This window comes from Gobio gobio, assembly GCF_949357685.1.
Source record: "Gobio gobio genome assembly, chromosome: 11".
NCBI classification, from domain to species: domain Eukaryota; kingdom Metazoa; phylum Chordata; class Actinopteri; order Cypriniformes; family Gobionidae; genus Gobio; species Gobio gobio.
Window position 1 is genome coordinate 36,851,041 of NC_137104.1, and position 144,179 is coordinate 36,995,219.

At 40.7% G+C, this 144,179-nt stretch overlaps 2 protein-coding genes across 13 annotated transcripts; both read right to left on the minus strand.

The window, feature by feature from the left end:
- Nucleotides 1–14,627: 14,627 nt before the first annotated feature.
- Nucleotides 14,628–62,101, minus strand: znf516 (zinc finger protein 516). Of its 4 annotated transcripts, none has more exons than XM_079829787.1 (6): nucleotides 61,798–62,101; nucleotides 28,493–30,423; nucleotides 23,892–25,127; nucleotides 20,958–21,062; nucleotides 18,984–19,047; nucleotides 14,628–17,747 (listed from the first exon to the last, which is right to left on the minus strand). In XM_079829787.1, exons 2-6 carry the CDS (start codon nucleotides 30,195–30,197, stop codon nucleotides 17,744–17,746), a joined length of 3,114 nt encoding a protein of 1,037 aa, XP_079685913.1. In that variant the 5' UTR covers nucleotides 30,198–30,423; nucleotides 61,798–62,101; the 3' UTR covers nucleotides 14,628–17,743. The 4 variants fall into 4 exon arrangements, with proteins under 4 accessions (XP_079685913.1, XP_079685912.1, XP_079685911.1 ...); XM_079829786.1 differs by lacking the exon at nucleotides 61,798–62,101 and adding an exon at nucleotides 59,619–59,910; XM_079829785.1 differs by lacking the exon at nucleotides 18,984–19,047 and having other exon boundaries at nucleotides 14,632–17,747.
- Nucleotides 62,102–89,976: 27,875 nt separating this feature from the next.
- mbpa (myelin basic protein a) lies at nucleotides 89,977–102,870 on the minus strand. 9 transcript variants are annotated; one of them, XM_079829686.1, is made up of 7 exons: nucleotides 102,448–102,735; nucleotides 100,501–100,605; nucleotides 98,996–99,022; nucleotides 98,696–98,716; nucleotides 97,962–98,020; nucleotides 95,992–96,081; nucleotides 91,594–93,076 (listed from the first exon to the last, which is right to left on the minus strand). In XM_079829686.1, exons 1-7 carry the CDS (start codon nucleotides 102,565–102,567, stop codon nucleotides 92,905–92,907), a joined length of 594 nt encoding a protein of 197 aa, XP_079685812.1. In that variant the 5' UTR covers nucleotides 102,568–102,735; the 3' UTR covers nucleotides 91,594–92,904. The 9 variants fall into 9 exon arrangements, with proteins under 9 accessions (XP_079685815.1, XP_079685819.1, XP_079685814.1 ...); XM_079829687.1 differs by having other exon boundaries at nucleotides 100,501–100,569; nucleotides 102,448–102,660; XM_079829689.1 differs by lacking the exon at nucleotides 97,962–98,020 and having other exon boundaries at nucleotides 89,977–93,076.
- Nucleotides 102,871–144,179: the final 41,309 nt, after the last annotated feature.

Below are 144,179 nucleotides of genomic sequence, written 5' to 3' on the forward strand. Positions count from 1 at the left end.
TACACAAATAAAAGTAGAAACTTAACAGATTTGAGTGATGTATAACACTTGCCTGAATGACAAAAATCGACAGAGTATTTTGAGTCTCTTTTGCACTGATAAGAAAAAAAAGCGTGTTGGTTGCCCCTGCGCGAATGTCGACCTCTGGGGGTTCATTCACAAGCAATCGCTCTCTCACTAACCCATTCACATAAATGTAATCTCTACTGTGCTACTTTATCTGTATCTGATTTAGAATGAGGAGAAATATGTGAGAAATATAACGACCCAAAGACAAAAGAACTGATAAAAAAATAAGCTGTTATGTTGGAGAAGTAACCTTGTGGGCAGCACTATGCACAAGGCAACCCGCCTTCGAGTCTCAGCTCGAGGTTCAGGCTTATTTGTTCATTAATGACATTGACTCGACTTTCATCACATAAATGTTGACTTTCAACCCCTACAAGGAATTAAAATGTTACCTGGACATTTGAAAATGCAAGTTTTAAAGCATGTTCACAAGTGGTCTCAGACTCTGGGCCCCACAGTATATCCATTTATTATTTTATTTTACTTTTATGTTTGTTTGAATGTGTCTCTTCAAAACCACATCTTGAGTGTGGTTAAACGTACCTGTAAAATGTCTAAATCTAAAGTGTTCCTCTGATACAGAGAGGAAATCAATTCCTGTCTGTCAGATTTCTCTATTCCACATGGTTTGTTTAGTAATTTGTTTTAACGTTGGCAATCTTGACAAGCTCAAGAAGGTGAAAATGGCAAACTTTGTGGGACCAGCTGAAATATTTCAAAACGATTCTCTAACATTCCCTAAGTACATTTAAAATATTTCTTCTTGTTTTAGACCTATTGACATTTTCCAGCGCTGGTAATTAAAAAATCATCAGATAATGACCCAGCAGTACAATGCTCTTCTTATTTATTCAGAATAAATGAATAAACACATTTATTATTAAATAGTGAAAGATACTCTCCATGACCTTTTCTATAGTTTGAAAGCGAAGTGTCTTTAAAAAATAGTGCTGATGGTATTGAGCATTGCACCACGACTGACTTTCACCTCTGGAATACTTGATTCTGATTGGCCGATCACAGCATTCTACAGTCACGTGTTTTGTATAATGATAGTAATTTGAATTTGTGCCAGGCAACCGATTTCTTAACTGTAATTTCAAATGATTTTGAGGTCTTTTTCTTCTCGCATAACTGGTAAAAAAAATTTCTAATAAAGCTTCATTAGTTAACATTAACGAACTTCTACAGCATTTATTAATCGTATCTACTGTTAATCTCAAGATGTACTAGGTAACACTTTACAATAAGGTTCATTAGTTAACATTAGTTAACTACATTAGTAAACATGAACTAATAATGAACTGCACTTATAAAGCATTTATTTATCTCTGTTAATGTTAATTTCAACATATACTAATACTTTATTCAAATCTTGTTAGCATTAGTTAAAGCACTGTGAGCTAACATGAACAAACCATGAACAGCTGTATTTTTATTAACTAGTGTTAACAAAGATGAACAAATACAGTAACAAATGTACTGCTCATGGTTAGTTCATGTTAGTTAATACATTAACTAATGTTAACTAATGAAACCTTATTGTAAAGTGTTACCATGTACTTATATACTAATAAGTGAACATTTATTATGTAACATTAACAAGTACTGTAAAAATATATTGCTCATTGCTAGTTCATGTTAGTTAATGCATAATTATAGACCTTATTGTTAAGTGTTATCAAAATCATTGGTAATGCTTTAAAATAAGGTTTAATTTGCTAACATTAGTTAGTTTATTAACTAACTAACATGAACTAACCATTTGTCACTGTATTTGTTCATCTTTGTTAACATTAGTTACTCATTGTTTGTTCATGTTACTTCACAGTGCATTAACTAATGTTAACAAATACAACATTTGATCTTAATAATGTTAGTAAATGTTGAAATTAACATGAACAAATATTAATAAATGCTGTAGAAGTTCATTATTAGTTCATGTTAACTAATGAAATATTACTGTAAAATGTTACCAAATGTCCATTGTATTGATTTATATGTAATATTAGTCATTTTTGCAAAATAAACCCTTCCATGGTTGTTTTATGATGTGATAATGACTGACATTATACTTTACATATGTATCCCCTTACTGGCCTACGTCCGTTACACATATAGTACAATAATAATATTTACAGCACTTTTGCATTTGGCCCTCAAGAGTGGCACATCGGAGCCCGAAGTTTCACTTGATCGCCTTGCATTTCACAACACCGTTTAAATCCAGTAAATGAAACAATGATCTATTATTTCTTACTTTAACTAGTTTTGTTAGTCTATCATAGCAACGGCTCGTACACCTGCTTTTCTCCATTGTTACAGATGGGTCGTGCGCTATCATTCGGCACAATAGCTGCCTTTTAACTCACAGAAATAGCTTGGGAGTGACACATTAACACAGGTGTTCCTCTCACAGCTAAGTGCTCCACGAGGTGAAAGGCCTTTAAGTACCTGTTGATAGGTGACAGGGAGGGACATGTTAATAAATACTGTTAGGCTGCGGAGAGGGGCCTGGTGTAATCGTGTGCAGTAAGTCAGATTGCTGTCTGGCTCTCCAGCAACAGTAAAGAGTTAATGACACGCTGTGCCAACCGCACGCCTCCTCTGCCTCGCCTCTCTATTGTAAAGGCCCTGCGCTACACAAAGCTGAGAAGAGGGATGAGCGGAGAGAGGCGGCGTGCCTGCCGATGAACAGGAAATGAAACAAAGAGAGAGAGGATGGCCTGATAGCAGTGATTATTACCCAAAATATCATATAAAGATGGCAGCGAGCGTGAGGGGGAGGACTAGCGTGCCGCCCACTTAGCCTCGCATAATGAAAACGTGCAAGGTGCGAACGCGGGCCAGAATCGTGCTTGTGAACGTGTGTGTGTGTGTGTGTGAAAGAGAGCAAGGGGGTGGGTGGGTGCGCAGGGGGATAAATGCTAGGAATGCAAGTGTATTTTTCGTGAATCCGGCAGAATATCAAGGTTACTAGAATTCATTTGTCCTTTTGCCATTCTTCGGGTTTACCCTGGAGAGATGGACCGCGGTTCCACCTTTTAAAAAGGTAGTTAATCTGGAACTGAAACGTATACCGGCTCGATGTGCCCTTGTAATATGTTGCTCGAATGAAGGAGCCGATCAATCTGCTTTTGATTCATGGACATATTTCTCAGATTAACTCTCCGCTGCCATTAGAGTCACCGGAACAGTAGTGAAACGAGGTTACGACGCGCAGGGATAGGTAGCGTTTCCTGTTTATGGTGATATTACCATGCATTAACAGCTCTCGCTCTTCCAAACAAATGAAATCCACAGTAAGCTGACTTTAAATCGATAGTTTTCATCTGAAGCCTGCAGAAGTTGGACCGAGCTGAAACAATGCCTCGGTCAATGAGCAGGGTGAATAAATCTTAGGATTACGAGTCGGACGTGCACAAGCTGTGACCTTACTAAAACAGAAGTAAATGAGAGGTCTGTTCCATGTTACGAATAATGCTGTTTCTGATTGGACGAGCCCCACCTGTGACTCTGTGCATTCTATATTAATGTGCCAAGTTGCTTATGTTGCTTGGCAACCGTGAACAGCCAACAGTTAATGATCTTTAAGAAATAATCATTATTATTCATACATTTAACTACTTGTATTGTTTTTTTTCTTTTCTTTGTATTATCAACTTTTGGCCATTCAATATTGATTAATTTGTTCTACAGGACTTTTCAAGCAATTTTTTGACTGAAATGTCACTATTGAATATGGATTTTTTTTTAAATATTTTTTTAATTCAGATTGAATGATTCAGACTGATTTCTTAAAAAAATATATATATCAAAAGACTGAATCGCTCAGGGGTGCGTTTCCCAAAACCATAGTTGCTAACCTGTTAGCAACTTAGGTCGTTGGCAATGGGAAATTGCATTGCAACCACCAAAGTTGCTAACTTAGTTAGCAACTATGGTTTTGGGAAACGCACCCCAGGCTGATTTTTATAATGAATCATCTGTGAACCGATTTAGTCGATTCATTGAAAAGAACCAGCTCAGAAGAATGATTCACTCACAGGTTGAAATTCACTATTGCTTCTAGGCATGAAATACAAATGAAATATTTTTAACAGAGCATACTGTATATTGACTATAGACATTTCCATGCCTGGAAAGAACCATTTCATAAAATGTACCTGATGTGTTCAGGCTTTCCATGACTGCGAGTTTGGGACTGACTGACAAAAAAGTTCCCTGGCTTCAATTTTAACTGTGACATTTTTAAAATTGAAACCTGAAACTCCCATTTTAGCATGAGCGTGAACTCCCTCTTTTACCTGCCGTCTGTTCCCGCAGTCTGACCTCCTTGTATAAGGTGTTCTATTATCTTTTAAAACGATGGGCAGATTCTATTTCCTGTCCATCAATCAGCCACTTAAAATGTACTATGCTTGAGATTATGACGAGCAAATTACACATACAAGAGCTCTCAGCTTCAAAATGGTTATGAGAGTCGTTAAGAGTGTAATTAACCTTGTGTTAAGTGGCATTTACTAATGATTAATGTGCAGTATTATAAAGGCAGATTGTTTCCTAAAATGAATACCTCGAACATACCCAGTTTAAGGCTAATTGATCCAGACATCAATAACCCGATGCGGGATCAATTACAGCGCCTATTATCAGAACGATGGCAGAACGGGCCAGCTTTTAGTTGACACAAATGGCTTACTTACTTAGTGATACAAATGTATTGTGCCATATTTGCTGACAATACATTGTACGAAGTGTACATTTGTTTTGAATTGAACTTTGCATCTGGAGAGTTTGCAATGTAGCTACCAAATACAGGAATTTCAGTGTCTTCGAGAGCCGTCACGTCGAATCTTGATGAAAATGGGCATTTGAGGACTCTCTCCTTGTTCTTTGTCCACTCCGCTGACCTGCTGCTAAGCTCTGTATTTTTGTAGCTTCTGCTATGTGTTAGGCCTCTGCCCCTCTGTCCCTTTCTTTCTCTCATCCTCTCTGTCTCCCCCTTTTGCTCGCTCCAGTTTTACATGAGTCCGTGCGTGTGTGTTTGTGTGTGTGTGTGTGTGAGGCCCTGGCCTCTCAGTCTGCCTTTCACAGAGCAAGATGCCTGTCATTCTAATCAGCCGGCTGCCCATCTCTTCCACCACCAGCTGGCTGAGTCAACAAGAGAGAGGGCGAGTGTCTGAGTTGACTGGGCTGCCAAAGAACATATGCCCCTGTAACGGTATCTACTCCCCGAGCCCTGAGCGCTGGAACTCGCGGTCTTCTCTAGCTGGCAGGGCCGTCTATGATCCGTGTCTGTTAAACCCATGTCTGACTGACACTGCCAGTGAGCTGGGCCCTGACACACTGACGCTCAGCCGATCTGACACGCCGGAGCTCGCGCTGGATTCCTCCGTCGGCCGCAGCAGCGGAGCAGCGCGGGTATAGAGGGGAAGGGGGGCTGGAATGGCGTAGCGAGGACGAGACGGCGAGATTTCAGACAAATAAGAGGGATGAGATAACGATGGATGGGTAAAATGACATTGTAGAAGCACGAAATGAAAAGAAATTAGCACCTTTAGAGGTGACGAGAAACTGTTATCGCTCTCCGACCATTTCTATTCAGTACTAAACGTCTGAATAATCAGGTAATTTCATGCAGTGCAATAAATGGAGACTGTAAAGGGATTAAAACACAACTGAAAACTGCACAGCGATTGCTGACCTCTCTGAAAAGAAATTTCTAGAGGCAGTGTTCTCTCTGAAACTACCTCCAGCCCGCAGAAATAAGCCGCTCCAGGGTGCTCTGCTTACCGTAGCGCGCCATCTGCTGGCTGCCTTATTAACTGTCGATAAGACCCTACTGACTCGTTTGATGAAATGCCACTCAGTACAAAAATAAGATTTAGTGAAATATTTCAAAACTGGTTTACTTGATTATCATAGATTAATTCCAGAAAGTTCTCCAACGAGTCTGGTATTGTCACCATTTCCAGTATGAGCACTTTATGAGCTACCGTTAAATTGAAAAGTTTTGCGGTAGGCTAAGTCTTCTTTGACAGTCTTTCTATTCATAGGCTACATTTCATATCCCTTTTCTTAGAACCTACCAGGAATGGGGGAACATGTTTTAAGAAGTTAGACCGTCATGTTTGTTTCATAAACTTCAGCTTTGCAATTTAATGTACGTCATTTAGGGAGCTTTTAATCCGCTGAAGACAACCGTGTTAAAACTCAAGTGCAATGATGGTCGTTATATAGCCGTAGGTTCAGTTCACCTTCATAAAGTCACTCTTGGCTCATTAAAGGTTCTCCCATTAACAATAATCCTTCAGCATTTGGCTTAAGGTATTTGGGCAAAGGAGAAGCACGCAAATGCTCCGCTTTGTCGACTTTACGGCAACACTGGAATACATTAAACTCCTGCGCCCTTCTCCATAACTGTTTCCCGCTGTGAGTAATTAGCATTTCTGGGGTAAAAGATTCCAGCATGATTGTCAAGTGTATTACAAAAGACTCAAATTACTCAGGGTTTTTTTTCTTCTTCTTCTTTTTTTGCGACCATTTATCTAAGGACTGACAAAGTCTGCTTCTGTTCCTTGTAAAAGAGAAGGGGGGTGGGAATAAAGCTAGAACACATTGCCATGTTGAGAGAATGCATACGAGAACCCTAAAATGAATAACATTCTACGCACCTTTGGATACCTTTTCTTTTGAGGTAATATAAGGGTACTATAATACTAAATCATATAATTATTTTATATAAACAATAGTTTCCAAACAAATAAAAATAGTAATGTTGAAGTAGCCTATAAAATGCTAAACTTAAGGTGTGAGTTTGGGGGAGGGACTATCTGTTTGTTGACCAATGATTTGGTACCGGACAACTTTCTTTTTAGACAGTCACCATGAACATATTTGGTTTCGTTGCCAGAGGCCATTCATCATTTGTCTACTAAACATCTAGTTAAATACATCAGCACTTCTACTTATGCTATTGTTACCATCACTGTTTGTTTAGAGAGCTTTCCTCCTTCTTCTAGCTCATTACCAGCTCAATGCATGGGAAGAGGCCTAATCAGAAATTCCACTCCACTTGGTCTGTGAGAGTCGAGTCTTCCTATCACAGTTGCCAATACTGCGGACTGTGCCTATAAAGAAGTCCCTAAAGAAAATTACACAAGAGTTTAAACCTTCAGGCTAATAGCATTGGCACAGACACTTTGCCAATATACATTTATCACCTTCAGCTCTGGCTGGGCCAAAGGTAGTGGGCCAGAGTCATGTCCTTCTTAGAAGTGTCTGGTTGGAAGATTGGACTGTCCGTCATCATTGGCTCTGCCCATTTCCCATGAGTGTACAGAAGGTTGAAGAGTTGTTTGTGTTGAAGGCGAAGTGATTGAACCATTGTCCTTACACTGCTCTGACTTTGAGAACATCAGTTCTAGGGCATTGTTAGAGATCTTTGCGCCACCAGCTTAGAGACCGCCGTTGACAGAAGAGGACAAGCGAGTTATAAATGGTACATGAGAATGTTTATAACCACGCTAGTCCATTCATCTTAACTTGTACTGGTCTAGATGAACAAATGACACATGAATCTGGTGGGCACACTAGAAGAGCTGTAGAATTAGCTCTTTTGACTAATCCCACGCTAGTCGCTTTAGTCGAACACTGGACGGTTTGTTAAGAGTGCCTGACTGATATCCCGGGCCCTGTATTACAGGATTTACTTTAAACGGCTTCTTTAAAATGTTCTGTTTCTCTTTGCTGTTTTGTCCTTTTGTCACAGAATAGACTATACTGGTGCTCTTGCTATACTTCTGAAGGATTTCTGCCAAAAGCGTAGCATTAGTTTAAGCTGTAGGATCCAGCTACATACGTCAACTGTTAAGTATCAGTAAAAAAAAAAGAAAATTAATGGGGAAGGGGGATGTATGAAATGTCCTTAATGTTAATGCTAATCACTTTTTGCCTATTAAGCACAAATTAGTGAGGGCGATGTTAAATGTCACTGGATGTCCTGGGAACCATTTGCACTTTTGAGAGTGCAGACCTACTGAATAGCTTCTGATTAGCATACTTTAGATATGGTTTAATTCTCTCCTCTGCTGATATGAGTCACGAATCACACAGAGCCATAAAGCTTTGACAATGATGCTAAAAGACAAAGGCTGCTGGCTGTCGGAAAAATTGCAGGACAGGTTAATATGTAAGATTGGGGTTGTTCCTCTTAAGGTATATGTGCCTAAAGTGTGTTAGGGAAAACAGTGATTTATATTTTCAGCTCTAGAAGTATAGCTGTTTAGAATGGGTTACTTCTGCTGATGATGGGATGATGAATTAATATGAAAATTCTTGCTGACTGATGCAATAACTGATAAATGGCTAATATTAAAATTCTGTACTATTTTATCAAAAGAAATAAATAAATATTTTAAATGCTACAAATAAATGTAGGCCATAAAACATTATATAAAAATGTATATTAATTTAGAGATTTGCTTAAAGATTACATTGAAAAGTGTTTTAAATTATTAGTGTTTTTAAACTTTAATTGAGCATTAGATGATGGCAAATGTAATCTAAAAATATCACACTGTTAAAGAATTTGATGGTACTACCAGGTATATGTTCCAAAAACGGTATTTCCATGGTAACAAAATCTCTTTTTTAGTGCATTTTTACAACTGAAGGGTATAAATACAATTTTTAGAAGTTAATCAGACTTTTCAACGTTTTTAGTTAAAATGTCATTCTTTTTGTCATGTTTAGAGAATTTCAATCGATCCATAATCGAGAGCCTCCACATCGAGAGACTTCATTTTCTTGGCCGCCAGCCTCATGCATTTGACAATGGCGATTCGAGGCGAACAGAAGAGACTGTCTGCGTCCCTGATGACTAGCGTTCGCTCTCTCTCAGCTGTTTGGCTGTAAATAATCGTTGATATGCATAAACAGCTCTCTCCATTCATTACTGTCAGCATAGTGAGGGGCCTGCAGGCAGAGGTCGTCCGCCAGGGGTCCACTCTCCGCTCTCAACCCCGCGGTACCCGTCACTCCAACCTGCTCCGCCGGTGCCCTAAACCCTCCATTAGCAAGGCTCCGGGTCACGACCTCGCTGTGGCATTTGCAATTCCAGATCGTTTGATTAGCAGCGTATTTACATATTTCCCGCCACAGACACTGTTGGGGTGTCGGAAACACTTGAAGTGTTGTAATTTTCTCTGGCCTTTTTGTCGTGTGGCGATCGGGGCCCACACACAGAACTGCACATGCACTTCTTTTCTACTCACCTCCGATGACAGTGACAGCGTCCTTCGCTTTCCTGCGACAACTCTATGGTTCTGCTTTGACCCTCAGAGAAGTGCCCAGTGAAGTGGATCACAATCCCATCTGAATTCCCCAAAGATGGGTGGCCTCTTGCCTTTTAAATCTAGTCTGATTAACAGCACTGAGTTTTTAATGCATGAATCAGATTTGACCAATGACTGCTCTTCATTCTGGGACTGAGAAGGGACTTTAACTGCACCAGTCAAAGCTATTCATTTAATCCAGCTGCAGAGGCAGTCATTTCTTGATAGGAAAGAAAGATCACAGATGAGATCTGTTTAAAGCATTTTCTTGCTCAAACAGGAAGTTTGGGCAGAACTTATTGCTTGTCTTTTTTTCTCCTATTTTATGAAAAAGTGAAAATGAAATAATAAGAACTCCATTAGTTTGGAATATGAATGAGAGCAGTATATGTAGCATGTATATAGGGTACAGTGGGGCTAAAGGCACACCTTAAGAAAAAAAATAAGAAAAATGTGCTTTTCATTACTCCCATAGTGTATGATTGCAGAAAAAAATGTTTATATTGAACATTTATGGAGCAACAGATTTTGTGTGAAAATAAATCATAAAAGTGGTTTATTTTGTTTAAAAATCTTTTAGAAACATGTGGTGGTGAGGGGGGCCTTTTACCCCACATTCGGGGTAAAAGTCTCACCAGCATGGGGCAAACAGTTTTTAATAATATCTAAGTTAATACTTGTTCAAAACAATCACTTTAGCAAAGTTTATTTTGATCAATAAAATAATTTTGTTTTGTTCAATAAATATGATGTCATTAAAACATGTTAAAATAGAAATATAATTAAACTAAATATATACAAACTAAATAATTTTAAAAAGTAAAGATTTTGAAAGCATTGAAGGAGATTCCATAATAGTTTAACATAGATGTACAGTAGTAATATGCAATTATATTTTATTATATGATGTGATTATATCATATTTTTAAATGATGGTTTCATTATAAATATGGTGATTATCTCTAAGGTGGACACTCAACTTAATATATGATATTTACAATCTGAATCTAACCATGTCATGTGAAATGAAAAAGTCAGCTAACTATTTATTGTCATGTTAAACATGGTGCCTTTTACCCCAAATACCATACTTTTACATATTCTTCCGTTATTGAAAAACTGTTGCATTAATTACCTTGAACAAAATTGAAAACCATTAAGAAGACCTTTGTTGGCGATTCTTATTTGCTACTTAAATCTACAACATTTTTAAAATCATCAAATATTAGATCAAATCCCGTGATCGCGTCAAAGATCAGACAAATTTTCACGTGCATCTTGAAAAGCGGATGTTTTGGAAAGTCAAGTTTTTGTGCCATCTAGTGGTTTAGAGGAAAATAAAATCAAAGGAGCCTTGTACCCCATAGCCCCGTTGTACCCTATATATACAGGTGCTGGTCATATAATTAGAATATCATCAAAAAGTTGATTCATTTCACCAATTCCATTCAAAAAGTGAAACTTGTATATTATATGAATTCATTACACACAGACTGATATATTTCAAATGTTTATTTCTTTTAATTTTGATGATTATAACTGACAACTAAGGAAAATCCCAAATTCAGTATCTCAGAAAATTTGAATATTACTTAAGACCAATACAAAGAAAGGATTTTTAGACATCTTGGCCAACTGAAAAGTATGAACATGAAAATTATGAGCATGTACAGCACTCAATACTTAGTTGGGGCTCCTTTTGCCTGAATTACTGCAGCAATGCGGCGTGGCATGGGGTCGATCAGTCTGTGGCACTGCTCAGGTGTTATGAGAGCCCAGGTTGCTTCTGCATTGTTGGGTCTTGCATATCGCATCTTCCTCTTCACAATACCCCATAGATTTTCTATCATGTCTTGCATACGTCTGTGCGTAGTGGTTCTTGAAGCACTGACTCCAGCTGCAGTCCACTCTTTGTGAATCTCCCCCACACTTTTGAATGGGTTTTGTTTCACAATCCTCTCCAGGGTGCGGTTATCCCTATTGCTTGTACACTTTTTCTACAACATATTTTCCTTCCCTTTGCCTCTCTATTAATGTGCTTGGACACAGAGCTCTGTGAACAGCCAGCCTCTTTTGTAACAACCTTTTGTGTCTTGCCCTCCTTGTGCAAGGTGTCAATGGTTGTCTTTTGGACAACTGTCAAGTCAGCAGTCTTCCCCATGATCGTGTAGCCTACAGAACTAGACTGAGAGACCATTTAAAGGCCTTTGCAGGTGTTTTGAGTTAATTAGCTGATTAGAGTGTGGCACCAGGTGTCTTCAATATTGAACCTTTTCACAATATTCTAATTTTCTGAGATACTGAATTTGGGATTTCCCTTAGTTGTTAGTTATAATCATCAAAATTAAAAGAAATAAACATTTGAAGTATATCAGTCTGTATGTAATGAATTAATATAATATACAAGTTTCACTTTTTGAATGGAATTAGGGAAATAAATCAACTTTTTGATGATATTCTAATTATATGACCAGCACCTGTATAGTCATTTGAAAAAGAAAGGACACCCTGTTAAATCTTATGGTTGTATGTATCTGGACATAATAAACTGTATAAATGTATAATAAACCAACCACCATAATAAATAAACCAGTCACTGTGGAAAAACTAGGCCAAAATGGAAAAGCCGTGGATGATAAACTACACCCTTACAGCTTCCATGGAAATTAAGAGGGTAGCAGTCAGGTGCTGCTAATCAAATGCCTTTAATTGATCAATTTATTGATCATCAACAATAAGCAAGTGTGATCACCTCTATAAAAGCAGAAGTTTTGGCAGTTAGCTGTTCTGGAGCATTTAGGCCAAGGAGGAAAGACATCAGCAATGATCTTAGAGAAGCAATTGTTGCTGCCATCAATCTGAGAAGGATTATACGGCCATTTCCAAACAATTTTAAATCCATCATTCTACAGTGAGGAAGATTATTCAAAAGTGGAAAACATTCAAGACAGTTGTCAGTCTTCACCCCAAGGTCAATGCTCAGAGACACCACAGTCTCTACAGCATTTTTGATTTGCAAAGTTGCATCTGAGCAAACCAGACTTCCGGAACAATGTCCTTTGCACAGACGAGACCAAAGTGGAGATGTTTGGCCATAATGCACAGCGACAAGTTAGATAAAAACTAAACACAGCATATCAGCACAAACACCTCATACCAACTGTCCATTACTCTGATGGGGGGTTGATGATTTTTGGCTTGTTCTGCAGCCACAGGACCTGGGCACCTTGCAGTCATTAAGTTGACCATGAACTCCTCTGTATACCAAAGTATTCTAAAGTCAAATGTCAAGTCATCTGTCCAACAGCTAAAGATTGGCTGAAATTGGGTCCTGCAACAGGACAATGATCCCAAGCACACCAGCAAATCTACAACAGAATTGGTGAAAAATAAAAAGGAATCAAGGTGTTGCACTAGCCAAGTTAATGTTGTGACGGGACATAAACAAATATCCGCCAACTTCAATAAACTGAAGCCACGTTGTAAAGAAGAGCGGGCCAAAATTCCTCCACAACAATGCGAGACGCTTATACTGTCATACAGAAAACGATTCCTTCAACTTGTTGCTGAAAGAAAAGTGGCTCTACAAGCAATTGAATCATAGGGTGTACTTAGTTTGTCACCCATGGATTTTCCATTTTGGCTTTATTTTTGTTAAATAAATAATGTCACGGTGTAATATGTCACTTATTGTTCATCGGAGGTTGTAATTTTAAGGCCTGCTATTGACGAGATGATTTTTATTATGTTCCGATACGTAACATAACATTCTTAAAGATGTTCTTCCTTTCAAACTTTGTTGTGTCTTGCTTTTACCTGTTTCAGTCCCTGCATAGGTTTAACTGTGAGCTTGAACAGCGCCCCACAGAGGTTTGTTTCTGGTCAGAGGTCCATTGTGTGGCTAGTAGATCAGACAGACTCCTGCAGTTGTTTAGCAATGTAATCCCAAGTCATTTGTCACAGCACAGAGCAGCAGCAGTAGCTATGCATGCACAAGAGGAGATCAATGCAATTAGCAGCCATTTCAATGCAAAGGACTTCAATACTAATGTAAGTGAACACACATGACAGAGAGAGGTCAGAAAGAAAAAGAGGGAGAGAAAGAGATATGTCTGTTTGAGTAAAATGCAATTTAGAGCACATTATAATTTGGCTAATGTGTGCGTTTTAGACATTTAACACTTGCACAAATAGTAAAGATTAATCCTTACTGTAGATTACTGTATTCACACGCTGCAATGCAGTATCTTGAATGACAGTGTGCATAAATAGACTTTTTATATGCTGTCTAGAGCAGTGTTTCCCCAGACACAGAAATATATTTAGAACAAGACTTGATTGCAAGTGGGATTTTGCTTTTTACACAACTCCTCTATAAACAAAAATGGTAACACTTTAGTTCAGGGTCCAATTCTTACTATTAACTAGCTTATTAGCATGCATATTACTAGGATATTGGCTGTTTATTAGAACTTATTAATGCCTTATTCTGCATGACAATATTCTACATCCCTTAATCCTACCCAATATCTAAACTTAACAACTGCCTTACTGGCTATTAATAAGCAGTATTTAGGAGTTTGAGGCAAAAGTTGTAGTTGTTAGGTAGTTAATAATGATAACTGGACCCTAATCTAAAGTGTGACCACAAACATTTATATCGAATTATAGCATCCCGCTATAGGGATTCTTTCTAGGGACTTTTTGAATCTAGTTGCTAAAAAAAAGTTCAGTGACTGAAAAAAGAAAAAAAAAACAATAACAACAGATGCTGCATCTTACTGAGTAGGTACTACTACAAACATACTTTAACAAAGTATGTTCTACATAGTATGAATTGAAAATCCGCCATATTGTCAGCGTCATGTGATTACATTGCTTCACTGCCATTCACCTCCTCTCCCATGTTTTCATGGGATAGTTAAGTGTCTATTAGATGTGCACTCCGGAATCTCAGCAGATCTAGAAGGTCATCCGGGTACTTTACCCCTACTATTTTATGAATAATATGAATTTGGACTCCTTTCACAAACTGTCTTTCATCTACTTATATAGTTGGAACGTAGTCATACCGGGTGACACGGCGGAAGATGAAAGTTTTGTCTTTACTAAAAATGTGTGGTGTTTCTCAAAATATCTGTAGCTATAGAGAGTTTAAGCAACATAAAATCATTTGAGAGGAAAACGCTTATCACATTATAGAAAAAGACTAATAAGTTTCAATAACATTATTACATAATTTTAATTATGGTCATCATTCATTTTTGCACATATCTGCCCATTTGTCTTGTAAATTACAATGACACATGGCAAATTAAACGCATTACATACATGCTTCCTCTTTTTCAATTGGTCAAAATTGTCCCTCTCCTTCAGTTGATTAGTCTTAAAACAGTAACTTGAACTCAAATACTATTGGCTATTACTACCGTCAGTCTTTAACGCCAGCAGAGCAGCCATACACTTCAAAAGGTTAAGACCTTAGTAAATGAAAAATGAGTCATAAAAAAGTCAGAATCATGTATGTATGAAATGTCAATGTCCCGATCACTTCATACCCCTGATTGAGAAGCACTGGTCTAGATCAGTGGTTCCCAAACCTGTCCTAGAGGACCCCCAGCACCCCCCCAGTATCGGACACACCCAATTCAGGTCTAACAGTCAAAGCCAAAAGATGGTGTAAGGCTGCGGTACACAGGGAAGGAGGACGTTTTATTTTATCTACTCTTCAACACGTTTGCTCTTAAACATTGGGATTGATCTATTTTTAGAGTTTACACAGAAAAAAAATGCTGTTTTATATGAGAAAACACAGACAATTGGCCGACAAGTATGATTTCTATGTTATCCACAAACAGTGATTGACTGTTCCACAACTCTGAACGAAATGCAATGACATCAAGGCTGTAATGTGATTGGTTTTCAAGGCACACATGATCCAAGTTGGCCATTACGCTTTCTCCAATGGTAGAACCATGGACCCTTGTATCTCCCGAATTAAGACAATCTTCTAATAAGCTGATGAGTTGAATTGGGTGTGTTTGATGAGGGAGAAATACAAAATGTGCAGTGTTTGGGTTTGGGAACCATTGGTCTTGATGAATAATAACACCATTTAATATTTAACACCATTTAGACCAAAAGTAAGGGTAAAGTTTAATTTAAGCGGTTCAAAACTTCAACAGTTGACAATGTATGAGGTGAAGATGATGTGATGATGAAAGTTGACAGGATTTGTGAACTTCATTGAACAAAATATATGTGGAGGGGGGGGAAAAAGAGAAAACTTTTAACCACACAAAATACATTCCATACATTCAACTACTACTTCTATTCAAACCACAAAATTAATAGTGTTACATAAAGAAAAACAATCCAATTGCAAATTAATTCATAACATGCTATTTAGTTTTCTTAGGTCTTCTGCTCTAGTACTTAGGGGGTTTAATTTAGTAAAAAGCTATCAGGAAAAGCTATTCATGTTTTTTTTTTTGTGTCCTAGGACAAATTTCAAAAGATTCCATGATTTACTGTTAGTAAATTACAATTAAGCAGTCACATTTCATCCTATGCAACTTCCAAGACATCAATTGCAGGAACATGAAGTCCCTATAGAAGAACCAAGGTTTAAGTGCCTTGCTCAAGGGCAGTGGTGATAGAACTGTTCTCAGTAACTCTCAGTTCCTGGGTCAACACCACTGCTTCGAACCTGCAACATATTACAGTTTGACTGCTGAGCATCAACACAAATTCACACGAGAGATTCTTCTAAAACAAAAATTTGTAATGTAGGATCAGTTTTCTTGGCTTAGTTTCCAACACAAGGACTTAGGCAATATAAATGCTCTAGATAAATGTTCATTTTGGACTGTTGTACATATCTAAATGCAATTAAAAGTACACAGCTGTGCAGGACTGTATCCGTAAATACCTAATTACCATATACAACATCCATAGAAATATATGGACAAGAATTTCTTTGCTTTTAAGTTTTCAAACTCTAAAAAATATGGCATTCTAAAGCTTTATAAGTAGCAATATAAAACGCACTAAAATCCCTCAATCTAGTCTTGCGCTAATTACTAGTCTCTCTATGATGCAATAATTTAAATGATTATACAGACAACTCTTCATGTTAACATTAAAATATATCCTTCATCAAAAACTTCAGCATTTTAGCATGGCTTTAAGACCTGATGTGCCATTGAATGAACAGTTTTCTTTCTCTTTTTTGAGATACAATTATTCAGAATCCACTGAGGCAAACATGTTTGATGGAAAAAAAGGAGAAACACATGAAAAATTAAGCGCAGACAAATAATATTCCTGACTTTGTTGGACCAACCAGATGACACTAACGCAAAACATGGCATGTGTCTTTACCTTAAACTCTTCAGAAAGATAGTTTATGAATATGACACTCAACGCAAGTGGAAACCCATGTAACAATACAGCTGTGCTTACATAAATACTTTAAATCCCCAGGTATAACACAATACAAAAGAGTTTAGGACATATTTTGATGATAGTGCCAAGTGTTTGTCCAACCAGTGACAAAACACACACATCTATATTATATCTGCCTATAATCAGCAAAACTCAAATCTAAGTACTGAATTTCACTGCATGTGAATGAATTAATGCAGGCTTTGGATTTTCATCTAACTCAAGTCCTGAGAAATAGAATGTGGAAAACACAATCGCACACGCACGCACAAACTACACTCTTTGCGGACTAAGGCTATTTCATTTATCAACTAGTCATTCGGGGAACTCGGAGGAGGCAGCATTTCAAGTTTAGGGGATCAGCTGAAGTCCTTGGGTTTGAGAACGCAGCTCACTGTCATACTCCATCAGCTTTAACCTCGTGTTGCCAAGGCTTTAGCCCTCAAGTGTTTTGCAAGTTCTGGATAAAGGAGGTGTAAACATGTTGCAAACATGTCTTCGGTCTGTTCTGCGTAGTTTCGTTTTAATCTAGAGCTTTGTGTCGGGTGAAAATCAAAAGGAAACACTTCCCATCAAACTAAACTAAAAACACGAACGAATCCAATGCCGTACATTACACAAAGTCTTCCTTGAATGCCGCATTTGTGCATCAAACAGTTATTGATGGACTTTTTATAGTTTTCGATCATCATTTGGGATGGTCGGGAGGAGGTGGGGATGTTCATTGAGATCCGGAGGGGTCCGTGGGTTCATTGGTAGGGGCTTGGCGGAGTCTCCTGTCTGGGTACTGTGCGTTGTCGAAGGCTAGACGGTGCACGGTCTGGACATGAGTCTTCAGGTTACCTTTCTGCGAGGCGCTGTAAGGACAGTATCGGCACTGGAAAGGTCGCTCACCTGAAACGGACACACAAAAAACAAGATGAGGTCAGAGCCTGGACCTGAAGGTGAGAGCGGAGCCGAGGTTGGAACTAGAGAGGAGAGAAAGGTGACGTGGCGGTGATGTCGAAGGGCTGGCTTTGAGAGCGCTGCCTTCCCTTTTCAAGAGGAAAGAACAGAGGCAGGTTGGGAAGGTGGGGGGAGGGGCCGTGGCATGATTGATGGGCTGATGACATGCCATATGGAGACGGTTGACTGTTCCCCCCGAGGGGACGTCAGCCTTTTGTTTTCTGTTTCTGTCAGCTGTTCGTACAAACACACAAACTCACAGACACAGGAATCTCTGCCTGCCTGCCTTCCCCTGAGCAATAAGACGTCACACCGATGGTAGATGTCGAAAGTCTGGGCATATCAAGTTTTGCGAGGAGAGGCGAACTTGACAACCACACACAGACCTAGTTTCTCCTTCTGCCCATGTCTGTTTGGGGCTCAACACTGGAATAATTGTCAGAGTCCCAGTTTCAGCGTTTAATTAGACTGATGTACAACGTTGTCCTCGCGCAATCGCATAAAAATATCCCCCCACACCTGAGCAAAACAAATGAGTCTGCCATTCAATTTCTCCGTATTATTATTTTTGAAAAATGAATGAATTATCCACTAGGAAATAATTGTCATTCCGAGGAGCTGAAAAAGGGGTATTATCATAAATCATGCCTCATAAAAAAATGAAGAGAGACACAATTAATCAGGACTATCTGAGGCTGGGTTACGCTGGCTGCCTGATAAGGTCTGCGGCACAGTAAGAGCTCATCCAGGGGCACCGTGGTTCCCCAGAGGAGTAGAAAGTGAAACCCCGATCCAAAACAGAACTCACCAAATTACATTAAAGGTTATTGTCAGAACATCACCAAGAAGTGCGGCACAAATTTAATTTGACCTTTACTCCCGGCCTGCTTTTGCCATTTGTAATATGCAACACATGCAAAGGGGGTAATTCATTAAGGGTGGGCCTCCCCGCTGCAGCAAAGCACATCTCCCACTGTTAAGGTAGATGCGGGATGTGATCCATTTGATCCCCTATAACGTCTGTTTATTTCTAGAACTTTCTGCATGGTAACAACGATGGCAGGTTGAAACTGCACATCACAGAATGAAGAAAGGTGAAGAAATGATTGACAGGACAGAAAAAAAAACAAAAAACACAAGATACACACAAATAATGCAAACAACCGAACGAAAAGTGAAACATACTTGTTTGGGGGCTTCTGTAGAGGATGGACTCCAGTTCCCATGAGTCCATTGGACTCAAACATCACTGTGGGAGCAAGGTGGCGGGGTTAAAAAGAGGAAATCAAATGTAAAAGTTGCAAAAATTGGAACTTCTTCCCTTTTATTGTTACCCAGCAGGGTGTAAACATCGTTCTTGTACAAATGAAGCTTTTAAGCCAATACAAAATCAAAAATGTACCATATTTGAAAAAAAAAACTACCCGTCAATCGATTGGGTTGATAAAAATAAAATAACATATTTTTATCTCACTGAATACCCTGTTTTACTGGCACATACTTCCTGAATGCTTCCTTTTCCTGGTCAAATTCAAAGCAAGTATTGAGCATCCTCAAAGCAGGAATCCATTTTAAAAGCACTAAGGTGCAAACCAAGAATCCACCCTCTCATCAAGCATTAGCCGTAAAGGCCTTGAATTAGTATCACCAGTTAGCGTGGCTGCGGCAGACAGTGAACTGAAACTACCAATTTAAAGTGACACACAGAGTTAGTGTGCATGCTAATGGAGGCCGGGGGCCCCTGCCCCGCTTCATTTGGAAGCTCACACTGAAGAGAGCAATCACTGATGACGTAGATTGTAAGTCTATGTGTATAGAGAGAGAGAGCTCCGTAAAATGTTGCATTTGGCCTCTGTCACTGGGGATCAGTCTGGCTAGTATGCACAACCTTCACACACTCTTTAAAACAAAACAAAAAAAACTCCGCTCATGATTCGAGCGCCCATTTAAAAGAGTGAAAGGAACCCTATTCATTTAGACTACTACGAATGGTACATGACCTCTTTATATTTTTAAAAAGCTGCTACGGTGCATGCTAATGATGTGTAATAGTGCTTTTCCCCCAGTAAACTGGAGGTAAATGTCCTAAATACTTATAGCTTGTAATTTACGCTTGTAGAACGTAAATTGATACAAAATTGCAATGCCAATGAATCATAATTAGCTCCCAGTTGCTTAATATTTAAAATAATGTTAACATAAAATGGCACACAGCGAATGAAAGTTTGTTGCTGAACATGAATGATGGATATAATCGTATATGTTATGAAATGAAAAAGACCCCCTGATTGAATAGGTGTGTGTGTGTGTGGTTTGACAAGAAGACAAGGGCAAACTGTCACATTTTCTCAGTGAGCATTTGACGCATATCATACTGGACTGGTGACTGCTCAGCTTATTAGCATGCACAATTACAGCTCCATAAGTGACATCTGATTAATAATGTATACAATTTTCACAGGTCAGAGTCACACGCAAATATGTTTGCGGCGGAAAGAAAGACTCTCGTCCAAGGACATAGAGAGATCGCTCGTTATACATACATACACACACACACACACACACACACACACACACACACACACACACACACACACACACACACACACACACACACACACACACACACACACACATACTTGCACATAAATGCATACATGCACATTTAAATATACTTGACATTTTTATGCTAATATAGGAATCATTTAGCAGCTTCTGTCTTATCCAACTTGACGTACACATTTTGATGTATTTATACATTTTCACATTTTATATATAATATTTCATATATTTATAAGGATAAAATAAAAAGTGATTACAAATAATACAGCACTGATATAATTTAAAATGTAAAACTTGATGGATAAAGTATCTTATAACATAAAAAATATTTATAATGAAATGATAAAGCATAAAAAATATAGAATGTAACATTAAAAGCAGTATTTTATAGAACTATTACAATTTATTGAATAAAGTATCTTATAATATTTCATATATTTATCATTATATTTATAATGATTAAACTGTGACACAAAAACATCATTTTTAATAGAAAAAGGTATTTTGTGACTGGAGACGCGACTAAAAAATGTTGTTGAGTTAGTAGTTTCAGTTAGTTGCTGGTGTGTATGTTTGTTTTTAGTGTGTGTATCTCACCTGTGTGTGATCTCATGTGTGTGCGGTAATGGCTGGGCTGGTTGAAACTCTTCCTGCACACCGGACACACAAACTCCCCCTGCTGAGACCCTGACCTCGCCAACCCTACAGTTCACACACACAAACAGAGAAAGAGAAATGAAAATTAATAGGAAAAACATGTAGCCGAACTTACACGGAACAGATAGAGAGGTTAGGAGACGGAGAGAGAGAGCATCATTAGTATGTTTTATGTGTCATTATGGGAGGCTACCTTCAGGGCTTGGATGGGGAGCTGTCATGCCGCATCACGAGAGCATCTCTGACAGCCTGACATGAACACAGGCCCATGTGACCGCATAAATTACTGTGAATTAAAAGCCTTGCCCTGTGATGTGCCCCCATCTGCGCTACCATGTCACATGTCAGGTGTGCTGCTTTCCCCTTCCTCCCTCTCTCCTTGTCTCCTTCCCTCTCGCTCTCACTGCTCTTTTCCTGCCCGTCGCTCTAGCTATGTCAGCCCTCGTCCGTGCGAGGGGAATCGCTTGGACACGTGCGTGTCGGTGAAGGACTCGCTGAAGTAACAGGAACGGATGTGGAACCTGAAGCAACCGCCATTCGTTTCCCCTCAGGGCGCTTTAAGAGCGTGAGCTGAAATGCTGTCCCTTTGGCTCCTGTCCGTCACCTGGCACTGGTGGTCCTACCTGCTCCGCCCCCTCGGGCCCGGCTTTGTCGTAGCGCCGAGCCGTGACTGAGAGTGTTGGTGGCAGTGGTAAGCAAGGCTACGTTTAGTAAACATGAGTCCGTGAGTTATTACCATAGAGGAGCGATGCAACAGGAAAAGCAGCGGACAGCACAAACAAAAGGAAAGTCTAATATCGGAAAGGTCACTTTATTGTATGTGACTCAAAGGGCTAAAGAGAGCGCTGATGATATCAGGCCAGACAGTTGACAGAAATTTTCGCTGTCTTTCCGCGGAGCTACACTCACTGAAGCTGGCCAACTGGACCACCGCCTGGCAAAATGTCCTCAAATGAAGTGGAATGAAAAAAGAAAAAAAAAAGCATTTGAAAATATTTTTCAAAGCAGCTGGTGGCTTAATTTGACTCCTCTTGCTCTTTCGTTCATTCACTCGTTGAGTTGGCTACTTTGCATATTTGTGCCGTCGAGGCGCTGTAACCCCTCAGAAAGCGCCCGGCGTGCTGTTACGAGCGTGATGTTCAAGGCTCGGAATGCCTCTCAGCGATAGCTGTCTGAAATGTTTTTACACACTTTCGTAGGTTACACGATGATGAAGAGATTACTCAATAGTTCCATTAACCTTTGCGTATGCGCATGCTGGCACAGCGGCGTGTGGGGTGCTACGTGCCATTTTAGCCCTCACCGTTCTCATTTGTCATTTCAGCTCAGGAGTAAATGTAGTTAATGTGCCTTTGCTGAATAATTCAGGTATACTGTGCCCTGACAACCATTTTTCAGCATGTCAATCTTTACCTGTTTTTCAGTATTATAATGGTCCTGTGAAGTTAGTATTATTGGAGAAATTCTGACCCTTAAAAGATTGTCTGAATTAATTAAAAATATAACACCACAAACTAAAAATCTATTGTTTTTAATGCTATCACATCATTATAATGTACAAAATGAAAAATGGATTTTCATTTGCAAAAAGAATCCAATAAAAGTGTTATTAAATCATTAGTGTTATCAAAGATTAACATTAGGTGAGCATCAGATGAAGGCAAAGGTAATTAAAATGCAAATTTGGGAAATGAGCATGCATAAATATCCAATATTGACAGATACTAATAAATGTAAAAAAAAATCTTTAATACCAATACCAATATATTATATATTTAGATCTAGGCCTTCTAAATAGCAAACATCTGATACTACATGCTTTGTCAATGGGTAAACAACTGCTTTAGATTTTACTTGAACAAATTTGTCTTATCAAGTTTGCGTACATCTTATTTTATTTGATTTAGTTGTATTATGTATTGACATTATAGGCCACCCTGTTCTCTAAGAATCAATATTCGTCATGATATTGGTGAGATTTATACTTCATATGAAAACTGAATAAATAAGCTGGTTTGTTAGGATAGGTATTTGGTCGAGATACAGCTATTCTGGAAAATCTGGAATCTGAGGGTGCAAACAAATCGAAATATTGAGATATTTCACCTATATATCGCCTTTAAAATTGTCCAAATGAAGTCCTTAGCAAGGCATATTACTAATAATAATTTAAAAAATGATATATTTTCGGTAGGAAATGTACTAACATATCTTCATGGAACATGATCTTTACTTGATATCCTAATGTTTTTTGTCATCCAGGGTCGCAATTGTGATAATACATTTTTTTAGGTCAATAGTTTTTACCTTCAACTATATCTGTAAATGATTAAATGTGCATCCAAGGTTTTCGGTTCTTGACTGGGGTATGCAAATGTAGGATTTGGCTTTAATGAATGTACATCTTGCCCTGTTTGATGATTTAAGAGTCATAATCACAAACGGTACAGGAGAATATGGAAGTCCCGTGTGCACTAACCCATTGCAAAGCTAATTGATGAGATTCCTTGATACAAGTTTAGTTATAATGTTTCAGAAGAAGAGAAATAAGCTCAAAATACATCATAGAGGGACCCCAGTATTTGACATACAAATCCCTATACACATACTCAATGTATCTTCATTGTACTGTGTCGTTACTTTAGATCATAAAATCAAATCAAAATGCATGTTTAAAAAGATTAGAAGTAGTTGTAGCAGTTGTATTAAAAGTATGTTTTTGTGAGAACATACATTTTTGAGGGTTACTTAATTGTCCAAATACTTTTTGGGGGCACAGTACAATACATATAAGCGTATTGGAATAAAATAAGCATTTAAAACAGCATCCTGTGATACTGGTATACTTCCAAACACCCCTAAACAGCCTCTTACCTGCTTGCTCTGCAATAGCGTTGCTGAAGCCCCAGTGGTGGTAGAGAGCCGCTAAATCGTGAGGATTGCAGTTCTTCAAGAAACTCAGGATGTCCGTCACAGCTTCTGGACCGTCAGCCTTTAACTGTCTCTTGGACTGGGAGTGAGAGGATGGGCCGCTCGAGCCAAGTCTGCTCCAGGGGTCATACCCAGCCACGGACGGTGTATCCTGAGCATGAGAATCAGACCTGCTGGGGGTCTGAGGAGCATGGGCTTTAGAGCTCTTCTGATCCGAGAGGTTATGTTTGCTAGAGAGCATAAAATGAAGTCCTTCTTGAGGTAGCAGACTACTTTCCATCACTCTGCTTCCTGCCTTTGGGGTTCCAGTCTTCTGAGGACTTGCCGTGGGCCGCGATGAGCTGTTTTGATGGACGTCTGCTTTGTGTTTACTGCCTGCCAACTCATTCGTCCTGGACTTGCTGGTCTTATGTTTGGACGAGTGAGATGATGCCCCTGGTGTTGTGGCCGCTTGCCAGCTCTTGCTTTGCGAAGAGCTGGACTCTACGCTACTTGTCTGAGGTTTTGATTTCTTTGTCCCTCCAGGGCTGCAATCAGGTGGATTCGTTCTGGAAGTTCTTATCTGTGGCAGAGAGGGGCAGTCCTTACCCTCCAGGAACGGAGGTGGCCCAGTGCGTCTCTTGAAATCGAGAAGCGATTTTGGCCCCTTGAGGCCGTTTCTTGGGGCCCACTTAGGCACCAACGTAGTGCTGTCAACTTTGTGTGCAATTCGTTGGTGGATCCAGAGAACTTCTGGATACAGTGTTGCATAAGAGCAATAAGGACACTGGTGTTTAATCAAACTGTTCAATAATGTAGAAGAACCCCCTTGTTTTTCGTTATCCACCTCCATGGAGAGATTAAGCAGATTAGCATCCAGTTTATCTGTGGGGCTACTTTCTTCCAAACCCTTGCTCTTTTCATCCTCTGTCTTTGAAGCGGTGTCGCTCAGTGCTGCCCTCTCCAGCTGAGTTGAGGTGGTGTAGGGCCAGTAGGCTTGCTGCAGCAGGGCATTTCTCAGCCTTGGGAAGCCTGTGTGGCTCGTTTGGTGAGTTTGGCTTTGGCTGAGTGAGCTGGTTAAGGCATCACTCCTCTGGCCCCAGTCCCCGATCGCCAAATGATGCGTTTGGACGTGGGCAGCGATGGCCGAGGGCTCCGAGGTGCAAAAGTCACAGTGCTCACAGGTGTATGGCTTTTTATCTGTCATGAAAACAACATACAGGGATTTGAACAATAAGAACAATAGCAAAAAGTCTCTGAAAGTATAAAGTTAGCAATCATAATAACACTGAATTTAGATACTGACTGTCACAACTGTTTTAGAGTATCACCACAAGATGGCACCACATAACCATGTAAATTTACTTCAGTACAAAGTAGTAATCCTGTACATAATTTTATATTGTGTTTATATATATATATTACACACACACATACACAGGTTTGTTCTGCTATCTAAGTGAGGACATTCCATTGGCGTAATGGTTTTTATACTGTACAAACTGTACATTCTATCCCCCTACACTAACCCTACCCCTAAACCTACCCATCACAGGAAACATTCGGCATTTTTACATTTTTAATAAAACATTGTTTAGTATGTTTTTAAAGCTATTTTAAATATGAGGACATTTGAAATATCCTGATATTTCATGTTTACGTCGTAATACCAGTGTAATACCTGTGTCATTATACAAATTTGTGTCCTCATAAATCACAAAAACAAACACACACACATACACACACGTCTGGTTTGCTATCTTTGTGTGGACTCCCCATAGACGTAATGGTTTTTATACTGTACAAACTGTATATTCTATCCCCGTACACTAAACATACCCATCACAGAAAACTTTCAGCATTTTACATTTTCAAAAAAACAAATTCTGTATGATTCATAAGCTTGTTTCCTCATAGGGACCTCAATTTAGGTCCCTTTGAGTCAGTGTGCATTCATGTTGAGGTCCCCACCGTGAGAGAAAAACATGAACACATGCACACACACACTATGTTTGGATGTCAGTAAAACTTAGGGAAAAAAAGATATTCACACTTTTCTTCATCAAGGATGCATTAAATGTTTAAGACATTTATAATGAGATTTGTGTTTCAAATAAATTCTCAAATAAATAATGTTTCCACAAAAGTATTAAGCAGCACAACTTTTCAACATTGATAATAAAAATAAATGTTTCTATTATATTTAATGAAATGCAACATTTAATATGTGAAATTGAAAAAAAAAAACCTCTCTAATGAGTACGTTTATGGCATTGGATAAAATATAAATGTAAATGATAATCTAAATAGTTACACAAGGTCAAAAAACTTTAATGGTGGTAGCACAATCGCACACAGTTTGTTTAACAGTAGTACAATAGAGCAACAGATTACTGGGCCTGGGAACTTTGCCTGGGACTATACCTCTTCTCATCTGTCAGCAAGATGTTTGTTTACATTTAACATGTCTGCAATCTCTCAGTAGCCCCCCCTCCCTCTCTCTTTCATTCTATTCTCTCTCTCTCTCTCTCTCTCTCTCTCTCTCTCTCTCTCTCTCTCTCTCTCTCTCTCTCTCTCTCTCTCTCTCTCTCTCTCTCTCTCTCTCTCTCTCTCTCTCTCTCTCTCTCTCTCTCAAGCCATCTGGATTGCATTTAGTGGCTTACACTAGCTGCTGTGCAGCCTTCAATCCACCCTCTCTGAGGTTACTTTTGAGCCAATTCGGAGAAGGGGGTCCTCTGAGATAAACCTTACACTAACGTAATGGCCATAACTGCTTCCCTAAATTCTTTCTGCCTTAGAAAAGCTACATGTGGCACTATCATATTCTAAGTATAATTTGGAATGATTATGAATCTTTTAGAGGAGATAAATTGTGTGAAAGACCATTCTACAGTCTTGACACCTTCATGAAAATATCAGCAGTGCGTGGACATCTGTTTCAACTCTTACACAATGAAACTTCTGTTCTGGAACATTCCATCTGTGTTATTCCCCAAGAGGACATCTTTTGTTTAAGGCAATTTATATTTTTTAACCTTGTGGTAACACTGGGCCAATCTCTCAAATCTATAATCTATTTCTTTATAGATGAGTAATACAACATCCCATGATTTCACTAAATATGAACGAAATGATCAATCATCAGGACAGATTCAGTGCTCTAAGGGGCATATTGGCTTTGTTGAGATACCTGCCATCTGCAGTATTTTCCAGTGATTTTAGTGTTGTGTTTTAAATGAAAGTCTGCACTAAGATGGGGAAAGTGGAAAAAAGACACAAATCTTTAGAGCTTGTCTTCCTGAGACAGGAAGTCTAGAAATAGCACCATGCAAAGAGGGCTGGACAGCTCCAGCTACAAGCAAAAGATTTAACAATTCAGAGCCTGGTTTTGCACCTTGATAACTACAATTTGGGTATATAAGAAGGGGGGGGGGGGTGTTTGGTGTTCAGGGGGACAGATGTGAAGGGTATGAACAAATGACACACAAGTGTGACTAAAATGTATTTTAAAAAATTACCTAAATCCTTTGGCTATAGTCCTTTGAGTAACTAACTGTCTCGAGATTCTTCACAAACAAATGCATTTTTTTATTTTAGTAAAACAAGCCTACTACAAATGGAAATCATAATTGTTTTATACATGAGGCATTTTGTGCATAAAGCTTAAAATATGTTAATTCTTAAATTGAAAGCAAAGAACATGCACTCTATTTGGAATCAAATATGTATTGAAGATTTAAGCTATGCACAAAAGCACAAGTACAGTAAAACTGAACATGTTAAAATGTGCAGCAGTATTTGTCCACAAGGTGTCTCTGTCCTCCTTCAGAAGCAGTATATCATACAGTATCTGTCAAACCAGCCGTTGTCATATCCTATTCATGGAGATCTGCCTTTATACCTGGTCTAAAATACCTTCTAGTTATTTTTTGGTTGATTTGCTAGTTTAAGTGTGTTTGATTAGAACATTGTAGGAAGGTGGATCCACAAGAGTAGGATCTACAGCAGATAAACCTGCTTCATAAATGTTACTGTAATCCTTCACTTAATCATCCCAGTGTAAATTCTGATCAGGTAGCTGTATTTAAGTTTGCACATTCTTTGGAGCATTATCACATTTCACACTTCATAACTGAGCATGAGTAAAATTCAAGTAAAACTGTAAATTAATCGAACACACCTGAAACTAATCAAGGTCTTTAGGTTCACTTAAAAATTGTGCTGTAGGCAGTTATTGGACAGGGATACAATAAAGGTAGCGATACGGAGGACCTATGGTGTGCAATGCACATTCTGTAAATAGGTAATCCATAAACAGATTCAAATGATGAAATTGCACTCCTTGCCGTGAATTTAAACATCAGCAATTCAGTATACAAGCAAAAACTATTTGAGCATCTGCACTGCATGTTTACAAACAGGTAGGCAGAATGGAGGTCATGATATGCAATCAACTGATGCTTGAAGTTATAACAAATGTTCAAACTAAGAACACATTTCTGAGACTACACTTTGTACAAATTGTGTACTGGCTTTAAATGTCAAAATAAGGAAGATGCCCTTACCTGTGTCCCCAAATAACCCTGATCGTCTTTGATCCCTGAAGTGTCCTGCTGATTCCCCTGCTTTAGTTGGGCTGGACGCTGCTTTACGGAACAATCCATTTCCACCAATGGTTTCACCCAAGCCACCATGTCTGATGAGCATGTGGATCACCATCTGTTGCTGTGTGCGGAAGCCCTTTCCACACTCCAAGCACTCTGAGGTTTTCTGGGAATTCTTACGGCTTGGACGAGAAGCAGGCCGGTACTCTGAGTCACTCAGATTCTCAGGGCTTCGCTCACCTGTCAGGACCTGACTGTTACTTTCTCCATTGCTGTGCTGATCTGTGTTGGAGCCTTGGGTTCCAGCCCCTCTCCGTTTCTTGGTTGGGATACTCGCATTGGAATCGAGTGATTTTTTCCGCTTGTCCTGTCTGGTTAAGACGTACTCGCCCTTTTCCCTGTCATATGCTACATCTGCATCGGCTAACCTCTCTTCCCAACCCAGGCTCTTCTCAGATACCTCCACCAGTTTGCCTCTGGTAACCAGTTGCCAAGCCTGGTAGCTACTTACTGGATCGAGCTCTGGGATTCTTTTCCCTAGAGTTCCCTCAATGGGATTCTCTCCCTTTCCTGCTGGTTTCAAGTTTAGGCATTTCAAGAAGCTTGTCTTTGTGGCAGATGTGAAGTCCTTATCACCATTGTTAGGGGTAGGCTGCTCAACTTTTCTGTGGACCTGCTCGTGCAGTTGCAGGCTCTGGCGGTCATGGAAGAAGTTACCACACTTGGCACAGAGTTCATACAGACACACTTCATTCACCAAGTTGGACTCATCCTGTGCCACCTCATTGACAGTAGCTGGAGAGTCGCTCTTTGGTTTTACCTTGGTGTTGTGAGTCTTCATATGGCTACGTAGGAACCAGGGCTCACGAAAACGGCGTCCACAGATCCGACACCCATGATCTAGGGTGTTCTGATGCTTCTTCATGTGAGCTTTAAGAAACCAGGCTTGGGTGAACACATGGTCACATTGTTCACATGGGAACTCGCCTTTACCAAGTAGACCGTCAGCTTCCTCGCTGGTAGAGACATCTTTGGTGATAGATTCTTCCTCAATAGGATGTACCTTCTCAACGTGAGCCTGCAGTTGGTCCTCCTGCAAGGTCTCATAAGGGCACAGTTCACATTGGAAGACCTTGTGAAGATTCTGCATATGTTGTTCAAGCTCTGCCTGACTTGACAGTCTTTTCTTGCACAGAGAGCACTGCATTGACTGTTTGCCATTCTCACTGGAGGTTCTTTCCTTCTTCCCACCTTTCTTCCTCGTTTTGGTCGCATCCTCACCACTCACAACCTTGTTGCAAGCTGAGGTACTCTCAGTCGGACTGGAGCAACCACCTTGATCTTCTGGCACCCCTCCTTCTTTTTCCCCTTCCTCATCCACATCTTCCTCCTCACCGGCAGTGCTCTGGCTGAGGCCGTCCAGTTTGTGGCTGCGAATGTGGGCCTTTAAGCTACCCTTCTGGGCTGAGCGGTGATCACAGTGTGGACACTTGTATGGTTTCTCCCCAGTGTGCTTTCTCATGTGCTGGGACAAGGAACTGAGGAAAGGAAAACTTCTTCCACAGAGTTCACAAGTGTGACCCCGGCTCTTCTTGCCATCGGGGTTGTGCTGTCCACCCTTGGAGAAGGTCTCTTCCTCTGCAACTTCCGGCCGTTCCACCTCCATCTCAAAACTTGAATATTCCACTATGCTGCTATCTGTTGTCCAATTTATTAGATCCTATTAAGTCTGTCTCGCCAGTAGTCATTCGGTCTGGGTAAAAGTTCTCTTTGTCAGACGTGTCATTGTTGGTAATTCTGTGTTGACAGTGTTACTTTTGTCTGGAATATGTCTGGAGTTTTTTCTCCTATGATTCATCTTAACAGCTGAGGGTTTGCTTCATTCTGGTCCCCTGAGAGGAAATGGAGAGACAAATTTGAGAACAAGACTTGCAAATGAGTAAATAAAGGTTATTCATTAATCCATTAGTCCATGGCAATGAACAAGCGGTTACTATGACAGACACTATGCATTTATTTTGTGAAACTACTGTCTTAATGATTCTTAACATGAATCAAGTGCCACTATTAATCAAGTGCTATGTCTTAAAACTGTGTAAATTTGAAATTGTTAAATGGAAAAAACTTAGACCCAGTGTTTGAGACCCCCAGCTAACAGAGTCCTTTTATATAATGTCATCTGACAGTCTTTTGTTCAGTTAAATCTATTCGTTTAAGGCAGGATCCATACCGCATAGCTGAAAACAGAGGACATAGTACATTGGGTTTTATGCTCTGCGCCATTTAAAAGTGAGTGGGAGAGGGACAAAGAGAGAGAAAGACTGCTGATGTCCTCAGTTAGGAGTCAGAGGGAACAGCGTGTCTTTAAGTATTGCATAAACACACTAACTTGTACAACATGCTCTCTGATTATTCTAACAAGACAATAAACACATATAGTAAATACACTGCTCAATATTCTAACAAGTATGGTATTAATTGTTGTAAATCCACAAAAGCATACACACCCCAGTCCAGAATCAGGATTTCCTGCCATTCTGTTTTGTTTTCTATCAAATCTAAACATAGCAAACTTTTTTTTTGCATTCTTCAAAAAAGTTTTGTAATACCCAACCTGGCATATCTAGTTTGTACACTTTTTGGTTAAAATGAACAAATATATACTACACTACAGTGGAGACTGGGTCTGGTTTTAACATAGGGGGCTGTAACAAGAGCTAATATATCAGTAATATCAGGGTTTTATGTCCAAAGTCCAATTACACAAATATGTGGAAAAGCTCTAACAATATATTTTAAATTTAAAAGTTACAACTGTATATGATCTATTAATATTAATAATATCTACAGGCAAAACAATGGTTTGATAGTTTTTATTTTATTTTTTATAATTGTTTATTTTCATATTTATTAATTATTGTTACAGTTTAAATTTTAAAAGTTCAATGGCAAGATCTCATTGTGACAACATGCCCCAGTATTAAGATCAATGTGTATTCAATGACATTTATCTTTTTTTCCTGGACAATACCTGTGGAAATGTTCAATAGTTTTTTTTGTAGACAAGACTTTAAGGTTTGTGTGACAACTTGCCCCTGTCTCCCCTATAATTGAGTCCGTCTGTGAGTCTTTGACTGAAGGACAACAGTCCCAGTTAGTCTCCTCTCACAGTCAGTATGAACAGTGGTTGTCTGCTCACAGACCTAAATTCATTGTGTGTGTGTGTGTGTGTGTGTGTGTGTGTGTGTGTGTGTGTGTGTGCGCGCGCACTCAGGCGTAAAGAGACTATTCAGTGTTGAGCAAGAGAGGGGCCAGTTGGGATGAACCCTGAGGGCCGGTCCTCTCTCTCAAAAATCAATAATCCATTATATACCAACTACATTTCACCACTGGCCCAGCATCCCCCTCACACAAACACACATTCTAACGCACAAAATCACACGTCTCTCCACAGTTCATCTTTTACGGTAAGTTAACATGCTGGGCTATAAAATGCCAGGTAAGAAATTTAAAGAAGAGACGTTTAGGAAATTGGAAGTTTTCCTAGAGGTCCCATCATCCATTTATCTCGACTTGTATCCAATGTTTGCCTACTTATCTAGTTTATTTTCTTTGATTATTTGATTTTGTGTGTTGGGTAGCGTGTAAACAGTGTAGCCGTTATGACAATGGAATGGATGAGGTGCTTAACCGCATAATAACGGAACTGAACATGCTGAGTTGGTAATGAATAGTGTTTTTCTGTTTGGCAAACCAATGAGCTGAGCATTAAATCGCCGTAACTATGATACCAAGAGGTTTGGGAGATGTGTAAGGACACACACTACACAAACACATATATATATATACACACGTCAGCAGTGGGGTTATTATTGAAACATGGCTGTTCTCAGAGGGCTTACCTCAGCTCTGCTGACCTACTTATCCCCAGACAGTTCATCTCATCTTGTAGCTCCATCAATGCAGGATCAGTGCATTTTTCAAATTGAGCGGTGTGTGTTTGTGTGTGTGTGCGCACACTCAAATCCTAAACCAAATTGTGCATTTTGTCCAAATGCACAGAGGCAGTTACCAAAACACTAACAGGCATCAACAATGACAAGAGAAGATAAAAGAGCTAGATTGTCTTTTGTTCTTATAGTGATGTGACGGACAGAAGATTAATCATAAATTTTTCCTTAAGACTAAAGTTAAGTTTTGGATTTCCACGCAATGTGCAATGGTATTTTGTTTTTATTCCAAACAAATCACAGTTATCACTGATGAAGTTCACTTGTTATCCATCATTTTTAGAAACTCCTATAGGAGCATATTGCCTCCATTGGCTTCCTATCTGACTAACAACTTGGTAGTTTTAAAATCCCCCCAAACTACAATCTCATTGTGCCTCTCGCACCAGAACTGTCACAATAGCTCATGTCTATACCTCCTCTGAGCGGCGGGGAGTCCAGCACGCCCATTGTTGGATGTAGGGGTCCATCCTACGCTAGAGGCCTGTCTGAAGCATGTCTGGTTGGGGAAGACAAAGGGAAGTCCCTCCCGGTCCCATTTCGAAGTAGATCCTGCCTGGTACCATCAACTGCTGATTACAGCTGCAATAAAAAGGGGGCCCTGGTGCATGTTTGCGCTTGCAAGCATGATAGCAGGTGCTGAGGCTAACGTTGTCATGTTAAATTACGGAAAATATTCTGGAGTCTACGACAGAAGTAATTCCCCCAGGTTTGAAACCAAGAAACAAGAAGAAGCCAAGAAGAAACGGGCTTGGTTGGACATGCTACACGAAATGTCAAGTCCAGCAAAGTTAAAGTCTGTGTAATGAGGAATGCGAGTACAGATGTGGTCATATGATAAAAACCGAACGGAGAAAGAGCACAAACGTTTCTATTCAGCTGAAATGTAAAGCTTAGTGATACAGCTTGCACAGGGTGAAGGGCTCCTTTGTTCTGCAGTGTTTCTGAAATGAAGACACAATGAACACTACTTAACTGTAGCCTGACCACGTTACATATATAAGTTCTTTTCCTATGTTTCCCCTATGACAGTGGTTATGATTGGGCGTTCATGATTCTAGTGGATTCCACAGTTTGGATACAGCCACCGTTTATTTCCGATTGCTAAGGAACCTTTTTCTGAACCGTCTATGGCTGTTACCCCTGCCTCAACTCTTAGCTATCATTCTTAATACACATTTGCGGTTACATACACTGTATAATGTAAGCATCTTCAACAATTACTCATCTTAAAGGAATAGTTCACTCGATCAGTATTTAGTCAGAGTCTGTTTTAGTGCTGTTTGCTGGTTTAACATAGAGTTAAAAGTTTAAAGAATCACTAAACAATGATAATATGTAATGATCAGGGTCAAGCTCCAAAAAGGACAGATAACACCCTAAAACAGCCCATGCACTATATTGTAAGTCTATACAAAAGTTTTGTGTAAGAATAGATCTCAAATTAAGTCATTTTCCACAGATTTGTTTATCTTTTTTGTCACTATTAGTTGATGTGTGATGATTCCTAAAACATTTATCTTTCTAATCCACAGAAAAATGTGCAGGGGTAAAAAAATAATAATAATAACAAACAAACAAAAAAGTAATAAACTCTTCAAAAGTTATGGGTTGATATTTTTTTTTGTTTCATGCTCACCAAGGCATTTATTTGATCAATAATACAGAAAAACAGTAATATTGTGAAATATTATTTAAAAAAATAGTTTTTTATTTGAATATACTTTCAAATGTAATTTTAATTCAGCATCATTACTCTATCATGCTGATTTGGTTCTTAATAAACATTTTTTATTATTATCAATGTTGAAAATAGTTTGGACTAATAGTTTTGGACTATTTTTTATTAATAGAAGGTAAAAAAAATGCATTTATTTGAAACAGAAATCTTTTGTAATCATTTACATGATCATTGATTACATGATCATGATCATTTTAATAAAATAAAGGTATTAATTTCTTTAAAAAAACCATACTGAGTATTGACCCAACAATTTTGAATGGTAAGGTTAAAAAAAACGAAATTTTACTTAAATAAAACCAGTGACTTTATACGGTACCAAATTAAGCACATTCTTTAAGCTACTTGGAGCAAATATGCTTTGAATTTTTTTTAATCTATCTTTATTAGTACTGTACTTCTGTGACATACTACTTCTGAAGTAATTAAATCATAATTAAATAATCAATGATTGATTAGCAGCCATATGCGTGAGCAGTCTTGATGTCACTTCTTTATGACTGCATTTACAAGCAGAAACCGCAGTTTACACACCATTGACACACAAATAACAACACATGTGCCTGTAAAAACATGCATAGGCATAAAAACACACACAAAGACGGCCAACTCTCAGTGGAAAGAAACAGCAGCACATATACAGGCCCGTATCTGAGAGACACAGCCCTGAGCAAGAGCTCCATTCTTCCCCTCCTCTCTTTTCTCTGGCTGATGAATGGCTATGGCGAATCAACTGTCTGCTCGCTTATTCAACCTGACGGCTAGTCCAGCTCAGCACAAACGCCCCATGCTCTGGACACTACTCCTCTGCTCTGAGCCAGTGTTTGTGGAAGAGAAAAAGAAAAAGTGCATGTGTGTAAATCCTCATGTGAAAGACTGAGCTAAACCAGTACATCACACATATGGTTTTTCTAACACACCCTGGTTTGAACCATACAGCGTGAGCCAAACAGTGTGTGTGCTAGTATGTGTGAGCCCTGTGCACATATGTTAATTGTTGCATCCGTGCCAAACAAACATGTTGCGTGTCAGTGTGTGTGTTTGAGAAATCTTAAAATACCAAATACCACAAGAGGCCGAGCAAGAGGAACTGTAGCTTTTGTAGAAACAGCATCACAAACCAATACTACAGTACAATGTGAGTGTTATTGACGTATGATGCTTATCCGCTAATAAGATTACACCGCTGCAGTGACTTTTTTACAAAGCAGTAGATTTTTTTAAGCTCAGCCAGAATTCATAGCTAATGAATGGATTGATAATGGCCTCAGATCATTGTCATCAGTATTATCAGACCACAGTTTCCCCAGTAGAGATTGTAGATGCGCGAGTGCTCCATGACCTCCCAGCGCCGTCACTACAGAACGCCACTCCCTAAAGCCAGAACACGGTTACACAAGCAAGCAATAAGCGAGGGATTATTTTCCTGCCAGTGTGCATGATGTCTGATTTAAGATTGTGGAAATCCTGAGTGATGAACCAATGAACATTTAGACAAAATTTGGTAACACTTTATTTTAAGGTGTCCTTGTTACAGAGTAATTATACATTTATGTAGTGATTAATATTGATTAACTACATTTACTTGCTATAGGGTTAGGATTAAATTTGGTTTAGGGTTAGTTGCATGTAATTATGCATGATTTATAGCTATTACTAGTAACTCCATGTAACGTGTAACACCGAAATTTTCTGATAGGTAGCAGCCTTAAAATTTGGTACAGATCTTCTTTCTACAGATCTATACAATGGTACAGATCTTCTTTTGTTCAGAAATTATTAAGAAGAAAAGATGGTCCCACTTTACATAAGATGGCCTTAACTACTATGTACTTACATTTAAATTAATAATTTGATACAATTCACTTATTGTGTACATACATGTTTTTACATTGTACTTATATTTTGAAAAAACTGCATGTAATTACATCTGTAATGAATTTCTGTAATTACATTTGTAATTACACTGTTGACCCATCTCTTACACCTTAACCAACCCTTAACCTACCCATACCACCAAAACTGTCCCTAACCTTACCCGTATCCCAGCTCAATAGCAGCAAAAGTGTTTTGCAATATAATATGAACACAGTAAGTACATTGTACAATTTTTTTATGTAAGTACATAGTAGTTAAGGCCATCTAATATAAAGTGGGACCAAAAAGATAAGGCACTGTAGAAAATTGCTATTGTAAAATAATAATCAAACATCCTTACAATGTTTGGTGTGAGACTATGTATATGCCTTTTGAAAACATTAGGAAAATATTTATCTTATTTCATTGGCTTATAAGTTTTTGAAATAAACTGCTGCAGAAAAAGTAAGGTGCCATGCTAAGGCCCTGTCCCAAATGGCATCCTAAACACTTGCGCTGCACTTTCGTGACGTAACGCAGCTTTGACTGTCTGGAAATCTGCTGCGGAGCTCGCACCAGTGTGGGCTCGGCAAGTGCGCAACGAGGGCGCATATCGACCGCAAAGGGGGCACTAACGAGCACGCTTCTGAAACCTAAAATGACTAAATGGGACACCCCACAGTCTCATGGACTAAACGGACAGGCACACGCGGCAGCCATTGTAAGTCCACAAGACCGAAAGTGCATAAGAAGTGTGCCATTTGGGACAGGGCCTAAATGTCACAAGTACTTGCATTACTCATCACAAATGTATTGGAGTAAAGAGTAGATACTTATTCAAAAATGTAGTTAAATAGAGAGTAAACGTTGCTAATATCTTTGATACTCAAGTATACTTAAGTGTACAGTAACTAATTAAAGCTGCAGTCGGTAAGTTTTGCCTCTTTTGCAATTGCAGTTATTTGCGGAATTATCATCTTTACGTGGGTTGTGCATCGGCACGGCTCCTCAGCGTAGATGAATCTAATGTTTTGAGAAGTATGTGCGGCTGTCAGTCACCGCAACGGTGTCAATACTGTACTTCGGAATCACAGATTCTACATCTTGGAAGTACGACCAAAATAAGAGTTTTCCCCGCAAAATGTCATCTGAACAAGTAAGTAACATGTCTGCCACTTTTGTTCTGACCAACTGAGAAAAAAAGCATTACAATAAATTGCGCTACCAACTGTGATTTAATCTAACGATCGCTTCGAACAATGAAACTTTGCAAATTATTATTATTGTTATAATTTGTTCTCATAATGTTAATGTTAACAACATCAGCATTGTGTGACTACACAATTATATATTAATGCTTAATAAACAAACTCCAGCTGGTCAAAAACGCAGCAGCTCTAGTTCTTACTAGAACCAGGAAGTATGACCATATTAGCCCAGTTCTGTCAACACTGCACTGGCTCCCTATTAAACATTGCATACATTTTAAAATCTTGCTTATTACTTACAAAGCACTAAATGGTTTAGCTCCCCAGTACTTGAGCGAGCTCTTAACACATTATACTCCATCACGTCTACTGCGGTCTCAAAATTCTGGACAGTAAATAATACCTAGAATATCGAAATCAACGGCAGGCGGTCGATGCTTTTCCTATTTAGCACCTAAACTCTGGAACAGTCTTCCTAGCATTGTTCTGGAAGCAGACACACTCTGTCAGTTTAAATCTAGACTAAAAACACATCTCTTTACTATGGCATACACATAAAACACTTTTTCAATTAAATGATTGTTAGGCAGCATTAACTAGGTCAGCCGGAACCGGGAACACTTCCCTTAACACCTGACGTACTCGTAACATCATCAGAAGAATGGCATCTACGCTAATGTTAGTCTCTCTGTTTTATCCCGAGGTCTACTGCAGTCAGCTGGATCCGGGCCGTATCCAGATCAGATGGTGGACCTGCGCCCAGACAAGACCAACGCATCACCCTGAAGTGTCTGCAGAGACTGTGTCAATTACACTCCCCCTGAAATTGCCTCATCGACACAGCATCCTCAATAAACCCGTCTCCGGCGTGATGACTCAGATTGTTCGAATATTCCTATTTAATAATTGTTAAATCTATATGTCATCCTCAATAAAACCCGTCTCCGGCGTATTGCCTCAGATCTTTCGAATATTGCACTTTAATAATTCGTCCCCTTGGAATTATAAGGTTCTATCTGACATTTTTGTCAAAATTTAGTTATTCACATATTCTTATTCTGTGACAACTTCTTTACACTATGTGATGTTGTTTTTTAAGTTTTTGGGAACTTTTTATTTAGAAAATAAAAAGGTTATTTCTGCACAGTCAAATGGAATGCAAAAGTTTTAAAGCTCAATATCTCCAAACCAGTCAGAATGCAGATAGAACCTTATAATTCCAAGGTGGCAAATTGTTTCATCAATACGGCATCCTCAATAAACCCGTCTCCGGCGTGATAACTCCGATATTTAGATTATTCCTATTTAATAATTATTTAATCGACACATCATCCTCAATAAACCCGTCTCCGGCGTGATAACTCCGATATTTCAATTATTCCTATTTAATAATTATTTAATCGACACATCATCCTCAAAAAACCCGTTAAACCCGTCTCCGGCGTGTTGCCTCCGATCTTTCCAATATTCCGATCTATTATGACCTCTGACCTGTAAAGTTGTCAGAATAATAATCATACGCTGTTTGTTAATTTGCGAGAGGAGAACTGGCACCCCGACTGAGCCTGGTTTCTCCCAAGGTTTATTTTTTCTCCATTAGGTCACCTGATGGGGTTTTGGTTTCCTTGCCACTGTCGCCTCTGGCTTGGCTTGCTCAGTTGGGGACAATACATTTTTCAACTAAATATCCAAATAAATCTAATTATTAAACTAAATTAACCATATTAACTAAATTACTGATCTAATTACTGATCTAAAGCCAATTGTCACTGTATAATAATTGAAATGGACTGATGACATCACCGTTTTCTCCAGAACGGCTATACGGCTTAATACAAATCTGTTGCATTATTTTCCTGTTTAACACTGTGAAGCTGCTTTGAAACAATCTGCAATGTTAAAAGCGCTTTATAAATAAAGTTGACTTGACTTGACTACGTGTATTTAGTGTGTATTAGCATTACCTGTAGATTTCAATTTCCGTACAGTCTAATGTTTTGCTTTTGACTATGGGTTGTAACTGATGATTGTCGTTTGAACCTTTCTGGATTACAATCTGCCACCAAAAGGAAATGTTGAATTATTCCAACTGCTGTGAAAAAAGACTATAAATGATCTGCCACCTGCATGTATACAGATGTGACGTAATGACGCAAAGACATGCTCAAATTTCCAGCGGAAATCCACCAGTTCCACTCAAATTATAACACATTATTACAAGCTTACTGTTATTTAATCGGGCTAAGGTAAGGAGATAGTTTTGAACACTGGCTGGTTATGTACTTGCTCAAAAATTGATTTTGGATCATTAAGGTTATTCAGATTACCTCACATTTTCATATTTTTTCTTAGATGTTTCCTCTTGGTTTCAATAGGATTCCATAAGCATGCCTTTACTTTTATAAAACATATTCTTTAAAGGAATCAATTTCTTTCATCGATTTCTCACCCTCATCCTAAAAATAGGATTTGTTTTTTTTTAGAGTGCATTATAAAGTGATACTCAAGACAGACAGCGGTCATTTTATCACTATAGCATTATAGTGTACATAATTCATGCAGATCTGTGGAACTGGCGAAATGTCATATACAGTACATTTGTTTGGGATAAAGGGAAAACGCTTCTACATGTTTCCACAGGTGGATTTGTATGTCTTTTGGTGCAAGCCAAAGCATGCAAGTGTGCACGTATTTCTCTGTGTGTGTGTGTGTGTGTGTGTGACAGCATTGATAGAGAGATGAGAGAGGGACACCAGCAGTAATGCTTATGTAATATCTGCCTGAGCCTCTGCAGCACTCCTGATGGCAGTATGACATAACACCTATGCGGTCACACAGCTTGAAACACACACACATACACACTCAAATAGACAAATAAGTTTCATCTGGTCTTGACCAGATTAACAACTTGTTGCTTACTGATTTGCATGCAATCTATTATTATTTGATAGTTGCAAACAGCACTAAAATTCACAGGAAAGCAATAAAATCAAACATCTATAAAACATTTTTATCGCAACTCTCTAAAACAGATCTACACTTAAAGGTATAGTTCGTCATTTATACTCACCTTCATGTAATTTTAAATGATATAAAAAAAGTGTATTTTGAAGAATATACTGGCCACTTTTGAAAATGAAAGTGAATGATGACTGAAAAACATCACAAATTAAGTTCACATGACGACGTATGAGCTATACTACACATCTTCTGATGTCGTACCATAGCTTTGTGAGGGTAACAGGCTGAAATTTAGCGATGTCTGTTTTGTGCACAAATCATTCTTTGGTGTCAGATCTTTTCAATTAATTATTTTCTTTGGGTGACTGTGATATTGTGACAGTAAGTGGCTTGCAGACACACTAGTGTGGTTGGCGTGGTCTAGAGCTGAACTATAATCTGAAGGCATTAACTTGCTCTCTAAAAAAAGCTCTCTGAACAGGGATTAGATTATCATGGTAAGGCCAGCTCAGACTCTCTTTCTCTCTCTATTTTTTCTACTCCCCTTCTTTTATGCAAACACTTTTTCAACAAATGAAGGTAAAATAGAATAAATGTGGCACAGGAACAGGAAAGGCTGCAAATGTGGGTCGTTCATTGAGTTTAACTCAAAACCCTGTAAACAATATCAATGTTTCATCTTTGCGTTTTGAGCATATGTTATGGCACAAAGCAACCTAAACCTCTCCATTGGGTTTATAGCCTGAGGGCGAGCGATTGCTGATTGGAGGGGTTGCCGAAGCCCCCCGGGGCAATTCAGGGTTAAAGGGATAGTTCACCCTAAAATGAAAATGGATTAATAATTTACTCACCTTGGTGTTGTTTTAATGTCATATGCCCTTCTTTCTTATATGGACCGCAAAAGGAGCCGTCCATATAATGGCAGGGAATAGCAATCAGCATCAAGCTTTCTTTTTTTTTTAACGCAAAAGTATCCCAGAATGATCCCATGTGACACGTGCCGTTCATCCTAAGTGTTCTGGGTGTATACAACATGAAATTGAATGTATAATTTAATACATTGGTTACATACACATGGTTTTCAGTGCATGGCTACGTGACGTGTTTTCCCCAGAAAAAGCGTTTTCCCCAGAAAAAGCACACAAGTTGTGAGAAATCAAGATTTACAAAAACACGACATGAAATATAATCCTTCTCTGAGGTGAATATATCCATTGTGTCCGTCATAACAAGAAGTTATCGCATTACTGTCATCAGACAGAGTTTACACGGATAGATTTTTGCGATTTAAAGGCGTTGTATTTCGTGTTGCGCTTTTGTTAATTTCTCACAACTTTCTTTACCATGCTTTTTCTGGGTTCTGCGCCACTAAGAGAGTAACAAAAAAACAAACGGATTTTCGTTAAATAATACATTACATTTCATAATGTATACCCGCAGAACACTTGGAATGTACAACATGTGTTGCATGGGATGATTCTTTTCCGTCTTTTTTAAAAAGCTTGATGATGGTCGTACTCACTACCATTATAGGGACGAGTGCGAGCGGGACATTTTTTTTAAATACTCCTTTTGTGGTCAATAAAAGAAAGATGGGCATAAGGCATTAGAACAACATCGGGGTGAGCAAATGAAGTGCCTGGCTTTGGGTTGTTAGAGCTGCATGATCCATATTAATAAAAATTAAATCAACCTAAAATGAAAATTCTTTCATCATTTACTTATGTAACTATCAAAAACATCCAAAAACAAGCTAAAACTACAACATTCGATCAATTCTTGCCTTACATGCACTTTCACATAGTGCAGTTCATCCCTCCACTGCCTGTATGCTTTATTGCCCTTGGTGGCAGCCCAAGTGGAACACTCTTCCTCAGAACCGCCTGGCCTCCGTAAGTATATCTGCGTCCTTGGCGAGAGACGTGATCACGATTGCTCGGTTAGAGAGTGCAGGGCAGCCAGATGTCTTTCTCAAGGCCTTTAAAGTATTGTCTCTCCAACTGTTTATTTATTATTGTCGAGTTCACACTGTGATAACTCTCACCCTGCAAATACTGTTTATTATACCAGAACCGTGAAAAGTGGCAAGGTTTTTTTTTTTCTCTTTCCCTGACAGCATTTTTTTAAAAAGTTGCCAGCCACCACCAGCCAACTTTTATGGCCCCCAGAATATTTTGTTGTATGAATATGCAACATTTTAAAAGAAAGAACAAAGCCTCTTCTTTAAAGCCTCTAGCTTCATGCATTCTTTTTTATCAACTCTTGAATGTGGGTAAGTTTCATAAAAAAGCATTATTTTAAACAAAAAGCTGAGGAAAATATGCTGATAAAACATGCATAGGCAATGCTTTTATCGCTTATTTCTGCTTCTTTTGTGCCTGTGATTTGATCCGGAGACTCTGTACTCTTTCAGAAGATGCATAATAGCGCCCCCTACCGTATAACTGTGAAAACACAGAAAGCAGGAAAATTCCACCAAAGGCGGGGAAATAGTTAAAGCCACCATGATGCAGCTATAGTTTGGTGGGTCGTTGCCAGGGCATTGCTATGAGGTAGCTTAAGTGTCCTGTGGTGTTGCTAGGTGGTTGCTAGGGTGTTCTGTGTGGTTGCTTGCTTGCCCATCCAAGTTAAAAGAAGAAGAAAAAAAACCTCCCCCAGGTCTTTGACATTCTGTTCCCTAGATATGACTCTGGACACTTTTTCTATTAGGTGAAAATTGTGCTTAGCTCTTTCCCCGCCAAACACAGAATTTTCCGTTATTTGTGAGAAAACGCATCCCCGCCAAACACAGAATTTTCCAGGCTACGCGTGCTATACACAGCCTACGGCGTACACTTGATGCAGAAGTATAAATTGGCCTTTACACCCAAACTACCATGGGTGATAACCTTTAACCCTTTAGTCTTTTTTTTTAATTATTATTATTTTTATTTGTGACAACATAAATTCAATATGGGAAGAAAGTGGTGCACCAAGTACCGCTGGAATATTCACCATTATCATCTACTTCAATGGGCAGATATGTAACTCTCTACTTTTTATTAAGATACATGTTTTTTTGGAAATAAAAATAACCATTAAGAAAGTATTTTGTTGTTATTTTTCTCTTTCTTTTTGACTTACATGATTAATTCCTGCATCAGGGGGTTTATTACAGTAAGGAATATGAATCTATGCTTTAAGGTCATCGTCACAGTCTCTGAACAAGCTCAAGTTTCGTAAAACGGCTGGTTTCTCTACTCTGGTAAGAGGTTAGTTCAGAGAAGGACAGGTAATCTAACACCATGAAAGCCATCTCAATCGCTCTCTTTCCCTCCCTCTTCTCTGTTCTTCTTTTGCATGTTCCTGTTCTGGTAAGAGTAGATCTGTCTCTTTTTAATGGAACTGTCCCGTCACACCCATCTCCCATCTGGTATGTGTGCATATATGTGTGTGCTAGATGGTGGGAGGGGGAGGCTGCTGTGGTTATGTGTGTGAACATACATATAACCAGGGGAATAAGTACATGTGTGTGAGTGTGTGTTGTCATTTCAGCAGGAAGCCTTTACTCTGATGAGAGGTCTCACTTCCTGTTTATAGAGCAACCACTAGAGCGCAACAATAGCTGGAATTTTGATGGATCGGCAGAGAGAACGCCCAACTCACACCCTCCAGAAAGAAAGTTTCAGTTAGTCACAATAGCTGACAACAATACAATCTGTTCTCATCCAAAAAAAAAAAAAAATTTTCGGAGAGTGAATCATCTGGACATTTCTTTTAATTTTCATGAGATTCACCCATTTACTATCTTGGTTGTTTACAACAGCTCAGCTTTAACAATAGCCTCTCATGTTATTGTATGAGGGCTGTTTTGGCTCAAGTGTGATCAAAATGGTGGTGTCGAGCATTCCCCTCGCTGAGGGATATGTCATGTCGGGCTCTCTGGGATTTGAGGTCAGTCCAGCTGGATGTCTGGTGGCAAAATGAGGTGGATTACACCTTTTAATCCCAGTCACCCCAAGGAAGTGAACTAAAGCTGCTAGCGTCCTTCTCCAGACCACAGACTTCATTCAGCTGATCTTTTTTCAACCTCTTTAAACAGGCTTGGTGAAGTGTGACACAACAGTGCTACTATCACTTGTCACGATACAAAAAAACAGATGTAAAAGAGTTTTGCCCTCAGGGGATCAGCAGCACCGACTGTCGAGATGAATTATATATTTACACTGTATCATGTGACGAGTGTGACTTAGAAGGCATACATGTATAGTACTCCTTAGAATTGACAAGATGAGGACTTTTGTGAAAAGTTTTGTGACAATTTTACAGCAAGGTTGTATATGCAAATAATACTTAAGGTTTCGGGAAATAACAGTATTTTTTTTAACTATTGTTCTTTGTTAATAAATACATTATTTAAAAGTATACATTTTAATGTCAAAAGTCTATTAGGATAGAATACTGTACAAAATAAATGCTGTAAATTGTTATTTTATAAAGCTTCACAATAGTTTATAAACTGAACCAAAAGTTTTATCCGTTAACATTGACATATCAGAATTTGCTGTCAATTTTTGTATCTCCCTACAAACAAGACATCTTGGTGTTTTAGCGTTTTGATCACACTTTTTTTGTAGCACAACATATTGATTTCAGCTATAACACTGCAAAAGCAAGACCGATTTTTTTTTTAACAAGAGTTTACTCAAGATCTTCTAACTGGAAGTATAATTATGCACTTAAACAGGAAACATGCATAAAAAATCTCAAGAAACAGACTTCAACAACTTGAGAAATTTGAACAGAAGGGTTGCACTGTATTGGATATGAGAGGTTTGGCACTGAATGCTAGCTTTATTTTTCTCAATAAGCGAATTCCCCTGAGCTTGAGCTATTAATAATCTCTGAGCTCTTTCTCAGAGGAACAGCTGTTGGGGAAACTGAAATTTGCAAATATTCCCAACCAAGCTCATTGGAAAAACAGGCCTCTAGCCACATTTTTTTCCCCAAAACTCAAAAAAAATTACCTATAGATATAATTCATTGCATTTTCCAGGTGAAATGAAAACTAGGGACAGTAACACTGATAACTTGTATTTCTATTTACACAAATATTTACTGAAGCAGATTAACGATTAATGAAGACCTGTTTTTGTCCAGTTCTTTATACAGTGCATTAAGCATAGTGCATTTGTGTCACATAACCAGCTCCATATGTATTGGCTTCACTGACATGGTAAACTTGCTCGGTACCTCACCTGGTACAGCAATGCACTTGCAATGCGGAGCGGTTGGGTACAATTGAAACATAAGTCCTGATAAAAAAAACTCAAAGACCCCTAGAAGTAAGCTAAAATGACATTACTCTCTTAGCATATGCACTCTAAAAAATGCTGGGTTAAAAATAACCCAAGTTGGGTTGAAAATGGACTAACCCAGCAATTGGGTTGTTTTAACCCAGCGGTTGGGTTAAATGTTTGCTTAAAACAACCCAATTGCTGGGTTAAAACAACCCATCGTTGGGTTAAAACAACCCAATTGCTTTTTTTTGAGTGTGCGTTTTTATTTCACATTGCTTTTTACTAACACTATCAGTTAGGTCAAAAACACAGTGTTGGTGTTGTTTTCAAATGCAATTAACCTTTTACTTCCACTTAACAGGCATTTCATTTTCAAATTGCTGTGATTTGTTCAACATCCAAAGTAAAACTGATCGTGCTTTTAGAGCCACACACTGGATAATTCAGTTTAAAAGTGTTGAATGAGCAAAAAGCAATGTAATATCATTTTGCAGAAATGTCATCAGAGGCATGTTTTTCCACCGAGCCTGGGTTGAATATTTCAGATCGTTTTTCCACTTTAAAATAGCATAAAAATCATTGGCCTCCCACATGACCACATACTCTCCCTTCCCATTTATACAATCATAATCCTTTCAAAATAATACCACCATATACATTTTTAAAGCAACGATCGATCAAAGCATGTGTAAAATATTTAGCTGCATTAAATACAAAGTACACAAATGAAGATATAACGTGCTGTGCTTTTCGACATGTTGTTTTACAGACAAACTAGACTCTGAATAATTTACAGCAGCAAGGCCTTGACATCCACAGGATCCAATTAGTTGAAATCCACATGCAATCAGTCCACAGGAAAAAGGCACAACAGGGACATCTCCAGAGAGATGAGACACTATTAGCAAGTTTCTAAAATACAGAGGACTGAGTGGACTGCATAAAGAGGAGAGCAGACGCACCGCTGCTTAACAGAACATCAGATCACTGGGCAAAGAATGTGATACTCGTATACAAATAACTCAGTCACTCAAACTAACCTCTGATAAGACCGAGTAACAGCTGTTCTTTAAATAGCAACAGATATAGTGTTAGATATTTTGTTTGATATATTGTATGATAATGCAGTATAACATTATATATAGCACTATAGTATAGTATTCATAATATAGCATTATCTGATAGGACATTTGCTTCGGTTTAAGTGCCCTTAAAAATAAATACAATTATCTCGTTGTGAAAAGCGAAACCTGGACCATGTTTGTCTTTCCTAAGGTTTAAAAACAACTTTCCACAAATCATGTGAAGAACTATTCAGCTTGCCAATGGTTTCCTTCAAAACAAAGATTGTTACTATGACTGTGTTTCTTATGGGAGCTTGTTTCTGCCACAGAATACAACATTAGAAAAGATAATAGCGACTTTTTATCTCACAATTGTGATAAAATTGATATGAAGTTGATATAAAGTCAGAATTGCGTGATATAAAGTCAGAATTGTGTGATATAAAGTCAGAATTGCATTATATTAGGTCAGAATGTTGTGATATTAAGTCAGAATTGCGTTATATTAAGTCAGAATTGCAAGTTATAAAGTCAGAATTGCATGATATAAAGTCAGAATTGCGTAATATAAAGTCAGAATTGTGTGAAAGTCAGAATTGTGTGATATAAAGTCAGAATGTTGTGATATAAAGTCAGAATTGCGTGATATAAAGTCAGAATTTTGTGATATAAAGTCAGAATTGCATTATATTTGGTCAGAATGTTGTGATATAAAGTCAGAATTGTGTGATATAAAGTCAGAATTGCGTTATATTAAGTCAGAATTGCAAGTTATAAAGTCAGAATTATGTGATATAAAGTCAGAATTGCGTGATATAAAGTCAGAATTGTGTGAAATAAAGTCAGAAATGTGAGATATAATGTCAGAATTGTTGGATATAAAGTCAGCATTGTGAGATGATTGTGGCGGAAACAAGCTTCCATAGTTTCTTCTGTTCAAAACAAAATAAGATTATTTGAATAAATGTTTCAGCTGTTTTTGTGCAGACTATGAAAGTCAATGGGGTCTGATGTTATTTTTTGTTCTACAAAAGAATACAAATCCATACGAGTTTAGATCAACACAAGAGTGAGTAAATGATGACAGTTTTCATTATTGGGTAAACTATCGCTTTAAGAGTCAATTATTCAAAAAAACAACAACAAAGCTGTATCACTAATCTAAACACTGAGGTTGGTTATGGTGGTTACAGAGACACATGAGAGCAACTAAACAACTAAAAAAACTAATAACAAGGCAAGTCTAGATAGCAGAATCTGTTCTAGACAGTTTACAAAGCGATTCCATACCAGAAACTACCTATATGAAACTGTTATTAAAATTCCTTTTGACTTTATCATTTAGATTGGGTGGTCTGGCTGTTTCAGTTCTGTCTAAGGGTGGAGTCACCACAACTGTTTGTGTGGTTTCTAGCCAATAGCAACAATGTCTTGTTTCTATTATCTTAAATTGAACATTTGTTAGACGTGTGATTGTGCACTACTGAATAAAATATCATAAAGGGTTCTTAGCATAGCACAGTCAGGTTTGATCTAGTGTAGCATTGTTATGGCTTGATGTGCTGTGGTTTGGAGAATATTATGTTCTAAATGTATAACATGATCTGGTTTAACCAGGTTTGGTTTTGTATCTAATTTGGCCTTTCATGGTATCATATGATCGGTCTTTGCTGTGGAAACATCTTTCAGCATTGCTGGAAAGGTTGATATGGTTGTTTATGCTGAAATAAGGTAACGGCACAATTAAAGGGGACAGTTTTCCCAAAAATAAGAATTACACTAATTACATAAACGTTTGTAGTTGGTATGATTTTTCAGTGTTTCTGAAAGAAGTTTCTTAATCTCACCAAGGCTGCATTTCTTTGAGCAAAAATACAGTAAAAACCGCAATATTGTTGCATTTCTTTGAGCAAAAAGACAGTAAAAACAGCAATACTGTGATATATATTACTGCACGTTTTCTATTTAAATATATTTTAAAATGTAATTTATTCCTGTGATGGCAAAGCTGAATTTTCAGTATCATTATTCCAGTCTTCGGTGTCACTTCAGTGATTTTTTTATGAATAGTATGTTTAAAAGAACATTTATTTGAAATAGAAATATTTTGTAATAATGTATATGTTTACTATTTCAATTTAATGCATCTTGCTGAATAAATGCTTTCTGAATACTAAATGAATACTTTCTTTAAAAAAAAAAAAATCTTTCCAACCCCAAATTTACACAACATCATGTTGTTCCACACCCATTACGTTCTCTCTCCTGAACACACAATTAATTTTTGAAAAATATACAGGCTGGTCTTTTCCACATAATGAAAGTGCATAAGAACCGGAGCTGTCAGAAACGATGAAAAAAGCGCCATAAAACTCTGCAGACAACATACACACAATCATTTTCAGTAAATAACAAATACAATTTCTGTCCATTTCTCACACAAAGCTATTGTTTGGCTTTAGAAGCCTTGGAATATACAGAATTTATTAGCATATTCTCAACTGTATAAGCTGCAGTGCCCATTCACTTTCATTATATGGTGAAAAAGATATCACACAGGTCTCTATCATACAGAAGAACTCTACTAACTACATGCTGGACACGATGGCAGTGAGGTCATGGTCAAAAACAGGGATGTGTGCAGTATACAGTACCAACCTGTTCCTGTTGGAACGTTGGACAGGAAGATACACACTGCCATCACTTGTTGTGCTCTCTTGTGCCAAAGCTGTGCCCTGCTTAGCTCTCTCTGTCTCTCTCTCTGCCCGCTGATGCCAGCTCACGCATGTGCCAAGCCCTCCACTAGACACTGGGCATTATGCACGCCCAACACAGCTGATACAAACACAAATCCTGGATACAATCATTCCAAAACGTTTTTTATGATCAAAACACATTTGTGTTTACTGCAAGTAATACAGTCATGACACGTTTTTTTTTTCCACTGCGATGCTGATTAGTCAGCATTACAGAATTAAGAGATAAGGGAACTGCCATCACTTCTGGTTTAGTCAAGACAGATAGTATCCCTTTGTGTATGTATAAAACAAAACATGGGCATATTAAGACATGTATACCTGCCCTTACACTCTGGAAAAACAAGTACAGGTAGTTAACCTTACTATACTGGTCGAAGCCGTAATTACTGCCATAGATCAAAACACAATTATTACTTTAATATGAAGTGAAATGACATTTTGTAATAAATAAATTATCTTAAAATTAATATTCATTTATTTAATAAATAAATACATACGGACAAAATAAATGTATTATTTTTAAGAATTTATTTATTTATTTAATACACCAAAATGACATTACAATGCCATGGCATTGGCAAACAAATGATGAATTTGGGGATTTGTCATACATTTTTTGGAAATTCACTGCACAGATGTCAGAGTAACAACAGTTGTAGATCATAACATTAACACTGATATGATCCGCCAAGACAACTAGAACATGTCTAAATAAATATTTTGTGAAAACTTTTGCTTGAAATGTGTTTTTCTTTTCTTTGATATTTTGTTATGTTAGGCAATGACATATTTTTTGGAGCATCTGCATGCATCTAACGCTGTAAAATACTGTGCATTTAGTGTCTAATCAAAAACAAAGAAAAAGCACAAATAGATTTATAATCAAATAAATATCGACCAATTTAAGAAGACATCTGTTCACTCTTAACCTGGACGTCTTAACTCTTAAATTAAATTCTTCATGCGGAGTCTCTCCTCCCCCTCAGCTGCACTTAATCCCAGTGATTAAATCATTTTTCTTCAGCCCTAATTTTGCCTGTTACAGGGCTCTGATGGAGGATGGGCGTGCTCTCTATTGATTGGTGGGTTGAGCAGATTACCCTAATAGCGGGATTACCGCCCACATGTTGACCACGCGTGTTGGAGCTGCTCGGCTGTGGTGCCAGCTCCGCGTCAGATGGCCTGGGGGAGCAGTGAAGACATAACACACCACTCAAGGAGAGCGTGTGTCTGTTCATCTGTCTGCAGGGTGCGCATTAACAAGTATTTGGCAACTCATTAAGTTATTTTATTTACACACTCACAATCATCTCAGCTGTGTTGTCAGTTAAGATGTAGTCAAGTTCACCAATGCTATGATAATTATCACGTAGAGCTGCCTTAGCTCATCTTGGCAACTTGCTTGGAAGTTGGAACAATGATGGGTCCTATGTTAGTAGGTACAACACTACAAATGTAGTCTCAGCCTCAGACGCCCACAGACTGTTGGCTGAATGCACGAGGTACAAAAAATGAGAAACACTTTGTGTTTGTCAAAGTTGTCATATGATTGGTTGAATTCTACAGGATTTCCAGGTACATGTGTGTCACGTTCTTTAACAGTCCATCTGGAAACAAAGCCCTTGTGACGCCAAACCCCCTCATTGAAGATAAAAGTCGCCGTGTTTACAACAACTGTGACTATGAGCACTTATCAGGATCAACTAAACTGGATTTTCAAATATGTAATGGTGAGTGCACACTACACCAAAAGCAACACGAGTAGATTACATACAAAGCAAATGCAAAGACACGAATAGACGCAAATTCGTACTGGGCGCCACGAGCGTGTGATATTCGCCTCAGTCTTGTCCATGCAAGTTGAAAAATTTCAACTCAAGCGGAAAATTCACAAGGCAATCAGTTAAGAGCTTATTGACATGTTTGATTTTACTGGTTATCAAACTGGGCACCCGTCATCCTCAAGTAGCGCTGGAAGGACTTCCACAACAGGTACAGAGCAGCAATAGTTGTTATCTCCAAAATGTTTGATGACAGATAAAATTGCAGAAAGAAATGTAGTTGATGTGCGAGAAAACACTTGTCATTGTGCGAAAAACAAGTTATCCCGCCAAGTAAACTAGAACCATAAGAAGCTTGCGGCGCCACTGTTGCAAACTTGCACAATGTTCTTGAATGAATAATTTATTAGATGCACAATGGTCTGTTATCGTAGGGACATCGACTTTATATTTTCACGCCCCAAACATGAACAAACAAAACAAACTGTGATTGGTAGCTTTACATGTCGGTCCCACGTCCTCTTGGGCGGTCCTTAGCCAAGACCTTCAGACCTTCTGCCATCAGTCTGAAGGTCTGGCTACGCGAGACTACTACAAACAACTGAAAATGTGATTTATTATCATAGAATCAAACAGACTACATTGTGTTACGCCAATGAAAGTAATTTAAATGCAGAAATACCCTAGCCTGGCTCCACCCTTCTAAGTACTTCTGCACAATTGTCATTTTCCTTCAGTCTGGGACTGCGGTAATTCTTGGGTTTTCTCCGAACAAATTTTTACAAAGGGAGTGGCTGAGAACGATGACGTTGATGTCGTGCGCTAATTTGAGTTGTAGTTCAGTAATGGCGGCGGAGAAAGATGCGAGTGAAGCCATTCATTCCGTTGTGGCACCGCTGCAGAATATGCAGAAGTTAAAGCCGGAGCAAGAACAATCTTTGCTGAGTTCTGTTGGTGGCCATAATGACGTGGTTCTCCTCTCCACGGGGTTCGGGAAAAGTTTGATTTTCCAGCTCGCTCCGTTAGTGGTGAAGGAGGGGTCGGAAGGCATTGTCATCATTTACAGGGGCTAGTCAGTGATTTTATTGCCGTCCGTCTCCCACCACCCGCGTAAAAATCCCCGGCCGAATGACCTACTGTTTAAGACAAACACCAAGGTCGTGTGGTCATTTAATTGCTGTCCGAATCCACATCTCTGAGTTTTCAAGAATATATAAATTCAAAATTCACTGTTTATATCCTTTTTGACCACTGCAGAGCACCGTACGGTTGCGCTTCGCTGTAATTTGGATGCATTTCTAGACTTGTATTTCTTTAAATGCTGGCAAGTATTTACAAGAGCAATATATTTCATCACCGCTCAAAAAATAAAAAGAAGAAAAGCACGTAAACATTTGAATTGGCCCGTTATTTACGGCAGCATTTATTCTTATCATACCAAGCATATGACATTTTATTTACAGCATACAATCATGTTACGGACCACGTGAGCGTTGCATTCCCGATCACAAAACTCTCCCCTCCATGTGAATAAATCACAATCCGAATGCACAAGTTTTAGGTTTTATCACTAAGGTGGCGTGCACAATCTGCAACAAGTTCCATGTGAGAAACAGAGGCGAACGGCGCATGACATACGTCACAAACAAATGTTAACGATTGGTTATGGCAGATCCAGAGTGGCTCTGGGCAGATCCAATAGTTTTAAACTTCAACAGAGTACCCGCCTTCAAGGAAGTAAACGCTTATCAATGGAGAGTGACCAGACTCTCTGTACAAATTCAATGTATGAGAGTCTGGTAAGACCAGGCTAGAAATACCCAGCTAACAGGAAACATTCTGGCAAGGTTCTCTCAAAGTTATGAACAAATGTTCCTCCAGTAACGTAAATAGAGCGTTCGTTCAATGTTATCTGGTCTTTAATAACGTTATAAAACATTTATACATCATTCATTCAATGTTTTCGGAACCATTTTAGTTTGATGTTTATTCTTTATTTTTAATTTGTTCGATGTTAAGGCCCAGATATGCTTCAAGCGAAAGTGAAATCGAACAATGAACTGGTATGACACCATTTCAACTAAATCAGGCCAAATTCACTTGGTGTTCGTTTCAGGAGTTTCTTACTCCGGCTGGTAAACACCTTTGTACTACCATCAGCCTGTGGCGTAATAGGTAGATGTGTGCTAAGGCACCTCCTTCTTTGATATGGAAATCTTTTCCGGTTTCGAAATCTTCTTACTTTTATAAATAAATGTGACGGGACTTTACTGGAGTGCTGAATTGCAGAGCTCGTGCAAACATGCTTGTGCAACACACATTGCTATGATCCAATGCTTTCTTAACTGCTGTTTTCTTACCTCTGTTATATTTGTTGTGTGTTTATTTTGTTATTGAGAGGACAGAATGCAGCACATATTTACATATTCATCTAAACGCCGCTCGTCAGGATATTTCGCTAACAGTATATCGCTGGCAACATATTTCTAACTTCTTTTTTTTACCCCTAATCGAAGATCGAATAACAATTTTTCACTGTGAGTATATCGGGCCTTTAGTCTATTTTATTTTAAATGTTACTACTTACTACTTATTTGGTAGATGGTTCTGATAACGTTCAAAAGTTCACTTGCAAAATAGAAAAACATTCCCTCAATGATTTCTCTAACGTTCACCAAGAACCAAGAGAAAATTACATTTTAAAAAAATTAATTTTGAATGTTCTGAGAATGATATTCAGAAATAATGTTATCATAACGTAAAGCCACAAAATGTAATTTTTCATTGCTAGAGGTCGCTTATTCAAAACAAAGGCGTAACTTGATGATGCCTGGATTTCGCAGAGCTTTTATTATGCCACAGATGACCGCTTCCGGTCATGCGTACGCACCGCTTTTTTTTATTATATTAGATACCAGGCTTGTGCACAATTCAGAATTGAATTGAGAATGACTCCTGAATTCCAATTCAATTCTTGAATTTTAATTGATGTCAAAAACAGGATCTAGAATTACAATTTGAATTTGAAACAAAGGAAGCAGAATTGAAATTCAATACAAATTCTAAGAAATTCATATACATATTTTAAGTGAAGTGTTTAATAATGAAGCTTTACAGTATATGTCAGATATGATTGCATTACATATTCTATAAATTATATTAGTTTGAACTACTTATACAGATTACATTAACAGGAAATGTTTCCCTCAGCAATGAATGTTAAAAGCTCTACTCAAAGAACAAATAATTAAGTTTGATTTATTGTAATTGTAATTTTGTGGAACAAGATGGAACATTTGAGGAACTATTGAAAATTAGATGCAACAGTGTTGCTAAGTGAGTTTTGCATTGGAATGAATGATAACTGCATTTACAACAATTTTGTGTTATTTGATTACTTTGAAATGAAAATAACTAATTAAACAATATTGAGGGGGTAATTTATTTCAAGAATTTGATCATTATCTATATTTTAGAACAAAATGCATGCAGGATTGAGGAGTGACTAGTTACGTGTAATGAAATTATGTTATTAAATTACAAAATGAATGTAATTGTATTTAGTTGCATTACTGGGGTAAAATGTGTAATTCAATTAGTTACTAGTCAAATTAAAAGGAAATTGCTTTGCATTGATAAAGTAATCCAAATAAATTCATCCAAATCACATTTATAATGGGTAACTTATAACAGTAAGCAATTACATTTCCAAAGTAACCTTCCTAAGACTGAATGTATGTGAGATTCGACACATTCTTTCTGTTGTGTGACTGTGTGGAATTTCTTTGAATTGCCATGAATTTAATTCCACTTCCTGTCATTCCAAATCAAATTCAACTTCCTGTGGGGTGGAGTCAATTCAATTCAAATTCCAATTCATGAATTGAATGGAGACCAATTCTGAAATTCTGAATTTTGCACAAGCCTGTTAGATACATTATTTGAGTGTGTTGAAAGTTATGGTATAATGCTACTCTGTGCGGTCGCTCGGAGGCTATTATGTGACACTTGAAAACGAGATTTAAACAATAAGACTAACTGGTTTGAGTTATATAACAATGATTCGTTTTCTGTAGATGAATGTTTCCAATCAGTTGCTCTCCTGTCTAATAAAACACATAATATATTAAAGCGTCTTTGGTGTTTCCATGGTTTATACAAAATAAAATCAGAAATCAAGGGTAACGCGGGTATGATGTCATTGATAGGCGAAGCATTCGTGCTTCCAATGTTCTTGTCCTGGGATAATGTAAGTACCCAAGTCAACAAAAATTTTGGGAAATTTTAATCCAAAAACCTTACATATTGTGCCTTTAATAGGAATGCTAGCAACATTTTCTTAGAACATTAGCTCCTTAAAGGGACAGTTCATGCAAAAATGTAAATGTATTTACTGTCATGTCATTCCAAACCTCTAATTTGTAGCAGAATGTCCAAGCTGCTCTTTTCCATACAATGAAAGTGAATGGTGACCGTAACGGGGAGAAACAGCAAAAATGTATCATGATATAATGTTTCATTTCATTGGCTATCGATAATTATTGATACTTATTTTGTATTAAACAAAGACCAGTGGAAAAAAGGTTTGAATTTGACCATTGTATTTTTAATTTATTAAGGCAAACAAATATTTTTTTGTTTAAACAGTCAAAAACATAAATAAAAATTAAACAAATATATTCTTTCTTATATCTCATATGAAGACTAAGTGTTAAAGAAACTCTTGAACTTAATAAATAAAATGATACAAAATGTGTGCAAAAGTGTAAATAAAACAATCAAGGTAAACTTTGAGGTAGATCAACATCTGTAATATGTAAAACTCAAACGAGATAAACATGTAATCAATAAAATCAACTTCAGCTTTTAAGTAGAGCAACCAAACATCAATATATGCTAATTATAATTATAATAATAACTATACACAAAAATTTTACAAATGTTAAAAATAACAAGTAGTACTATTCACATTTAAAACACACAAAAGTAAACAAAAGTTTGTTTACAAAACTAACTCTCCAATAGAAATATTCACATAAACATGGCATTACAAATTGTGAGCAAGGAGGACAAGTTGGTTATATCATAGAATCATGTGGAGGATTTCTCATAAGGCATTGTTTCCGAGTACCTCTCCATTGTGGACTGCTTGTGGGTTTGTTTGTTGAGGTGATGTAGGTCGTGGCGGACGATATGCTGCATATTCCAAAGGATGGAAGCAGAAGATGATGAAATACACACAACGGTGTTCTGATGTTGGTCAGACATAAAGAAACCAAAAAACTGCCACTCGGACGAACTGACATGCCCAATCTCCTCATCGACGACAGGCACGGCACTCCACAACCGAACCCCACAGCAACGCAACTTGTTATTGGCCGTTTACTTGTCACTTGTAGCACGCTCCTTTATCAAGGCATATATGAACCAGGGATGGTGCACGCTTGAGGGTTGTTCATGCAATCAAACTTAATCTCTATTTAGATTTTAATGCTTTTTCTATCGTTGATAAATACCGATAACGTTATATCGTCCACCCCTACCGTCTTGTTTTTAGTGAAAAACAACTTAAATTATTTTTTTTTCCTCATGCAAAGCTAATGTATTCTTTTAGATGACTTAAGATATAGTGCACAACTCATAGACTACTTTTTGAATGCTTTACTAGTACTTTTTTGTCCTCTTGGGAGATTTATAGCCTAAGTCTATATTCACTTCCATTGTCTGGAAAAGAGCAGCTCAGACATTCTGCAAAACATCAACTGTGTTCTACAGAAAAAGAAAGTCATACGGTTTTAAATTACATGATGACGAGTAAATGATGAGAATTTTTTTGTGTAAAATATCCCATTATGGTACCAATTGAGCATTTTCAATTAACTCGCTCGCTTGCCGTAATTCAAACCAAAGGTGGATTAAGACCACAAAGGAGAGGATTCCGAAAATGCATGAATATTTCCTTTCAGAATTATTGCTCCTGAGGATAAATGGCAAATGACTTTGTCTCTCAAACTGAACTCTGTGTGTGTTTTTGAAGCCATTGTCCTGATTATGATTCTATTAGACTGGATGTACAACATTCAGCTGTTTATCAAACAGACAGTTATTCAAATTAATCCACAACAGGTAAAACTGCACTTCAGTTGATGACATACAGTATGCATGACCCAATCCTCCAAACCTCTCTCTCATCTATCTGTTTCTGTACGTGGGTGTGTGTATGTGTGTGTATGTTTCATTTAATGAGCAACGAGAGGTAATGATGCAGCAATGAAACATTTAACAGCTTTGTGACATACTACAATACACATTACGCATACTGTAGCAATAATGTCAACTCATTAAATCTATTTCCCTACTATGAATGTTTTAATAATCAACAGAACGCATCATAAAACATTACTGCAGTGCGCACACTTCACCAAAAGGATCTTACATTGGCGACGCTCATTATTATGTCTTCTGATTCCGAATGACACTAATGGCTAAGCAGCCTTATATTGCCTCAGTATAACAAAGGCATTAAAATATTAAAGTTGCAAATGTAAGCTTTTCTCATGTGTCCAGATGGGGGAACTAGAAGCTTATTCAGGCCATGGAAAAAGAATTCCAGTAATCTACTGCTGATCCTTCACAATGCCACCCTTGTGCCTTTTGTTTTAGCCTCCCTACTGCCTGTACTCAAAGCCACTGATAATGTTAATGGTCCCTTCCTCCAGCTAGAGGATCTTGAGCTATTAGGGGTTGCGAGAAGACTGGAAATGTTTAAGTCATAGTAGAATGTCGAGGGGACGTACAGGGTCAACTTTGCAAGGTCACCACAAGTTCAAGCCATAAACCTCAAACAGAAAATAGCCTGGCGACAAAGGGAAATGGCAAATTAGGAATGTTATTTAATCCTCTGTAATTATGCGGAAGATGTATAACATTTCTAGGTAGGCTTGTGCTATTAAATATCTCCAATATTCAAATATTTCAGATATCTGGGTTATCTTATCTTTCAGATATCCAGATATCTTTTATCGTCGTTACATAAACATCTTGGGCTCCATTTCAAATCAAAAGGCCATCTCTGTTCTTAACTTTCAAATGTCTTTGCATTTTCATTCAGAGAAAAGGATCTTGAAATTCGAAAATCCAACATCTTTCGACATTTAAACGGTTGAACCCGAGCCCCCTGGCTCTTTTCAGAAGAAAAACAAATCCACAAAAAAGGGGGGAAAAAAACATCTTATCACTTTTCCTTACATCTCAGAACAGTCACTGTTGGGATTTCATAGGTTGCTTAGGTCTCTTCATAACTCGAACAAGCAGTACAACACCCACTCACTCATTCCCGAATGAACATGCCGGAGTTTGTTTGATTTGCACTGTCAAAAGGTGTGTAGTGCGTGAACCGAAGCCATGTAAACAACTTTCTTCATTGAGGCTGAGCACAATAACCAGCTGCACATAAAAGGGAAGTGACTTTAGCAAAGGCCCATGCAAATATCTCCCACTGCTGCTGCTGCAAGGTAAGGCTTTTGTTTGTCGGGACAGAGCACAAGAATACCTCTAGTGTTTAGAGTCATCTGCATCTTTTAAACCCATGACTACCAAATAAATTAGCTAACACAATAAAATACTTTGAGGAGTTCATTATTTTCACATATCTTCACTAACTTTTGTTTTAGAAAAGGCATGCCATTTGTTCCTTTATGTTTAAACTACAAGTGCGCACAGTGAAATTTTGGGATTAAATGGATTCATTTAGATGTTACCAAATCCACAAGTATTGCACTTCAAACCATACCAAGCCAATATATGCAAACCAGCAACGCCAGAACATGCAAAGTATCCCGTTCAAAGTCATGTTGGTCAGAGAAAGCCCCCTCATCACAAAGCAAAGGGGTATTAACTACTATGCTGACGCCATCCCTGCAGCAGCCCCCCAACAGCCCTTATGCCAGCAAATTCACCTAATAATACAACAATTGAGAGCCCAGCACATGCCTGTTGGGTCATTTACCACCAAACCTCCCTCAAGATATTTGACTGTTATATGAACTTTCAGCTTCACACAAGCAGATGTTCCTTGGCACCATGACAGCCATGATAATGATAATGCACACACGTATCACCCTCCTCCCCTTCAATCTGCTCATTATCATCAAACAACACCAAAACCTGTTTAACGGTTTGTATGGAACCTGATAAGCACAATAAATAATTAACCTTCCTTAAATGTAAATGCACATGCAAACTTAAGCATCTAGTTACAATAAATAAAATAAAAACTTAAGATTATAACTAAGGCTTTTCTCAAGTTTAGAGGTTTGTTTGTAGGTGTTTACTAATCAAAGTATGCTGCATAATCACATACTGATACTATAATTAGTATGCATACCAATTAGTTTAATTAAGTTTTATAACTGTAAAACGTCTTACCATATGTTTTTTTTAATTATTAAGTGTCCTCATGAAAGATCAGGCATGCACATTCTTTAGGAAGCACGAACATCCTCTGCTGCTTTTCAAACGCTTCATTCACATAGCCTATTCCTTATCCCCCGTATAGTGGAGATCCCAATTCAACAGGACCGTTATCCAAAAATTCCCTGTAAATCGCAGTCCGTCGTCCTCCAAAGGCTTTGAGCCTTGATAATGGTAAGCTAAATGCGAACTGACAAGCATCCGACAAGCTTTCAGGGAGAGGGGAGGGAAAAAAACTGAACAAAACAAAAAAGTAAAGCACCAAAGCCCCGCCCTAGACTGTAATAGCTCTGAAAGTAACATTGGGTTTAGATTTAAGAGCATACGAAGCAATTGATCGCTATTGTATATTGTACCAAAAAAAAAAAAAAAAAAAAAAATTCTAATAATGGATCATGTTTAAAGTAATCATGTCGAGAAAAAAGAAAAAAGAAAATCAATAGGATGATGGAAGATAGCTTTAACCTAATTTAATGCTGGGCATTGCATGGTATGTTTTTTCCATCTAAAATAATTGGTTTTCAGTGATGTATCATGTGTTGCTCTGCATCAACAAGTTTATTATTTAAATGCACAGCTGTTTACCTAAACTTGGCTCGGTTTTGAGATCATAGTTATACACGTAGCCTAACGATTAGAGCAGAATTAATATTAATACGATGTAAATAAAATAAAACAAGAGATAAGAGTGAATAAAGCAAGCTGGTCGTTACATCTGTTAAAAGTTATGAACACATTCAAGTAAATACATTGGGCATCAAGTCGCCTAAAGTGAAAATATTCACTTCGGCTTGCTAACATTTCTCATGATGACATCTTTAGAGTTGGGAACCGGTTCTTAGGAACAGGTTCTATTTAACAAATAGGCCTACCGATTCGAATGTTTTTAACGACGTTAAATTATTGAATGTGCAATCTTAAAACACTTGTAAACTGTCGTTTACACAAACATCGCTGAACGTAGACCTACAACGTAACATACAGCAAGACAGCCAGCATACGATTACAGAATGATTCTTTTATGAACCGGTGCTTTAAAATGAATCAAAAACATAAAACGCAGCCCGAAGAGCCCGAATGACTCAATTATGAGCCGGTTGGTTACAGCGAAACAAACACATGCCAACAATTCCCAAATGAATGCCTTCATCTCAATGGGCATACTATCCATCCTAAATAGTATGTGACAATATTCAATCCTATTCAGGGCAGATAGGGTGGATAGTATGCACACTGTGACACTGGGATGCAGGGAATGACTCTTACGAGTCCGTTTAGTGAATCAAAACATACAGAGCGATCAGTACAATTCCTAAACGAATGGCTCTTATGAGTCGGTTCTTTTTAGCGAATCAAAAGCACTTTAATCTGACTCATTAAAACCACAGCCTACTTTCTGTTGTGATTATAAAATTTTATATAAATAATCCAATTTTTTTGTTTTTGTTTATGTAACCTGGCCAATTAGGCTACTGTATTTTCGGCTATTTATGTCACCTCTAAAAAGTATGTGAAAACTCATTAGACACACTCGTTGCCAGAAATGTAAGCCTATTTAATTTATTTCTGATTTGTCATAGCTGCATGCTATGTAGAAATCTGAAATTATCTCTTCGATCTCACCAGCAAGACTGCTGAGAGCAGCAATTAAATAGCCTACAATAACAACGTCTTAGCCTACTTCAAAAAATGTCTTCCCTTTAAAAGTATTAAAAAAATAATTGTGGAATTCCGCAGAATTATCGGAATGATACGATTTGCATACAGATAAAGCTCTTCAGAAGAACTTCCTAAAAATAGCGCATGGACAAACAGAATGGGTTATGGCAGAGGTTATAGCGTGAGTGAGTGAGTGCGACACGATAGGCTTTACTGCTATTTACAATAAAGAAATGAATCATTCAATGTGTAATCATCATTTAAAGTGAGTTGCCAATAGATTGATCTATACTCTTAATCTAATCTCAGTTACACCACCAGCAGCGCTGAAACAATGCCTATTCACATCACGACAGCAAGTCCAAGCGAAATCTCGCCGTCCAATCTCCCTTCAAAGTAGCGAACTATTATTAACACATTAAGCGATCCTGCAGTTTATGATCGATTCTATCTCAGAATTCGATTCGAAACTTACCTTGGTATAGGCTATAAATGACGTAATGAAGTTGTGGGGCAACGGCACAAACGCAAGGTGACACTCCGAGATGATGATGACAAACTGAGTGGCATCCGCAGTTTCCAAAGGACTTTAGCGTTGAAATCGCAAATCAAAGCGATCAGATCGAGTAGGTCTGTAGATCGAGGAAACAATGCGATGACATCGACCGACGTTGATCCAGATCGAGACGGATCGACAGCGAAGTGCCCCGTGTGTTTGGTGCGACACCTGGAGCGGCAATGGTTCCGAACCTCCCTCTTTCATTGACTATTGTTTGTTCAGCATAAAGTTAGGTGATGCAGAAGTCTGGTGTTGAGAAGACTTGTAATGGTAATAGTAGGCTACTCTGTAATGGCAATCTCATTCTGGCAAACAAAGTGATAGTGTATGATGATTGTTAGTTTATGATAATTATGAAATGATAGGCTATGGGAAAAGATAAAACATGCACACACATAGGCTATATATGGGTCAAGGACGTGACGCTCCGTTTTTTATTTATTTATTATTATTTATTTTGTTTGTGAGGATCTATTAGGTTATTCAACGAGAAATTTCAATCTACAAACAATAAATAAATAAAAAATGTTAAATATTAATGTTAATAATTGCAAAGTAGCCTATTTTTTAAGTCAAAATAGGCTATGTGGTGTAGCTGGAAGTAAACAAAAACACACAAAAAAACAAAGTCTTAAAACAAATTATTATTATGTTATGTATTAATATTAATACACAAGTATTAATAAAAAAGTCTGGCAACCAACATGCAGGAACCCATTTTGACCCCTGTAGATCATGTGTTCAGAATTCAAATGCTTTTTGTGTGAGTAATCATAAAAAAATTATGATTTAGTTAAGTGTGTATATATATAGGCTATATATATATATATATGTATGTATGTATGTATGTATGTATGTATGTATGTATGTATGTATGTATGTATGTATGTATATATATATATATATATATATATATATATATATATATATATATATATATATGTATATATATATATATATATATATATATATATATATATATATATATATATATGTATATGTATATATATATATATATATATATATATATATATATATATATATATATGTATATGTATATATATATATATATATATATATATATGTATATATATATATATATATATATATATGTATATATATATATATATATATATATATATATATATATATATATATATATATACACGTGTGTGTGTGTGTTTTTGTGATTTATGAGGACACAAATTTGTATAATGACACGGGTATTACACTGTTATTACGACCTACATGAAATATGAGGACATTTCATATGTCCTCATACTTAAAATAACTTTAAAAACATACTAAACAATGTTTTATTAAAAATGCAGAATGTTTCATGTGATGGGTAGGTTTGGGTAGGGGTCATACAGTTTGTACAGTTTAAAAACCATTACGCCTATGGAATGTCCTTACTTAGACAGCAAAACAAACCTGTGTGTGTGTGTATGTGTGTGTGTATGTGTGTGGGGGTGTGTGTGTGTGTGTGTGTGTGTGTGTGTGTGTGTGTTTATGTGGTTTATGTGGACACAAATGTGTATAATGACATGGGTATTACAATGTAAACATGGTTTATGAGGAGATTGAGTGGGATAGAATTTATCTTAACATTTAAGTGGCACATAATGTGCACACATGCAGGCTTTTCTATATTTTATTTAGGAGTTGCATGTAATAGTATGTTTTATGTTTTTTTTTTATTTATTGTAACCTTTATTTATGGTTTTATTGGGTTACTAGCCCTTTGCTTGAATTAACTGATTTATTTATACTTTACATAGAGCTGCTCCTTTAAATGCTTTTATTATATACCATACTTGCCCTTTAAAAAAACTGCAATTTAAAGTCAGTTAGAGGAGTCCAACTTAATCACCATTGTATAATTTCAGCTCTTTGTTACATAACTTTCAGGCCTGCCATGCAGAAGTGGATAATGCAGTAGCTGTTTGGTTGGAGCTGTTGCAGGACACCTATGTGAAGAGTGGTCATTAGTGGCTCTCACCAGAGGCTGTGACAGCTGTCGCTTGTGGCTGCCGCTGGGCCCCAGTGCCTCCCCCTTGCCGCTCACAATGCTCCAGTATGAACAGTAGGTCTGAAAAGACATGCAACCTGACTCCCTCATCTCCACTTACCCATCTCATATTTAATCCCAGACTCACCCTGTCATTAACCACCAGCCACACTACCTCAGGCCCACAGCTTTGATCATTAATCAACGCATTCGCACAATTATCGAACGGCACAGCTGCCCGCCTAACAATGTGTGTTTTGCTAACTTTTTCTCTCTCACATTTCCTATCATATGTTGTATTTTAATACATCATTTATTCTGTCTAATCATCTTGTGAGTAATTAGTGTGGCACAATTAGGCCTGGTTCGTTGTATCAGGACTGCCACCCTTTTAAGGGCTTGTTTTTGAGATGGAAGTCCATGAGCGAGAGTCGATGGATTTTTTTTGCTTGTGGGGGAAGGGTAAATCTGAACTCTTTCAGCCGACAATTCCTCTCAGGCACACACAAAACCTCACACACAGGAGTCTGGACACAAGGGGGAAAGATGAGTATAAATTATCACATGTGAAATACAAATGAAATATTATAACAGGAGCACAAAAAGGGGGGTTACAATTGAGCCAATTGATGTCAATTTAAACGTTTGTTTCCAGCGGACAAAAACTATTTCTAAGAATGTTTTGCTAATGTTAATATTAAGTTACGAAAGAATTATGTGACCTTTCAAAACGTCCAGTTTTTTCTTGGTTATGCAAATATTAAAGGGATAGTTCACCCAAAAATGACAATTCTGTCATCATTTACTCACCCTAAAGTTGTTCCAAACCTGTATGAATTTCTTTGTTCTGCTGAACACAAAAGAAGATATTTTGAAGAATATGGGGAACTAAACAGTGCCATAGTATTTTTTTCCTTATACAGGGTCCATCAACTGTTCAGTTCCCCATATTCTTCGAAATATCTTCTTTTGTGTTCAGCAGAGGAAAGAAATTCATACAAATTTGGAACAACTTAACAGTGAGTAAATGATGACTGAATATTATCATTTTGCAAACATGGGAACATTCTGAAACAAGTAGATGAAGGTCCAACTAAAACATTCCATGAACAACGTATAAGTAATGTTTTATGTTAAAATTTTGTGAGCATCATGAAATACAAGATGCCATTGAACAAATGTTCTATTGACGTTACTGACATTTTTCAAAGCACATGAAATGTTTAAAATCATTTACATTTAGTCTGCAACCTATTCAGTTGTATCCCGAGTGTATTTGCATTGCAGACACACTTTGCCCTCACAAAGAACACTTGTTTCTTCTCCTTCTTTTCTTAATGTGTTTGCATTCTGCTCTGCACCACAGATCCTTCTGCTTCTAAGTTATTAAACACATGATCTGAAAGCAGCAACCTGTTGTTTTCCACAGCAGTGTGGAGCAGAACAACTTTGACTCTGAGAGGTAGTTTAAAGAGAGAAGTGGGGGAGGATGCATGTGAATATTCTTCCAGCAGGTCAGAGTTCACAGGCTCCATCAAGAAGTGTAGAATGCTTTTCCTGTTCACCTCCAACTGTGCGCTTTATAGAGACAACAGAATTAGACGTTCAATCAACTCATTTATAACTTGGTGCACTTGAGGTGCAGCCGTTTCATCTGAAATCTATTCGTTTTTTAAACGATGCAATCTCTTGGCACTGTAGTAAAACAGGAAGAATCTACTTTAAATCTGGGACATATAGTAGCCTATCAGTGACATCAGTTAGTCTACTCAAAAGTGGAATATAATGAATCGTTTTGTATAGAATGTCGCAGGAAAAGGAAGTCTAAAAATAGGTCAACCCAGCACATGCGTTTTGGTTTCTCATTGGTTAAAACATTTCAACCCATGATATATACTTAACCCCTCTACTTTAATCCCTTGTTTTCTGATTTGCGGTGTCAGGCCTGTTGCTTTGACAACAGCAGAATGTGGTGAATATTTCATGACGGGGGGAGGGGAGAGGTGGCCCGCCAAACTTTGACCTGGGGACTAATCTATTCAGACAAAAAGAGGCAGACAGGAGTTGAATCCTGAGACAATTAAGGTGCACTGTGGTCAACTCTTTGTGAGTTCTCTCATTTAAGTGTTATGTTTACAAATCGCTCATGCTGTTTTTTCAGCTTTAAAACAATGTTCAGTTTTCTGTAGACTTCTGCATTCTTATAAGTCAGTCTCTTTTGTCTTCGACTTTGGATTCACTGTCTTCAGCACTAACACCAGACAGTGTTAATGAAAAAGAAATAGTCATGAAGTGCTAGAAATGTCTTTTATTACAAATCTCATCAAGTGACACTATCTGAGTGATTTTTTTATATGTAGATTTTATTTACTTGCCTTTTCAAATACTGATCCGGAAGCACTTATAACAAAAGAAAGTTTAATGCAAAATAAAAATGTTTAAAGTCATTGTGTTCTAGAATTTGCTAGGGTTTTGTTTAGAACATTATACGTTATAAATTACACAAACAGGTTTGTACACTGTAAAAGCTTATAATTGTACTTATAATTTTCCGTTAACCCTGTTAAGGTTCAAAATTCAAAATACAGGTAAAACACCTGTAAGAAATGAATACGCAAAAATTCCGTCAAAATAATACAGTGCGTTGTGCGCTATTTTTGATCATTATAAACACCTCTGAGATTTTTGTTAATAGCCTTTAACTCTCTTTGATATGGTGTTTGATTGTATGTAGCAACATATAATTTTCCTTCAATTTATTTTAAATAATTTGGTTTTGAGACAGATCAACTTTACCAATTCAACTGAGAAAATTTAAATATTACCATATGTTTCTTTACCTCAGTGGAATTTCAGTACTGCATTTGACCACTGGGAATTTTTTATAATGGTCCTAATTATATTGAAATTGTTTATGTGATGCTTTGATTATTATGCAATTATTTATACATTTGAAGTATTTATAGTAGCCTAATACAATTGTGTTTATGTATAAATAACACAAATACAGTATAATTACAGAAATAACGTATAATCTACAGAAAGGTCAGGAAAAAGAGTAAATAATTAGCATTGACTAAGAAAATATGAAAAAAATATTTCAAACAAAATATTAAAATATTGAAGAATGGATAATAAAGACATAGTTTGAAATTGTGAGAGTTATTTATGTAGAAAATAGATAACAATTATGTATTTATATTTTCTGATGTGGTACAGGGTTGCCAAATGCCATATTGTCTTTCTTTTTGTATGTATGGATTTTGTTATTAGAGCTTTTTTTCTTTTCTTTTTGTAATAATGGAAAAAATTATGTGGAAAATATGACATTGTTAAACCATAATAGGAGCCACAGAAGGTTATAAGACTATACGTTTTATCTAAAGAGATTTTCTATGCACTAAAAGCAAGGAAGGTCCCCCTGGAGCACCTTAAGGTTAAGGGCCTTGCTCAAGGGCATTGAGCGAGAAGACGATCTCTTGAACTCTCCAGGGCCCCTCCTAGTTTGCAATTGAACCTGCAGCCTTTGTGTTAATAGCATGGATCCTTGACTCCATCATGCTGGTTAAAAAATTCTAGGCTAGTTCAAAGACTGATACTCCCGAACAGAACTTGGAGATGCTGCAGAAACTCTTCTGTCGTCCATTACTGCACAAATCACATTTATTTCGCCTCTCATCATCCATCAAAGTATAGGTGCTTTCATCTGGCAGCGTCTCTTTGTACCTGTAATTAGTTTTGGTACAGGAGATCGACTCTATTAAACCAGAATAAAAAGAATAAAGAGGTTTGTGTTTCCTTGTCGTGGATGCTCAGGAGCTCTGCCTAATAATGGCTGATAGATTCGTTCTGTCAGGCTGTGGAGAAAACGCTAGTCTGGCATGTTTATGACATTACCTCAGAGTAGGACCAGGGCTGGAGTCAGCTGCTCATGGTCCAAAGGGGTTTATTATGTGTCCTGAAGTCACATAGATGGCTTTGTGGCTCGGACTACACAACAGCTATTATCCAGCTTGCAAAAATATGTTCTAAGAAACATACGAAAACATTATTTTGGAATTTTCTCTGAACATCCAAAACGGAAAATTCCATTTTATCATTTTGCAAATATTGCGCTGTAAGTGATAGACCAATCACAACAGACTGGACCATCTGACCAATCAGAGCAGAGAAGCTCGCGGAAATTTAGAGAGAATGATTCATCCATCGAATTGTTTGAGAATCATTGAACAATGTGGTGATGTGCAACGCAGATTATGAGAAAGTGAAAGTGTTTTTTGGCCAATGATGCATTTAAACATGTTGTAGGAGACCTCCAAAACAAAATCAGGAGCTTTTAAAATAGCATAATAGGCATAGCATGTCATGACAACTCTCAGAGTGTTTGGCTTGGTAATGGGCATGACAATGTTAATATGTTTGGTCTTGGGAATAGATCTGCTATACGATGCTGCTGCATGTCGGAGTAACTACATGCTTCACTTTTAAAGGGGTGGTTGATTATGATTTCACTTTTTAACTTTAGTAATGTTGCTGTTTGTTTGAGCATAAACAACATCTGCAAAGTTATGACGCTCAAAGTTCAATGCAAAGGGAGATTTTTTCTTTTTAAGAAATCCCTTTTTAAGGACTATACCAAAAAAAAGCTGGTAGGGACTACAACGAGCTTATTCATTGGTTAGTGACATCACTAACCCTAAAATTTGCATAAACCCTGCCCCCGGGAACACGCAACGAAGGCCATGTTGAGAAGAGGAAGAGTCGTTGTAGTAGAGAAAATCTGCTCAAGCTGACGCATCCGTCTTTTCACATTTACAATCGATGCGATACAGTACATAACACATGCAATAGCATGTCATACAAGCAAGATGACAACATAAGTTATAATCGTAATTAAACTAAACTATACCTGTTCTATCTTCATGCAGCATATGTTCTCTGGCTCTGAAGGCGTCTTACAACAGTTCCCAAATAAGCGATTTATAAATTATCATCAGAATATGCTAATCGATGACTTGAAGATAGTTAACTCCACATCAGCTACATAAATTCATCAACCATTCAGAAATGTCCTATTACATTCTATATTCTTGAGTCTCTCCATTATTGTCCGACTCCGGTTTGAACATAAAAGGCTGAACGGTTTCTGACCTTTTCGTACTCTGAGCTTGCATTCTTTATGTTGTCACTTCTTCTTGAGTCTCTCCATCATTGTCCGACTCCGGTTTGAAAATAAAACACTGAACAATTTCTAACCTTTTCATACTCTGAGCTGCTAACTGGAGCTCTTGAAGCTCCACCCTCTAGTAGAAAGGGGGTCGGGAGCAACAGCTCATTTGCATTTAAAGAGACACACACAAAACTGCCCAACCTCAAAAAGTGACAATTTTAACATGCTATAAAAATGATCAGTGGGGTATTTTGAGCTAAAACACACCCCAGAGTGTGTTAACATATATACTCTGGGGACATCTTGTAAAAGGGGCAATATAGGACCCCTTTAAACGGTACAGTGAATTGGCTGAGGACACACTAATCTAAATCAGAGATGACAAATAAGAAACACCATGGTAGGTGTCAATTTAAATACCAGAAGTGTTTTTTTTATATTAAGAATTAAAAATAAGTATAATATAATAAATATGAATAGCCTATTATAAGTAAAATATAAGTAAAATATCATTAGAATAAATGTAAGTTTAATAAAAACACAATAATTTTTTTTTAAAATATTGCAAAAGATGACTTAAAAAAATACAGACTATCGATGAACAGCCTCGAATAGTTACAGTAGGTCTGCTTACATCGTCTTTAACAGTTTAAGTGTTTTCATTAAAAATAAATTTCCTTTAGTGAAACATTATGAAAACAGTTTCAGTTATGAATTTTTTCCCACTTTATTTAGTCTATTTAGTTTTGTATCAAATACAATGCGATTTTCCGCAGCTGCACATAATCCAAGCATTAAAATGGCAGCCAAAATTTGAATCATAAAAGTAATCCATACGTCTCCGAGGGGTTAATAAAGGCCTTCAGAAGCGAATCGAAGGTTTTTTTTTGTGTAAGAAAACTTTATAAAGTAAAATATCTAGCTTCCGGCGGACCGCCTTCCGTATTCAACTTATGAAGAAAGTGTAACGCCTCGCGCAGTTAAAAGAACTGTCATCGTCGTGCCAGTTACACTTTTCCGTAAGTTGAATACGAAAGGTGCTCTGCCAGAAGCTAGATATTTTACTTTATAACGTGTTAAATATCGATATTTTTCTTACACAAACCCATCAATTCGCTTCAGATGGCCTTGATTAACCCCCTGAAGCCGTGTGGATTACTTTTATAATGGATGGATGCCCTTTTTTGGGCCTCAAATTTTGGGCTGCATTTACTGCCATTTTAATGCTTGGAAGAGCCAGGATTTTTTTTTTATATAACTTCGATTGTGTTCGTCTGAAAGAAGAATGTCATATACACCTGGCTTGAGGGTGAGTAAATCATGGGGTAATTTTAATTTTTGGGTGAACTTTTCCTTTAATGTTACTGGAAGAACGTCTATTCATAACTTTGAGAGAATCTTTCCAGTCAAAGTTCTGGGAACGCTGATAATCATAGACTGGGCAGAGAGTGTCAAATGTAACATCGCCCGCAGGTGACTGGTGTCCCTCCTATAGCCACATTACAAAAACACAAAATTACAGTACTTGATGTCATGAAGGCCTACCTGTATGTGCACTGCCATTCTTGCCTTTGAGACATGACAGTATCAGGTTCTTAGCTTTCCTTCAGAAACCTCATTTCTAATGCATTCATAATATACTACATTGGCCTAATAACCAGCAAATCTGATCTCTCTCAGACATGGACGTGTGAGGAGGAGGGAGAATCCAGGATGAATGAGAGAGGAAGGGAGGGCTGGGAGAGATAGAGAGGGATAGCAGGGGCGAGGGCAGATGGTCGGGCTGGTGTGGAGTCTTGCTTCGATGGAAATCCCTGAGTGCTTAACCCCTCCTCCACTAGGGAGAGATGTGTCATGACAACAGTTCTCCCCCCTCCCTGCGGCAGATCCTCACTGCTATCACCAATCCGGGCCCCCAGAGGAGAAGAAACAGCTCTGTCAGTCTGCCTTCGCAATGCTCCTCACATCTGCCTTTGTGCAGGTTCAGGGAGTGGATAGATAGATAGATAGATAGATAGATAGATAGATAGATAGATAGATAGATAGATAGATAGATAGATAGATAGATAGATAGATAGATAGATAGATAGATAGATAGATAGATAGATAGATAGACAGACGGACGGACGGACGGACGGACGGACGGACGGACGGACGGACGGACGGACGGACGGACGGACGGACAAACAGACAGACAGACAGACAGACAGACAGAAAAAGTAAATCAATAATTGAGTAATAATACATTCTTTGGACATTGACCTGAATATTGAAATAAACCTGTGCTCATCTCTTCTATTAGAGCCGCTGATGCCCTCTACTGGCTCACCACAGTCACAACACCCACCTTATGAATACAGACACTGCAACAGGTTAAATATTATACAGTGGTTCTCATCCATTTAGATTCCAAGGCCCCTATTGTGAAAAGATTTCAAATATTGTTTTATTTTCAATTTGCAGAAAAAAAGAAAACAAAAAAAAGATAAAGCTAAATTTCAGAAAATTAAAATTCTGGAATGTAAAAACAACCAACTAACTAACTAACTAATAATAATAACAAATGACTTGAATATTTGATTTGTGGTCAAGACTGTAGAGAGTAAAAAAACAACAAAACACTTAATATCAAGTAAATATAAAGAATTAAAGTCTACTGTAAAGAAGGAGCACCCGTGTAAGCTTCACTTCACCAATAATCCAAACGAGGGCAGTGTTTCACGTTTTATAATAAAACGATCTAACACCTGTTGCCATGTGCAACAGAGCACATGGAATAATGGATTTACGAGGACATTCATCATCTGTACAGGGATATAGATATTCTAAAAATAGATCAAACATTATCTCTTCAAAGAATCCAGTGACACATCATCCTCTTTTACTGGTTTGATCACGCAAGTGTTTTTACTATTTATTTGGACTTTGAGGGAAAAAAATGTGTTGGGATCATGTTCAAAGAATTAGACGTGACAGATCCTGTATAATGAAAAGTCCATTTGTGAACCCTCCAGTTCTCAAGAGCGTTTTTGAAGTCCTGCAATATTATGTACGGTGAGGCATTGCTGCCACATATAATTTTTTCCACTCAATTATGTTGTAATAACGAGATATTATGTCGTTAAAACGACATCTTTTCTCGTAATAACGAGATATTATGTTGTTTTAACGACTTTTCTCGTAATAACGAGATGTCTTTAAAACAACATATTTTCTCGTAATAGCGAGATGTTATGTCGTTTTAACAACATATTTTTCTCGTTAAAACGACATATATGTTCTCCTAATAAGGACATGTGTTGTAGCTATAATTATGTGTACATAATATGCCTGTATCCACATTAGAGAATTTATATAGCCTATGTGCCTTTGTCACACTTCCATGTTTGAAAGTGGAAGTGTGTCAGTGGCAGTGCCAATAGCATGAAATTGTTGTAATTTATTGATGTAGCCTGTTCTTAACAGATAGCCATGGGTAACAGGTGCCACGGACCGTTCTGGGGTGCGTTTCCCAAAAGCATCGTTAGCCAACTATGGTCGCAAGTTCCGTCGTTATCAACATAGTTCAACCAGTCTGTGTTTCCCGAAACTGTCGTTCGAACGAACGTTCGCAAACAGCGTCGCAAACTTGTGTGGTTGCAACGACAGCGCTCGACCTGTGGTTAGAAGCATAGTTTCTTGTTTGCATGACATGTGGACTTAATAAATCCTTATCTTGAGCAAAATAAGCAAGCTGACATTTAGTACAACCTTATATCTTTTATTTAGAATACATACAAATGTCATTAATGTCTTTTTTAGTTTGTCAAGAGATTTAAAGCACCGTTTTTGAAGAGTGCGCATATGCGGACGTGCTCTAGTACGTAAAAGGAGCCTATTTGAATCTGGAAATAAAGCAAAATTACTGAGAAATATTTGAATTATTCCTCAGGTGCCATGTCCATAATGTATAGCAAAAAATCTAGCATGAATTCGATCTCAAAATAATTAATTAAAAGCATTTATTACTCCACCACCTGCGTGACATCATTAACCAACGTGGTTGAACGACAGATTTGCGACAATACAGTTTCGGGAAACAGTTGTGACTAGCTAGTTGATTTCTTCAACGATGCATCGTACTATGGTAGTTGAGCAGTGAGTTACGTCGTTGTACGGGAAACACACCCCTGATTAGCCTTAGTTGTGTAACTTTAACCTAGTAATGACGGACCCCGGTGCAGCCACAAATAGCATAACTATCTATAGGCCTACTGTAAGACATATATCCAAGAACAGTCAAGTCAAGTCAACTTTATTTATATAGCGCTTTTAACAATGCAGATTGTTTCAAAGCAGCTTTACAGTGTTAAACAGGAAAATAATGCAACATAATTTTATTCAGCCGTATAGCCGTTCTGGAGAAAACGGTTATGTCATCAGTTCATTTCAATTATCATACAGTGACAGTGTGGGCTTTAGATTAGTAATTAGATCAGTAATTTAGTTTATATGGTTAATCTAATAATTAGATTTATTTGGATATTTAGTTGAAAAATGGGAAGTGTTCCCGGTTTCCGGCTGACCTAGTTAATGCAGCCTAACAATCATTTCATTGAAAAAGTGTTTTATGTGTATTCCATAGTAAAGAGATGTGTTTTTAGTCTAGATTTAAACTGACAGAGTGTGTCTGCTTCCCGTACAATGTTAGGAAGACTGTTCCAGAGTTTAGGTGCTAAATAGGAAAAGGATCGACCGCCTGCAGTTGATTTCAATATTCTCTGTATTGTCAACTGGCCAGAATTTTGAGACTGCATTAGACGTTATGGAGTATAATGTGTTAAGAGCTCGCTCAAGTACTGGGGAGCTAAACCATTTAGTGCTTTGTAAGTAATAAGCAAGATTTTAAAATGAATGCGATATTTAATAGGCAGCCAGTGCAGTGTTGACAGAACTGGGGTAATATGGTCATACTTTCTGGTTCTAGTAAGAACTCGAGCTGCTGCGTTTTGGACCAGCTGGAGTGTGTTTATTAAGCGAGCAGGGCAACCACCCAGTAGAGCATTACAATAATCTAGCCTTGAGGTCATGAATGCATGAACTAACTGTTCAGCATTTTGCATTGAGAGCATGTGCCGTAATTTAGATATATTTTTAAGATGGTAGAATGCAATTTTACAGATGCTAGAAACGTGGCTTTCAAACGAAAGATTGGTATCAAAGAGCACACCCAGGTTCCTCACTGACGACGAGGACTTGACAGAGCAGCCATCAAGTGTTAGACAGTATTCTAGGTTACTACTTGTGGAGCTTTTTTGTCCAATAATAAAAAATTAAAATAAAATTCTGAATTGAGTTGCAGGAAATTACTGGTCATCCAATGTTTTATATCAGCTATGCATTCCGTTAATCTTGTGAATTGGTAAGTTTCTTCAGGGCGTGAAGAAATATAGAGCTGAGTATCGTCAGTATAACAATGAAAACTAACGCCATGCTTCCTAATGATATCTCCCAGTGGTAGCATGTACAGGGTGAAGAGCAACTGTCCTAGCACTGAGCCTTGTGGCACTCCATACTGAACTTGTGATCGGTGTGACATCTCTTCATTTACTGCTACAAACTGATAACGGTCACATAGGTATGATTTAAACCATGACAAAGCAATTCCACTAATGCCTACATAATTTTCGAGTCTATTCAAAAGAATGTTGTGGTCGATAGTAGCAAATGCAGCGCTAAGATCGAGTGACACTAATAGAGAGATACAGCCACGATTGGATGATAAGAGTAAATAATTTGTAACTCTGATGAGAACAGTCTCAGTACTATGATACGGTCTAAATCCTGACTGGAAATCCTCACAGATACCATTTCTTTCTAAAAAGGAACATAATTGTGAAGACACTGCCTTTTCAAGTATTTTTGACAGAAAGGGTAGATTTGAGATTGGCCTATAATTGACTAATTCTGTAGGATCAAGTTTCGTTTTTTTAATAAGTGGTTTAATAATAGCCAACCTAAAAGTTTTCGGTACATATCCTAATGACAAAGATGAATTAATGATATTAAGAAGAGGATCTATGACCTCTGGTAGCATCTCTTTTAATAGCCTAGTCGGTACAGGGTCAAGCATACATGTTGTTGATTTTGATGATTTAACGAGTTTAGCCAATTCTTCTTCTCCTATAGCAGTGAATGAGTGTAATTTTTCCTCAGTGACACTACAATGCTCTGTCTGATGTTATACTGTAGTAGACGGCTGCATGGTTAAAATTTTCTTCCTAATATTATCAATCTTACATGTAAAGAAGTTCATAAAGTCATTACTGCTGTGCTGTTTACAAACATCAGTAGTTGAGGCTTTATTTTTGGTTAATTTAGCAACTGTATCGAATAAATACCTAGGGTTGTGTTTGTTTTCTTCCAAGAGAGTCGAGAAATAAGCAGATCTAGCAGTTTTTACGGCCTTTCTGTATGCGATCATGTGCTCTTTCCACGAATTACGAAAGACCTCTAGTTTTGTTTTCTTCCAGCTGCACTCCATTTTTCTGGCTGCTGTTTTAAGGGCCCGAGTGTGCTCTTTGTACCACGGCGTTGGACTATTTTCTTTAATCTTCTTTAAGCGCAGGGGAGCAACTGTGTTTAAAGTACTGGAAAAGAGAGAGTCAATAGTTTCTGTTGCAACATCGAGTTCTTCTAAGCTATCTATAATTAACTAAATGTAATTAACTAAATGTTCTAAATACATATGCACATAGCCTATTAATAATAATAAACAAATAAACAACTTATAATAAAAAAAACTAAAATATGCTATTACACGTAGCCTATATAGACAAGCTACAATACCATAAATGGAGTAGGCTATTTTAAGTCGTTATAACAACTTATCTATTACTTATCTATAACTTATCTATAACAAATTTTGGCTTGGAATTTCGTTTGTTGGAAATATGAACTGAATATAGAAATGCTTTTGAAATTAAAAACTTTGCATTTAATAAACAAAATATATATTTTTTAAATGAAGACAGCGTTTGGAATGGAGTGCATGCAAAAAAATCTGTTCCCTGAATCCACAGCCTTTGTTGTTATTGTGAATTTACACAAATATAAGTAGACAGTTTATAGTTTATTATTATGTCTTGCATTTATCTATGGATAAAAATGACACAGTATTGTGAGTTGTTTCCGCTGTAATAAAGGAAAAAATGCGTAGACTCCTTTGTCGGACAGAGGGTTAAAGAAAACAAAGCCTATTTAGTTTCATAGTTAGGCTATGAAATTGGGAATAATGTGTACTGTATAAATATGAAGGAATTTTCTGTATTGGTTTTTTACAGGTGTTTTACCTGTATTTTGAATTACACATTGCATTAGTTTGTGTTTTGGGTAAACGGAAATTTCCGTAAAATTACTGGATAATGTCCTGGCAGAAAATTACCAGGGCTGCGTTTCCCAAAAGCATCGTAAGCCTAAATTGATCGTAAAAACGATCGTACGAGTGATCTTAATATTAAGGTCTGTTTCCCAAAAGCATCGTAACTTAAGTAGCACTTGAAAATGATCGTAGATCTACGAGTGCTCTTGAGTAATCGTAAAGCTCTAAGTGTATCGTAAGAAGACAGAGTTATGAGGTCACCTACAGGACAACCGGCAGATTACACCTTTAACTTTATTCAAGTGCATTGTGATAATACTATAAGGTTTTGATTGTACTTTATTGTACACTTTTTTATTATTTTTATTTTATTTTAATATTCTCATTACTATCAATGTTGATTAAAAAAAATAACAGTTCTGCTGCTTAATATTTTTGTCGAAACTGACTTTATGATCACTGGATTTTTTTTTTTTTATGAGGGCAGGTAACAAACAAATAAAATTATAAATACACATCTGAATTAAATGAGGATATTTATTTCGTCTTTTTGAAAGGTATCTTTTCTTGGTAGTTGCTTTATATAGACGTGTTTTGATTGCTAATCCACATCAGATGACAATTATTATGTGAAACGTTCAGAGGAAATGATTCCATATAAGGTTATATTTTGAAATAAAAATAAAGAAAAAATAATTAAAATTAACAAGTATAATTAAAATCTAAAAATAAAACAGGGTTAAAATGAAACACATAATTAAAGTGCAAGCAGTTCGGACAAAGCACAGAGGTCATTGAGTAAATGCATAAGATAAGGTGCAATCAGTCGGACGTACAGTGACATAGCTCATTCAGTAAATGCACAGCTAAACAGATGTGTTTTGAGTCTGGATTTGAAAGTGGCTACTGTTGGAGCACATCTGATCTGTTCAGGAAGCTGGTTCCAGCTACGGCTGGCATAATAGCTAAAAGCAGACTCTCCTTGCTTTGAGTGAACCCTTGGTATTTCTAATTGACTTGATCCTGATGATCTGAGTGATCTGTTGGGTTTGTATTTAATCAGCATATCTGCAATGTATTGAGGTCCTAGGTCATTTAGTGATTTATATACAAGTAATAGTACTTTAAAATCGATCCTAAATGTAACTGGAAGCCAGTGTAAAGACCTGAGGACTGGTGTGATATGGTCATATTTTCTGGTTCTGCTCAGAATCCTGGCAGCAGCGTTCTGTATGAGCTGTAGCTGTCTAATAGTCTTTTTGGGAAGGCCAGTGAGAAGACCATTACAATAATCCACCCTGCTGGTGATAAAAGCATGAACGAGTTTCTCTAAGTCTTGCCTGGAAATAAAGCTTCTAATTCTTGCAATATTTTTCAGATGATAGTAAGCTGATTTAGTTATTGCTTTGACATGACTACTGAAACTCAGGTCTGACTCCAAAATCACACCAAGATTCCTGACTTGATTTTTTGATTTTAGACCTTTAGCCTCAAGATATGCGTTCACCTTGAGAATTTAATCTTTGTTTCCTAATGTAGTGATTTCAGTTTTGTCTTTGTTTAACTGAAGAAAGTTTTGGCACATCCAACTGTTAACTTCATCAGTGCATTTACACAGAGAGTCAATGGGACTGTAGTCATTTGGTGATAGGGCTAAGTAGATCTGGGTGTCGTCAGCATAGCTGTGGTAAGCCATTTTGTTATTTTTCATTATTTGGCTCAGTGGCAGCATATACAGGTTGAATAGGAGTGGTGCAAGAATTGACCCTTGTGGGACTCCGCATGTCATGGATGTCCACTCAGACTTATGGTCACCTATACTCACATAATAACCTCTCCCTTCTAAGTATGACCTGAACCATTTGAGGACCATTCCAGAAAGCCCAACCCAATTTTCTAGCCTGTCAAGGAGTATGTTGTGGTCAACAGTGTCGAATGCAGCACTGAGGTCCAGTAGTACCAGAATCGATGTTTTATATGAAATCAATACTGTGAATACTGAATAGATGTGAATACTGATTGATTATCATTCAGAATACATTTCCCATAGGCCCTCATACCTGGGATATCACTCACGCACTTGCAACTCACGCAATACTGCCTTCAGATCAGGAGATGCACAAGCCTACAGTACGTCCAGGGCAAACCTGAAGAGGGGCATCAAAAAGGCCAAGCACTGCTACAAGCTAAAGATAGAGGGTCACTTTTCCAACTCTGACCCTCGACGCATGTGGCAGGGCATCCAGGCCATCAGTGATTATAAACCCACCCACTCCACCCCCGCAGCCACTGATGTCAACTTCCTGAACGAGCTAAATTACTTTTATGCTCGTTTTGAAAGAGACAACAGAGAAACTGCCACCAAGCTCAAACCCTCAGCTGACCACCCACCAATCACACTCTCCTCCACAGATGTCTGCAAGGCACTGAGCCGGATCAGCGCGCACAAGGCTGCTGGACCAGACAACATCCCTGGACGTGTGCTCAGGGCATGTGCGGAGCAGCTCGCTGGGGTTTTTACAGACATTTTCAACCTGTCTCTTGCCCAAGCAGCTGTACCGACATGCTTTAAACGCACTTCCATTGTGCCAGTGCCAAAACACTCTAACCCGAGGTGCCCTAATGACTACCGCCCTGTAGCACTCACACCCATCGTTATGAAGTGCTTTGAGCGGCTGGTCCTGGAACACCTAAAAGACTCTCTACCATCCACATTGGACTCACACCAGTTTGCCTACCGCAGCAATAGGAGCACAGAGGATGCCGTTTCCATGGCACTGCACTCTGTGCTCACCCATCTGGACCATAAGAACACGTATGCACGCATGCTGTTTGTTGACTTCAGCTCCGCATTCAACACTGTAATCCCATCCAAGTTAATAGCTAAACTTGGAGACCTGGGCATCAACACTTCAATGTGTAACTGGATTTTGGACTTCCTAACTGACAGACCCCAGAATGTTCGTTCAGGATTCACCTGCTCCACATCCATCACACTCAACACTGGTGTACCACAGGGCTGTGTGCTAAGCCCGTTTCTCTACTCCCTCTTCACCGCCGACTGCAAGCCTGTGTATGGATCTAATTCTATCGTCAAGTTTGCGGACGACACTACGGTGATCGGGCTCATCAGCAACAACGATGAGACTGCCTACAGGGAAGAGATCCAGCACCTGGCCACATGGTGCGCTGATAATAACCTGCTCCTCAACACCACCAAAACGAAGGAGCTCATCGTGGACTTCAGGAAAGAGTCAAGAGGCACACACGACACCATCCACATCAATGGAATGGCTGTTGAACGTGTCTCCAGTTTCAAGTTCCTGGGGATCCACATCTCGGCGGACATGTCGTGGACGACCAACACCTCCAGCCTGGTCAAGAAGGCTCACCAGCGCCTCTTCTTCCTGAGGACACTGAGGAAGAATCAGCTCTCCTCTGCTATCCTGGTGAACTTCTACCGCTGCGCAATAGAAAGCATCCTGACCAACTGTGTGGCAGTGTGGTATGGGAGCTGCTCTGTTGCGGAGCGCAAGGCACTGCAGCGGGTGGTGAAAACTGCCCAGCGCATCACAGGGACTCCACTGCCTGCCATCGAGCACATCCAGAGGAAACGCTGCCTGCATCGAGCTCGCAGCATCCTCAAGGACTCCTCTCACCCAGCCCACAGACTGTTTTCTCTCCTGCCCTCCGGCAGGCGTTTCAGGATCCTCCGGACCAGGACCAGCAGACTTAAGAACAGTTTTTTCCCCAGAGCTGTCTCTTTATTGAACTCAAACCCCCGTTGATCCACTTCCCTCATAAACTGATAACTCTCCTACCTCACATCTTCCTTCACTTTGTTATTTGCACTACCGACTGTTTATCACAGTAACAACTGTTTACATATGCATCTTACACTGCCATATCTTAACTGGATTATGCTCATTTGCACTGCCGACTGTATTTATAGTACCAATGTTTACATTTGCATTTTTGCACTGTACTTCTAACTGTAATATGCAACCACTTTCCACTGCACTTTACACTTTTTTTTCCGGATAGCTCTGTCCATAATTTATTGCACTACCCTAATCCACTGCTATTCCTCATATTAGCCTAACATATTATTGTATACCTCTATCTGTAAAATTCTGTTTATAGTAATAGCCATCTGTATATTGTATTCATAGTACATATTCACCTGTAAATTCTGTTTATAGTAATAGCCATCTGTATATTTATTCACTGTACATATTCACCTGTAAATTCAGTTCTGTTTATAGTAATAACGTCTCTCTATTTATACATATTTATACATATTCAGTACATATCCATGTCCTGCACTTACGCATCCATTGTATATCCTGCACTTGCTGCTATTGCACTTCTGGTTAGACCTAAACTGCATTTCGTTGCCTTGTACTTGTACTTGTGTAATGACAATAAAGTTGAATCTAATCTAATCTAATCTAAACTCATCACACACACACTATTTAAGCACCACAATCCATAGACCAAAAAAAATATGGACGACGCGACTTCAGTGGCTTACTCTGACGAGAGTTGAAGCTTTCGGAGGCCCGCACACAGCGCTGATATCGTGCGCAGATTTGGGACCGAGTCTGCAGAGTAGTGATCTCGGAACCGGAATCTGCGTGGTAGAGAGCAGGAAGTAGACGCGTTTATCAAAAGCCCGCCCACACTCTTACAAATGCAGAACAATTCATTATGTTGGTGTGAAATAAAGAGTTATGGAAATGTAGAAATTAAAGCTAAAGCTCCAATCTCCTCCCGAAAATCCTGAAAAAAGTCAGTTAGTACCTCAGTGACAACTTCACTCAGAGAAGCCGTCAATCTCAGCTGTCAATCATGACGTCACATCTCCCGTTTTTATAGCATCAAATAACTAACTAAAACTAAACTTATTTAAAAAACGAACACTTGAAATAAAAAATCATCGTGATAAAAACTGCCTAAAATGACAGAAACCATCTTTAGGAAACAATTATTTGGACCAACTATAATAATTGTATAATAATAACTAGACCAAGCCAAGATGTTTCCTTGTGCTTTCTTCTCCAGAAAACTGTCTCCTGCAGAGAGAAACTATGACGTTGGTAATCGGGAACTTTTAGCCATGAAAGCTGCCTTGGAAGAATGGCGTCACTGGCTAGAAGGTGCACAGCATGTGTTCACCGTAATCACTGACCACAGGAACCTTGAGTATCTCCGGTCAGCAAAACAAATAAATCCTCGTCAGGCAAGATGGTTTCTGTTCTTAACACAGTTCAAGTTCATTGTCACCTATCGACCCGGTTCCAAGAACGGTAAAGACTATCAAGACAGCTTGAGTATCCAGTTCCACATGAGGCAGAGGAAAACATCATTCCCGAAACATTGCTTGTGGCACCAGTACAGTGGGACATCATGACTGAGATTAACCAATTCAACACTCAAAATTCTGCCCTCATAACCTCACCTTCGTGCCAAAATGTTGGAGAGAGAGACTCTTGAATCAAGTTCACTTAGCTACCAGCTCCGGACATCCTGGTATCACTGCTACTCACCACCTCCTCACTAACTGGTTCTGGTGGCCCACCAACCTCTGCCTGTACCTCAACGTCCTTGGTCCCATATCACAATCGACTTCATCACCAATCTCCCCAATTCTAAAGGTAACACCACCATCCTGTCAGTTGTTGACTGCTTCTCCAAAGCTTGTTGCCTCATTCCTCTGCCCAAACTCCCTACTGCATTCGAAACAGCTGAAATATTATGCAATTACGTCTTCCGCTTCTATGGGTTACCAGAAGACATTGAATCAGATAGAGGTCTCCAATTCACCTCCAGAGTATGGTCGGCGTTCTTCCAACAACTCAATGTTAACATCAGCCTCACTTCTGGTTATCACCCACAGTCCAACGGACAAACAGAACGTTTAAATCAAGAGCTCACTCGCTTTCTCAGATCTTATTGCCAACAGAATCAGAAAGAGTGGAGTAGATACTTAATGTGGGCGGAATATGCTCAAAACTCCCTTCAGAAACCCGCTTGTGGCGAGCAGCGAGGCTGAGGGACCGTGAGAGCGGGACGAGGCTGCGGCCATAAATGATGATGAGCACCAGCTGCGTGCTGCATCGGCCTCGTGTCTCATGGAGGAGTGATGGGAGCATAAAGGAGGAGCGACGACAGTGAAGGACGAGAGAGGACCAGGCCTGGACTTTACGTTGTGTTTTGTTTATGTTTTGGTATGTGTGTGTGTGCGCGGCAGTCGTCTGTGAGGGGCTGCCGCTTTTACTTTCAGTTTGTGTTTATTATTTGATTAAAAAGTTGTTGAACGTTCGCCGGTTCCCACCTCCTTCTTCCCTGAACATACAAACTGCGTTACATTGATGCCGAAGCCCGGGAGGAAGGAGAGGCGTGCTGTCGAAGAGCCCTCGCTGTTGAGGGGGATCACGGTGCTGAGGAGTTCGGGCAGATTGAAAGAGAGAATACCACGAGTGGCTGCCCGTGGCGGTGGTGCTGGAACAAGTGAAGAGAGATCCAGTGGGACGAAGAGCTTGCTGCCGTGCCCCTGGGTCGAGGTGGGGTGGCTGCCGTCCTAGAGGGAGCAGAGGAGTCACCGGCGTTCGCCATGGGCCGGAGCCTGCTGCTGTCCGCCATGTTGGGGAAAAAGTTATTTTTTCCTCTCTCCACTCTCTTGTCTCTGTCGCTCCTCATGCTTCCGGCTCCGTTCTCTCACCTCTCTGTCCTTGCCCCCAGGTGCCGCGGCCACCGTGATCGGTAACTCCCCCCGCAAGCAGAGTAGAGCGCAGGCTCGGGAGTACCCCCCGGCCTTTAATGATGATGAGCGCCAGCTGCGTGTCTCGTGTCTCACGGAGGAGTGACGGGAGCATAAAGGAGGAGCGACAACAGTGAAGGACAAGAGAGGACCAGGCCTGGATTTTACGTTGTGTTTTGTTTACATTTGGTTATGTGTGTGTGCGGTAGTCATCCGTACTTTCTTTTTGTTTATTGGATTAAAGTATTTTAACTTTTTCGCCGGTTCCCGCCTCCTTCTTCCCTGAACATACAAACTGCGTTACACCGCTACTGGGTTGACTCCCTTCAAATGTGTTCTGGGCTACCAACCACCCTAGTTTCCCTGGTCCAGTGAACCATCCAATTTACCATCGGTTAATGAATGGCTTCAACGCAGTGAGGAGATCTGGAATCGAGCACACACCCATCTACTACACGCAGTACAAAGACAAGAGCAACAGGCCAATCATCACCATCGTCCAGGTCCAGAATACACTCCAGGCCAGTGGGTTTGGTTATCTACAAGAGATCTACGCCTCAGACTTCCATACAGAAAACTCAGTCCTAGCTATATGGGTCCTTTCCAAATTCTTAGAGAAATTACGCCAGTTTCATTTTGCTTAGATTTACCTGCTAACTACCGTATTTATCCTACTTTTCATGTTTCACTGCTCAAACCCGCTATTGGTCCGAGAGGAGAGTCGGAGAGTGGAGCCCAAGTTCAGACCCCTCAGCCCAGCCTTCAGACCAGGTTCGAGTGGTACTTGACTCCAGACGCCGGGGCAATGTTGTACAGTATCTGGTGGATTGGGAAGGGTACGGCCCGGAGGAGCGATCCTGGGTTAACAGGAATGACATTCTCGACCCCACGCTCACTGAGGAGTTTCATAGAACACCCCCAGAGAAACCGCCCCCCCGACCTCGTGGAAGACCCCAGCATCGTCAGCCACCTCGGGTCAGGAGCCGCTCGCAGTGGAGGGGCTCTGTTATGGGTGAGGCTTCCTCTTTACTTCCTATGGATCTCCTGTTCATACCCCCAAAAAGTTTGTGAAATTTAGATTTTGATGATGGCTATATGAACTGTAGGCTACATCAATAAATTACAAAAATTTCGTGCTATGGGCACTGCCACTGATACAGGCAGCGGAAGAGCCTATTTTACGCTAAGCTTGCTTCTGCTTTTCAAACATGGAAGTGTGACAAAGGCACATAGGCTTGCCTATAAATTCTCTAATGTGGATAAAGGCATATTTTGTACACATCATTATACAACACGTCCTTATTAGGAGGAAATATATGTCGTTTTAACAAGAAAAATTAAGTTTTAACGACATAAAATCTCGTTATTACAAAAAAAATATGTTGTTTTTACGACATATCTTGTTATTACGAGAAAAGATGTCATAATTGAGTGGAAAAAATAATATGTGGCAGCAATGCGTCACCATAGAGTAGTAGCCTACTCTTCTTGTAAAAAAAAAAGTCTGGGCTGTGTGTCTGTCTTTTTAAATAATTTGTTTCTTTCTATCGTGTTTGTATGCCCAGATCAAAAAGAGAATCCACTGAGACGACATCAAAGCTGCTCATGTATTTTTATGAGGGAAAGAAAAATCTTTGGTGAGGTGTGAATTCCCACCTTGAATCAGTATTTTTCAGTGCACACGCACTATGGACATTCTCAGCTAAGCAATTTACTATGAAGGATTAAACCTGCAAAAACAATAAATAAATGTGCAAATAAATACGTAAATCCACATATTCCTGCACAAATAAATATATAAATAATTAAACGTGCGTGGATATAAATAATTAATAAATAAAACGAATGTTGGGGGAAATATATATATATCTTTTTTAAAGGATATGCTAAACTGAAAGTTTACATTTTTCCCCCTTTTAACCATTTATTCATTTTTGAATGTGGCTCAAAATCTATTTTCGGAGTGTCTATTTACACCAAGTGCAAATAGTCTGCATTATTGGCCTAATAATGCCTGGTTGGGCCAAAAAAGATAAAATACACACAAATTTCAATGTCTTCAGCGGCGTAGTCAGTAGAAAAAAATTGCCTAATGAAATGTTTAACAATAATAAAAGTATTTAGTGGGTAGGGGTTAGGGGTAGGTGTAGGGAGGGCTTTTATTGGTTTTTATTAAGGCTGCATCCAGATTCACAGCTCCATGTTGGTGCTTCTTCTTTTCAGTCACCCCACTCATTTTCTATAGGGTTCAGGTCAGGGAACGTAACGTTAGTGACTAACGAATGGGGGTTTCGCTTAGAAGCCTATCATCTTCGAGCTTAGAGAAAACGCCCAATGGCGTGCCAATGCCATGGGGCATGCGGAATTTGCATACGTAACTCTGCCTCACCGCGTGAGTATATAAGGAAGTACGTGGCAATATCGCATTATGTTACCTGCTTGAGGAGCCAAGACTGAACTCCTGCGTTCCAGGTAGCACAGCTGAAGTGGCAACGGGACGTTACGTCTCCGTTCCCTCCTCAGGGAACGAGGGTTACATCCGTAACCGAGACGTTTCCTTTCGTTCAGTCACTACGACGTAACGTTAGTGACTAACGAATGGGGGTCCCAATATAATCCCGCCACTCAGCTGTCTTCCAGCGCCCTGCGTAAGTGTGAGTACCCTGTCGTAAGACTAATACGGACGAAGGACTCCCATTTAACACAGGAATACCAAGGTACACTGGGAAGCATATCCCAGTGAGGGAATGCCAAGATGCCTACCCATGGGGAGGACTTAAGAGACACATATGACCCGCTAAGGGCTGCATATGGAAGATCTCTAGGGTACCAGCCGAAGGTGGATTTTTAACCCTAGGGGTGGCGGGGACACGCCAAGGGAAGAAACCCGCTCACTGCGGAGACTTACGGCGAAATACACATGTGGGGGTCGCCGGAGGGGAACCATGCACATGGGGCACCTGGCCGGACATGAGGGTCTGGGCTCGAAAGGGCAGACTGAACTGATGTCGGCGTCGACAGTGCTGGAGGAGCTCAGGGCTCTCGGGGAGCTCACCTGAGGAAAAATCGCACGTATCCAGTCCGTGGAGTGGAATGGCGAGCAAGCGAAGACACCTGAGCCTGGTCCATTACCGGCCCCTCGGGGGGGCGAGTACATAGTCGGACACTGGCTCCACTCAGAGACTGTAGAATCTGGCGAATGTGTTAGGTGTCGCCCAGCCTGCAGCTCTGCAGATGTCTGCTAGCGAGGCGCCATGCGCTAAAGCCCAAGAGGAGGCCACACTCCTAGCCTGACGGTCCGCGCAACCCAGCGGGACAGCCCCGGAAGCTGAAGCAAGCTTCCAGAGACTGCACCAACGGGGTCATACGGACGGCAGACGTACCCAGGGTGGGGCAGCGAGGCAGCGTTACCGGCCCGGACAGGGGAGGCTGTTGGGCGTCCCGGGGTCGGGGCACGGTTAACGGCTGCGCCCTGACAGAGGAGACCAGGGAAGGACGCACGTTCCACTGGGGTCTGCTCTGCCAGGGAGCTGGCGACAGAGAGGGACGAGAGTGGCGAGACCCGAGGGTGGCGCGCACTGCCGTCACCGATCTCTGGGGGCTCAGGGATGGGGTTGTCAGTTCTTTCTTAACCACATTAGGGTGCTGCTGACCCGGGGGCCAGCAGCTGAACAAAAGATTCTCCCCCGGCCCTCCACCGGGGGAAGGAGCGGCCCTGCTGCCGTCTCCTGGAAAGAACTGCCCATCCCTGAGCCGTCCGCATCAGGAGCGCCGCTTAGCCTGGCGTTTTTTCGCGGGCTGCGGGGCTGGAGCGGACTGGGACGCCTTCCTGCGGCTGCCTCTGCGCGGCCCGGGTGGAGGCTGCTGCTTAGGTGGCGCAGAGGTAGAGGGAGCCGCAGGAGGGCGCCCTCGGCGGCGAGCAGGCTGAGGCAACTGCGCGGGCGGTGGGGTGGAGGCAGCAGCTGACCGCCGGGGCAGTATGTATTTTATAGCCTCAGTCTGCTTCTGAGCGGCCGAGAACTGTTGGGCGAAGCTCTCGACCGCTCCGCCGAATAGCCCATCCTGGGATATGGGGGCGTTGAGGAAACGGGTTCGCTCAGCGTCACGCATATCGGCCAGGGTGAGCCATAGGTGTCGCTCCTGGACCACATTTGTGGACATCACCTGACCCAGGGAGCGTGCAGTCACCTTCGTCGCCCGGAGAGCGAGGTCGGTGGCGGCACGCAACTCATTGCTGAGTCATGGGTCAGCCCCCCCCTCGTGCATATCACACAGCAACTTGGCTTGGTAAGCCTGAAGAGTTGCCATGGTATGCAAAGAAGCAGCGGCCTGCCCCGCAGCTCTATAGGACTTCGCCACCAGGGATGACGAAAACCTACAGGCTTTGGAGGGGTGCTTTGGGTCACCACGCCAGGACGAGGCGCTCTGAGGACACAGTTGCATCGCAACAGAACGTTCGACTGGGGGGACCCCAGTGTACCCATGAGCCGCGGCTCCATCGAGGGAGGTGAAGGCGGAAGAGTTCGCCAAACGTTCGCGGGAAGACAACGGGGACTTCCAGGAACGCGCGATCTCTTCATGCACCTCGGGGAAGAAAGGATTTGGAGGAGCGGTCGGACGGGTGTCCGAGCGCGCCGCCCCCAAAAACCAATCGTCCAACCGCGAACGCTCAGGCTGAGGCGGAGGGTTCCACTCCAACCCAAGCGCTGCGGCGGCCCGAGACAGCATGGCTGTCAATTCTGGGTCCGACTCGGGCAATGCTGGCGAACCCGAGGGTGGCAGCACAGCCGAATCATCATCCTCAGATGACTCCAGCCCACCTTGTGATGCGGCGATAGACATCTCTTCGTCCTCCGCCGTGCCAAACGCCACAGTCGGGACAGCAGGAGCCGGCCCCGATGTAGACGCTTGAGCACGGGCCGGGTCAGGTGCATGAGAGGGGGGTGTGGGCCGAGGAACTAGCGTCGGAGCTTTGTTCCACACCGTCACCCTCAGATCACCCTGGCCACCAGCCAAAGTGCCGCCTCCAGGGGAGACCGCAGATTGGGGGGTGGCAGAGGGGACTCTCATTCCGGCATCAGCACGGAATTCACGGAGTCTTGATCGTAGCACCGAGATGGCCAGGTTCCCGCAGAGAGAACATGAGTCATCCACGAGCGCTGCCTGAGCGTGCTGAAAGCCCAAACACGTCACGCAGCGCTCGTGCCCGTCGAAAGATAGAAGAGATCTACCGCACCCAGAAGTGCACGGACGAAACATCCTGAAAAGGACGTGTCACGTGCAAGCTCTTTTGTGAGAGGAAACTTTGCAGTCGATGCCGAAGCGCCCAGGGAAACACACACCAGCTGTCAGACAGACCACTGCGCAGATCAGCAGGCAGGAAGAATGCGATCACTGGAACGCGCCGTCACACCAACACCGACTGGAAAGCTGCTCGTCTCGAAGAAGCTGACAAGTCTCAGAAGGCTGTAGGAGTGAAGAGGTCCTCTTGGCTCCGAAAGCAGAAACATAATGCGATATTGCCACGTACTTCCTTATATACTCATGCGGTGAGGCGGAGTTACGTATGCAAATTCCGCATGCCCCATGGCATTGGCACGCCATTGGGCGTTTTCTCTAAGCTCGAAGATGATAGGCTTCTAAGCGAAACCCCCATTCGTTAGTCACTAACGTTACGTCGTAGTGACTGAACGAAAGGGAACTGGGATGGTCATGGCAGAAGCTTCATTTTGTGCTCAGTAACACGTGTGTTGATTTTGATGTTTGTTTTGGATCGTTGTCCTGATGGAAGATCCAACCACAGCCCATTCTAAGATTTCTAGCTGAGGCGTTCAGGTTTAGATTTTTTTATCTGTTGGTATTTACTAGAATCCATGACACCATGTATCTGAACAAGATGTCCCGGACCTCCAGCAAAAAAATAGGCCCACAATATTAAAGATCCAGTGGTATTTTTAACCGTGGGTATGGGGTACTTTTTATCCCTGTTTGCACCAAACCCATCTGGTGGGTTTGCTACCAAAAAGCTATTTTTATAGTTTCATCTGACCATAGAACCAGCCAGGTCACTTTTGAATTTCCAGTCGTGTCTGACAACTGAATATGCTGGAATTTGTTTCTGGATGAGCAAGAAGGATTTTTCTCGAAACCATCCCAAACAACATGTGGCGATGTAGGGTTTGTTTGATTTTCTTTTTTTTTTTAGGCTTTCTGACCCCAAGACTCAACTAATCTTTGCGATTCTCCATCTGTGATCCTTGGAGAGTCTTTGGCCACTCAAACTCTCCTCCTCACGGTGCATTAGGGCGATATAGACACATGTCCTCTTCCAGGCAGATTCGTAACATCTTTAGTTTATTGGAACTTCTTAATTATTGCTCTGATGGTGGAAATAGGGATTTTAAATGCTTTAGCTATTTTCCTACAGCCACTTTCTATTTTGTGAAGCTCAACAATCTTTTGCTGCACATCAGAACTATATTCTTTGTCTTTACTCGTTGTGAGGAATGATTAAGGGAATTTGACATTTGTGTTTCCTCATATTTATACTCCTGTGAAACAAGACGTCATAGCTAGACAATTTCATGTTCCTAGTCACCCTGGTGTGCTAAAAATGTAACTATTAATGGGAATATACTTCAGAGATAGTTTACTCATAAAAAGCTAGGGGTACCAATAATTGTGGCCAACGTGTTTTGGAGAAAAACATTGATTTCATAATGTGATTTTCCCCTGACTTTCGATTCTTTTACTTCAAGGAGGAATTTTTTGAATGATGGATCAAAAGGATAAACAATGCAGATTTATTTTTACAGCCATCTTTGATCATTTTTACCAGTGGTGCCTATAATTCTGACCACAACTGTATACAAACATACAAATGTACAGTTTACCTTTGTAGCAATTAAAATGCGTAACATTCATGGCAAAGTTATGTTAAATCTTCAGGCAAATATCTACACTCTGACATTTGACACATAAATGAAGTATTTTTGAAACCGTTTAGACATTTTCAAGAGACCAATTTTAAGGGCATTTAGAGAAAAAGCCCCATGTGTCTGTCCACGACATTTAGCCTACAATTGACTATAGGCCGAACACACCACACAAAGGTCATGGCAATTATTTAGCTAACATTCACTTAAAGAGAATCTCCTAAATCAGTGATTTTCTGTCTCTCTTCTTGTTCTTTCAGTTTTAAATGGCAGTTCACATGACATGCATTATATTGCATTATATATGCATTTTACTGTTCCCAAAGAAACAGCCCAATAATTATTTTTGTTATATTTTTATTCTTTTTATTTTCATGGACACATTTTGTCCTTTCTCTTTGGATTTTATATCAATTTGGATATATTCAGAATATATCAAGATTATCCTATTCAAATCAATGTGGGAAATGAGTTAGGTGAAAAGTAATCAAAAAGTAGTCTGATTATATTACCTTAAATGTGTAATGGGAAATATTGCTAACTAGGATTTGCAAGTAATCTACCCAGCACTGTCTATACAGAATAACGTACTAAGATGAACGACACATGTGGACAAACAATTGCAAAATATTGGCATTATGGTGTACTGATCGTGAATTTACAAATGATCTTAAAAGGTCTATACAATTAATCTTCAAATCTGGAGTAGTGACAAAATATATTTCATTCTGTGCAAGCAAAATTAAGAAACAAAATAAAAACACACAAACACACTTAGGGCCCTATTTTAACGTTCTGAGTGCATGGTCTGAAGTGCATGGCGCGAAGGGCATGGCACAGGTGTCTGAATCCACTTTTGCTAGTTTAATGACGGAAAAAGCGGTCTCTTAATGAGGCATGGGTGTGTTTTGGGCGTAACATGCAATAAACCAACCAGAGTCTCAGCTCCTATTCCCTTTAAAAGCGGAAAGACTTAAGAGAGGAATTCTTTTAATTTTAATATTTAAAAAAAGTTTGTGTGCTGCTGCAATCTAATCAAATGAGTGCAGAATCTCCCTGTGTGTGTAAACTCCCTGTGTGTAATAAGCAGAGTGTACGCGCGTTGTGCACCCGCCTATAGGGGCATATCACTAATGCGCCCTTTAAATAACACACAAAATAATGTGCTATTGACTTTAGACCAGGTTTTTGTTGATCAATGGTGCAGTCGTTTTCATTTGCCTCAAAATAGCAATGCGCCAACAATGCGCCTGAACACAACTAATTTTCAGACCATGGGCGAACAGATGGGCGCGAGTGCATTTGCTATTTAAACAATGTGGTGCTGGACGTGAAAATGATAACTGCGTCGGGATGAAACTAGCAAAAAACACTTGCGTCGCACCTGGCGTCGCATTGTGCCGGGTGTATGATAGGGCCCTCAGTGAGTGATTTATGTGGATGAACAGATGGATAATCAAACACACACACTTCATACATTTCTGATTCTTTATTTAACGTTACTTTATAAATAAAGGGAAGGTTAAAGATATAACATCAGAACACCTGGCCACTTCAGAATATCCTGTGCATTATGGAAAGTGTAGCACCATTTTGGAGACAAATCCAGCACTGACAGGGAGAATATTTGACCTAATGTTTATTCAGCACTCTTTCAGAAACAGTACATACAGGAAAAGTCTATTTGACACGAAACAATGAACATTATTAAGACACATGAGAAACATCACAGAAAAAAAAATCAGCTGAATAAACTCCATTTCACTCTTTCAGAATTCCTGGTTTACAATTTGCCACATTTTCCCTCTTACACTTTCATATTTCCTTCCTTTTCTTTTCACCAGTTTCACACCCTTTATGCTCCCAGTGACTGTTTGTCCTAGATTTCTGCTTGTCTGTTATTTAAATATTAATCATACCCCTGGTAATTACATGAGACCTTTCTAAAATAACATCAAAATTGCACACATAATGACACAGACAACTTTTACAGGCTGTTTTAACACACATAATGCAGTGCAACATCTGAGGGCACACAATCCAAGCTTCATATATGCTTAGAATCTATTCCCTATAGTCCACAGAATTGTGTTTTAGTCTTCTTTTAATGATTTTAATGCGCTCCTAATTAAAAGCTAAATCATTTCTCAAATAAATCAAATTTAATATTAGGTAAATGTTAACTGGTCGTCATTTTTATATTTCTCAAAACACAATAAGGAATCCTATATACAAATTCCTGGTGCAAAGTAAATAACCAATATATAATGCAACACAAGGACCACAAGAAACATAAAGTCCACAAATACACAGCACATCACTGAGGTTGAACATTGATCTCAACAAAACCATGGAGAGGCCTTTTCACTGTAGCACAAAGACTAATGTCACGCATCAAATGCTGGATAGCACACAAACAACCCATTGTGTAAGATACATCTGAGACGAATTCAGAATTATAAAATCATGGGTTTTTATGGCCATTATTTCCTAATTGTGTTTAAAGGTACAAACTGAGAAATACTCTGTCTAGTTCTGTCAATTAAGTTAATCTGCATTGCTGAGGGCCTGTTTTTTCTCTTGGAACATTTTAGAATTGGTCACTTCAGCTACATTTTGGAGGGAGACTTTCAGTATAGCAACTAGACGTATCACATCACCTGACCATTGACAGTTATTGCAGCAGTTTTGCACACATACAGTCAACACGTGCTTATGAAACCCTGCAGGAATGTAACAGATACTTGGATTGTATCTCTATCTAGGAAGCGAAGATGGCCAATGTTAGTTTGTTAAACTCGCTGCGATTTGTGAATCTATAGGGCAGAGATCCTCCCTCTCATGTTTTTGCTTTTCGTCCGTTTCACTCTCTTCCATCTTAGTGTTTTTCTGGTCGGCGATGGGCTCAGAAGATGGTGCTCCAGCGTTTGGGTGGAGAGCGAGATCGGCTTTCTCCCTGAGATAGGAGAGAAAACCAGTATGGTCATCATCATATCAGATGTGTAACACAAAACCGTCTCGACACTGGTGTTGGATTATGCAAGGTCAACATTGCATCACCGTTAGTTCTGAAACATATTACAAAGAACAAATGCTGAAGCGTGCATGGAAATAGCACATAGCATCAGCAGGATGGGTGAAGGACTGAATGTTCAATGTCACAACTAGAGCCTTTAATAACAAAAATGAAGTAAAGTTGAGTCATCCATATTGTAGGCGCTTTACCCAGCCAAAACAATATGCTACATTTCTAAAAGAGTGATCTGAGCACTCAGCGTTCTAGTTGTACAGCAAAAGGTGGCGAGCCAGCCTGATTTGATTGTGTCCACTGTTCAGAGAGAGATTGTCATGTGAAAAGTAGAAAAGGGAGAAAAGGAAATTAGCCAAGAGAGCAGATGAGGTGGATGATTTGAGCTGAACGTGAGCATCATACTGTTTGGACCATTTGCACCAAAATTACTCTGAACAATTTGTCCCAGGAACTTTCTTCCCAGGAACTCTTTCCCCCCCAGACCTGCTGCTGTCTGTGTTTCTATCGCGGTATTAAGTACCATGAAGATTAGTCCTGTGACGTAGGACTTCGTCCTCCGCAAATAAACGTAATAAAGCCTGAACCTCGTCGTTGGTCCATCGGTCGCATTTTTTAAACTCGAATAGCAAAAAACTTGTATTGCACACACCGCAACTGACTTTTAGGTTGAAATAAAATGCTGCGTGAGCTCAACCATTCAACATGTTCAGCACCCAAAACCCACCCCCGAAAGTTCCAGAACTGAAAAGTACAAGCTCGCGAGCATGGCCGTTTTGAGGGGGAAATCTTTATTCTGAACTTTATTTTGACCCCGGTTCCTGCGGTTGAAACACACCGAGTATCACCCCAAAGTCCCTAGTTCCTGGGGAAAGTTCCTGCGTTGGAAACACGGCTCAAGTTTCAAATGAATACTGAACTTTTTTTTTGTAAAAGATAAAATGTCCCATGCAGTTTCAATCAAAATATTGAGCAGCACAACTTGTTTTCAACATTGATAATATTGAATATTAAAGACCCCCTGTGGTGAAAATTCAGTTTTTCATGTTGTTTGGATGTCTATGTGGTGTTTTTAATATGCTTTCAGACAAACCATGTACAAATTCATGTCAACACCATTGCTGAGTATTTTCTCCTTAAAACTGCAGTGAACTAAAGACAGTTTCAAAAACACGGTTTGAAATCGCAGGTGGGTTTTAGCATATCATTAACTATGACCGCTCTAAAACAGGGGAGTCTCAAGAGAAGCCAGGTTATTTTACTGTTGATATGAATCATTGGGTACATTTAGCAATATAGCGGGTGAATTATTTATATGATTTATATTACGATGTTATGATGAACTATGTGCTTTTCTGCACTGACGTTCTATGATGCTCAAAGCATTTCTAAGGATGCTGATTTTTAGAAGGCCGACTGAGATGGCGAACGGGAACACGGTTTGTTTAAAATTAGCAACACATTATTAGCTGTTTGATAACAAAGGGCTAATCTAATTACCGTTATGTGTCCGACGTTGTAAAGAGCGATACCTTTGTTTACTACAGTAACTTGAGTAAAAGTTGACAGAGTGGATCTCTGAGCTGGTGTGTGTGAGAGGTGGCGGCAATATTGCATATTCATGGTTCCGAGTATACTAAATGAAGCAAGGGTGTAGAGTTATTTTCAAACTATTTTAAGTCACAGGAAAAACACGTTTAAGTATGTAATTATGGTGATCAAAGATGAGTTTTAATGGATAAAATTATTGACTACAGGGGGACTTTAAGAAATGTTTCTTGAGCACCAAATCAGCATTTTACAGTGAAATGTGACGGTGAAGACTGGAGTAAAAAGTTATTTTAAATTGTAATAATATTTTACTAGACTACTGTTTTTCTTTTTTTCTACCAGATAATGCTTGGTGAGCGACTGTCTCATACAAAGCTATCAAACAGCTTCATATATATATATATATATATATATATATATATATATATATATATATATATATATATATATATATATATATTTGCCTTGGTCTCTATCCACTTTCATTGTATGTACAAAAAACACCTCAGATATGCTAATTAACAGCTTTACTTTCCATGGAAGAAAGAAGGTCATACAGATTTGAAAAGACATGAGGATGAGTAAATGACGACAGAATTTTCCTTTCAATGTGAACGAATCTTTAAGAAGCAGGTGATATTTCTTAATCCGACGAAAATTCTATCTTTTTGGGAATCGATGAGCATAAAGTGATGTGAATACTTTTATGCCCTGTATCTGACAAGAGTCCACAATACTTATGTTACTATGAGGCTCTAAATGAATATAAGCAAGGTTAGGGTGCATGGTAAGACTCAACTTTCACTGTAAAATTTAAATAGAAGAGACGGGCATTCTTTATAACATGAATAAAAATTGATTTTGAAAAGCTTAAGTGAATAAAACCCCTCAATGACTGCTGAAAGACTAAACAGCCCTCACTGACAGTTTAGGTGTCATTATACTTTGGTGAAAGATGGATATTATTGGACTGGCATACTGAGGGTGACTCTGGGACAGAAACAGAAGCAGTCAATAGTCTCATCAAGGACATTCTCATTTACTTTTCCACATGTGTATTCAAGCACAGAGAGTGAGTTCTAGATGGTTTCAAAGCAATAATCTATGCTCCATCCTGTTATTGAGCATTTTTAATAGCCTTAATTACATCTCGATTTTGAAATTGCTTTCTGCATTTGAATAAAGGCGCATCAATCAACAGTAATTGCGCTTAAAAAAAAAAAAAAACCTGTGTATGATAGTTTTCTCAGAGGATCTAACACTGATTTCTTTTTCTGCTGTTTTAGGCTCACCAGGTTGAAGATTCTGGAGAGTGTGTTCTGTTCTCTTCTGCGTCTGTGTGGCGATCTAATGCTCTCCGAGCCACGCGCTGACGGGGAAGCCTAAAACACATAGTTTATGAACACAGAGAGGATACTGGCCTAGTGTTGTTTAATGATATACTATATTAAAATATTTTTCTGTCATATTATGTCAAACTGTGTATTAAAACAATGTATGACATAATACATTGTGTTCAGCATGGTATTTCACCCAAAAATAAAAATTCTGTCATCATTTACTCACCCTCAAGTTGTTTCAAACTTGTATGCATTTCTTTCTTCTGCTGAATTACACAAAAGAAGATATTTTTAGAATATGGAGAACTAAAAAGTTGATGGACCCCATTGACTTCCATAGTAGGGAAAAAAATACTATTGAAGTCAATGGGGTCAATCATCTGTTTGGTTGCCGACATTCTTAAAAATATCTTATTTTGTGTTCAAGAAATTCATACAGGTTTGGAACAACTTGAGGGTGAGGAAATGATAACAGAATTTTCATTTTTGGGTGAACTATCCCTTTAAAGGGATAAAATCCCTTTAAAAAAACTATCCCTTTAAAGGGATACTATCCCCCACCCAAAAAAAATAAGAAATAAAAATGACTCACCCTCATGTCGTTCCAAACCGTAAGACCTTTGAATATTTTTACTGAAATCTGAGAGCTCTCTGACCTCTCCATAGACCGCTATTTAATTAACAATTTCAAGGCCCAATAAGGTACTAAAGACATTGTTAAAATCATCTATGTGACTATAGTGGTTCAATCTTAATTTTATGAAGTGACGAGACTTTTTGTGCGCAAAACACAAACAAAATAACGATTTTATTCAACAATTTCTTCTAGTCTGTGTCAGACTCTTACGCTGTTGAACAGCGTAGTGTAAACAGTGCAGTGTTTCCTAGTTCTACAGCAGAGCGATGCACATGCATCGTGGTGCTCATGTGAACAGTGTTGGCCAATGGTAAGCCAGGATTCTGAAAGTGCTGCACTTTTTACACTGCATCAACAGCGTAAGAGTCTGACACAGGCTAGAAGACCTGTTAGTGAATTAACACCTTGAAAGTGTTAATTAAATTGCTGTCTATGGAGGGTCAGAAAGCTCTCGGATTTCATCAAAACTATCTTAATTTGTGTTCCGAGGATAAACAAAGGTCTTACAGGTTTGGATCGACATGAGGGTGAGTAATTAATGACAGAATTTTCCTTTTTGGGTCGACTAACCCTTTAAAGGTAATGTGTGTGCGTCGTCCCCCCCCCCCCCCCCCCCCCCATAGCATAAAGCACAAAAAAAGCATACAATTCATATTTCTGTCAAAATGTTTGGAAATGTACCTATTTAAAAAAACTCACAAAAAACAATTATTTGAAAACTATTATTTTTCCTATTTCATTTCATGGCACAAAAACGACACACTTCACCTTTAAGGAAGTCTCAGTAATGTCCATGAACATTCACAGAACTGCAACTCTTTCCTGTGGTCATAATATTGCAATATAGCATTTATTCCGCCTTTTTTTTTTTTTTTTGATTAGTGACGCATTTCTGCATCAACGGCTAGAAATAAACAGTGTGATAGCAGGTTGCAACACAGGGGATGTTACATGTTTGCCACATATCAAGTATTATAGGAGGGGGTGATTCAGGGTACATATGAGGACAATCACATGGGTTATTTACATATTTCGATCTACCATAGGAAAGTTTTGCCAGCCAAATAAATGTTTATGGTGTGTGTGTGAGTTTTAATGTCCAAATGCATCCAATGCTGCATGCCTTTATGTATTGGAGCCTGTGGAGTTAAACAACACGTGACTAAAACACAGGGGCGCTGGTGAGTCAGTCAATCAGGACCTGGGAAAGGAGTAGATGAGTTGGAGTATGAGTTTATGGGGGGAGTGAACAGTTTGAAGACCCCTAGAGAGAAAGCTGCTTTACCGGCTACGACTCAGAAAAAGTCTCGCTGTCTCAAAGTCATCAAGAAGCAGAGAGTCGCTCTGGGTCAGGAGAAATTCCATCATAAAAGAAAGAGCGCAACAATCAAGTCAAAAGAAAAATATACAGAAAGAAAGAAACTGAAAAACATGAGCTTGTAATCATTTCAGTGTCTGAGATCACTCTTTTATAGTTCAGCTGAAAGCTGTGGAAATTCATAATCACTTAGGATAAAATGACAAGATTTCTAAAGTAACGCCTATTTCATGCATTTTTGGCATAACACCATTTGTTCTGCAATGAAATTATGCATTAATCTTGCATTAATAAGTGAAACAATTATATTGAAAGCATTAAATGTGGCTAAATTGAAACCACAGTGCAATAATGCTTCATAAATTCCATTAGGAAAATTACACAGGCTTAAATTTCCTGGCCCCCAAAAACACAAAAAATTTGATCAATCTGGAGTTTTGTGGAGAATGAACCCACGCAACCTTATAAAACATCTTATCCCACAGGTTAACGAGAAGATCGCATGAAGCGCAGCGAAAAGTTCAGCAGCTGTAATTAGAGCGATGCATTGGTTAATACACAAAGAAGAGAACAAATGATAAAGTAACACGACAGATCTATTAGAAATGAGACACAGGACAGGAAGGCTTCCTGCAATCAGATCTGTTTATGGGGGTGTCTGTGAATGCAAACGTGAATCACGTCAAGGACGAGTGACGTACCAGGCCCAATACTTCTCTCCACTGTAAATGAAAAAAAGAAAGAAAAGAATGTAGAATGATTCTTTCTTGTTTCTTAGATGTAATAACAATTTCATCGCTGAATACGAGAGGGCATAGAAAATTATCATGGGTTAAACCTATTCTATCTAGAATGTTATGAATATCACAGTCTTGCTCTGCTAGTACTATTTATACCCCGAGCACTGCTTAATTAACTACAAATGATTGCAAATCAGTATCCCAAGAAGAAAAAAAAGGAGTTAGATAAATGCCAATAGAAAAATGGGATGTGAGACTTACCCTTGACTTGGGACGAGGAGAGGACACCTTTCAAGAAACAAATTAAAACTTTTAGTCATGGAATATTTTTGGTATTCAAAAGGCACAGCCACAACTTTTAATGAAGAGGCCTGAGCATTATAACGAGACACTGCGTGATCCAGTGTAATACAAACAAGAAAAGCAATCATGGAACAAGACTTTTCATTTTAAAGATGTTTAGGAGTTTACATTCATTTGGCTTCCTTGCCGTTCAGATTAATAATGAAGGCAGAGCGTGTATGTTTTTAATGAACAAGCCCACACAACTGAGGAACAACTGTGCAATTAATGTTTCCCAGAAAAACATTGAGTCCTAAAACGTTAACAGTTATAGTTTCCACAGTACTGATTTTTTTGTGTGTGTTTTTCAGGGAAAAATCCATTTCATATTTACACATCACATCTTACATCACAAAAAAAAAGTAAAGAAGGTGATGGTAAAGCGAAAGACATCTCATTTAAAGTAAAACATCTCTGCTCTGTCAGGTGAAAGTTTCCACACATACAAGAGTATATTCTCACCCTTTTCATCTAAAAACAGTGACTTCAAAGAGTGACTCATTCTTTACGACGGTGTAAAAGAAAATCTTTTAAATTTACGGTGGTAGCAACATTTTAGGTTTTACTATTCACTTAAATTCACAGTAAAAAACGTATTTCATTAACTGATGTAATGTTAACATACCAACCTATACCAATATCTGTTATATCTTTGTAATACACTGACAAGCACAAAAACAAGTGGTGATGAGAAAGCCACAGGATGAAACAAAACTCATCACAAGCAGCTTTGCCACAAGCTGAGAAGAAATTACTAATATATAAAAAGGTGCAGTGTCTTTCACACAAATACAAAACACCATGGTAACACACATATGCATACAAATTAATTTAACAACTGTAGATGTAACCCTAATGTACATTTAGTGAATTTCAACGAAAGTTACGGTTACCAATTAACAGGTTTTTACAGTAAAATCATGATTTTTTTTTACAGTGTACATAGCTGACACTAGTGATGTAAGTGTGTGTAATGTTGTCTGTCTGAGAGAAAAACAAGTCTGGACTATTGTAGCAAAGAAAACACGGGCTGCATGTTGAACATGACGACAAACTTGGCCTGCAAACTTAGACGGCAAATGGCTAGACACAATGTGGCATGTCTAGGACCAAAACTGCCTTTTGTTTGGGTTGCCTTATATCTTTGGTTCTTCATCAGCTATGTATGCTCTTTCTTTTAATATATTTGACCTGATATGTTCGATGTGGTCATGTTTTCCTGCTGCTCTGTGCTTTGAGTGTGGTAGCAACCTCTTTGGATCAGTGGGAGCTAAAGATGAGAACACAGGGAGGTGTGAAAATATCGTTCTCATGTCTCAACATGAATTGATTTCTTTTCTGAGGTTTCTTTTGCTAGTTTCACGTGATTCTTTGAAGTTTGGGGCTTGTTCAAATCCATGGCAGCACACAGATACTGTACTTACAAAGCTCCTGAAGAAATGCACCACAGGGTTGACATCTCCACGACGACGGGTGGAAGAGTGATGGGGTCTCTGTGGAGAGGAGGATAGATGACCACGAAATGAGCCCTTCAAATAAATGAAAGAGAAATGTCCAGAGTCAAGGTGTAACATGCATTAAGACGACAACTTCTTGGACTGGAAATTCAACCAATAAAGATTCAAAAGACTAACACTTCATTTTGTTGGTCCCCTTTAGACATTCTGACTATAAGGAACGTTGCGCCTACATGTCAACTAACTCTCATTAGAGTATCAGTAGACTGTCTACTTAATATCTGCTAACACTTTATTTTGATGCTCCCCAACTGACATTCTACTTAGTAACTTTGCAAGCATGTCAGCGTACTCTACTCTAACCCGAACCCTAACAGTCTACTAATACTCAACTACTCTAATGAGAGTTAGTTGACATGTAGGTGCAATGTTACTTATAGTCAACAGAATGTCTAAAGGGGACCATCAGAATAAAGTGGTCCCCATTTGTTGGCCAGAGGAGAACTGGCCCCCCGACTGAGCCTGGTTTCTCCCAAAAAGAAACCATTCTGTCCCCTGATGGGGTTTTGGTTCCTTGCCACTGTCGTCTCTGGCTTGCTTAGTTGAGGACACTTAATATTCAACAATATTATTTATCTGACTGCATTGACACCATTGTATGAGAACTGAACTGAGCTGGACGATGACATCACTGTTTTCTCAAGAGCTGCTGAATATATAAATGAACAAATTACTAGCTAATGATTTTTACAACGGAAATAAATCACCACAGATCTTAAGTAAGCTGGACAATGACTGCTGTACAGCTGAAACAAACTATAAAGCTGCTTTGAAACAATCTGAATTGTAAAAAAGCACTATATAAATGAAGGTGTCTTGACTTGACCTGACCAATCCAGTTTTTCAATTTCTGTGAATACCACGAGTAGACATCGAAGAGGCAAAAGTAAATATCATGCTAATCTAAATTTATCTTTGCATATGACATTTGCTTTAGAACATCAAAATGAGCATTCAACAAGGAGGTATGAGTGTCAAAAGAGAAAGCTCTAGCTAGAGGAACTAACTGAATTGCACTTCACCACCAGAACAGAACACCCCTATAATGATATCACTTGCACTGCAAACAGCTGTGTCCAAAGCTTCTTAATGCTGTGAGGAATCATTGGGTTTTTTTCTTTCTTTATTTGAGCCATTTTGCACTGATCGGTTGCTGCTAAAGAAGGCAAAAATAATTCTCAATAACGTTATCAGTTGCTGAAGCAGAATGAACAGTACTTTGTTTGAGCCGTTCATTGTTTTGAAACAGATTCAGCTATTTGTTCAGGATTTAAGACCAAATTCTTTGTTTAAATGCTCCGTACATTAAAACGAATAGAATTGTCTTATCTGGTAACATGACTTGAAAGTATGAAAGTATGGATATGAAATGTTCTGAAATGTTTATACATGGCATGTCACTGATATACATTTAACTTTGTACATTATTTATAGATATAGACAGTATTTGGTGGCAAATAAACAGAACACCAAATAGTAGGATTTAAATTATGAGCGATACACATACAATACTATGGCAAACCGCATGCATAATACTGCAGAATACTGTCAGGTATTTCAACCAGTGCATGCAGATAATAGGTGAATAACATAATTTGTTTAATGCAAGCCAAAATGAGATGAGAAGCGGGAGACTATTTGCAGTACAGATGCATTTGAACTCACTCACTCAATTAAAAACCTCTCCAAGAGTATTGTTGCGAGTCTGTAAACAAATTCAACACAAATGCAATCACCGCTGAGTCCTAAACTATATTCGAATTCAGCTTCTCAATCTGGAACCAGTATTTTCCCCAAGAAATTGAGCAAGAAGTTGTCGTTGACCATGACATGTTTTAAATAAAAATGACTCACTTTTGCCTTTCTCTTTTTGTCTCCTCCAAAGAACCTGCCAATCTGATCCAGGAGACCAGGGGCCTTCTTCTTCCTGCCCAGCCCGAAGGCGCTTTGTCCAGAGGTGCTTGCAGTGGCCATTCTAGGTGTTGATCTGTTTGGTGGTCTACAATCTGGATGGCCCACGAATGTCCTTCTTCACTCAATCCAAATTCCGCTCTGGGGACACTCTGCAAACCTTCCCGATAGTCTTCGGCACTTCTAAGGAAGAAGGGCTGGCCTTTGAAGGTGTCGTCCCCTCCGTTGCATGGCATCACGGGAGATGAGGTGGGTCTGTAATAGCGTCAGTGATTCTGGGCTGGTGCCAGGCATTCTTTCGAGCCCTATGCGCCCGCGGAGGGTGTCACTACCCTGCTCTCTGATAAAAGGAGCTGCTATTGTTCTAGTCCACATCTGCCTCGACTTGGGCCGAGCACAACAAGGCCTGTCTATGAGAAAGAACCAGAGCGCAGTGAAGAACGGCTTCGGCACAATCAAACCATTGTTGTGATGACTCATGTTCATTATACAAATAGTTTACATTGAGAAATGACATATGGTATACTGCAGCGTATAGGGTTTGGAATTGTTAGCTGCAGACACGTGTTGCCATGCTTCATTCATGCAATATGATAAAGCGCGTCTCCAGACATTTAAGGAACACAGACACATCCTGATGATTTCAAGCTACAGTTGAAGCTTGAAATCAACACGCCTTGTTTTATTTCGAAATGCTGTGAACTAGTTCTTGGACTGATTTCTTGAGTGTTGTAACTTGTGCAACCTGCACTCACCCACTCATCCTCTTCCCTTCACGTCTTGAAATATTCACAAATAAATTTTCAATGGCTTTGCCATTAATTAACCAACTGCTGTGTGTGATACTCAGCATGGTGGCCATCGTGCTTTTCAGAGAAACATTATGAAAATACGAACAAATGAGGGTGAAGTGTTGCTAAAATGCTGTTGGCTTTAGCGTGCTGTTTCTTTCCTCATTTTTTTCAAACAATTGCCAGTTGTTTGCGCTGCGAGTTTGGCCAGAGAACAAAGGCCACAGTGTTTCATAGTAGAAATATGCTGCTTTTATTATTCATTCATTTTTAAAAATGCATTCTCTTTTTCTTGTTGCTGTTGTACTATCTGTTGCAAAAACTGCCATTTCTGATCATATAAACAAAAGCTTTTCCTTCGCTATGATCACCCAGATGTGAGGCTGCAATTTCCTTTGTCCTCAAGATGTTTTCCACAAGGTCATTATTAGAGGAAATTCATTCAAACATGCCTAAGCTAAAATAATGAGGCATATGTGAAATAGCTCAGGAAACGCAGGCAGAAATGATGCACTGACTTTGTAAACACATCTAGTCAATTTAATATACCATCAAACCTAGACGTGCAGCTATTTTAAAATAATGCATGATTTAAAATGGAAAGCTGAAGCTAGATAAAGGTAAATGTTGTAAATGCATCTCATGTATTTAAAGTAAAATGTTCTTTACTCTTTGTTTTCTCTTTATTAAATGCAGCTATAGACTGTTTGATTGCTTATTTCTTCATTATACAGCATGTTAAAGTATAAATGTATTTTGAGTAATAGAATATATATATATATATATATATATATATATATATATATATATATATATATATATATATATATATATATATATATATATATATATATATATATATATATATATATATATATATATATATATATATATATATATATATATATATATATATATATACAGTGAGGAAAATAAGTATTTGAACACCCTGCTATTTTGCAAATTCTCCCACTTAGAAATCATGGAGGGGTGAGAGACATAATCAAAAAAAAAAAATCCAGAAATCACAATGTATGATTTTTAAACTATTTATTTGTATGATACAGCGGCAAATAAGTATTTGAACACCTGAGAAAATCAATGTTAATATTTGGTACAGTAGCCTTTGTTTGCAATTACAGAGGTTAAACGTTTCCAGGTTTGCACACACTGCAGGAGGGATTTTGGCACACTCCTCCACACAGATCTTCTCTAGATCAGTCAGGTTTCTGGCCTGTCGCTGAGAAACACGGAGTTTGAGCTCCCTCCAAAGATTCTCTATTGGGTTTAGGTCTGGAGACTGGCTAGGCCATGCCAGAACCTTGATATGCTTCTTACAGAGCCACTCCTTGGTTATCCTGGCTGTGTGCTTCGGGTCATTGTCATGTTGGAAGACTCAGCCTCGACCCATCTTCAATGCTCTAACTGAGGGAAGGAGGTTGTTCCCCAAAATCTCGCAATACATGGCCCCGGTCATCCTCTCCTTCATACAGTGCAGTCGCCCTGTCCCATGTGCAGAAAAACACCCCCAAAGCATGATGCTACCACCCCCATGCTTCACAGTAGGGATGGTGTTCTTGGGATGGTACTCATCATTCTTCTTCCTCCAAACACGTTTAGTGGAATTATGACCAAAAAGTTCTATTTTGGTCTCATCTGACCACATGACTTTCTCCCATGACTCCTCTGGATCATCCAAATGGTCATTGGCAAACTGAAGACGGGCCTGGACATGTGCTGGTTTATGCAGGGGAACCTTCCGTGCCATGCATGATTTCAAACCATGACGTCTTAGTGTATTACCAACAGTAACCTTGGAAACGGTGGTCCCAGCTCTTTTCAGGTCATTGACCAGCTCCTCCTGTGTAGTTCTGGGCTGATTTCTCACCTTTCTTAGGATCATTGAGACCCCATGAGGTGAGATCTTGCATGGAGCCCCAGTCTGAGGGAGATTAACAGTCATGTTTAGCTTCTTCCATTTTCTAATGATTGCTCCAACAGTGGACCTTTTTTCACCAAGCTGCTTGGCAATTTCCCCGTAGCCCTTTCCAGCCTTGTGGAGGTGTACAATTTTGTCTCTAGTGTCTTTGGACAGCTCTTTGGTCTTTGCCATGTTAGTAGTTGGATTCTTACTGATTGTATGGGGTGGACAGGTGTCTTTATGCAGCTAACAACCTCAAACAGGAGCATCTAATTTAGGATAATAAATGGAGTGGAGGTGGACATTTTAAAGGCAGACTAACAGGTCTTTGAGGGTCAGAATTCTAGCTGATAGACAGGTGTTCAAATACTTATTTGCAGCTGTATCATAAAAATAAATAGTTAAAAAATCATACAATCATACATTTTTTTTTTAGATTATGTCTCTCACAGTGGCCATGCACCTACGATGACAATTTCAGACCCCTCCATGATTTCTAAGTGGGAGAACTTGCAAAATAGCAGGGTGTTCAAATACTTATTTTCCTCACTGTATATATAAATGGTACAAATGGCATAAATTGATTCCATCATAGCATAGACATTGCAGAGCATTACAACAACACATGTTGGCTCAAAATTGAAGATGAAATAATGTAGGACACGTGGCCCAAGGATCAGGATAATGTGTTGGTGATAAATAATAAAATTGTCTCTATAGGACCCTTACAACAATATGCTGTTCAGTCATACGCAAGTATGAACACAAAAAAAAACTGTATTTTCAGTGTATACATTTGTGTGATTATACTGTGAGCTGTTATACAAATATATTGAGTATTTTCAGAAGTGCACAGCATCCACTCAAAACATGCCCTTCACAATGTTTGTCTATGCGCATATTCAACTAAGTTACCCTGGGCTCGTAGTTTCAATTTATAGCAAACCCTGCATCTCTATAAATGGAGCTAGAAGCGTGTTTGTTCACTCTGACCAGTCCACAGAAGCTCATCTGTTGGCCGAAGGGCTGGCTATCTACAAACCTCCCACTGATCTTTAAGAGATCAGTGCAGGAATGCAGGGAGTGGGCAGGTTGTACTTCAAGTGCCCTTGTGTTGAAGACGAGAGGCTTTGTTGCTCAGAAAGGGGTGAAAGAGACAGGAGCAAACAATACAATTCTTGATGTGATCTTGTGGGATACAAACATGGGAGAGAGCCCAAAACAACGAGAAGTATGCAGATCACGACCAAGACGCCCACAGAGCAGCTTTGGCCCGACCACCACTTCCATTTGCTATAGAGAAATCTTTGTGAAAATAACTGTAGACCAACACAGTGTGTAGTTTAAACAGCTATTTCCCTGAAATGTCACATGATTATCTCCAACTGAAATACAAGATGACTTGATTGATCCTCACAGATGGTAAGCTGTGTCTACAAATCCATGAGGCCAACCAATTTAAATGCCAAACAAAAAATCCCCACCCCATACAAATTATATTTTCAGCAACTTCAGCATTGTCTGCTTCAGTGGAAGACCATTTGTACAAAGAAGTTCACATGCTCAATGTTACTAATGAATATAAATAAAATAAACTGTAAATTATTTTAAAACACTTTTTTTTTCAATTTTTATTGCAATTATTCAGAATCAATATCCCATTAACCATAAATGAAAACAGGAACTCTATTAAATTTGAAACCTCTCTGTACGAATCTTTGTTGCAGAGTGAACATTTCTGTGAGTTTTTGCCCATGCGTGCCTGTGCCAAGTGTGAGGGCATGATATTGTTGAGACATAAAACAAATGGCAGCATTATGCTTATGTCCAGCATTGAGAGAGGATGCCAAGAGTTGATGGAATCATTGGCGGCCTATCACTGAGGCATTAGCATCGCCTTGTTTACTCGCAAGAAGGAACAATTAGGACAGGCCTCCGGCACACTGAGATCAGATATACCAAGGACAAAGTGCATAGAGAAGTTCTGGTTTGTTGCTGTTGCTGTATTGCTGAATATATTTTGAGACTATTCAAAGCTTTTCCAAAAATGTTAAGTGAATTTTTGCCCATTAGTACACAACAACATCAACAAAAAAGCTTTTGTTGCATTAAAAAGGAAGCTCTTTAGGGAACTTGAATGTGATTCCAAGTAATTAATCAAATATATTTCCAAAATCTTGCGTTTAAGCCATTGAGCATTCACAATAGCTATTCTTCATGACACACCAGTATTAGAGATGCAGGAGGGAGGAGGTTGCAGATACCAGCGGACATGTGAGATAACAACACCTTCCGGGGGCCACATTGATGAAGGATTGTGGATCCGTAGAAATCAATGACACATGAGTGGCAGGCAGTGTGACATATGCCACGACATAAGAGTTTGTCTATGGGATGTGTACAGGACATAGAGGGTTGTGTTACAGAATTACAGCTTTACTGGAGGAGCCCTGTCCCTGAGTGCTGCCACCGACTTAACGCACAATGGAGTCTCTGTAGTGTAATTCAAGCAGTTTTTTTTCTTCACAGTTGTTATTCTGTGACTCATAAAGCCTTTTTTATTTTATCTGTATGTTCAGCACTCCTCTTATTGTGCCTTTATTTTTTCGAATAATCTTTTTATCGTTAGACATTGCAAAATGTACAGTGTGTGCCACATGCATTGAAAGCTAAAAACACTCGTCACACTTTTACAGTGTATAATCTTACTCTGTTTTCTATAAACAAATAGTTTGGTTCTAAACAGAATTCATTCCTGAAAAAAAAATGTGCATAGTGACAACCAAATGTTTAATGTAGTAAATGGAAGTATAAGAATAAAAAATAAAAAAACGAACTAAGAAATGAAGTCACATTGTGAGATATTAAGGGCCCTATCAGACGCCAGGTGAAACGCAAGGTTTTTTTGCTAGTTTCAGCCCTCCTGCTTTTAATAGCAAATCCACTCGAGCTCATCTGTTCACCCATGGGCGTGCTGGTCTGAAAACAAGGTGTGTTCAGGCGCATTGATGGTGCGTTGCTATTTTGAGGCAACTGAAAACGACCGTGCCATTGATCAACAAAAACCTGGTCTAAAGTCAATAGCACAGCATTTTTTGTGTTATTTAAAGGCCACGTTAGTAATATTCGCCTGTACTGTAGGTGGGTGCACAGCGTGCGCACATTCTGCTAATTACACACACAGGGATTTGCAGCAGCACACAAACATTTAAATATTGAAATAAAAGGATTCCTCTCTAGAGAAGTGTTCAGTCTTTCCGTTTGCAAATTCCACCATGTAAATAGCGAATCTGCCATGGTGCAAGCGCAAAGGAATGGAAGATGAGACTCTGATTGGTTTATTGCATGTTACGCCCAAAACACACCCATGACTCATTAAGAGAGTAGGTACAACCCTTTTGGACCATGAGCCTGGCGTGCTGAACGTTTTTTTCCGCCGTTAAACTAGCAAAAGTGGATTCAGACACACCCTAAGTGCACCTGCGCTTCAGACCATGCGCTCAGATCGTTAAAATAGGGCCCAAAGTCTCAAATGTAATAAATAAAATCAGTTAAGTTGCAGAAATAAAGTTGCAGTTGTGAGAAAAATAGTTGCAATTGTGTCATATTTGTAACTGTGAGATATAAAGTCAGACTGTGATTTTTTTTTTTCACTCTTTGGTGGAAACGGAAGACTGTCTAGTAGAAGTCTGCTGCGGAGCTCACTTCAGTGCGTGCATCGAGCATCGAGCACCCTCCTGAAACCTAAAATGACAAATGGGACACCCTACAGTCTTTTGGACTATATTCCCCATAATCCCTCCTGACTCCCACCTACACACACTCCACTATCACCCCCCACCTGCCACCAATCTGCACCCTCATCAGCACTCCTATAAATGCACACACCTCATCTCAGTTCATTGTCTGGTCTCATTTATATGAAGTGGTCTACTCCGTATCCCCAGCGTGTATCCCCTTCTTATGTCTCCAGTGTCTTCGGTCTGCTTTCTTGTTAATTAAGGTTTACCTGCATACTCGCCACCACCAGGAAGAGCTGTGTGCTATCCATAATCCCATCCATCCGTCCTGAATGCTTTCACATGCACTACAAAACAGAAAAGACTGTGTTATATCCATTCAACATCACCATTCCATTGCATTGCTATTCTCAATACTCACCTGCATGATTTGCTCACTTTGTTTTTCTGTAAATAAGATACCAAGAGGTACCAGTGAAATTACACTATTTCAATAATCGGTAGCCTATTGTTTAGTTTTTTTAAGTTATCTAGCAATTATTGAAGACAAGCAAAAGTCAGTGTGTGAATACTGAATATGAGTTCTCTTTTGCAGCATATTGCACTTTGAATAACTCTTTTTAATATCAAGCATTTCCCACTCTTTATTACTCATTTGTCCATGTGTCATTTGTCCTTTATCGCTCTAATGTGTCAATAGCTCCTGCCCACTAAAAGCTGCACGGATATGCATATGCGATATATAAACAATATAGAAAATGTTAAATCAATTCCACGATATATATTATATCACCCAGTCCTAGCAAGCAGTAATGCTTAAACACATTTGACTAGCTAGTTGATAAAACCAACCACCAATTAACTATTAATAACTATAACTATAGGCTACTATAACTGACAGGCTATTTTTCGATTCTGCATTGAAGCGTTCGTTGAGTTCTTCTGGATAATCCACGTTGAATCCAACAAAGTTAATTTAAAGGTAAGTTGTAGAAAAAAGTCGGGAAATGTGGCGTCTCAAAGAGATTGAGCCGAGAGATGTTTCTCTGTAGGGAGCTCATTAAAGCCTTATCACTCACACCAATTTTTGGTGAGGTTACCAATCAGAGATGACAGGGAGAAAGTCTTTTTTCTCCCTTCACACCTTATTCATATGTTTATGGTGGTCTGAAGAATTTGTGCAGTTTTACATCACAGAATGGTAAAACTAGTATGATGCATTTTATAGTAACACACTATACACCATCAATTAAGACTTGAGAAGAGGATTATTTCAATTCCAAACAGATGAGGTCTGCAAACATAAAAAACAGTGATATATACTTACACCTGCATATGAGCATTTGGAGTTTCACTACCACAACTACAGAGGTATACCGTATCTAAGCTAATGTGGCATAGGTACATGCATAAAGATATACTAAATAATATATAGACATACTAGCCTATAATACTATATACAGTTTGATCGTGGATAAAATGGAGCCAATGTCCTTTCTTATATGTATTAAAAGTTTTGTAGTAGTCTCTATGGCTGGTGATGTGTGATGATGGGAGTGTAACCACGACCCCCCCTCTCCTGTGCTGTCTTTGAAGCTTGAGGAGAGCTCCAGACACCATCTCTGCTAGGGTAGTCCAAGGAGCAGAGGTGATAACGGCCTTTGAAGTTGCTTTGTGACTCTTGGGGACCAGGGCCAGTGACCAATATGCTACAGCATTGCTCTTTTATTCCTTCATTATAACTGCAGGCAAATCTGAATCACCTGTGCTTTTTTATTCCTTCATTTTAACTGAAGGGGAATCAGGAAAATAGTATTTTGTATTTCAAATACGTATTCTAAAAACATGTATCTGAAATACTGCCCATCCCTGACCATTGTACAGCTTTTCAGGCTGCTTCCTTGGCATGTTTTTGTAGCTGCTCGTTCCTAAGCTTGGGGTGCCGCTCAAAAGGGGAATATATGAGTTTTTCAGCATTTGGTCGAGATTACATTTAAGTAAGAAGCCTAAAATTAGAGATAATCAGTCCTCTAGGCCTCTACATCAGTCTAGTCATGTGCCCATTTGTTTTTACTGTGGAAGGGCATAAGAAGCCAATGTGTCCTAAGTAACCTGCTAAGACTTTCCAGATATGTTCTGTGCCTACAGCAGGGGTAAATAAGATGTTGACTCAGTCGGTAACACTTTAGAATACTGATCAATCATTAATGAATAACTACACAGGAACAAGTGACTAATGCAGTATTAACACTCTAGTAACTACTATTAACTAACACACAACTTTGATTAACACACCTGCACCTTGTTTGCACTCTCATCAACTCCTCTATTTAAGCACATACCTCACGTCAGTCATTTGTCCAGTCTCTTTTGTGTGAAGTGACACTTACCTTATTCTCCAGACGATCTTCTACGTTACCTCCAGTGTGCAGCCTGAGCTTCCCTCCAGCGATTTCCCTTCTCCAGACTTCCTGTGTGTTTCATCGAGTTCCACCGAGGTGTGTGCATTGACTGATTCCTCACCCTCCACGCTCTCCAGTGTCTGTAAGATTCTGAAGATTGGACTGAACATTCATTCCTCGCATCTGATATTAACAAAGTTCTGCCAACTTACCTGATTTCATCCGCGCAGTTTGCGTTGTCAATAAATCGTCTCGGTTACGTATGTAACCCTCGTTCCCTGAGGAGGGAACGGAGACGTACGTTAGTGACTAACGAATAGGGGTTTCGCTTAGAAGCCAATCATCTTCGAGTATTCAACAGCGCCCAATAGCAGTGCCAATGCCATGGGCATGCGGAAAATATCGCACGTATCCAGTCCTTGGAGTGGAATGGCGAGCAAGCGAAGACACCTGAGCCTGGCCCATTACCGGCCACCCGTAGGGGCGAGTACATAGTCGGACACTGGCTCCACTCGGAGATTGTAGAATCTGGCGAATGTGTTGGGTGTCGCCCAGCCTGCAGCTCTGCAGATGTCTGTTAGCGAGGCGCCATGCGCTAGAGCCCAAGAGGAGGCCACACTCCGGGTGGAGTGTGCCCTCACACCAAGGGGACATGGTCGACCTTGCTGCTGGTAAGCCAAAACAATGGTGTCCACTATCCAGTGAGACAACCTCTGCTTTGAGAGAGCACTTCCCTTCCGCTCTCCACCATAACAGACAAAGAGCTGGTCTGAGGTCCTGAAACACTGCGTCATGTCTACGTAAGCGCGGAGCGCGCGTACTGGACAGAGCAATGCCAAGGCTGGGTCTGCCTCCTCCAAAGGCAGCGCTTGCAGGTTCACTACCTGATCTCGGAACGGAGTGGTAGGAACCTTGGGCACATATCCGGGCCGGGGTCTCAGGATCACGTGAGAGTTAGCCGGCCCGAACTCAAGGCACGCTTCGTCAACCGAAAATGCTTGCAGGTCCCCGACCCTCTTAAGCGAGGCCAATGCGGTCAGCAGAGCCGTCTTCATAGACAAGAACTTAATCTCAGCCGACCGCAAAGGCTCAAAGGGAGGCCTCTGCAGAGCACTTAAGACTACTGAGAGGTCCCAAGAGGGAACGAGAGGAGAGCGAGGAGGATTCAGTCTCCTCGCCCCCCTCAGGAACCTGATGATCAGGTCGTGCTGACTTACCTTTTTGTCTCCCAGGAGATCGTGGTAGGCAGATATTGCGGCCACATACACTTTAAGGGTGGAGGGAGACAGCCCTCGCTCCACCCCCTCCTGGAGAAACGATTGCACGGACCCGATCGGGCATTTCCAGGGGTCTTCTTGGTGGGAAGAGCACCATGTGACGAAGAGGTTCCACTTCAACGCACAGAGGCGTCGCGTAGACTCAGCTCTAGCGGAAGTGATGGTAGCGACCACCGCAGGTGGAAGGCTGCTCAAACCTGCCACGTCCCGTCCAGAAGCCACATGTGGAGCTTCCAGAGCGCTGGACGCGGGTGCCAAAAGGTGCCCCGTCTCTGAGTGAGGAGGTCCGGTCTCAGAGGAATAGGCCAGGGAGGGGCTGTTGCAAGGAGTAAAAGTTCTGGGAACCAGGTCTGGCCGTGCCAATACGGGGCGACCAACATGACCTGCTCCTTGTCCTCCCTGATCTTGCACAGTACCCGTGCAAGAAGGCTCACTGGGGGAAACGCATACTTGCGTAGCCCTGGCGGCCAGCTGTGCGCCAGTGCATCCGTGCCAAGGGTGCCCTTGGTCAGGGAATAATACAGGGAGCAATGGGAAGAGTCCTGGGAGGCAAACAGATCTACCTGTGCGTCGCCGAACCGTTCCCATATCAGCTGGACCGTCTGGGGGTGGAGTCTCCACTCTCCGGGGAGAGGCTGAATCCGTGAGAGCTCGTCGGCTGCACGGTTCAGGTCTCCCGGGATGTGGACAGCACGAAGGGACCTCAGGCGCTTCTGACTCCACAAAACGAGATGGCGGGCGAGTTGAGACATACGGTGGGAGCGTAGACCGCCCTGGTGGTTGATGTACGCTACTACGGCCGTGTTGTCTGTCCTGACTAGTACATGTTGACCCCTCAGCAACGCTCGGAAGCGGTGCAGGGCGAACCGTACTGCCAGTAACTCGAGGCAATTGACATGCAGAAGGCGCTGGGGTCCTGTCCAGGAGCCCGCGGCTGCTTGTCCATTGCACATGGCACCCCAGCCCGTGGATGATGCATCTGTTGTCACAACAACATGCCTGGAAACTCGTTCTAAGGACACTCCGGTCCGTAGAAAGCTGAGGTTCGACCACGGGGTGAGTGTCTGTAAGCAGGCCCGAGTCACTTGTACCCGGAGCGTGCCAGACCGCCATGCCCATCTCGGGACTCGATCGCGTAGCCAGTGCTGAAGCGGTCTCATATGAAGCAATCCGAGCGGCGTTACCGCGGCTGCAGATGCCATATGCCCCAGGAGCCTCTGAAACAGTTTCAGTGGAACCGCACTCTTGCCCTCGATTTGACGAAGGGAAGTCAGCAGAGACTGCGCGCGCGCGCTCGAAAGCTGCGCGCACATGGCGACCGAGTCGATATCCATACCGAGAAAAGAGATCCTCTGCGCGGGGCAAAGTTTGCTCTTCTCCCAGTTGACCCGAAGGCCCAGACGGGCTAGGTGATGGAGCACCAAATCTCTGTGTCCGCAAACCTGCTCTCGAGAGTGACCCAGTATGAGCCAGTCGTCGAGGTAATTCAGGATGCGAACCCCGTGCTGCCGAAGGGGCGCAAGGGCTGCCTCGGCAATCTTCGTAAAGACGCGAGGGGACAGAGATAGCCCGAATGGTAGAACTGCGTACTGATATGCCCGCCCCTCGAAAGCAAACCGTAGGAACGGTCTGTGTCGAGGTAGAATGGAGACATGGAAGTAGGCGTCCTTCAGGTCGATCGCTGCAAACCAATCGTGTGGACGAACGCATTCGAAAAGGCGTTTCGCTGTCAACATCTTGAACGGATACCGGTGAAGGTAACGGTTCAAGACGCGCAGGTCCAGGATTGGCCGTAGCCCACCGGTCTTTTTGGGTACAATGAAGTACGGGCTGTAAAACCCGTAATTCATCTCGGCTGGAGGGACAGGTTCGATCGCACCCTTCGCCAGTAGGGTGGCAATCTCCGCTCGCATGACGGGGGCGTTGGCCCCGATCATGGTGGAACGGACTCCCCGGAAGCAGGGAGGAACCTGCGCGAACTGAATCGCGTAGCCGCGCCTGACGGTCCGCGCGACCCAGCGGGACAGCCCTGGAAGCTGAAGCCAGACATCCAGAAACTGCACCAGCGGAGTCATACGGAGTACAGATGTACCCGGTGTGGGCTTGCAGCGATGCAGCGTCACCGGCCCGGACATGGGAGGCTGTGGGGCGTCCCGGTGCGGGGGCACGGTTGACAGCTGCGTCCTGACAGAGGAGACCAGGGAAGGACGCACGTTCCACTGGGGTCTGCTCTGCCAGGAGGCTGGCGACAGAGTGGGATGCGAGTGGCGGGACCCGTGGGTGGCGCGCACCGTCATCACCGGACTCTGTGGGCTCAGGGATGGGTGTGTTAATTCTTTCTTTGACCAAAATAGGGTGCTGCTGACCCGGGGGCCAGCAGCTGAACAAAGGATTCTCCCCCGGCCCTCCACCGGGGGAAGGAGTGGTCCTGCTACCATCTCCTCGAAAGAATTTCCCATCCCTGAGCCGTCCGTCTCAGGAGCGCCGCTTGGCCTGGCGTTTAGCGGGGCGCGGGGCGGCCTGAGGGGACTTGGACGCCTTCCTACGGCTTCCTCCGCGACCCGGCCCGGGTGAAGGCTGCTGCTTGGACCGGGTGGGAGGGGCGGGAGCCTTAGGAGGGCGTCCTCGGCGTGGAGCAGACTGAGGCGACTGTGCCGGCGGCTGGGTGGAGGCAGCAGCTGGCCGCCGGGGCAGTACGTGTTTGATAGCCTCAGTCTGCTTCTGGGCGATTGAGAACTGTTGGGCAAAGTCCTCAACCGCCCCGCCGAAGAGGCCGGCCTGGAATATGGGGGCATCGAGGAACCGGGTCCGCTCGGTGTCCCGCATATCGGCCAGGTTCAGCCACAGGTGACGCTCCTGGACCACATTTGTGGACATCACTTGACCCAGGGAGCGTGCGGTCACCTTCATCGCCCGGAGAGCGAGGTCGGTGGCGGCACGCAGCTCATTTAAGAGCCCCGGATCAACTCCGCCCTCGTGCATGTCCTTGAGGATCCTGGCCTGGTAGACCTGAAGGATCGCCATGGCATGCAGCGAAGCGGCAGCCTGCCCCGCGGCTCTGTGCGATTTCGCCACCAAGGTTGATATGAATCGACAGGCTTTGGAGGGGTGCTTAGGATCACCACGCCAGGTTGAAGCGCTCTGAGGACACAGTTGCATCGCAACAGAACGTTCAACTGGAGGGACCCCAGTGTACCCTTTAGCTGCCGCCCCATCAAGGACGGAGAAGGCGGAGGAAGTTGCCGAACGGTCACGGGAAGACAACGGGGACTTCCAGGACCGCGCGAGTTCCTCATGAAGCTCGGGAAAGAAAGGTATTGGGGGCGGGGACTGACGGTTGTCAGCGCGCGCTCCCAAAAACCAATCGTCGAGCCTTGAGCGTTCGGGACAGGGCGGAGGGTTCCACTCTATCCCTAAGCTCGCGGCTGCCTGAGACAACATGGCTGTCAGCTCCGGGTCCGACTCGGGCAATGCTGGCGCGCCCGAAGGCGGCAGCACAGCCGAGTCATCATCCTCGGAGGACTCGAGCCCACCTTGTGATGCGGTGACCGACATCGCATCTTCCTCCGGAGCGCCAAACGAGATGCGCGGGGGGGCAGGAGCCGGCCCCGCGATCTGCGTCTGAACACTCGCGGGTTGCAGTGTGCAAGACGGGGGTGTGGCCCGAGGCATGAGCGTCGGGGCTTTGTTCCACACCGAAACCGTCAGGTCACCCTGACCACCAGCCGAAGTACTGGGCCTCTGGGACTCAGTAGATCGGGGTGTGGTAGAGGGGACTCTCACTTCAGTACGAAGGTCATGGAGTCTTGACCGCAACACCGCGATGGTCATGTTCCCGCAGTGGGAACATGACTCATCCACAAACGCTGCCTGGGCATGTTGAAAGCCCAAACATACCAGGCAGTGTTTGTGCCCATCAGAGGGAGATAACGACCGGCCACACCCAGAAGTACACGGACGAGACATCCTGAAAAGGACGCGTCACGTGTAAGCTCTTTTAGGAGAGGAAGCTTCGCAGAGAACGCCGAAGCGCCCAGGGACCACACACCAGCTGTCTAGCGGACCACTGCGCAGATCAGCAGGCAGGCAGTATGATGATCACTGGAACGCGCCATAACACCAACGCCTCTGGAAAGCTGTTCGTCTCGAAAAGCTGTCGAAGACTCAGATCAGGCTTGAAGGAGTGAAGAGATCCTCTTGGCTCCAAAGCAGAAACATAATGCGATGTTGCCAGCGTACTTCCTTATATACCCACGAGGTGGGGCGGAGTTACGCATGCAAATTCCGCATGCCCATGGCATTGGCACTGCCATTGGGCGCTGTTGAATACTCGAAGATGATTGGCTTCTAAGCGAAACCCCCATTCGTTAGTCACTAACGTACGTCGTAGTGACTGAACGAAAGGGAACACCTTTTCACTGCATCTCTCTGTCTCAGAGTGTGCTTCCTTAGTGTTTTTTCTTTTTTGTTTTGTTTTGTTTGTTTTTGTTACATTGTGAACAGGGCAGTTTTTCAGTTAACTTCCATTTTAAGGCTTTGATTTTTTATTGGACTTTGTTTTGAAATTACTTTCGTAGTACATTCTACCCCTGTATATACATATTTTTTGTCCTTTTTTTTCGGAAGAAATAAACCTTCTTCTCGTCTGCTCTCTTCCTGTCCTGCTTGTTCTCGACTTCTTCTGCTTGACCTCGACCTCCACACCTTTATTCTGATTATATGTAGGTGTGAACTTGTGAATTGGATTTAATGCTGTACATCATTACGCTACAGGTTGCAGGAGTTAGAAGACATTAACTACCAATTTAATCTAACAATAATACATAGCCTACACAGTTGCTAAAGAGTTAAAAATAGCAACCGTCTCAGGTCACATACCTGTGTAAAGAGCCTCTTCTCCTCTTTTTGTTGTTAGTAGCGTTCATATCCATGATATCCAACTGTCACGCAACCCATCTATGCACTCCCACTGATAGTCGGTCCCTTGCGCCTCAACTAATTTGCATGCATTGAACTCTGCTCAGTGTTGTCTCACACACTATATTGCCCAAAGTTTTGGGACGTCTGCCTTTACATGCACATGAAATGTAATGACATCCCATTCTTAACCCGTAGGGTTTAATATGGAGTTGGCCCACTCTTTGCAGCTATAACAGCTTCAACTCTTCTGGGAAGGCTTTCCACAAGGTTTAGGAGTGTGTTTATGGACATTTTTGACCATTCTTCTAGAAGCGCATTTCTGAGGTCAGGCACTGATGTTGGACGAGAAGGCCTGGCTCGCAGTCTCCGCTCTAATTCATCCCAAAGGTGTTCTATCGGGTTGAGGTCAGGACTCTGTGCAGACCAGTCAAGTTCCTCCACACCAAACTCGCTCATCCATGTCTTTATGGACCTTGCATTGATCACTGGTGCGCAGTCATGTTGGAACAGGAAGGGGCCATTCCCAAACTGTTCCCACAAAGTTGGGAGCATGAAATTGTCCAAAATGTCTTGATATACTGAAGAATTAAGAGTTCCTTTGACTGGAAATAAGGGGCCAAGCCCAACCCCTGAAAAACAACCCCACACCATAATCCCTCCTCCACCAAACTTTACACTTGGCACAATGCAGTCAGGCAAGTACCGTTCTCCTGGCAACCGCCAAACCCAGACTCATCCATTGGATTGCCAGACAGAGAAGCGTGATTGGTCACTCCAGAGAACACGTCTCCACTGTTCTAGAGTCCAGTGGTGGCGTGCTTTACAGCACTGCATCCGACACAATGCATCACTTGGTGATGTAAGGCTTGGATGAAGCTGCTCGGACATGGAAACCCATTCCATGAAACTCTCTACGCACTGCTCTTGAGCTGTAGTCTGTAGGTCTGTAGCTATTGACTCTGCAGAAAGTACTGTGTGCCTCAGTATGCGCTGACCCCGCTCTGTGATTTTTTGTGGCCTAAACTTAATTTAAGGTATGGGGCATTGGACTCTATGCTTTTAACAGCCTGAGTTTTCCTATTTTATTGTGTTGTTTTAAGGTCTTGCGTTAATATTGTAAATACACCATTCTTATCCACTTTAACCGCTGTTTTAAGTCTAATTCTTTTAAACACCTGACTACTCTCACATTAAGACCCCTTTTTAACTTTTGTAACCCAGCCAATTCGACTGATCATTACACACTACACGGATGAGTACATAGTGAATAAGTACACAGAGTATAAGTGCACAGTGTGTCATTTGGGACGTAACTACTGTTTGTATTTATGTAACAGGGCCTGAACAGGGTGCAGGATTGTTTTGTACATCCTTTTTAATGTTACCGATAGTTCAAATACACCCTGATATATAAAACAAAAAATCGACTAAACAATTACACTTTCAGCATTTTTCCAATTACATTTGCAGAAAGCACATAATTGCTCAAAATTAGGCTACAAAGCGTCACAGGTGTAGCAGGGACAATAAGAGTTAAGGACTGTCTTTTAGCACAGTATTTATTCCATGAACACACAATAAATCCCCTCAGGGGAACTTGAGTTCTGGCATGGCAGCCAAGATGGCTGGAGAACATTCGTTGAGAGCACCAGCTCAACAACATCAATATCTCCCTCGAGGACCATAAACAGAAAAAGGAATCTTCTTTTTTAACTGTTCATTGAGTCCGGCATAATATAAGGAAATCAAAGCACTGTCATGGTAGTGGTTCTGAAGAGCAAAGACCGAAAAAATCACTAGTAAAAATTTAGAATAGATTTTAAAGTCCTCCTCATCACATACAAAGCTTTTAACGGACAAGGACCTAACTATATTGCCAGTTCTTTTGTTAATTATATTACATCAAGAACCCTAAGATCATCTAGTGCAGGTTTATTAGAGGTTAACAGTTATCGACGAATGAAAATCGGTGATGCGGCCTTTGCAAATTATGCGCCAAAAATGGAACACGCTACCATTAGATATTAGGAAAGCTAGTACACTTAGTATTTTTAAAACTAAGCTAAAAACGTATATTTTTATTTTGGCATTTAATTAGTTAGGCCTACTCCAAATTATGCTTATAATCAATTATGTCTTATTTTTTAGTATTTCTTGTCAGATATGTTGTGTAATTTATTTATTTATTTATTTTATTCTGTATGTTGCATTTGACCTTTTTTATTTCTTATGTTTGATGGATGTTTTTATTGAACATGATTTTTTATGTAAAGCACTTTGAACTGCATTATATGCCTGAAAAGTGCTATATAAATAAAGTTTATTATTATTATTAGTATGGCCCTTGAGAGACTGATCATCCTGGGTGAGGAGGAGAAGGCGTACTGCTAGATCCATGCCCTTTCAAATGTAGTTATGCCCTTTCAAATGACATTTGCGTGTATGTATTTTGTAGATTTTTTAAATCTTTTTTTATTTAATGTGCTATAAATTTTATTTATGTGTGTTATTTGTGAAAACAACCCATGGCCTTGGTGTTTCCAGCCATGAGCTAAGAGTAATTTGTCACACAGAGCAGACAAACATGCTGCACTAGTAAAACTCAAGCTCAATGAAATAAAAAGGGACACACTACGTGCTAAGAATTCAGAGAATATGGTTTGCGTCACCTTGACCAGTTTATTTTAATCAGAAAATTCTCAGAACCTGCAGAAATTGCAGAACAAAAAGTAATTCAGATAGTGGGCCCATTAACTTCATTAGTGTCATTTTATTTGACCTGAACTACAGAACTAATACTGTTAAAAACAAGTCTGAATCAATGTCCTGCACATATCTGTACAATATACAGGGTTGTACTGAAGCATTAAAAGCATTAAAGTAACTTTGGTCCCACTTTATATTAGGTTGCCTTAACTACGATGTACTTACATCAAAATATAAGTACAATGTACAGTATTGTATTGCAAAACACTTGGGATACAGGTAAAGTTAGGGGCAGGTGTGGTGGAATGGGTAAGTTTAAGGGTAGGGATAGGTGTAAGGGAAGTATCAACAGTGTAATTATAAATGTAATTACAGAAATGAATTACAGATGTAATTTAAAAAATATAAAAACAATGTAAAAACATGTATGTACAAAATAAGTGCATTGTATTATATTATTAATTTAAATGTTAGTACATAGCATAATATAAAGTGGATCCTTAATTTTTGATTAGACTACTGAGTCTTTTATTTGAAGCATGTTGGACCAATATGTAAGAATCAGAAGAGATTCAGAAAAAGACAGGTAATGGGTAATGCCAGAAGATATAAAAGAGATCTGTTTTTATTATTGCTGTCATTATTTTTGCAATCAATTTTCTTTCTACGTTTATTTTTTTGGTTAAATAAAATGTTTTCTTACATTTTTAAAGAAATGTCATACCAACATTCAGTAACGCTTTATTTTAGGGTCAAATTCTCATAACAGCATGCATATATTGGCTGTTTATTAGTACTTATACTACGTTACTTATACCACGTTATCGTCCAGGCAGAACAATCCTTCCAACCACAATAGATAGATTCTCAAATAGCTTACCTGATCTGTCTCAGCTGCTAAGTGAACCCAAACAAATAGATGAACTAGAGGAAATGACTAGCAGTATGAGCACCATTTTCTCTAGTACATTAGAAATTGTAGCACCAATTAGATTAAAAAAGGTTAGAGAGAAAACTAAAGTACCATGGTACAACAGTGCTACACATGTTATCAAGAGAGAAACTCGTAACTTAGAGCGTAAATGGAAACAAACTAATTTAGCGGTCTTTAGAATCGCGTGGAAAGATAGTATGTCACGTTATAAAAAGGCCCTAAAAGCAGCCCGGGCTGAGCATCTCCGCAAACTAATAGAAAATAACCAAAATAATCCAAGGTTTTTATTTAACACTGTGGCTAGACTAACAAATAATCAAGCATCTCCTGAGCAAAATATTCCGTGACAGTTTAGTAGTAATGATTTTATGAACTTCTTCGCTGACAAAATAGAAAGCATCAGAAACAAAATTGTAAATGTACAATCATTAATGATGTCTTATGATGCAACCGCAATTATCGCCCCTCAAGAACTACTACACCGCTTTACAACCATAGGACAGGAAGAGCTAAATAATCTTATCCTTGCATCTAAACCAACAACATGTTTATTAGATCCAATACCCACTAAACTACTGAAAGAGTTGTTACCTGTAGTGGAAGAGCCTCTTCTCAATATTATTAACTCGTCTTTATCTTTAGGTCATGTTCCAAGAATATTCAAGTTGGCAGTCATAAAACCTCTCATTAAGAAGCCACAATTAGATCATAATAACCTAGCAAATTACAGACAAATTTCAAATCTTCCATTCATGTCTAAAATACTAGAAAAAGTTGTGTCCACTCAATTGTGCTCTTTCTTGCAAGAAAATGATATCTATGAAAAATTTCAATCAGGATTCAGGCAGCATCACAGCACAGAAACCGCGCTCGTTAAAATCACAAATGATTTACTTCTAGCTTCTGACCAAGGCTGTATCTCAATACTAGTTCTACTCGATCTTAGTGCTGCGTTCGATACTATAGATCTTTTTATACTCTTAGATCGACTTCAAAATTACACTGGTGTTCAGGGACAGGCATTAAACTGGTTTAGATCGTATTTATCAGACCGCTACCATTTTGTCTGTCTAATTGGGGAAAAATCAAAGATAACGTCAGTAGACTATGGGGTGCCGCAAGGATCCGTGCTAGGCCCTCTGCTATTCTCTATATATATGCTGCCACTTGGTAATATTATAAGAAAACATGGAATTAATTTCCACTGTTATGCTGATGACACTCAATTATATATTTCATCACGACCAGATGAAAACGCTAAATTATCTTAACTGACAGCGTGTGTTGATGATATTAAACACTGGATGACGTGTAATTTTCTGCTATTGAATTCAGATAAAACGGAGGTATTACTTATTGGTCCAAAAAACTGCCCACAAAACCTCTCACAATACAACTTTAACTTGGAAGGATGTCCTGTCGCTTTATCCACTACAGTAAAAGACCTGGGTGTTATATTAGACCGCAACTTGTCTTTCGAAAATCATATTTCATATGTTACAAGAACGGCATTTTTCCACCTTAGAAACATTGCTAAGCTACGTAACATGCTATCTATCTCTGATGCAGAAAAGTTAGTTCATGCATTCATGACCTCGAGACTAGATTACTGTAATGCTTTATTTGCTGGTTGTCCTGCATCATCAATAAACAAGCTACAGTTAGTCCAAAACGCAGCTGCTAGAGTTCTTAGGTCAAGAAAATATGATCATATAACACCAATTTTATCATCTCTACACTGGTTACCTATTAAGTTCCGTATCAATTACAAAGTATTGCTACTGACCTATAAAGCCCTAAATGGTTTAGCTCCAGTGTATTTAACGGATCTTCTATCGCCCTACAATCCATCGCGCTCTTTAAGATCACTAAACTCGAGGCTTCTGGTCATTCCTAGGATATCTAAGTCCAATAAAGGAGGGAGGGCATTTTCACATTTAGCTCCTAAACTCTGGAATAGTCTTCCTGATATTGTTCGAGGTTCAGACTCGCTGTCCCAGTTTAAAACTAGATTAAAGACGCATCTCTTTAGCCAAGCATTCACATTATAAATACGTTTTATACTACAGTTAAATCGCACCAACAGCATTAATATTCTGAACAGCAGCTATGCTAATTATTTCCCATCTGCTTTTCTGTTGTTATCTCGGGACACTAGTCCCGAGGTAACTAGTTCGTCAGCTCCAGTTTGTATCCAGCCTCTCATGGAGACTTCAGATGCCCCTGTGATGAGACGACTCGACGCCTGTGAAGAGACGACTCAACGCCAGCGTTGTTATGGCCTAAAATAATACATGATTGATTAACTTATCCTAACATTTTTCTTTAACATTCTCTTTCTAACATTTTTCAATGTACATTTATGAAATGCACTTTCTGTGAAGCTGCTTTGAAACAATGTGTATTGTGAAAAGCGCTATACAAATAAATTTGAATTGAATTGAATTGAATACTTATAAAGCACATATTAATGTCTTATTCTGCATGACCATATTCTACATCACTTAATTCTACCCAATACCTACATAACAACCTAAAACTTAACAACAACCTTACTAACTATTAATAAGCAGTAGTTAGGAGTTTATTGAGACAATAGTCATAGTTAATAGTTAGTTAATAGTGATAATTGGACCCTAAACATTCTTTAAAATATCTTTTGTTTTCCACAGAAGAAAGAAAGTCATAGATGTTTGAAAAGTAGTAGAGTAGTAGAGTAAATGATGACAGAATGTTCATTCTTGGGTGACTGTCCCTTTAAATGAAAATTAGTTGAGTTTGCTAGATGAGATTTAAAAATCAGAGTCAAAAATATGCACAATACAACTGTATAACGAGAGCATATTTTATGTATTTAATCAGGTGAGTAACAACCATTATAATCCCTGTTTGCGTTTTGATTTCAAATACAAATATTGGCTGAACGCAAACAGTGTGATTGAATTTAATCACCAGAATTTTTGCATGATTGAAATAGACGTTCCAATTCTCTGCTTCAGCTATTCTCTGACAGTGATCAGAAACTTCAATAGAAATTCATCAGTTGTGGTGAGCCAGCCAGAGATGCGTACACACAATGTATTTTTCCTCTTGAACAGTTGCTATTTTTAGGGTGCAAAGGTCTCTTCAGGTTCACACAATAATACATGTTGGACTGAGCCATCCATCACTGCTCTCCATTAAAGCCTAACCAAACATGCTAACTCTGAATTTGTTAACGGCATAATTTAACCAATTATGAAATGTGTAAGCACTCATTAAATCTGAAGTGTTAAGTACTTCAAAAATTGAATTTGTCAAAAGGATTTACAGAATCACAATAGGTGTCTTTTTCTATAGTTAGTCTTCATTTCTCTCTCTCTCTCTCTCTCTCTGGGTATATCTGGTTCTGAACTATGCAGGTGTGTAGTTGAGGGATGAGGTGAAGACTCACATGCAAAGGGCAGTTTGTATTTATTAGGGAAACACACATTCCACATGTGCCTTAAGGCAGGTAAATACAAATCTCCAACAAAGATTTAATGAATAAGGATTCTCAGGTGAGTCAATACAGATAGGGACACAACACACCATACAAAGACGAGACTGAACACAGACTGAAAGAAACGAGAGAACTAAATACAAACAGAAAGAAGTTAATTATCAGGACACAGCTGAACAGAATTAAACTAACATGGGTAACCATGGAGACAGATGAGTGGCGGGAAACTGAACAAAGAAACATGTGACAAATGAAAACAGGAAGTCCTTGGAACAGAACATACGGTAACTGTGAAATAACGCCCCTCCCCAGAAGGCGCGGCCTCGTGCCGCAAAAAGGATCAACTGCGGAGGGAGGGGGCTCAGGTGCAGGATGAGTAGGAGAAGGGTAGACAGTAAATATGGGAAGACCCAAGGCAGAGCCGACGGAGGGAGGAGCCATGGTGGAGGTGAGGTGGATGACTCCAGGGCGCCGATCGATGGAGGCGGAACCGGCGACCCGGGCGTCGCCGGAATACCGACGAGCCAGGGCGACACAGAGGATCCACCGGGACATGGTGACGCCATAGGCTCTAGCGACCGAGACACAGGCAGGGATCCCAAAGTGAGGAGTGAGGAGCCCAACAGAGCCAGAGGAACGAAGGAACGAGGCGAAGCTAGAGGAGTGCGACCAAGGCGGAACCGGCGAGACAAGGGAGCCCGGCGGAACCGGTGGACTGAGGGACCGCGGTGGAGATGAGGGAGGCAGGAGCCAAGGCGGAGCTACTGGCACAACGGGCTGAGGCAGAGTCCAGGTCGCGGAGGTCGGAGGCGGAGACCGGGAATCCCTGAACCCTGATGGAGCTGGAGACTGGCTGACCCACGGCGAGCCCACACCTCCCATGGTGGGCTGAGAGTGAGCAGAGGGGCTGACAGGCAGCAGCAGAAACAGGGATAAGGTGTGGATGATGGGAGGAGGTGGGAGAGGGAGCCTGGGTGGGAGTTCAGGATGCCGTGGCGGTGCTGGAGTCCACTCTGGACTGGAGACGGGAGGCGGAGTCCACTCTGGATTGGAGATGGGAGGCGGGAGGTGGAGTCCACTCTGGACTGGAGACAGGAGCTGGTTCAGTCCAGAAGTCGATTAGCCAAACAGGCACTGAAATGATGGCGGCCATCTTGGCTGGAGACGAGGGCCCTGGCGTGGTGGCAGCCATCTCGGCCGGAGAAGAGGGCTCTGGTGTGGCGGCGGCCATCTTGGTGGCCATCTCTGCAGTGGGTGTGGGCACTGGGTTTAGCTCTGGGGTGATGATGGATGGTAAGGGGGGCTGAACGCTGGAAGTGGGATCCTCTTCTACATCACCGACTGTGAAAGAAGATCCTTCTACCCATAAGGCATAGTTGAGATACTCAGCCAGCGTCTAGCAGGACTTTCCTCTCGGCATCACCATCCGGTCGTCGAGTCCGACCCAGAACTCCTCCATCAGCGTGATGTCGCTGCAGGTGGCACAATGGCAGACGCCCAGAAACTCCTCCACATTCTCCTCCATATCTCTGCCGCTTTGAAAAATAGAAATTGTAGCCCCTGTGGTCCAGAGAAAATTCCCCATTGGGCCTACATTTATGGAGGCAATCTCCATTCTTTCTTAGGTCTTCTGTCACGATGTGCTCAGGCAGGAAGGCAAAGACAGGTAAATACAAATCTCCAATGAAGGTTTAATGAATAAGGATTCTCAGGTGAGTCAATACAGATAGGTACACAACACACCATACAAAGATGAGACCGAACACAGACTGAAAAAAACGAGAGAACTAAATACAAACAGAAATGAGTTAATTAACAGGACACAGCTTAACAGAACTTAACCATGGAGAGACAGATGAGTGGCGTGAAACCGAACAAAGAAACATGTGACAAATGAAAACAGGAAGTCCTTGGAACAAAACACAGGCGCAGTAAGGTAATAAATAAATAAATATGTAATTATATACATAATAATAATTAAAAAATGTATTTGAAAATAATTATAATGTTGTGTAGTCTATAATGATAGAATAACAATTTTACTCGTTGAGATTTATTTTGCATTTATTTGAATGGTGACAGCTAGCTTGATCAGCTGCGGTGCAGGAGATGCTTTAAAAAAAAAAAATAACAATGTAAAAAATGCTGTCTGCTTCCATTAGATATACACTATATTGCCTATCACTTCCATGGCCAAAGGTGTATACAATCAATTATGCAGACTGCTTCTACAAACATTTGTGAAAGAATGGGTCGCTCTCAGGAGCTGAACTCAGAGGAGAGAATTCAAGTGTGGTAACGTGATAGGTCGTCACCTGTGCAATAAGATTTAAGATTCGTAAAATTTCCTCACTTCTAAATATTCTACAATCAACTGTTAGTGGTATTATAACAAAGTGGAAGCCTTTGGGAACAAAAGCTACTCAGCCACAAAGTGGTAGGCCACGTAAAATCTTAGATCGGGGTCAGTGCATGCTGAGGCGCACAGTGCGCAGAAGTCACCAACTCTCTGCAGGGTCAATAGCTACAGACCTCCAGACTTTGTGTGGCCTTCAGATTAGCTCAAGAGCAGTGCGTAGAGAGCTTCATGGAATGGGTGTCCATGGCGGAGCAGCTGCATCCAAGATTTAGGCTACATCACAAAGTGCAATGCAAAGCGTTGGACGCAGTGGTGTAAAGCACGCCGCAACTCAGCTCTAGAGCAGTGGAGACGTGTTCTCTGGAGTGACGAATTACGCTTCTGTCTGGCAATCCAAGAACAGTACTTGCCTGACTGCATTGTGCCAAGTGTAAAGTTTGGTGTAGGGTGGATTATGGTGTGGGGTTGTTTTTCAGGGGTTGGGCTTGGACCTTTAATTCCAGTGAAAGGAACACTTAATGTTTCAGCATGCCAAGACATTTTGGACAATTTCATGCTCCCAACTTTGTGGGAACAGTTTGGGAATGGGCCCTTCCTGTTCCAAAATGACTGTGCACCAATGTACAAAGCAAAGTACATAAAGACATGGATGAGCGAGTTTGGTGTGGACGAACTTGACTCCTGACCTCAACCCGATAGAACACCTTTGGGATGAATTAGAGCGGAGACTGTGAGCCAGGCCTTCTCGTCCAACATCAAATGCGCTTCTAGAAGAATGGTAAAAAATGATCATAAAAACACTCCTAAACCTTGTGGAAAGCCTTCCCAGAAGAGTTGAAGCTGTTGTAACTGCAAAGGGTGGGCCAACTCCATATTAAACACTACGGATTAAGAATGGGATGCCATTAAAGTTCATGTGCTTGTAAAGGCAGGCGTCCCAAAACTTTGGGCAATATAGTGTATGTTCTTGACCACTAAGCTTAATCTGTTTCACATTTAAAATTATATGAATTTCTAACTACAATAGGCTACTCTTGACTGAAAAAAGTGTAAAGCCTGTACAAATTCAAATTTTGTACAACATATTTTTTTTAATTAACATTGGCATCATCAGCATTTTTTTTTTTTTACAGTGCGTTACTTTTTTTTTTTTTAAGTATCTGCATCTCCTGCACTGCATCAATTCACCTGTGTATAATAGCTGTCACAGTTCAAATTTGTTACGGATGTCTTGTGCAGCAGAGAAGAGGCGATTCAGGACTTCCACAAAGAATGGCTTTATTCAAATAAACATAGATCAGAACACCAAACAGCACTAACATAACGTAGACCGAACAAAGCAAGGGTGAACAAGAGGGAACTAAATACAAACACTGATGACTGACTAACGAGGGGCACAGGTGACACAGAAGAGGATAACTAAACACAGCTGAACAGAACTAGACTAACGAGGGTAGCCAAGGAAACGGAGAAAGTGGCGGGAAAGAGAACAAAGGAACATGACAACGAAGGAAAATACAACAAAAACAGACTGGACATGTGACAAAATTAATGCACGGTTCATACTAACTTTATATAATGTGTCTGTTACGAGTATGTTCGTTTCATCGGCTACGTCCGAAACCTTTAAAATGCTGCCTTGCTGCAATGTGTCCTTCACTGCCTTTGATATCCCACAATCCTGTGCTTAATTCCATTAGGTGACAATTAAGCTAGAAAAATAAAGATGGCATCTTAAAGTTGCAGTTGCTGGTCAGTTTGTGTGTAAATGTACCTTTTTGACCAACGTTTTCAGCTCCTGATAACGTCTCGGTTACGGATGTAACCCTCGTTCCCTGAGGAGGGAACGGAGACGTAACGTTAGTGACTAACGAATGGGGGTTTCGCTTAGAAGCCTATCAACTTCGAGTTTTGAGAAAACGCCCAATGGCGTGCCAATGCCATGGGGCATGCGGAATTTGCATACGTAGCTCCGCCTCACTGCGTGAGTATATAAGGAAGTACGAGGCAATATCGCATTATGTTACCTGCTTGAGGAGCCAAGACTGAACTCCTGCGTTCCAGGCAACACAGCTGATGTGGCAAGGGGACGTTACGTCTCCGTTCCCTCCTCAGGGAACGAGGGTTACATCCGTAACCGAGACGTTCCCTTTCGTTCAGTCACTACGACGTAACGTTAGTGACTAACGAATGGGGGTCCCAATATAATCCCGCCACTCAGCCGTCTTCCAGCGCCCTGCGTAAGTGTGAGTTCCCTGTCGTAAGACTAGTACGGACGAAGGACTCCCACTTAACACAGGATTACCAAGGTACACTGGGAAGCATATCCCAGTGAGGGAATGCCAAGATGCCTACCCGTGGGGAGGACTTAAGAGACACATATGACCCGGAGAGGGCTGCATAAGGAAGATCTCTAGGGTACCAGCCGAAGGTGGATTTTTAACCCTAGGGGTGGCGGGGACACGCCAAGGGAAGAAACCCGCTCACTGCGGAGACTTACGGTGAAATACACATGTGGGGGTCGCCGGAGGGAACCATGCACATGGGGCACCTGGCCGGACATGAGGGTCTGGGCTCGAGAGGGCAGACTGAACTGATGTCGGCGTCGACAGTGCTGGAGGAGCTCAGGGCTCTCGGGGAGCTCACCTGAGGAAATATATCGCACGTATCCAGTCCGTGGAGTGGAGTGGCGAGCAAGCGAAGACACCTGAACCTGGTCCATCACCGGCCCCTCGGGGGGGCGAGTACAAAGTCGGACACTGGCTCCACTCGGAGATTGTAGAATCTGGCGAATGTGTTGGGTGTCGCCCAGCCTGCAGCTCTGCAGATGTCTGCTAGCGAGGCGCCATGCGCTAGAGCCCAAGAGGAAGCCACACTCCGGGTGGAGTGTGCCCTCACACCAAGGGGACATGGTCGGCCTTGCTGCTGGTAAGCCAAAGCAATGGTGTCCACTATCCAGTGAGACAGCCTTTGCTTTGAGAGAGCACTTCCCTTCCGCTCTCCACCATAACAGACAAAGAGCTGGTCTGAGGTCCTGAATCACTGCGTCATGTCTACGTAGGCGCGGAGAGCGCGTACTGGACAGAGCAATGCCAAGGCTGGGTCTGCCTCCTCCAAAGGCAGCGCTTGCAGGTTCACCACCTGGTCCTTGAACGGAGTGGTGGGAACCTTGGGCACATATCCAGGCCGGGGTCTCAGGATCACGTGAGAGTTAGCCGGCCCGAACTCCAGGCACGCTTCGTCAACCGAAAATGCCTGCAGGTCCCCGACCCTCTTGACTGAGGCCAATGCGGTCAGCAGAGCCGTCTTCATAGACAGAAACTTAATATCGACCGACCGCAAAGGCTCAAAGGGAGGTCTCTGCAGAGCAGTTAGTACTACTGCGAGGTCCCAAGAGGGTACGAGAGGAGAGCGAGGAGGATTCAGTCTCCTAGCTCCCCTCAGGAACCTGATGACCAGGTCGTGCTGACTTACCTTTTTGTTCTCCAAGAGATCGTGGTGGGCAGATATTGCGGCCACATATACCTTGAGGGTGGAGGGAGACAGCCTTCGCTCCAGCCCCTCTTGGAGAAACTCAAGCACGGACCCGATCGGACATTTCCAGGGGTCTTCTTGGCGGGAAGAGCACCAGGTGACGAAGAGGTTCCACTTCAACGCATAGGCATGCCGAGTGGACTCTGCCCTAGCGGAAGTGATGGTGGCGACCACCGTAGGTGGTAGGCCACTCAAACCTGCCGGGTCCCGTCTAGGAGCCACACGTGGAGGTTCCAAAGGTCGGGACGCGGGTGCCAATGGGTGCCCCGTCTCTGAGTGAGGAGGTCCGGTCTCAGAGGAATAGGCCAGGGAGGGGCTGTCGCAAGGAGAATGAGTTCGGGGAACCAGGTCCGGCCGTGCCAGTACGGGGCGACCAAAAGGACCTGCTCCTTGTCCTCCCTGATCTTGCACAGAAGCTGTGCGAGTAGGCTCACTGGGGGAAACGCATATTTGCGTAGGCCCCGCGGCCAGCTGTGCGCCAGTGCATCCGTGCCGAGCGTGCCCTCGGTCAGGGAATAATACAGGCTGCAGTGGGAAGAGTCGTGGGAGGCAAACAGGTCTACCTGTGCGTCGCCGAACTGTTCCCAAATCAGCTGAACCGTCCGGGGATGGAGTCTCCATTCTCCCGGGAGAGGCTGAAACCGCGAGAGCTCGTCGGCTGCGTGGTTCAGGACTCCCGGAATATGGACAGCACGAAGGGACCTCAGGCGCTTCTGACTCCATAAGACGAGATGGCGGGCGAGTTGAGACATGCGGCGGGAGCGTAGACCGCCCTGGTGGTTGATGTACGCTACTACGGCCGTGTTGTCTGTCCGGACAAGCACATGTTGACCCTTCAGCAACGCTCGGAAGCGGTGCAGGGCGAACCGTACTGCCAGCAACTCGAGGCAATTGACATGCAGGAGGCGCTGGGGTCCTGTCCAGGAGCCCGCGGCTGCTTGTCCATTGCACATGGCACCCCAGCCCGTGGCAGAGGCATCCGTCGATACGACAACATGCCTGGAAACTCGTTCTAAGGGCACACCGGCCCGTAGAAAGCTGAGGTTCGACCACGGGGTGAGTGTCTGTAAGCAGGCCCGAGTCACTTGGATCCGGAGCGTGCCAGACTGCCATGCCCATCTCGGGACTCGATCGCGAAGCCAGTGCTGAAGCGGTCTCATATGAAGCAATCCGAGCGGCGTTACCGCGGCTGCAGATGCCATATGCCCCAGGAGCCTCTGAAAAAGTTTCAGTGGAACCGCATTCTTGCTCTCGATTTGTCGGAGGCAAGTCAGCAGAGACTGCGCGCGCTCGCTCGAAAGCTGCGCGTACATGGCGACCGAGTCGATCTCCATACCGAGAAAAGAGATCCTCTGCACTGGGCAGAGTTTGCTCTTCTCCCAGTTGACCCGAAGGCCCAGACGGGTTAAGTGGTGGAGAACCAGATCTCTGTGTCCGCAAACCTGCTCTCGAGAGTGGCCTAGTATGAGCCAGTCGTCGAGGTAGTTCAGGATGCGGACCCCGTGCTGCCAAAGGGGCGCAAGGGCTGCCTCGGCGATCTTCGTGAAGACGCGAGGGGACAGAGATAACCCGAATGGGAGAACTGCGTACTGGTATGCCCGCCCCTCGAAAGCAAACCGTAGGAACGGTCTGTGTCGAGGAAGGATGGAGACATGGAAGTAGGCGTCCTTCAGGTCGATCGCTGCAAACCAATCGTCCGGACGAACGCATTCGAAAAGGCGTTTCGCAGTCAACATCTTGAACGGACGCCGGTGAAGGGATCGGTTCAAGATGCGAAGGTCCAGGATTGGCCGTAACCCACCGGTTTTCTTGGGTACAATGAAGTAGGGGCTGTAGAACCCCGACCTCATTTCGGCTGGAGGGACAGGCTCGATCGCACCCTTCGCCAGTAGAGTGGCAATCTCCGCACGCATGACGGGGGCATGGGCCCCGGTCACGGTATAGCGGACTCCCCTGTAACGGGGAGGAGCCTGCGCGAACTGAATCGCGTAGCCGAGCCTGACGGTCCGGGCAACCCAGCGGGACAGCCCCGGAAGCTGAAGCCAGGCTTCCAGAGACTGCACCAACGGGGTCATACGGACAGTAGGCGTACCCCGGGTGGGGCAGCGAGGCAGCGTTACCGGCGCGGACAGGGGAAGCTGTTGGGCGTCCCCGGGTCGGAGCACGGTTAACGGCTGCGCCCTGACAGAGGAGACCAGGGAAGGACTCGCGTTCCACGGGGGTCTGCTCTGCCAGGGGGCTGGCGACAGAGAGGGACGAGAGTGGCGTGACCCGAGGGTGGCGCGCACTGCCGTCACCGATCTCTGGGGGCTCAGGGATGGGTTTGTCAGTTCTTTCTTTAACCACATTAGGGTGCTGCTGACCCGGGGGCCAGCAGCTGAACAAAAGATTCTCCCCCGGCCCTCCACCGGGGGAAGGAGCGGCCCTGCCGCCGTCTCCTGGAAAGAACTGCCCATCCCTGAGCCGTCCGCATCAGGAGCGCCGCTTAGCCTGGCGTTTCTTCGCGGGCTGCGGGGCTGGAGCGGACTGGGACGCCTTCCTGCGGCTGCCTCTGCGCGGCCCGGGTGGAGGCTGCTGCTTGGGTGGCGCAGAGGCGGAGGAAGCCGCGGGAGGACGTCCTCGGCGGCGAGCAGGCTGAGGCACCTGCGCGGGCGGTGGGGTGGAGGCAGCAGCTGACCGCCGGGGCAGGATGTATTTTATTGCCTCAGTCTGCTTCTGAGCGGCCGAGAACTGTTGGGCGAAGCTCTCGACCGCTCCGCCGAATAGCCCATCCTGTGATATGGGGGCGTCGAGGAAACGTGTTCGCTCGGCGTCGCGCATATCAGACAGGGTGAGCCATAAGTGTCTCTCCTGGACCACATTTGTGGACATCACCTGACCCAGGGAGCGCGCGGTCACCTTCGTCGCCCGGAGAGCGAGGTCGGTGGCGGCACGCAACTCATTGCTGAGCCCTGGATCAGCCCCTCTCTCGTGCATATCGCACAGCAACTTGGCTTGGTAAGCCTGAAGAGTTGCCATGGTATGCAAAGAAGCGGCGGCCTGCCCCGCAGCTCTATAGGACTTCGCCACCAGAGATGACGAAAACCTACAGGCCTTGGAGGGGTGCTTTGGGTCACCACGCCAGGACGAAGCGCTCTGTGGACACAGTTGCATCGCAACAGAACGTTCGACTGGGGGGACCCCAGTGTACCCATGAGCCGCGGCTCCATCGAGAGAGGTGAAGGCGGAAGAGGCCGCCAAACGTTCACGGGAAGACAACGGGGCCTTCCAGGAACGCGCGACCTCTTCATGCACCTCGGGGAAGAAAGGTATTGGAGGAGCGGCCGGACGGGTGTCCGAACGCGCCGCCCCCAAAAACCAATCATCCAACCGCGAACGCTCGGGCTGAGGCGGAGGGTTCCACTCCAGTCCAAGCGCTGCGGCGGCCCGAGAGAGCATGGCTGTCAACTCTGGGTCCGACTCGGGCAATGCTGGGACACCCGAAGGTGGCAGCACAGCCGAATCCTCATCCTCAGATGACTCCAGCCCACCTTGTGATGCGGCGATAGACATCACTTCCTCCTCCGCCGCGCCAAACGCCACAGTCGGGACAGCAGGAGCCGGCCCCGATGTAGACGCCTGAGCGCGGGCCGGGTCAAGTGCCTGAGAGGGGGGTGTGGGCCGAGGAACTAGCGTCGGAGCTTTATTCCACACCGTCACCCTCAGATCACCCTGGTCACCAGCCAAAGTGCCGCCTCCAGAGGAGACCGCAGATTGGGGGGGGACGGAGGGGACTCTCGTTCCGGCATCAGCACGGAATTCACGGAGTCTCGATCGTAGCACTGAGATGGCCAGGTTCCCGCAGAGAGAACATGAGTCATCCACGAGCGCTGCCTGAGCGTGCTGAAAGCCCAAACACGTCACACAGCGCTCGTGCCCGTCGAAAGAAAAAAGCGATCTACCGCACCCAGAAGTGCACGGACGAAACATCCTGAAAAGGACGCGTCACGTGCAAGCTCTTTTATGAGAGGAAACTTCACAGTCGATGCCGAAGCGCCCAGGGAAACACACACCAGCTGGATGCAGACCACTGCACAGATCAGCAGGCAGGAAGTATGCGATCACTGGAACGCGCCGTCACACCAACACCGACTGGAAAGCTGCTCGTCTCGAAGAAGCTGACAGAGTCTCAGAAGGCTGTAGGAGTGAAGAGGTAGGTACTCTTGGCTCCGAAAGCAGAAACATAATGCGATATTGCCTCGTACTTCCTTATATACTCACGCAGTGAGGCGGAGCTACGTATGCAAATTCCGCATGCCCCATGGCATTGGCACGCCATTGGGCGTTTTCTCAAAACTCGAAGTTGATAGGCTTCTAAGCGAAACCCCCATTCGTTAGTCACTAACGTTACGTCGTAGTGACTGAACGAAAGGGAAAGACATTTTTAAAATAGTCCATGTGAATACAGGGGTTCAACCTTAATGTTATGTTATGTAAACGACCAGAATAAAAAAACCCGACCTTTTTCAACAATTTCTTCTCTTCTGCGTCATTCTCCTATGCTGTTCAAATGCAGTGCTTCTGGGTTCTATGTCAGAACGCCAGCTCTGTATTGGCCGACACTGTTCACGTGAGCACCAGCTGGCGCAGGAACTGGCCAATACAGAGCCGCCATTCTGATGCAGAACCCGGAAGCGCTGCACTGTGTTTACAACGTGAAATAGCTCATCAGTGTAGCCAGTAGTGGTCACTTAAGTAACATAAGCAATGGCGTATATCCGATTGAACGAGACAGAGGGAAATTAGCGAGGGAAGGGCATAAAAACCCAGTTCGTTTTAATTATGCCCTTCACTCAGCTTCCCTCCATCTCGTTCACTCGGATGTGTGTCATTGCTTACATTGCATGATTGCCTGGTGGAACCTTTGCATTGGGCTGAATTGGAACGTCCTAAGCCCTTGATCACTTGGAATCCAGTATGGAGTTGATTTATTTTATTTAATGCAGCATTCTGTATGCATATAGGTGTGCTTGTGTTGTTTTAAACGTTTTTTTAAATAATTTAAATCATTTGACGTAGACCTCGGTCAAAATCGAGGGAGTGAGGGTCTGTCCATATGAACTTCCCTCATTCACTTTACGAAGTGGAATGCACTTCAAAATGATGGCAGGGATTCCCCTGAGGGGAAGTGCTCAGGGAAGTTCGCAAGCACGTGTCTAAAAGTGAAGTGGAACGCAGCCCTGGAAGAAGCACACCATACTTCTTTCGTTTAATGGCTATACTCTTTTGGTATATTGCCACCTACTGGGTGGTTGTGCAATCATTTTTTCTTTTTAATCTTTTTAAAATCTTTTAATCTTTAATAGGTTGTATTAAAGAAAAAAATTATATTTTTATAAAAAAATTATATTTAAAAATGTGTTAATTTATATATATAATATATATATGTATATATACTAGGGGTGGGCAAATTAACGCGTTGACGCGGGCGAATAATTTTATTAAAAATATTTAACGCAAATAACGCAGCGTCTGTTTTTATATCCATTTTTGCCTAGCGTTACATGATCACGCTCCTATTCATGTAAATGCTTCCAAGCGCGACAAGACACAAGAGAACACGCTGTGTGTCAATGTCCTGTCTGTGTGGCTGCGTCTCATGTCAGCTAATCGAAGGACACTCTGACACACACACACACTCGACGCACAGACAGACTCGCGTCAATCTCCTGCTCACATTAATTTGTTAATTTTTTAATCGATTCCCAGCACATAATAAATACACACTGTAATACACATATATTATGGAAATACAAACTTTTATTTTGGATGCAATTAATCATGATTAATTTTTTCCCCAGCACTAATAAATATATAACTAAAAAAAAGTCTGTGCTTGAAAAGATATGTCTTTATAAGTTTATTTTATGTTTAGCCATTTTCACATTTGTTGTGAGATTTATCACTTATGTTTTTTATTATAGAAACACATTATATAGCAAATTTCCAGTTTTCATTCATGCGCATCTATGATGTGCGAGATCAGAATAAAAATATATAAAATTAATTAATTAATTAGAGCAAAATAACATTGCTTTATAATATATAGCAGGTAATGTTCAGAGAGTATGTTGCTATGGCTAATTGCATACCCTGAAAGTTACCTCCATGTTTGGAACTGAACGTTTATTCGCTCACTTATCCATAACAGGTATGTCACGTAACCTGTTTTCTGGAACAAACCCAGACAGGAGCACACGTGAGGGAATATACACTCGACTCATGTGCTCACAACAATAGATGAAACATGGAGCAAAAATGTCCGGACGACACTGAACCAAAACCAAACTAGACAGGAGTGGTGGTCTCTTAACCACTATACTCTGCACATGCATGATGCAGACAAGAGAGCCCACAGCCTAAGCACACTCTCACTCTCACACAAGGACAAGACAATACGTGTCAGATGTTTGTCACCAAGCTAAGAACCGGAGTGACATAACCCTGACATGAGAGCTTCTACTCTACTTGACTGGAGTCTTGAGAGAATAATGATGCTCCCTTACCCCCTCTACAGTTCAAATGAAGCACCACAATCACTCATCCCTCCGTTTCCTGATCTTATGTCTGTCCTCTCCTGTGTAAAAACCTCCAACAGGTCATATAGCATTTACAATAGAGGCTTGTCAGAGTACTTACCTCAGAGGACAGATGAGAGGGGAATGACATTAGAAAGACTGAGCTGAACTGTGGTAACCTTCCATTTCAGATCTACTCACGATTTCATTTATGAGAATATTGCTTTGGGTTACAAAGAAGCATAAGGATTGTGGTGAATTAACAACATCACTCAGTGCAGCGAAGATGATCAGAGATGCCGTGTTTAATTTTGTGTGGCAGCAACATTATAGAGAAGATTATATTATTTCACTTTAAGGCAATGTGAAACAATGTAATCATTTGAATTGGATTAGGAGAACCAAAAACTGTGCCAAACAATGAAAGGCATAGCATATAATGCAGAAATAAATAACATTTCGCAATTCAGTATTTTCAATAATGAAATAGTTTTGATCAATAATTGTATGCAGCAGACTCAAGTTTGCACGTTATCTAACAGGGACAATGTAATTCATAATTTCAATCAGGTGCTCTGAATGAGTGTCCAACACAATTATGCATTTTATGAGAGAATTATTTACAGTAATCAAGAAGAGATTTGCCTATTACATAAATGAAGGAGCGAGACTAATGACTAACTTTATGTTTCAGGGCATGTTGTGCTAAGACAAAGCATCGAATTCTTATTTAAATCATAATTTCTTTTGTTTCAACTATAATTTCTTTTGTCTTTCTCTCCCGAGGCCTCCGTGTTCGATGTCTGAAACAAGCAATATGCTGACCATCACTCTTTTGAGAGCTCTGATGACTCCTTCTAAGCAACAATTGTCCTCACTTTTAATAAACATGTGATTAAAATGGATTCTTAGATGAGTAATGATCTTTGAGGGGCTTAACCACATTGTGTTTGATTCATCTGACCCAGAAAAACATGATCAGCTCCAGCACAGTCTCTCACTGAGAGAAAAAATGTTTTGGTCTTTGAGAAGAGGCAACCGGTCACCATGGTAACATCAGTACCTCAGGATCGTGCAAGGGCAGCACACAAAGGGCTGGAGGGCTCCAAAACAATCTAAATCGTTAAAGAGCAGCCTAATAATCTTTCAGTGTGATTAGAAAATTGATGAGTGACTTAAGTAAGACACATCAAATGATTTTTTCTTCTTCATGCAAAACAGCCAAAATCGATGACACGATGTGTTGTCTGTGAGATGTTGTGTTGGTTGTATCATTTCATAAACATTCTCCTCGTGTGCCATATGTCTGAAATATGCTCAGGTTGTCTCACATTCTCTGGTGATTTTGTTTTGTTTTCGAAAGCTTTTGTTCCAGGTCATGTGGGGCCATATCCCCATTCATGTTTATCATAAGAATGATTTTTCATTAAAAAAACAATATGTGGTAGCTCTCAAGTTACGATTTTTCTCAAATAATTTCATTAGAAATTCAGTAGTCATAGTTTCCTGAGCGCCATCAATATCCAACAAGAAGGCTGGAGATGTGGTTATCTCTTCAGCGATCATACATGACTAACCATCTGTGGTTCCCTGAGGACAGTGCAGTTGTATTTCCTCTTTGGAAATTAGTAGTAGTTGCGCAGTACAGGTCAAAAAAATCCATTCAGCATGAAAGGGGAGTACATTTATGGCTAATCAGCTTCTTAAAGTCGCCATGAAATCAACATTGAAGTTTTTTGGCTTTAAGTATGAATATGTTAGCCTTACTGTTACCTATAAGCTAGTGCCCAAAACAATGACAAAATTCGTATTTAGAAGATATAAGCATTCAGACAGTGTAAATATGCTTTCCATACGGGCAAATGAAGTCTGGTTCGAGTCTAGAAGTTTAGATTAATCGACTAGTCGACTTTAATGCTCTGCCATGACGCTTTAAAGGAACATGCCGACTTTTTGGGACTAGCTTATTCACTATATCCCCCAGAATTAGATAAGTCCATACATACCATTCTTTTCTCCGTGCGTGCATTAACTCTGTATGACGCACCCACCGCTAGCCTAGCTTAGCACAAAGACTGGAGGTAAATGGCTCCAGCTAGCCTGCTGCTATGAGAGTAGTTCTGTATATTTTTTATGGCATCGCTGTCGAAGAGTAATTAGCTGGGGAAGTGAATTGACTTATTGTAGAGTTAACGAAAGTTGAGTGTTGTAATGTTTGAAGCGGATGTTATAATAAATGTCATTAGATCAGGAAGATTTTAAAATAAGTTGTTCATTCATAAATCCATAAGATCTTATTGTCATGCTGTGGAAAACACAACGTGCACAGTGCTGAAAAGAGGCGGGCTACATAAGGTCTATAGAAATGGTCACAGTGTGTCCGAAATCGCTTACTGTCTGAACAGGCACTACAGTTGAATTTTAACTTCAGAATCTCGATGAAAGTAGTAGGTCATTCGGGTACTTTTTGCATACTGTTTATCCAATATGATGTATTCTTTTAGGGGATAACAGTTTAGGACCCAAGACCAGTTGTGAATAATGAATATCAAGAGTCAGGAGTGCAATTAATTAAAGAAAAATTTACTGAAGAATAGTTAGCAGTTTCATCAGCAGAAGCCAGCTTCATGTCTCACAAAGAGTTCGTAGGCCGCGCTCCCTCTATCTGTCTATCGTACATACAATTTCTCAACAGTTATATTCTTTTCAAGGTCTAGCCATGTCATTACTTCAGGTGGAATATTTCTGACTGGCTAAGAGAAAATAGATAGTCCTAGTAAATTTCCACACATTGTCAGTTAATCAGATTCACGTGTCCATAGATCAATTGTTGACGCGTTCACCCCGGAATTAGGCACGTAGTGACCTTCCAGGTCTGGAGCAGGTGCCAGCTTGTCCAGAACAACATACTTTCACTCTCCCTAGGATGCCCGTTGTACACCTTCAATACTGATCTGCAACACAGAATACTGCGCACAAACACAGATACACAGTTTCTCCAAGGTTGGAGTTGGTTGAGCTCCAGTTCTGACCAGAAAGTTTCCCAAAACATACTGATAACATGTTGTCTGGCTATCACCAGACCAAGCTCAATTTAAGATTGAACATTGGTCTGGGTAGTCTGCTATGCATTTTCTACTGCACAAGAGGCGTGATAAACGAGCATAAATTAAAAGACTCTGTACGCAATTGGATAGTCCTTCAACCAATCAGAGCCCAAGAGGCGTGATAAACGAGCATAATTCAAATGACTCTGTATGCAATGGATAGTCCTTCAACCAATCAGACCACAAGAGGCATGATCAACGGGCAACGACCCATCAGACCACAAGAGGCGTGATAAACGAGCATAATTCAAATGACTCTGTATGCAATTGGATAGTCCTTTAACCAATCAGACCACAAGAGGAGTGATCAACGGGCAATGACCCATCGCTTCTCTATCCGTCATCATGTTAAACCCGCCAATAGTGCGCCAGGTGGATAAGCCAGTCTGTGATTGGTTCCCGCAAAAGTGTAACAGAAGCAGTAGAAATGAATATACAGGTTTCCAGACTGAGTTGCAGGGCGAAATCAAATCGCCGGCAGATCAGGCTGGGTTTACCCAGTCTAGATAACGTGCTTTTTCTCAGTAAGAGATACTTCACCATAATTCTTTAGTGTTTCGGTAAAAGAACATATAAAATGAACGACAAATTCGTATTTCATATCTGGAAGCCGGGCTAAGTGAGTAAGCACTGTTACTGCACTCCTGGCATGTTAGGGTTTGTGATACCTCCAAAATCCAATGTTCTGCTATCAAGTGTTTTTTTCTAGTTTTTTTTCTGTCCTTATCATTTAGAAACAAAATTTATGAGACAGTTCATTGGTGATTACAAATTATTTGTAAGCTTAGTGAACAGCATTGAAGAATTTGATGTTTCCCCAGTCAAAGAGATAGGAGCTGCACTTGCATTAAGATAGCGCCAGTGAGCTTCGGCGATGCGAGTGTGTGCATGTTTACTTCTTCTCATACACCGTGGTTGCGTCCGAAATCGCGCACTCACTTGAGTAAGTACTTATTTTCAATAATAAAAAAAAATAATAATAATTACTTCATGACCACTAAAAAGTTTGAATGTAATCTGGATGTAATCTGTAATACTACATTCACTATGTTTTCATTATCATGTGATCTAATTGCCATGTGATCTAATTGCCGCACTTTTCGCCTTTTATAGCGATTTAGCCAGTTTTTCAAACTGGCGTAAGCCTATAAGATTTCAAGAAATTATGAGAAAAGAGATTTCCCCGATGCATTTCACGCAGTGTCTCGTTCCCGCCTCTCAGGGAACCAAGGTTACGATCAATAATTAGATCAGTAATTTAGTTTATATGGTTAATTTAGTTTATTAATTAGATTTATTTTGATGTTTAGTTGAAAAATTTAGTGTCCCCAACTGAGCACGCCAAGCCAGAGGCAAGTGGCAAGGAACAGTGGCAAGGAAACCAAAACCCCATTAGGTGACCTAATGGAGAAAAATAAACCTTTGGAGAAACCAGGCTCAGTCGGGGTGCCAGTTCTCCTCTGGCCAATTAACAAACAGCTTATTATTAGGGGCCAAGCACCGAAGGTGCGAAGGCACCTATTGAAACCGTTCCCGTTCTTATTATTAGGGGCCAAGCACCGAAGGTGCGAAGGCACCTATTGAAACCGTTCCCGTTCCTATTATTATTATTATTCATCTTCTTCTTCTTCCGCCACGAAGTCTATGGCAGCCCATAGAACCGTATGGTAAAAAGTTATGAAATTTGGCACACTAATAGAGGACAGTCTGAAATGTCACCATAGCAAATTTTGAGTCTCTAACTCAATCCCTCTAGCGCCACCATCAGTCCAAAATTAGACTCATGTTTATGCTAATAACTTTTGAACCATAAGGGCTAGAAACGAAATTCTTTTTCCCTCTGATTCCTTGGCTCAAGACAATTCGATTGCACCCTATGACGTCATTTTCCGTCATAATAATTTTCCCGCCATTTTTAATTAACCGAAAAACCTACTTTTGCGAACTCGTCCTAGACGGTTCATCCGATTTGCACGAAAATTGAACCAGATCATCTTCAGACCATGCTGACAAAAAATCTTGCAAATCAAGTTGATTCGTCAAATCATTTGCGATAAACGCGCAAACAAATTTTACGTAGCGGTTGCAAAAGCACTCTTAAGGCAATATCTCCGCAACGCTTTATCGTATTCAAACCAAACTTGGTACATATCATCACAAGCATGACTTGAGGCAACATGCAGTGTCTCGGCGTAGCGCCACCTGCTGGTCCGGAGATACAAAAAATGGCTGTTTTTGCTTATAACTTTTGAACCGTTTGTCCAAAAATCATAAAAGTGGTCTCGTTAGATTCAGGACGGCATGCCAAGTCGTCTGATATTCAATTTTACCATATCAGCCATTTTGGCTGTCGGCCATTTTGAATTATGTGCTAAAATGCTATATTTTACAAATGCATTAGTGTATTGTTACTAAACTCGGTATGTGACTTCCACTCCATGCCCTGAAGGTACTCAAAAAGTTTTGGGGCAGTGCCACCTTGTGGTCAAAAGTTATAACAAACTTGACAAAAATGCTAATAACTTTTGATTTAATTAGCTTGGTATAATGAAACTGGTCATAATACATTCATTGGCTCATGCCGATTCAATTGCATCCTATGACGTCATTTTCGGTCATGATAATTTCCCCGCCATATTTAATTTTCCAAAAAACCTACTTTTGCGAACTCGTCCTAGACGGTTTGTCCGATTTGCACGAAAATTGAACCAGATCATCTTCAGACCATGCTGACAAAAAATCTTGCAAATCAAGTTGATTCGTCAAATCGTTTTTGATAAACGTGCACACAAATTTTACGTAGCGGTTGCAAAAACACTCATAAGGCTATATCTCCACAATGCTTTATCGTGTTCAATCCAAACTTGGTACATGTCATCACAAGCATGACTTGAGGCAACTTGCAGCGTTTCGGCGCAGCGCCACCTACTGGTCCGGAGATACAAAAAATGGCTATTTTTGCTTATAACTTTTGAACTGTTTGTCCAAAAATCATAAAAGTTGTCTCGTTAGATTCAGGACGGTATTCAGAGTTGTCTGATATTCAATTTTACCATATCGGCCATTTTGGCTCTCGGCCATTTTGAATTATGTGCTAAAATACTATATTTTACAAACGCATTAGTCTATCGTTACGAAACTTGGTATGGGTCTTCCGCACCATGCTTTGAAGGTACTCAAAAAGTTTTGGGGCAGTGCCACCTTGTGGTCAGAGGTTATAACAAAATTTACAAACATGCTAATAACTTTTGATTAAATTAGCCTAGTTTAATGAAACTGGTCATAATACATTTATTGGCTCATGCCGAGAACATAGATACTAATTTTGCCATATTTGGTCAAACATCCTGTCCTCAATGTTCTTATTTGATCAAAACCTACTTTTTCAAACTCATCCTAGACCGTTCGTCCAATTTCCACCAAAATCGAATCGTATCATCTTCAGACTATGTCAACAAAAAGTTAGGGATTTTGCATCAATAGATGAAACCGTTTTTGTAAACCGCAGTGACGAAGTTGAGCCATGATGCCAAAATGACTCTTGAGGCTGTATCTCTGCAATGCTTTGACATATTGGCATCAAACTTTGCATGTGTCATTGTTCCCTTATTCTGACTACACCACATCAATTTCGTAACTGTGCCACCTATTGGTCAAAAGTGATAAACCATTAACTTATATTATCAGTGACTCTATATATGATATTTCAGCCATTTTGCCTAATCTTCTTAAACTGTATAATTGTTAATTGTTGCAGTTGGTCTGACACTCTTAGACTACAATGCATTTTTCAGCCTTTTGCCTAAAATCATCTTAAAACGTGATTAATTGCTCATTGCTCCAGTTGATCTGACACTGCCAGCCATTTTGGCATGTCTTGTCTTCTTCTTTGCGCTTGGCCCCGGTATTGCTGCTTGCAGCTATATTTATTATTCATCTTCTTCTT

Bases quoted from the DNA above. Each gene is read 5' to 3' on its own strand.
- znf516 (XM_079829785.1), bottom strand. From the start codon at position 30,197: ATGGAGGTGGAACGGCCGGAAGTTGCAGAGGAAGAGACCTTCTCCAAG. The intron at 25,128-28,492 runs GTAAGGGCATCT...TTTTCATGACAG, and splicing joins AGGGTTATTTGGGGACACAG to ATAAAAAGCCATACACCTGT. The intron at 17,748-20,957 runs GTGAGATACACA...TGTCCGTTTCAG, and splicing joins ACACATGAGATCACACACAG to GTGAGCGACCTTTCCAGTGC.
- mbpa (XM_079829686.1), bottom strand. From the start codon at position 102,567: ATGGCCACTGCAAGCACCTCTGGACAAAGCGCCTTCGGGCTGGGCAGG. The intron at 98,717-98,995 runs GTAAGTCTCACA...TTTCATTTACAG, and splicing joins CTCCTCGTCCCAAGTCAAGG to TGGAGAGAAGTATTGGGCCT. The intron at 93,077-95,991 runs GTGAGCCTAAAA...CTCCTATCTCAG, and splicing joins TCTCCAGAATCTTCAACCTG to GGAGAAAGCCGATCTCGCTC.